At 46.1% G+C, this 121896-nt stretch overlaps 2 protein-coding genes, 1 long non-coding RNA gene and 1 pseudogene across 13 annotated transcripts; 2 read left to right on the forward strand and 2 right to left on the reverse strand.

Annotated features, from left to right (window-relative positions):
- Window positions 1–58316: 58316 nt before the first annotated feature.
- LOC131503173 (uncharacterized) lies at window positions 58317–61643 on the reverse strand. Its single transcript, XR_009257344.1, has 2 exons — window positions 61568–61643; window positions 58317–59829 (listed from the first exon to the last, which is right to left on the reverse strand). It is a non-coding gene; the product is annotated as an uncharacterized LOC131503173 (long non-coding RNA).
- On the forward strand, window positions 61001–68910 carry LOC131503171 (uncharacterized). Of its 3 annotated transcripts, XR_009257342.1 has the most exons (4): window positions 61692–61821; window positions 62571–62992; window positions 68134–68189; window positions 68656–68910. XR_009257342.1 is itself a non-coding variant. In XM_058714679.1 (2 exons), exon 1 carries the CDS (start codon window positions 61025–61027, stop codon window positions 61715–61717), a length of 693 nt encoding a protein of 230 aa, XP_058570662.1. In that variant the 5' UTR covers window positions 61001–61024; the 3' UTR covers window positions 61718–61821; window positions 62571–62831. The 3 variants fall into 3 exon arrangements, 1 of the variants encoding a protein (XP_058570662.1); XR_009257343.1 differs by lacking the exon at window positions 68134–68189; XM_058714679.1 differs by lacking the exons at window positions 68134–68189; window positions 68656–68910 and having other exon boundaries at window positions 61001–61821; window positions 62571–62831.
- Window positions 62651–112995, reverse strand: ZNF674 (zinc finger protein 674). Of its 9 annotated transcripts, none has more exons than XM_058714669.1 (7): window positions 112476–112956; window positions 111677–111779; window positions 109879–109923; window positions 106473–106595; window positions 105013–105139; window positions 104607–104702; window positions 78896–80575 (listed from the first exon to the last, which is right to left on the reverse strand). In XM_058714669.1, exons 3-7 carry the CDS (start codon window positions 109891–109893, stop codon window positions 79083–79085), a joined length of 1854 nt encoding a protein of 617 aa, XP_058570652.1. In that variant the 5' UTR covers window positions 109894–109923; window positions 111677–111779; window positions 112476–112956; the 3' UTR covers window positions 78896–79082. The 9 variants fall into 9 exon arrangements, with proteins under 9 accessions (XP_058570660.1, XP_058570652.1, XP_058570653.1 ...); XM_058714670.1 differs by having other exon boundaries at window positions 112287–112956; XM_058714677.1 differs by lacking the exon at window positions 78896–80575 and adding an exon at window positions 62651–62755 and having other exon boundaries at window positions 111677–112995.
- Window positions 106918–107526, forward strand: LOC131503172 (quinone oxidoreductase-like; annotated as a pseudogene).
- Window positions 112996–121896: the final 8901 nt, after the last annotated feature.

Below are 121896 nucleotides of genomic sequence, written 5' to 3' on the forward strand. Positions count from 1 at the left end.
GAAATGCTAACAGGCGGCTTGGAACTTTAGAAGGGAAAGAAGAACACAGGGATGGGTGAAGACAAGAAATTAGAAATCGAAAAGCAAAATAAACCCAGTAAAAGCAGAAGAAGGGAAATCATAAAGATAAGAGGAGTAATCAATGCAATTAAAAATAGGACAACAGGGGCGCCTGGGTGGCTCAGTCGGTTAAGCGTCCGACTTCAGCTCAGGTCACGATCTCGTGCTCCGTGAGTTCAAGCCCCGCGTCGGGCTCTGGGCTGATGGCTCGGAGCCTGGAGCCTGCTTCCGATTCTGTGTCTCCCTCTCTCTCTGCCCCTCCCCCGTTCATGCTCTGTCTCTCTCTGTCTCAAAAATAAATAAACGTTAAAAAAAAAAATTTAAAAAAATAGGACAACAATACAGAAAAATCGATGACACAAAAGGAAGTTGTTTTTAAGAAATCAATAAAACTGGTAAGCCTCTAGCAAGACTGACAAAGATTGAAAAGTGAGAAGACATGAATCACCAGTATAAGAAATAAAACATAGGCTATCATTACAGATCCCACCAAACACTTAAAGATGAATTAACGCCGATTTTACACAATCTCTTCCAGCACGTAGCACAGACAGGAACACTTTCCAACTCATGTTGTGATACTAATATGACCCAGATACCAAAACAAACAAAAACAGAACAAAAAGAAAAGAAAAACTGGAGAACAATATCTCTCGTGAACTTCAACGCAGTTAAATATTAGCAAACTTCAATAAAATATCAGCAAACCTAAGCCAGCAGTTTTTAAAAAGAATGATATACCATAACTTTGTGGGATTTACTTCAGCTGTGAAAGGCTGGTTCAACATTTGAAGATAAACCATTGTAATCTACCAGGCTAAAGAAGGCAAATCATATGATCATATCAACTGACACAGAAAAGGCGTTTGACAAAATCCAATACTTAGTCATGATAAAAAAACTTTCAGCAAACTAGGGATAAAGGGGAGCCATCTCAACGTCTTAAGAAATATCTACAAAAAACCTACAGCCGACATCTTATTTTATGGTGAAAGACTGAGTGTTTTCTTCTTCAGGTTGGGAACAGGCAATAATGCACACTTTTAATGCTCTTACTCAACACAGTGCTTGAAGTTCTAATCACTGGATAAGACGTTAAAGGCGTATGGATTGCACAGGAAGAAATGAAACTATCTCTTTGCAGGTGACACGATTATGTAAATAGAAAATCCTGGGGCACCTGGATGGCTCAGTGGGTTAAGCATCCGGCTTCGTCTCAGGTCACGATCTTCCGGTTGGTGGGTTTGAGCCCCGCGTCGGGCTCCGTGCTGACAGCTTGGAATCTGGAGCCTGCTTCAGATTCTGTCTTCGTCTCCTCTCTGCCCCTCCCCGTCTTGCACTCTGTCTCTCTCTCTCTCAAAAACAAACAAACAGACAGACAGACATTAAAAGAAAATCCTAAAGAATCTGCCAAAAAGACTCCTAGAGGGGCGCCTGGGTGGCGCCGTAGGTTGAGCGTCCGACTTCAGCCAGGTCACGATCTCGCGGTCCGTGAGTTCGAGCCCCGCGTCAGGCTCTGGGCTGACCGCTCGGAGCCTGGAGCCTGTTTCCGATTCTGTGTCTCCCTCTCTCTCTGCCCCTCCCCCGTTCATGCTCTGTCTCTCTCTGTCCCAAAAATAAATAAAAAACGTTGAAAAAAAAATTTTTAAAAAAAAAGACTCCTAGAAATAATAAGTGGGTTCAGCCAGGTTGTGGGATACAAGATCAACACACAAAACGAATTGCTTTTTATATGCTAACAACAAACATGTAGAAGCCAATATTCCGAATACCATACCATTTGCAGTCTTTCCAAAGAAAATGAAACACTTAAGTATCTACTTAAGAAAGCATGTACAAGATCTGTGTGTTGAAGATTACATGCTAAGGAAAGAAATCAAAGACAAAGAAAATTAATGGAGAAACATACAGTGTTCGTTGATTGAAATCCTCAACATAGTCACGATGCCAACTCCCCCACCCCCACCCCCACCCCCCCGCAAATCAATCCATAGGCTTATTGCAGTTCCAACCAAAATACCAAGAAGGTTTTTCGTAGGCATAGACAAGCATATTCTAAGATCTATTTGGCAAGGTACATGCCTTAGAATAGCTAAAACAGTACTGAAAAAAGCAGAATCAAGTGGTAGGAATCACTTTCCCCAATGTCAAGGTGGAACAGACACAGCAATGAATGGAAGAGAATAGAGAACCCAGAAATAGACCCACATAAATATGCTCAACTGCTTTTTGACAAAGGTGAAACACGATTCAGTGGAGGGACAATAGCCTTGATGACAAATACTGCTGGGGCAACTGAACATCTACAGGTAGAAAAAAAACCCACCTTTACCTAAACCTCATATCTTCTACAAAAAAAATGAGTTCAAAATGAGTGACATTTTGACATAAATGTAAATTGTAAAACTGTACAACTTTTTTAAAAAAAATCATAGGAGAGGGGTGCCTGGGTGGCTCAGTTGGTTCAGCATAGCATTGGTTTTCGCTACGGTCATTATCTCATGGTTCATGAGTTCGAGCCCTGCGTCGGGCTCTGTGCCGATGGCAAGGAGCCTGGTTGAGAGTCTCTCTCTCCCTCTCTCTCTGCCCCTCCCCTGCTCTCTCTCTCACTCTCCCTCAAAATAAATAAACTTTTAAAAAAGTGGTAGATCCATACCAATAAAATATCACTTAGCAATAAAAAGGAACCAACTATTGACACAGTGACAATTTGGGTGGATCTCAAGGGAATTAGACTGAAAGAAAAAAATCCAATCCCGAAAGGTCATATGGTATATGGTTCTATCTATACAGCATTCTCGACATGACAAACGTATAGAAATGGCGAACAGATTAACCGTTGCCGTAAGCGAAGGATAAGGAAGGAAGATGTGGCTACAAAAGGCAACATGAAGGCTCCCCGTTGGTCATGTAACTGTTCTGTATCTTGACTAGTATCCGTGTCAATATCCTGGTTGTGATATTGTCCCGTAGGTGTGTTAGTCCACTCGGCGCTCCGTAATAAAATACCACAGTCTGGGTGGCTGAAGCAACAAACCTTATTTCTCACGTTTCTGGAGACTGGAAGTCTAAGACAAAGGTGCCACAGTTTCACTTCCTTGTAAGAGCCCTTTCCCGGCTTGCAGAAGGCTGCCTTCTTGCTGGGTCCTCACATGCCCAAGAGAGACAGCTCTGGTATCTCTTCCTCTTCTGTTCTTTTCTTTTTTGTATTTTTGTTAACGTTTATTCATCTTTGAGAGAGAGAAAGACAGTGTGAGTGGGTGAGGGGCAGAGAGAGAGGGAGACACAGAATCCGAAACGGGCTCCAGGCTCCGAGCTGTCAGCACAGAGCCCGACGAGGGGCTCGAACCCACGGACCGTGAGATCGTGACCTGAGCCGAAGTCAGTGGCTCAAACGACCGAGCCACCCAGGTGCTCCACTTCCTCTTCTTAAAAGGACACTAGGGGCGCCTGGGTGGCGCAGTCGGTTAAGCGTCCGACTTCAGCCAGGTCACGATCTCGCGGTCCATGAGTTCGAGCCCTGCGTCAGGCTCTGGGCTGACGGCTCGGAACCTGGAGCCTGTTTCCGATTCTGTGTCTCCCTCTCTCTCTGCCCCTCCCCCGTTCATGCTCTGTCTCTCTCTGTCCCAAAAATAAATAAAAAACGTTGAAAAAAAAAATAAAAGGACACTAATCCCATCATGGGGTCCCTGCTCTCAGGACCTCATCTAAAACTAATTAACTTGCAAAGACCCCACCTCCAAATACTATCACATTGGAGGGTAGGGCTTCAATGTACGAATTGGGGTGGGAGGCACATTCAGTTCATGGCAGGGATCTTTTTTTTATTATTATTGTGACAAAATATACATAGCATGAAGTTTGCCATTTTGACTACTTTTTTTTTTTTTAATTTTTAATGCTTTTATTTATTTTTGAGACAGAGAGAGACAGAGCATGAGCAGGGGAGGGGCAGAGAGAGGAGGAGACACAGAATCAGAAGCGGGATCCAGGCTCTGAGCTGTCAGCACAGAGCCCGACGCGGGGCTTGAACTCACAAACCGTGAGATCATGACCTGAACTGAAGTCGGACGCTTCACCGACGGAGCCACCCAGGCGCCCCCCATTTTGACTACTTTTAAAGGTACAGTTGGTGTGGCATTAAACATATTCACAGTGTGGTGTAACCATCACCATGGTCTATTTCCAAAACTTTTTAATTACTCAAAACAAAAACTCTATAACCATTAAGTAATAAATCCCTATTCTCCTCCGCCCAGCCCCTGGTAACCTCTATTCTACATTTTGTCTCTATGAATTTGCCTATTTGTGCTATAGTTTTGCAAGAGGTTATCGTTGGGGGCAGGTTATAGGTAAAAGTACACAGGATCTCTCTGTATTGTTTCTTACAACTGCGTATGAATCCACAATTATCTCATGTTTTTAATAAACATTTTAATGTTTATTTATTTTGAGAGAGAGAGAGACAGAGCATGAGCAGGGGAGGGGCAGAGAGAGAGGGAGACACAGAATCCGAAACAGGCTCCAGGCTCCGAGCTGTCAGCACAGAGCCCAACGCAGGGGTCGAACCCACGGACCGCGAGATCATGACCTGAGCCGAAGTCGGACACTCAACCGACTGAGCGACCCAAGCGCCCTCTCATTTTTTTTAAAAAAAGGAAATTTATTCATGTCTTCCTCTATTACTTGTATGATTTTATTTTTGATCATTATTTCGATCTCTGATCCGTTTACTAATTAACCTCTTAACGACTTGAACTGGATATTGCCTCACACACCCGTGGGACCAGGACCCCTCTCCCCCTGCCAACCGTTTCTACATTGCATCAAATAATTTTGGTCTTTTCAGCTTCTCTTATTCCCACTCCCTACCCTTTCATCGTTGCAGCTGATGCTCCCAGAAGACAGTATACCTTCGAAGGAAAGGCAGAAATTGCAACAACCCCAGGAGGAATACATAATAACCATCAACTACAGTGACACCAGGAAAAACGACGATGATTTACTGACTGCTAGGAATTCTAGAGAATTGACTCATTTAATCTTTACATCAACATCTCAGGAAAGGTCCGGTCCGTTCAATTTTATAAATGAGGACGTTTCATCTTGGGGAGGCCAACGTCTAAGCCAAAATCCTGTCTATTAAAATGATGGAGTGGGCATAAGAGTGTGCACGCCTTCCTCTGTGAAGCACTGAATTGAATCCAGGAGCCCTCATTTAGAAAGCAGCAGGACATTCAGCTGGCCCAGGTCTTTTCTCGTCCGACAGCGGGTGGTTTGACGACAGAAATTTATTGTCTCACAGATCTGGAGGCTGGAGGTCCAGGATCACGGTGTCTATGGGTCTGGTGTCTCCTGAGGCCTCTCTCCTTGGTTTGCAGACGGCCACCTTCTCCTCCTTACGTCCTCCCATGGTCTTTCCTCTGTGCGTGCACACCCCTGGTGTTTCTTTTGTGTTCAGATTTTCCTGGGACACCAGTCAGATTGGATCGGGGCCCATCCTAACAGCCTCGTTTTGACTTAATCCCCTCCTTAAAGGCTCTGTCTCCAAATACGGTCACATGCTGAGGTCCTGGGGATTAGGGCTTCAGTATATAAATTTGAAGGGGTATACAGTTCAGTCTATCACGGGCCCTGAGACCGGGAAAGAAGAGAAAGTTTATAACCAAGAGAAACACCTCTACAAAATCGTATGTGATTCAAGTGGGTACAGCCCTTCCGTCCCTTTCCATTTCATTTCATCTCGTGTCTTTCAGACTTCTTCTGACCATAGCCATGATTTAAAAAAAAAAAAAAAATTTAAGTTCATTTATTTATTTTGAGGGAGAGAGTGCATGTGCACAAGTAGGGAAGGGACAGAGAGAGGAGAGAGAGAATCCCCAGCAAGGCTCTACGCTGTCCCCGCAGAGCCCCACGAGGGGCTCAAACCCACGAAGCACGAGATCATGACCCGGGCTGAAATCAAGAGTCAGACGCTTAACCGATGCAGCCACCCAGGCGTCCCTTTGATAAAGAAAATTTTAAACACATTTTGCATGCATATTTATTTTTATAAAACCGGACAAGCGTCACGATTTAATTCTGATGTACCATGTGCAGTGGATTTTGACATCGTCTGTTGTTATTTTCCATTTTATTCTGCTCCTTTTAGTTAAAAGACTGCGAGTTGCCCCCTCACTGAATTGATTTTAGGAACTACTCTCTTTTACAACCTGCTGTTTGAAAATCAATGTTCTAATCTGTGCTGTCAGCTGTGACTGCCAATTTTTTGGTGTTCATTCTACTCCTGTTCTCAGAGCCCCAATCCTCCTCTCCCACCGCCCCACACATGTACTCGGTCCATTGGAGTTTGCTTTTTTTCAAAACCTTGACCCGCTCAGGCGTTAGTTCCGGTCCTTAATTGCATCGTTTCTGTCCGCCGCCCGGGAAACTGTGGCACTATTTCCTCTGTAACAAACAGAGAATTGCCATCTAATGGTGGAAGGGGGACAATGCAAGCTTATATTTAGCATCCTTCTCCCCCGCTCCTTTCTTTCTTTTTCTGCTCTCCCCCATGACCCCCGACCGATGCAATTTTCACAAACACTTAGCATTTTAGCAGGGACTCTTTAAAAAAGTCTCCCGGAAGTTCTGTAAATTCAGCGACTCCTTTCACGGAAGGTTGAAGGCCGGGGGCGGGCAGGGGGTGGGGGCAGATGTGGCTCTGGCCCACGCCGGCTGCGTGACCTCGAACGTGCCAGTTACTTGAGTCTTGGCTGTCTTGGCCACAAAGGTAACATGAGAAAACGTGGCCTGGCGACCCTGTTGAGGTGTCTCGCGGTTCCACAAAGAAAATACAGCCGGCCTCTGTTTTCAACGCGCCGGCCATATCCTGTTAAATCTCGGGCAGATCATGCCATTCCCTGCTGGAAACCCTCCGCTGGGTTCTCAGAGTAAACATGGAAGTCCTTACCGATACCTAACATGTCCCACATAATGTGATCTGCTCACCTCCCCCCACCTCCCGCCCCCTGCGACACCACCAAGCAGGGACATTGGAACGCCACTGCCTGCTTCCATTGGGCCCGGGGGTAGGAATTAGGTAGAAGATCAGCTCCTTGCTTGGCCCACTGGAATCGTGCTCAGGGACTGTGATGTGATTGCCTGGTGCAGGGTGGGTATTACCAAAAAGATTTCCTGTTCTGTAAGGCGACCTTTTCCCCGTTCCCTTGGCTGGGGGAAACCGGCTTTTCTTGGAGCTTTTTTTTTCTGTCTGCACCTGTTGGCTGTTCCCCCCCCCCCCCCCCCCCGGAAGGGTTCTGCAGCCCCTTGGCCAGGGTATGGGGGGGGGGCAATGAGAAAGCTAAGGAAACTCACTCCCATGTTGTTCTTCAATGTGGAGGTCCCTAAGCAGCCCCCCCCCCCCGTTCCTCTCGCCTTTCTCCACATTTCACAGTCTCCCTAATGCTTGTTTGTGTGTTATTTCCGGGGTTTGTTTAAGAGGTAGGACCTAGGAGGAACGGGGCCACTTTACTGAAGAGACAACCAGAAGTGAGTAGTAGTCCCCGCTCTCTCTCTCTCTCTCTCTCTCTCTCTCAAAATAAATAGATAAATAAATAAATAAACTTTATTTAAAAAAGGGAAGGGGCGCCTGGGTGGCTCAGTCGGTTAAGCGTCCGACTTCGGCTCAGGTCATGATCTCGCGGTATGTGAGTTCCAGCCCCCGCATCCGGCTCTGTGCTGACAGCTCAGAGCCGGGAGCCTGTTTCAGATTCTGTGTCTCCCTCTCTCTCTGACCCTCCCCCATTCATGCTCTGTCTCTCCCTGTCTGAAAAATAAATAAACGTTAAAAAAAAAGGGGGGGGGAAAGAAGAAATACAAGAAATAAAATCACGCAGCACGGGAGAACCACCTTCCCTAGGAAGGGCAGGGGAATTCCTGTGTATCTATCTGACAGATGCAATAAAACAGAAAAAAAAAAAAAAAAAAAAACACAACCCAGCTAAGATTGTGGAGGTTTTGCTCCGAACAGAGGCATCCCACTGCGGGCAGTGAGTAGGGCTGAAATTCAGTCACATTCCCTTTTCAAAACTCCGTGCCCTGGTGTGAATAAATCCATGAGGACGTTGTGCCATCTGTAATTCACCTGCCCACAAGGGGCATCATTTTGTATGCAGGAAGGTGCTGTACGAACTGGGAGGCACTCAATGCACATTATGTCTTCCTAGAATGCGCCCTTAACTGCAGTAATGAGCCCACTCCCTCTCTGGGCTTGTGGGGCTCAGAGCTTGGCGTGTCTTCGGGTCTCTGGGGAAGGGGAGGGTACCGTCTAGGCAGCCGCCCCCCTTCGGTTTTCCCATCCGAGAAATCTTTCCACTTTCCAGCTTCCAAAAATGCCTTAAAATTTCTGGTCCACTGGTGGACCAGAGCTTTTACAGGTCAATATGTTTTTAAATGTCTCTTCGGATGTTTCGCTGGGATTCTGCAAGAAGGCGTCGGTGTCTCATCTTGTACTTGAAACCTGATCGTCACCTTTGAAAAACTTGCCCCATGTGTCTGTGCCCTGGCAACCCTAAAATAAATGAATGATGCGATGACATGAGGTGAAAAACAAATTTACAACTTAATTGAATTCTAAACAACCCTGGTATCAGTTTATGAAAGAGGAAAGAATAGAGCAGAGGCTTTGTAGATTCATCCCATACCTCCCCTCAACCAAAATGGGGCAGGAAACCAAATACGTAAACGACACAAATACAATCTGGGAAATTTTCCTAAATAGACTATTACGATAGTCTTATAATCTCTCCTGCCCCTCCCCCACCCCCTCTCTTTACACACACACACACACACACACACACACACACACAGAGTACTATGGAGTTTTAGTTTATAGGAAACTATACTTTTCTATAGTTTATAGGAAACTATAAGTTTTAGTTTATAGTCTTTGTTTATAGGAAGAGCTTCAGTTTTCTGAATATAAATCCATATAACGGATTATAAAATATTAAGTTCTTACTTGTGTAGAATTAACCTTTACCCAAAGAGAGGTCTGGCTTGGGTCCACGGCTCTTGAGAGGTGACGTGTAAGTCCTTATGAGCCCTACCTGTGAAGTGTCTTTGCTCTACAAGGGGGAGTCTTGGGTCACACCAGATAATCTAACAATGTGATTGATGATGGGGGCTTTGGGTCGTGTGCTATCAGCTCCCCTCTGGAGGAGCTGGAATCTAGGGTCAGCCACAAAGGCGGCCAGCCGTGTCTGTGTGACCGAGCCCCAGTGAAATCTCAGGACACCGAGGCTCAGATGAGTTTCCCTGTTGATACTATCCTGTGTATATTGTTACACACTGCTGAGAGGAGCTAGCTCTGTCTATGACTCCACCGGAAGAGGACAATTGAAAGCTTGTCACTTGGAACTCTCCCAGATCCAGACCCCGCCCTATGTGCGTCTTCCTGAGGCCGATTTTAATTTGTGTCCTTTCTCCATGATAAGCCATAACCAGACGTTTAACAGCATTTCTGAGTTTTGTGAGTCCTTGTAGTGAATTATCGAACTTAAGGGTGGTCTTGGGGAGCCCCTGAGCACAATACCAAATATAGTCAAGGGTACAGATTAGTAAGAATCTCATATATTGCCGGTAGAAACACAAAAATGGCCTAGCCACTTTGGAAGATAATTCGGTAGTTTCTTATAAATGTAAACTCATGGGACACCTGGGTGGCTGAGTCGGTGGAGCGTCCAACTTCGGCTCAGGTCATGATCTCGTCGCCCATGGGTTCGAGCCCCACGTCAGGCTCTGTGCTGACAGCTCAGAGCCTGGAGCCTGCTTCGGGTTCTGTGTCTCTCTCTCTCTCTCTGCCCCTCCTCCGCTCATGCTCTCTCTCTCTCTCTCTCTCTCTCAAAAAATAAATAAACATTAAAAAATAAACAAATAAAAATAAATGTAAACTCATAATAGACTTATCATATGACCCGGGAATCCTGCTCCTAGGTATCTACGGCAGTGAATTGAAAGATAATATTGACACACAAAAAACCTGTGTGTTAATGTTTAGAGCAACTTTATTCATAGTCACTCCAAACTGGAAACAACCATGATGTCTGTCAACAGATGATTACAAAAAACAAACAAACAAACAACAACAACAACAAAAAACTGCGTTACATCTACACGATGGAATTCTATCTGGCAATAAAAGGAACACACTTGATTCATGCAACAATATGGATGAATCATAAATGCATTTTGATTTTTTTAATGTTTATTTTATTATTTATTTTTGAGAGAGAGAGAGAGAGAGAGAGCACAAGTGAGGGTGGGGCAGAGAGAGAGGGGGATACAGAATCGGAAGCAGGCTCCAGGCTCTGAGCTGTCCGCACAGAGCCCGACGCGGGGCTCGAACTCACGGACTGCGAGATCATGACCTGAGCCGAAGTCAGACGCTTAACCAACTGAGCCACGCTGGTGCCCCTTAGGTAACCTTTTTGAAAAGCAAACTTATTTTGGAGGTGCCTGGGTGTCTGACTCTTGATTTCTGCTCAGGTCACGATCTCACGGTTTGTGGGATTGAGCCCCACGCCGGGCTCTGCACTGATAGCATGGAGACTGCTTGGGATTCTCTCCCTCTGTCTCTGCCCCTCCCCTGCTTGCCCACTCTCGTTCTCTAAATAAATAAATAAACAAATAAATAAATAAATAAAATCAACTTACTTTGGGATAATTTTAGATTTATAGAATAGTTACAAAGACAGTACAGAGAGCTCCTGTATACCTCTCAACAGTTTTCCTCGTTGTTCACATCTTTCGTTTCTCTGGTGCATCTTTCAACGAGAAAGGAACATTAAGGGCGCCTGGGTGGCTCAGTCAGTTAAGCGTCCGACTTCAGCTCAGGTCACGATCTCGCCGTGAGTTCGAGCCCCGCGTCGGGCTCTGTGCTGACAGCTCAGAGCCCGGAGCCTGCTTCGGATTCTGTGTCTCCCTCTCTCTCTGCCCCTCCCCTGCTCACGCTCTGCCTCTCTCTGTCTCAAAAATAAAACTAAAAATAAAACATTAAAAAAATTCATTTCTGTGGTGCACCTGTCAATCAAGAAAGGAACATTAGTACAATTGCTACTGAGTGAACTGCGGGCTCTATTTGAGTATCGCCAGTTTTTCCATTAACATCCTGTCTTCTGTTCTGGGGTCCAATCCAGGGTATCACACTGCATTTTCTTGTTCTGTCTCCCAATCAGCTTCTTCGAGTCCTTAACAGTTTCTCAGTCTTTCCTTGTTCTCCATGACCTTGACACTCTTGAGGAGTACTGGCCTTGGGTCTTGTAGAATGGCCCTCAATCGGGGTTTGTCGGATGCTTTTCTTCGGATGATACTGGTCTTATGAGTTTTGGGGGGGAATAGCACAGAGATGAAGTGCCTTTCTATCGTACCAGGGGGCATATGCTATCAACATCCCCAATTTCTGATAGCGTTAACCTTCATCCTGTGGTTAATGATGACGTTACCACGTCGTGCCACTGTAAAGTTTCTCTTTCCTTTTCTCTACTCTCACCTGGACAGGAGTCACTAAGTCTCTCGTGGCTCGGGAGAACGGGCATTAAGTTCCACTTTCCTGCAGGAGGAAGTACCCACCTACATTATTTGAAATTCCTTTGTAAGCAAGACTTGTCTCTTCTCCCCATTTATGTATTTATTGGAGCGTTTCCGATTAACTTGTGAAAACAGAGTTTTGCCTGGATAATCTAAGGCTAAATACAAAACGGACGACACATGAGCACTGTATTCTACTCAATAAATTTCTCACAGGACATCAGCAATTCTCAAACTACTTTTCATGCATACTAGTGTTGAACAGATGAGGACAAGGGGATTTGTTGTAACACCCCCAGTGTTTGTCCTATACGTGCACCATGACGATGTTTAATTTCTAAATTAGGCACAGTAGATTAACAATGACGGCTAATAATAAACTAGGACAATTATGACAGTATACTGTGATAAAAGTTGTGATGACGTGAGATGATAAAATGCCTGTGTGACGAGATAAAGTGAGGTGGACGACGCAGGCATTGTGACGTAGGGGTAGGCTCCTACCGGACCGTATGATGATATATCAGAAGAAGGATCATCTGGGACGCCCGGGTGGCTCAGTCGGTTGAGCCTCCGACTTCGGCTCAGGTCAGGATCTCACGGCCTGTGAGTTCGAGCCCTGCATCCGGCTCTGTGCGGACAGCTCGGAGCCTGGAGCCTGCTTCGGATTCTGTGTCTCCCTCTCTCTCCGCCCCTCCCCCACTTGTCCTCTCTCTCTGTCTCTCTCTCTCTCTCTCTCTCTCTCTCTCACACACACACACACACACAAATAAAGAAAGAAAGAAACATTAAAAAAAGACGATCATCTGCTTCCAGACCATGCATGGGTAACTGAAACCACAGTTAACAAAACCACAGATAAGGGGAGTGCTGTAAACAAATTGGGGTTAATAGGACCCAGATATCTCCCTTTAAGAAAAAAAACCTACAAATAAGCAAGTAGGGTAGGCTAGAATGAACCCTGCGGTGCTGGAGTAGAGTCAGAAATATCGGTCTGAATGTATATACATATACATTTACAGATGGATAGATACAGGATGAGAGCTCTTTGTGCGTACAAGAGTTAGTACACACACTTAGATTTCCTTGCTCTGTCTGCTGAGAGGGTCTAGAGGCAATGACTCCTCAGAATGAATGAGCACACCCAGCGCCCAGATCTCAGTTTCCCAATACTCTTCTCTAATAAAAAGAACCCGGGCTCCTTGGAGAAATGGCTGAGCCTAGAGGTGGAGAAAACTACCCGTGTACAGTAATATGCTGAGATCCAGATTATTATGTGATACCTTCAATATTGGCAACCAAGTCACTGAAAACGTTTCCACGCGAGCCGTTGGCATAGGAGCTAAACATCGCGAGCTGAATAGAGCCTGTGCGCCACAGCCTTTGTGTATGGTGGTGTAGGCTGTGCACTGCACAACCCTAGGGGCATCGTCCACGTAGAACACCATGTAGACAGCGTCCTTTAGGGCTTGGCAGTGGACAATGTGTGTGATCGTGCAGGCTTGATCCGTTATATGGGCCCTTTCCAGCCGAATAGCCTTCTGCTAGCGTTCCTTAATCCATCCTTCGCCCTAAAGGGACCAGTTGCCCATCAATCAGCCTGTTCAGGCTTTTCTCCCACCTATGTCAGCTCATGCTGCCCTCCCTACACCTTTCTTTATTCCTTTCCCCCCATCAACTCCGTCTCCATTACGATATTGCCCGTGCATCTTCTCCCAGGGAGCCTCAATCGGCCGTGACCCCCTTTGAAGCCTCAAGAAGTGAGGGCAGTCCTCTGCGGCCTTCTTCCGCTTCTTCCTCCTACGACGGAGATGTGAGTTCAGGAGCCTCATTCATCGTTTCGTCCCCTAAGAGGCTCTCCGCCCGAAGGTCGTGCGTGCTGCGTATCCTCGGCTATTAATGCTTTTGGCCCAAGTGTCTTGCAAGTGGCTTTTCAATCGAAATAGGAACATAAATTTTGTAGCTGTATCGGAGGTTATAGAATATACGACCAATACTGATTTCTTGCTCATGTCTGGGAAAGATGGTCGGGTAAAGCAAGTCTTTACTATCAAACTTAAAAGACCAACCCTTAGGGGCGCCTGGGTGGCTCTGTTGGTTAAGTCTCAAAGATAAATGAACATTAAAAAAATTTTTTTTTAAAAACAACTTTTAGCTCCTAAAGATCTCTAGATATGAAAACCCAAAGGCCTGTTTCAAGTCTCCAGAGGCTCAATTTACAATTGAGTGTGTATGCAAGCACCCAATTTTTAATGAATCTTTCGTCTTTTTTTTAATGTTTATTTTTGACAGAGAGAGAGAGAGACAGAGCATGAGCGGGGGAGGGGCAGAAAGAGAGGGAGACCGAGAATCCGAAGCAGGCTCCAGGCTCCGAGCTGTCCGCCCAGAGCCCGACGCGGGGCTCGAACCCACGAACCGTGAGATCGTGACCCGAGCCGAAGTCGGCGCTTAACCATCTGAGCCACCCAGGTACCCCTGTACATTTTTTTAAATTTATTTCTTTTGAGAGAGACACACAGAAAGCATGAGTAGGGGAGGAGCAGAGAGGGAGGGAGAGAAGGAGAATCCCAAGTAGGCTCCTGGCAGTCAGTGCGAAGAGTGCGGTGTGGGCCTCGAACCCACGAACCGTGAGATCATGACCTGCGCCGAAATCAAGGGTCAGACGCTCGGCCAACTCAACCAGCCTCTCAGCCCTGGTATGGAGAGCCTTGAGAGTTCAGTTATAAATATGGTGGTCACAAAAGGCCACAGCGAAAGGGGATATATGAGGAAAGACCTAAAGGAGAAATGGTAAAGCCAAATGGATCTCTGGAGGAAGAGTGTCCCAGACAAAGGCACTAGCCAGTGCAAATACGCTGAGACACAGGCAAAATTGGTATTTCTAGAGCAGAGTGAGCCAAGGTAGGAGTTACTAGTGACGGGGCCAGAAAGGCAATCAGATACCAGATTATGGCGGTATTACATTATGTAGATGGGCAAGGGACACTGGGCTTTTTGCTATTTTGAAAGGCAAATGGCAAAAAGGATACTGAAAATAAATGAATTGCCCAAGACATGCCATGGCATTGCTATGAAATTGTCAATAATAGGAACAGCAGACACAATTAAATTCGAGTCAAAAAAAACGTTAATATAAGAGCATATGTCCATGCTACTGGAAATCTGTTTTAAACATAGATTGTCCAGATAAAAGAATGGTCTACAGAGAAGCTGTGTCAGTCTTGAATCTGGAGGCACAGATCAAAACACAATAATTTTAAAGGACTGAACTACACAAAGTAAAAACCGACTATTCTAGGAAAACAAGTGATAAAAGCAAAGGTCCAAAGCTTTACTATGACTTTACTTTGACCTTCAAGCCCTTGGACTACCACTCCCTGACCACGGTACCTACACTTCCTTTGGCTTCCTTGGCTCTCTCACAAGCACACTCTCACCTCAGCCTTTGCACACTCTTTCTTCTGCTGAGAACATCCTTCCTCCAGAGAACCACATGCCTTGCCCGCCACTCCCCTTCCTTCAAGTCTCTGCTCAAGTGCAGGACCACGGAGAACAGGTTCAAGGTTCTGCACAGATGAGTTAAGCACTTACATGGATTTTTTCTCTTTTTTTTTAAAGCTTATTTATTTATTGTTGAGAGAGAACACATGTGCACATGTATACACACATATGTGTGCAAGTGGGGGAGGGGCAGAGAGAGAGAAAGAGAGAAGGAGAGAGAGAGAGGATCCCAAGCAGGCTCTGCACTTTCAGATGCAGGGCTCGAACCCACGAACCACAAGATCAGGACCTAAGCTGAAACTGGACGCTTAACCCACTGAGCCACCCAGGCGCCCCATTTATACACTGGATTCCCCATCCCTCTGTCCATTCTGCTCAACTGTTACCTTATCAGAGGCAGCCGTTCTTAACACTCTAGAAGAACGCCCATCCCCCACTTCCATAATCCTTTTCATTCTCTATCTCTTTATCTGCTCTCTTTGCCTTCTTCCCACTTCTTCCCACCTGAAACGTCATGGATATTTTTATCTACTTATTTACTGTCCCTCCTCCAACCAGAATATAAGTCCCATGAAAGCACAGTCCTGGTTTCATTCACGGCTATATCCTCCGCACCTAAAACAGGGCCTGGCATCGTGGCACGTCCTTGATAAATATTTGTTGAACGAGTGAGTGAATCCTTGTGGGTAATTTACATGCTCGCTCATATTTTGACAGATTGAGTGCCTTAAGGTACATTTCAATATGGAGGAGCTGAACGCAATTAACATGTTTGGCTTAACAAACCTAAGTAGAACACAAAATCCAACAAAGAGCGGCTGCTTACTCTTTTCAACTAGTGAGGCAACTCCTAAAACAGACCACATATTATGACTCAAAGAAAATCTCATAAATTCAAAAGATCAATGTCATATAGGCTTATTCTTTCACAACATGAAATAAAATTAGACATTAACAACCAAAGAACCACCCAAAAGGAGCTATGCACTAAGAAACTATAGATAACTTTAAAAAACCACTAAATGACTCAAGTTAAAAAGGAAATAAGAACTGAAATTATGAAATACTTATGAACAAAAACCAAAGAAACCATCATGTCAAAACCAGTAGGATGCACATCCCCACCCACTCCCCCTTCCCCCCCGCACCCCCCCCCGCCGGAGGAAAAAATCATACTTGTGAATTTGGTAAAATTAATTCCAGCCTCTCATTAATATTTAAATAAAGACAAAAAGGGTTGTTACCAACTAATAAAATCAGATTAAAGAAAATAACCACTGGAAGCATTCTTTTTTTAAAAAAATGTTTATTTTCAAGCGAGAGAGAAACAGAGAGCATGTGCACACATGAGTGAGAGAGAGAAAGAGAGAGAATCCCAAGCAGGCTCCGTGCTGTTGGCACAGAGCCCAATGCAGGGCTCAATCTCATGAACTGTGAGATCATGACCTGAGCCGAAATCAAGAGTCAGATGCTTGGCAGATGCCCCTGGAATCATTCTTTATATATTCTGGCTACTAATCTTTTTTCTGTTATGTATGCTTACAAATATCCTCTCCCATTCCAATCACAAATATTGACTGAAGATTAGGCACAACACCAGAGTTATCTAATGAACATAGGAAAACTTCATGTTATTCAAAGGGCTACACTCTCCAAAATAAAGACACCACACAAAGGTGATTTAAGGGAAAGTTCTATCAAAACTTCAAGGATAATTACTCAGAGGTTCCACTCTAAATCTAGAAAACAACTGGGGCACCTGGGTGGCTCAGTCGGTTAAGCGTCCAACTTCGGCTCAGGTCATGATCTCACGGTCATGGGTTCGAGCCCCACGTCGGGCTCTGTGCTGACAGCTCGGAGCCTGGAGCCTGCCTTGGATTCTGTGTCTCCTTCTCTCTGCCCCTTCCCCAGGAACACTCTGTATGTCTCTCAAAAATAAAAACATTAAAAAATTTTTTCAGAAAAAAAGTTAATCTAATCCTTCACAGAAATAGATTAAATGAGAAAAAAAATATACCTCAGCATTAAAAGTCACCAAAAAGCATATAATAAAATCCAACATTCATTCCTGCTAACCTCGTAGCAAATAATAAAAAGAAACTTCCTGAACTTAAAAAAAAAATTATACAAGAAAGCAACAGCAAACATCCCGCTTATTGGTGAAATAAATGTTACAAGGATTCTTGTTAATGTCAGAATGTTTTAAAAGATGATTATAAAGACTATTATCATTCTATTTTGTTCTAGAGAATATCGTCAATGCAAAAAAAAAAAAAAAGTGATAGGATTGTTTCCCCCAAGGCAGACTTAATAAGTTGAGTGTCTTATACAAGATATACAAGATACGAGATGAATATCAAAAAATTAATAGCTTTTCTATGCCAACTATAATCAGATAGAAACCGTAATGACAAAATATTCCATTTACAATGGAAACAAACCTGTTTGAAAACCTGAGGATAATTTTAACAAGAAACGGGTAAGACCTATATTAAACAAAGTATGAAACTTCATCAAAGAAAACCTGATTGAACGAAGAGATATGCCAAATTACGAGATGTTGAGACTCAATATTGTAAGTTATGTGTCTCCTCCAACATAATTATGAACTATTCACTAGAACTTTTATAATTGTATGTTTTTCATCTGAAATGTAACCCTTCCTCAAAGAGGTCGTCTCTCACCACTATGAAAAATTATCTTTGTCCTCTTGTTGTGTAACATTCTATCCCCTCAATTTGTTCTATTCTTTTTTATAAGACAATAAAACGTATTTCTTGGTGTTCTCTTTTGCTTGGTGGCGATCTTTATTAGAAGTAATCTTCGTAAGAATACATTCTTTTTCTTATTCACCACTATATCCCCACTGCTAGTGAGCGCTCCATAAATATTTGTTGGATGAATGAATAAACGAACACATGAAGGACAGAGCCTTATTTTCATGTAATTGAGCTATCTTAACAAAGTGTTAAGTAAGGAAAAATCTTTGAGGATGACATAATCTGTGTTTGTAATTTGCACATCCCTAATGACAAGCAGTTGAAAATATTTAATATCTTTTTGTCGCCTTAAGTATTTAACTTTTTATTTTATTTTTTAAGTTTATTCATTTAATTTTGAGACAGAGACAGAGAGCAAGCAAGTAGGGGAGGGGCAGCGGGGGGAGGAAGGAGAGAATCCCAGGCGGGTTCCTCACCGTCAGCGTGGAGCCCGATGCGGGGCTTGAATCCGTGAACCGTGAGATCATAACCTGAGCTGGAACCAAGAGTTGGACACTTAACCGACTGAGCGACCCAGGCGCCCCAAGTATTTAACCTTTCACTCTCAAACATCATAAACATCTTCATTGGCGGTGTCCAATTGAATACCATTGTACTCTACACGGATGAAGCCAATAATTATTTACTTTCGGGCTTTTCCAGGATGAAGAAATCCATAGCTCCATTCATGCTGCCAAATCTCTATGGCAGTTTCCTTAATTCAGTGAGTGGAAAATGACTGATTCATAACTCCTTATAATTTCTCAAATCCCAGACCTTCCCTTAATCCTATATTGCCTGATGGTCAACGTCGCTATTCCGAACAGGCCACAGACATTCTTCATCATGGTGCTCAGGGCAAGAGGAAAGTAAAACTTCATGCTCTCCTTTGACATCGTGAAAACCCTTATTTTCCCAGCAGGAATGGCTGGGAAAGCTTGTTTCCTGTCAAGGATTGTTTCTATGTTTGTGTGCCCCTGAATTTTGGCCCCTCTTCTAGGATATGTCAGTCAAAGGACTTTTAAATCTTTACAAGAGGGTCATTCCTAGCGGTTCCTGGGTGGCTCAGTCAATTAAGCATCCAACTTCAGCCCAGGTCATGATCCCTGCATCAGGCTCTGTGCTGACAGCTCAGAGCCCGGAGCCTGTTTCAGATTCTGTGTCTCCTTCTCTCTCTGCCCCTCCCCTGCTCGCTCTCTGTCTCTCTCTCCCTCAAAAATACAAAATAAACATTAAAAAAAGAGGGTCATTCTTAGCCTTTCCCATGATGAAATAGGAAACCTTGGACTCTCTTACTTAATGGTCTACATAACACACACACACACACAAATTCTTCAAATCATGGTGGAAAAAAAAAGAGGTAGAAAAAAGCATATACCATGAACGTTAAGTATAGTAGAGCCTGTCTTATAGGAAAAGCAGCCAATGAGACACGTGTGCTGGCCATCCCTTGTTCTCCCCCACCTCCTGGGCTTAAATACTCCACCGTGTGCCTCAGGAGGCCAGTACACCAGGATCCTTCATAATTCATCCATCTTCTTGGCAGGCTTTAATTGTTTCGAGAGTATACATTTCCGTCTGATACTAAGTCCCCAATTTCACCCACACTTGTCCACACACTCCTTTGAAACACGACGTCCACCTTCTCTCCTTACCTACCCTTCTCCATTTTTTTTTTGAGAGGGAAAGCACGTGGGAGTGGGGGAGAGGGGCAGAGGGAGAGAGAGAGAATCCCAAGCAGGCTACGTGGGGCTCCATCCCAAGACCCCGGGATCACGACCTGGGGCCAAATCAAGAGTTGGACGCTCAATCGACTGACACACCCAGGCACCCCTTACCTACCCTTCTAAGTACAAACCAAATCTCACCTCCCTGAACCTTTCCTTGACCTTACCCCAGGCATCACTGTCTTCTCGGGATTCTTAAATCACTTCCCGGGGGCAATGCACCGCAAGCCAGTCACTGTGAGGAACACATACGCCGAAACGTTGTCCCTTTCCCTCCCTTCATGCTCATCTTGCCCAAGGGTTTTCCTATCTATTGAGGCAAATGAATCAGAACACATATACCAAGGTAGAAGAAACATTGCCAGTAATTAACGAACTGCATGCGAATTTAGACAAGGGAGAAGTCACTGAGCCCTGCAGTCCTTTGGAAAGGATTTGCCAAGAAGACACTTGACCTAGGTCTAAGGGGAATGGGTAGGATTTAGAGTGGTGGAGAAGAGAGCATTAGAGTGGACAGGACAGAAGTAACTGAAGAATCAAGATAGAAAAGAACAAGGTATGTTCAAGGGGCAGGAAACAGGAAACACTCGGGACTGTATTCTGTAATGTGCCCAGGCCCGTGCCTGGTCAATGCTTGGCACTCAGAAAGTATTATTGATTGATTGCGTGAACTGCGAAATACGTTTGCCACATAATAATCTGCCACTCGGTTGATAAACAAACAGAAGACAGCTTTGTGTTGAGGCAGTGGAAAAGCGTTCATTTCCCCTAAATATGAAATATGAGCTTCTTATCGGGAGCAGTATTAGAGAAGCTAAAGAGACCTCGTCTTTAAAAACGTAGTTGACCTCAATCAGCAACACTGCCCATGACTCCTCTCCATTTCTATTCGGCGATTCAAGTGCCAAGATTTCAGTCAAGTATCTCCAAAAATATGTGCAGTTGATCTTAGCACGGTTCCCTTTTATGACAAGTGTCGGCCTTTTCCATTTTGGGGAACGTTTCTTTTGAGACACTGCCTCACGATGTCTTCTACAAAGACGGACTTGTGTACTCCATTAACCATTGGAAAGATTGTTTCTGTGAGGACAATCAGTGAGTAGAAGAGGAGCCTGTCCCGGTTCCCAGAACCACCCTTCCACAGCGTTCTTGACTGAAGTCTTTTGTCCCGCGGAAATCTGCGACATGGCAGGAAGAGTCAGCTCGCTGCTGGGAACTCAGGGGACCCATTCCTTCATGCCTGGCTCTGAGCAGCAGACTGATCCCATACCGGCCTTTATCTCCCCCTCAGTGTTAGACACCCTGACTCAACTTTGAAAAACCGACCAGTCCACTCTCTTTCTTTCATTAGCCCAGTAATCCGTGTGTTACGTATGCATGAGACGAGGTGGCCATTTACAGACTAGAAGAACTCAAATTTTTTTTTAATTTTTTTTAACATGTATTTATTTGAGAGAGACAGAGCAGGAGCGGGGGAGGGGCAGAGAGAGAGGGAGACACGGGATCCGAAGCGGTCTCCGGGCTCCGAGCCGTCAGCCCGGAGCCCGACGCAGGGCTCGAACTCATGAACCGTGAGATCGTGACCTGAGCCGAAGTCGGACGCTTAACCAACGGAGCCACCCAGGCGCCCCGACCTCAATTTTAAGAACAAAAGAAGTGGGGGTGCCTGGGTGGCTCCGTTGGTCAAGCATCCAACTCTTGACATCAGTTCAGGTCATGATCTCGCCATTTGTGAGTTCAAGCCCCGCATCGGGCTCTGTGCTGACAGTGCGGAACCTGCTTGGGATTCTCTCTCTCCTTGTCTCTCTCTCTCTCTCTCTCTCTCTTCCCCTCCCCCACTCACTCTCTCTGTCTCTCTCTCAAAATAAATAAATAAACTTAAAAAAAAATAAAAACGAAAGAAGAAAACTAGGTCTCAGGGAACATAAACAAGTATGTCCAAGTATGTGGGGGAGATATCACATTTTCCTCCAATTAAGGCATCTTTAATGAAGTCAGGTTTTTTTCCCTCCCATGAATAACCTTTTGTGGGTCATTAATGAGCCCCTCACATAATAACAAAGAAATTAATCAGAAAGTTTGATATTAAATCAAAGAGATGAGAAAAGAATTCTCTCTCGCCGAGAAAGAGAATAGCTATTTTCCAACGGTTAAACAAAGGGGCTGGAGTGTTTTGTTGAGTTAAACACAGGTTTAATTAATTCACACAAAGGTACCTGGGAAGAAAAAGAGCTTTTGGTAGAGATGTCACCCTCAAAGAATACTCATAAGGGAGAGAAAAAAATGCAAATAAAATCAAACTGGAAGAGAAAATTAATACATACAATTGCTACAATAGACCCACTAATGCTGGTCTTAAAATTCAGTTATGAGAACTCTATAAAAGCTGAACACGCCTTAATTAATACAAGTGACAATGAACAGAATCACTCTCTGTCCCTAATTGTGCCGAGAACTCCTAATGAAGGGCAAGTTCAAAATAGTGCAGAAATAAGAGATGGGCGGGGAGGAAAGTTGACAATCATCCTCAGACACACTGTGCTTTGAATTCAAAGTGTTCACGAGACACGAAAACCCTTCTAGGTCTTGCTCTGGACACAGCTCTTCTCATCTTTTACTCCAACAGGCCAACGCGCTCCAGAATGGCAGAAGTTACCAGTCCCCCGGTTACGTGACGGGGAAAATACACGGGCAGCAACGTTGCTTTGACGCTCAAGTGCTCATGTCAATGATGTCTTCAGTGGTGGAAGGATGATCGATGTTATTATTTTTTTTTATTTAGTTTACTTTCTAAAATGTTTTGAAGTTTACTCCTGTTGAGAGAGGGAGAGAGAGAGAGTGCACGCACACACGAGTGGAGGAGGAGGGCCAGAGGGAGAGGGAGGGAGAGAAGCCCAAGCAGGCTCTGCGCTGTCAGCATGGAGGCCGATGCAGGGCTCGATTTCACGAACCTTGTGATCATGACATGAACCGAGATCAAGAGTCGGATGCTTAGCTGACTGAGCCACCCAGGCGCCCCAAGATGACCAATTTTAATTGAAGACTTAATTCTAGCATTCGACGGGCTTTTTTTTTCTTCTTTTGATTTTCTGGCTTGTATTTTACCTCCACTTTGCTTGTGCTGGTGGACTCTTCACCACTTAGTTCAAGGGAATCCCCCCTCACGAAACACACAACTGAAAGTGCAAAGTCCTTCAGGTGGTCGGTCAGTTGTGATGGTTCATGTGAGAAGTCAACCTGCGTGGGCTAAGGGAGGCCCAGAGAGTTGGCAAAGCGTGGCTTGTGAGTGTTTCTAGAAGAGGTTAACATTTGATCACTGCCCCCTCCCCCCAGCACGAGGGCATCATCCATCCACCGAGGGCCTGAAGAGAACAAAAAGGGGGACGGGGGCCAAGTTCACTCTCTTTCTATCTTCTCCTGCCCTTGGATGACCGTTGCTCCTACTTCTTAGATCTTTGGACTCAGACAGAATTATACCACCAGATTTCCTGGTTCTCCAGCTGGCAGATGGCAGATGATGGGACTTCTCAGCTTCTGTAACCACGTGAGCCAATTTCTAGAATAAGTCTCTTTTAGGGGCACCTGGGTGGCTCAGTCGGTTGTGTGGCCAACTTCAACACAGGTCATGATCACACAGGTCATGATCTCGCAGATCGTGGGTTCGAGCCCCGCCTCAGGCTCACAGCTGTCAGCGCAGAACCTGCTTTGGATCTTCTGTCCCCACCCTCTCTCTGTCCCTCCCCTGCTCTCTCTCTCTCTCTCTCTCTCTCTAATAAACATTTAAAAATAAATAAATCTCTTATATCTATCTATCTATCTATCTATCTATCTATCCATTGGTTCTATTTCTCTGGAGAATCCTGAATAATAACCCAATGTTCTCATGCAAAGTAGAAAGCATGGCTTTTGTATGTGACCTGGTGATATAAACACTCTTAGAAGGCTAACTCCAAACTTCCAAGGTAGAAAGTAAGAATGGAAAGAGATGACCATATTCAAACTGTTTAAATATCCATAGGGAAGACATATATATTTACCACCAACTTCCATAAAGCATCAGGCATTAGATATCTCATCCTGACACTAACCTCAAATTCACCTTCTGGAAATTTGAGCTTAAATTAAGAATGACTTGGAAACATGGGACCAGAACCCCGCTGGGAAGTAAAAACTCAAACTTTTTTTTTAATTTTTTTTTAATGTTTATTCTTTCTTGAGAGAGAGAGTGGGGGAGGGGCAAAGAGAGAGAGGGAGACACAGACTCCAGAGAGGGCTCCAGGCCCTGAGCTGTCAGCACAGAGCCCGACGCGGGGCTCGAACTCAGAAACTGTGAGATCATGACCTGAGCCGAAGTCGGCCGCTTAAACGACTGAGCCACCAGGCGCCCCAAAACCCAAACTAGGGGTATAGAGGTTGACATAAGGAGCAAGTGACAAAACTCTGCCTCCCCGGGTCGGGGACTGACTGTTCACTCTCAGGGCTTCCAAAGCCTCTTTCCCGGGCCTTCAAAGGACATTGGCATGATTAACTCATGGAAACGTCATTAGAAAAATCACGGAGCCTTTCTCTAGTCTAGAGACAGCCAAGCTCTCAGTATGAAAAGCAAAACTTACAGTCAATCCGACACTAATTTGCCATGTCTTAAAGACTGAGTGCCACTTTATTTGTATTTGCTAATATATCCCATTTTCAAAAAGTGTTGTATAGCTGGGGACTCCTGGGTGGGTCAGTTGGTTAAGCGTCTGACTGTTGATTTCAGCTCAGGTCATGAGCTCACAGTTCGCGGGATCAAGCCCCGAGTCAGGCTCTTCCCTGACAGCACAGAACCTGCTTGGGATTCTCTCCCTCCCCTGCTTACACGCACTCTCTCTCTCTCTCAAAATAAACAAACTTTTTTTTTAAAAAAAAGTATCTTATAGCTGATATTTTTGCTTTAAATTAGAACAGAAAAATATAGGTTTCAAAACTCTTAAAGATATCATGACAGTGCTTAGAATTATTTCTTCATGCCGGGAAGTCTCAAAACCAGAGCTAGGAATAGCTGGTTTGAATCATTTAAACACTACATTTAGTGGACTTATCCAGAGGAAGCTCACATCTTGGCCCTGTAAAGTTCTGGATCGTCCTTTGGCAGTGGGAAGCAGCGACGTAATCTATTTTATTTTTGTAAATGTTTATTTATTTTTTTGAGGGAGAGAGACAGAGAGTAAGTGGGGGAGGAACAGAGAGGAGGGGGGAGAGAGAGACAGACAGAGACAGCCAAGGGGGCTCCACACTGTCAGCGCAGAGCCTGATGTGGGGCTCAAACCCACGAAGCACAAGATCGTGACCCGAGCCAAGATCAAGAGTCGGACGCTTAACCGACTGAGCCACCCAGGCGACCCGGGAAGTAACCTACTATAACCCACACCTCGACTTCCCCTTCCCTGCTTCTAGTCTTTTGAATAGCAGTAACTTCTCTCTCTAGCCTAAATCCTCAGAAACATCTCTTTTTCCAGACAAGATGGTTTCCCGATACTGCATCCCCAGGCATCCTCCTCTGTAGCCGCAGAAGCCCGTGCAACTGTTCCTTAAAACACCCGGCATTTTCCACCCAGAGCATTTTTTGCTTCAAAACATTTACCACTTGTAAGTTCTGTGCAGACCGAAACCTCGCCTGCTGCAGATCAAGAGTTGTTAAACGCACGAGTGAGTGAATGGTGTTCTCCCTGTGTGGAATGTTCTCTCCTCCCATCCTTACCTGTCTGTGGACTCTCAGCGCCTTCCATGCGTCGTTTAAATCATTCCTCCTCCACGATCGCTCCCTGGTGATCCTCACAGAGTCTGTCCCTTGACTATGGCTGCTTTTCTCTTGTCTGGCTCTTTTCTGTTCTGACACTTCCATTGGCTGCCTCAGATTGCAAGGGCTCCTGTCTCTGGTTCCCCCTGCTTGAAAAGATCCTGACGGGTAGAAGGAAACGGTGTGCTCCAAGCACGGGGCCTGGCACAGAGTTAGAAGCTCAACAACAAAAAAAATCATGTATCAAACTGACGTTTATTAACAATAGCCAGGCCACACAAATACAGTGTTTTTATCTGTGGGAGATTTTTTACCTTCAGGGACAAAATGTGGATTCTATATATTTATACACTATATATAATTAACTCAAAGATCAGTAACGTCTTCTGAAAAGAGCCAGGGAGTAAATGTTTTAGGCTCTGTGGACCATAAGATCTCTGTCACTCTCATGGCAGAAGCAGCCATAGGTGATGTATAAATAAACAGGCCCGGGTGTATTCCAATAAAACTTTATTTATAAAAACAGGCAGTGGGCCATGAAAGAGATCAGCATATCACCCCCAAAACATGCCACTTTGGCATCAGAATTATTTTGAGTCGAAGGCACTGGAGTTTTAGCTTCTATGCTAAAAGCAGAGCCTCTCAGGGACACCTGGGTGGCTCCGTCCGTTGAGCGCCCGACTTCGGCTCAGGTCACGGTCGCATGGCTCGTAGGTTCAAGCCCCACGTCGGGCTCTGTGCTGACAGCTCAGAGCCTGGAGCCTGCTTTGCATTCTGTGTCTCCCTCTCTCTCTGCCCCTCCCTAACTCGCGCATGCACTGTCTCTCTCTCTCTTTCTCTCTCTCTCTCTCTCTCAAAAACAAATAAACATTAAAAAAAAATTTTTTTTAATAAATAAATAAATAAATAAATAAAAGCAGAGCCTCCCCAAAGAGCCCAACTATCATAAACCCTCTTCCCGGGAGCAAGTCTAATCTCCTCTTCTCTAGGAGAGGAGAAGGTAACACCACATCCAAATCGGCATTGCCATGCTGCCACACCTCCCAACTCTGCTCCTCCCCAGGCCCCAGGGAGATGATATGCAAACTCCAAATTCTAACCTCCTGCTGAGTCACACGTTTCTGTGAACTACTGAGTACCTATGCGCATCTATACTCATCCGCCTTTTGTCAATTTAATTCGCAGGCCTCCAAGAACAGAACTTAAGAGGGTAGAGAAAAAGGTGTATGTTCCCCCCCCTCCCCCCCCCCCCCCCCCCCCCCGCCAAAAGTTGGGTTTGGCCCAAGGGGCACAGTTTTCCTATCCTGCACTGAATCACAACAACAAATTAGCAGGCCCAATGACTTGTGTGTTTCTTCAACCTCTCCTCTCACTGAGGCAGACAAAACTCTGTTTCTAATTAGGATCAAAACACACTCATTCATACACATCAGTAAAGGGTTTCTCAGTGCTGACGTCTACGTTCTCGCTGGAGGGGTGCAAAAATAAATATGTGAAAAGTCACTTGTGAGAGTCCAACACATAAATATTTGGCATTTTGTGGTATCATTTCCTTCCTCTCTAAATTTCCCAGTTTGTATCCCATTGATGTTTAAACTTTGCTTGCTAATTTTTTGGGGCGTTGAAAATAGATTCTGTTTTCAGAGTTATGTGCTATCCTATACATAGCGAACATTTTCGCCTTCTAAAGAATTCCTTTTCAGTCGAAGGGGGAAAAGCACATAAAAACTCAAACTACTCGACTGGAAATCTATTATGGTCTCAACGATGTAACAAATGTTATAGAATTGATAAATGAATAATTCCCAATTACAGAGACAAATTTTGTGTCAGTGGAGATCTCTGTGTTGTTTCTAGCACACCCTTCCAGGCGGTCAGACCCTCATTCTGTTCGTTGTCAATGAACCATTTTGTGTCTCTTTGTAAATTGCAGGTAACTGATAGATAATACAAACTGCATCTTGTCTGACAGAGATTTAGTTGACTTCTTCTCCCTCTGGAAAAAAAAAAAACAATGTTGGTTCCTACCTGCAAATTGGAATGGATCCTGTGACTTTGCTCAAATTAACCATTCTTGCTAAATTGTCAATTCTTCCCGTCTTCTCCAGTATCTGGCTACAACATTTTTTTAAATTGTTTTAATGTCTTTATTTATTTTGGGGAGAGAGAGACAGAGCGTGAACAGGGGAGAAGCAGAGAGACAGGGAGACACAGAATCCGAAGCAAGGCTCCAGGCTCTGAGCTGTCAGCATAGAGCCGGATGCGGGGCTCGAGCTCACCAACCTCAGCTCGAGCTCGAGCTCATGACCTGAGTGGAGGCTGGATGCTTACCCGACTGAGCCACCCAGGCGCCCCATCTGGCTACAACATTCTAAACTAACATATCCAATTTCTCTCCCTCCTGCCTGACTCAGAATCACCAAGAACCTGACTGCACAGAGATTCTGACTGTTGAGACTCGGGGCTCCCTTTGCAACTAGCCTTTCCCCCTGGGACCTGAAGAAACCTTGCAAACTGAATCCCAAAGACTTGATGTAAACCTTGAAAGACCAGGACCCCTAACAAAGTCCAGTCAGGGGCGCCTGGGTGGCTCAGTGGGTTAAGCCTCCAACTTCAGGTCACGATTTCGTGGTTCGTGAGTTCGAACCCCGCGTCGGGCTCTGTGCAGACAGCTCGGAGCCTGGCGCCTGCTTCGGATTCTGTGTCTCCCTCTCTCTCTCTCTGCCCCTCCCCTGCTCACGCTCTGTCTCTCTATCTCAAAAATAAATAAACATGAAGAAAAAAAAAGGTCAGTGAGCTGTGCTGCCTGACTGATGCTCACATAATTCTGGCCTCCAGAGAGGGTCCAGGTGTCAGTAGTGGGAAGGAAGTGCTATACATTTGTTACCCAGAATTTCTCTGACATCTTTACCGTTGATGACCCTCACAGTTGATAATCACATCCAAGGCCCCAACAAAGAAATATGTCAAACACCTACAGTTCTCCTGACCCCTGGGCTAAAGATTCTCCTCCACCCATTTGGGAGGATTTAGGTTAGTTTTGGGTTTTGTTTTTTTTTTTGTTTTTTTGTTTTTTTGTTGTTGTTTGTTTGTTTGTTTTTTATATTAGCGTTTCTCATTTTCACTTCAGGCAACCCTCTTTTGAAATGCCCGATCTCCAGGATCCTAAACCAACTTACCTTGGCCAGCACATCTCAGCTAATGGTTTAACTGGTTTTTCAGGAACAGTGCCAACAAAAGTGCTGGAAAGACTATTTCTTAGACCCTGCTGCCTCCACTCGGGTTTATGATCACCTCTGAGTTGTTAAGCGACTCATGGTATTTGTCAACAAAAGCGGGGACTAGCCTGAATAAAATCATCTCCTTGGCTGTCCGATGCACTTTGTCTTTTTTGGTACGTTCAAAATTTTGGCGATCAGCGTTTATTATCGTAGAGGAGGAAAAACTTAACTTTTTTCCTCTACCCTCTTAGGGTCTCCCACTGGGGCTCTGCAGATCGGTCCGACAAAAGGCAGGTTAACAAGAGAGAAAAACGGGCTTATGAACGTGCGCATTGGACACAAGCACAGGAATGCTCAGTGAAGAGTATGATTAAGGATCAACTCGAAGAGGTGTTTCGAATTTGGACTTACACGGCATCTTAACAAAAGAACAAGACATCTGAGAGAAGTGATGAAACAAAGGAGGAGGTCTTTTGAGTTTTGGGAGACCTCTCTCTCTCTCTCTCTCTCTCTCTCTGTCCCTCCCCTGCTCTCGCTCCCTCTCTCTCTCAAAAAATAAAGTAAAAAAATTTCTTTTTTTTTTTAATTTTTTTTTAACATTTATTTATTTTTGAGACAGAGAGAGACAGAGCATGAACGGGGGAGGGGCACAGAGAGAGGGAGACACAGAATTGGAAGCAGGCTCCAAGCTCTGAGCCATCAGCCCAGAGCCCGACGCGGGGCTCGAACTCACAGACTGCGAGATCGTGACCTGAGCTGAAGTCGGACACTTAACCGACTGAGCCACCCAGGCGCCCCCAAAAAATTTCTTTTAATCATAGAACATAAGTAGCACAAAAGTTCTCTTGTTTGACTTCCTTTTGAAAAGTGTTTTGGTTTTCTATAATCATACTCACGATTTTCCAGAAAAAGGACAGATGGTTTGGGAACTCTGGATCGATCGCTCTGCGTACATGTTTTTGTGATCACTGTCGTTGTGAACGTCGGGATCTCTATCTCTACGGATGATGACGTAGGCCCAAAGATCTAATGCCTTGTTGTGCCGGACACAGAGTGTGCTGGCACGCACCGTTTCTTTGCGCCTCCTTCTATGCCTCTCTCGCTTTTCGGGGGTTACAAGTCTGGGAACCACTTTTCCCAGACTTCCTTGTCAGCAGCATTCCGGATGCATTTCAGGTTCTCCCAAGGAAACGGATATGCGCAAAATTTGGGAGATGAAGACAATGTCTGCCAGCTGGTAGACCTCTCTATGTCAACGGGTAAGATTTTTTTCATGAGACTCTAGGGGTTTCTCTGCTAATCACCCTCTCTGATGCTACCGGCAGCCGTGACCATCGGTGGCGACCTCCCGCGGTTCCTTTCCTGGACACCTGAAGCAACTTCCCGAGTCTCTGAAGCTAGCGGTGGATCTGAGAGCCGGCAGTGGTGTTCCCTGAGCTCTGCTCCTCCAGCCCTTCCAACAGGCATAATAAGCACCTAAGTTTCTGCGTTATCACCCTTTTTGATGGAGATACCAAGAGCAATTTCTGTTCTGTTGTCCTAACCCTGACTAATGCAAGGGTTCCTGATGTTACAGACCTTGTAAGCACCGAGGTAAACTTTTGGCCCAACTCTGTTTGGTTCCACAGACCACGTTCCTTGTGTACTGTCTCCTTTGTCTCCCCACAATACCTGCCCTGCAAATTTTCCATCTTGGCATGACCATCTTCCCGGAGGCAGGTTGGATGGAGCTCTGAGAGAGGAAGATGAGAAAAGGCATGAAGAGAATGAGCCCCCTGAGGGGATAAACCTCATTCTCTAAGCCGATGGACACATCAGAGGAATGTCAAGAGAACATGACATTGGGTAGGTATTTATTCTATACATTAAAAAGTCCCATCGGGGCGCCTGGGTGGCTCGGTCAGTTAAGCGTCTGACTCTCGATTTCAGCTCAGGTCATGATCCCACGGTGCCTGAGTTCGAGCCCTGCAGCAGGCTCTGCGCTGACAGCGTGGAGCCTGCTTGGGCTTCTCTCTCTCCCTCTCTCTCTCTCTGCCCCTCCCTTGCTCACGCACATTCTCTCCCTCTCTCAAAATAAACATTTTTTTAAAAAAATGAAAATTGGGGCGCCTGGGTGGCTCAGTCGGTTGAGTGTCTGACTTCAGCTCAGGTCACGATCTCACGGTCCGTGAGTTCCAGCCCCGCGTCGGGCTCTGGGCTGATGGCTCAGAGCCTGAAGCCTGCTTCTGATTCTGTGTCTCCCTCTCTCTCTGACCCTCCCCCATTCATGCTCTGTCTCTCTCTGTCTCAAAAATAAATTTAAAAAAAAATTTAAAAAAAAAAAAATGAAAATTAAAAGTTCCATCAAGAGGACACGACAGTGGAGCCAGATTCTCGTCTAAGTAACGGGAGTCCTACCCAAACTCTCCCCCACCATCATGTAGACCCTGCTGCATCTGGGGTGAAGGAGAGGGCTCCAGACCCATGTCTGCCCTTTGACACCAGCCCTCCACGTCTGACATCACCTCTTTTTCTCCCTCCTGGGTTTCCAGGTGTCAATCATTAATTCCTGTTAATTGATCAGAGTTGAAAGTGTGACAGGCTCCCAGGAGTTGGATTCCAATAAGGGATACCCACATAAAGCCTTCTCCAGCCCAGTTCCTTCTCCTTTAATTGTTCGCCTTTATTTCTTTTTAAGAGACAGAGCATGAGTGGGAGAGGGAAGAAGACACAGAATCCAAAGAAGACTCCAGGCTCCGGGCTGTCAGCACAGAGCCTGACGTGGGACTCGAACTCAGGAACCACGAGATCATGACCCCGGCTGAAGTCTGACGCTTAACCGACTGAGCCACCCAGGCGCCCCGCCCTCTTCCTTCTCTTGAGAAAGTGAGTGGAGGATTTAGCAGACCACTTTAGATGTATCTGGAAACTCTGACAGAACCCACATCCACAAAGCATGACACAGACACTATTCATGTTAGATAGGAGTCTACCCTCTCCTTAGAAATGTTCAGAAAAAGTCTCTGTGCTATCAGGTTCTCGTATCAACCAGTTCAAACGTAAAACACAGGGGTGACTACGAGATTCGTACCAAACCCAAGCACAGAAGGATGGCTTAAATATAATCTGGACGGTTGTTGGTCTCTCCATTGGAAGCGTAGATTTCATTTGACTGCTATCAGACTAGAGACAGGAATATCCTGCATACATGTGAACACACACACATACACACAAAACCTCTTTTCTACCTCTAGTATTTCTCAGTTGTGTTATCTAAAATTAAATACATATTGACTCTCCCCATACACACACATTAGGCTCCAAAACCTTTAGGTCAAATTCCCAGCCGTTATCAGCCATGAAGGATACATTGCAAGACAACCCCTAGGGTGAGCCTCACCAAACCTCTCCCGTGATGGGTAAAATACCGGAGAGTTCCAATCATTTCCACTTCAAAAAGGTTTTAAGAGTTGCGTACTGGTCTCTTCGAACAAAAGTCTTTTGAGCCTTTAACGGAGTGTTTTATTTCTTCCAAGATCAAAGTCACACAGTTCTGTGAATAAGTGCATTCAAGATTAAGGCATTCAAGTTCAGTCTAAAAATCTAACCTCTTGGCCCAAGTTGGGCTTTCCATTTATCAAATATGTTTTACCTTAAATTTAACTTTTAAAAACTCATGCCTGCCTGCAATTCTCCGTGCCTCATCTCTCCTCTGTGTCCTTCCATTTAGCACATCCCACAACTAGACTGGGGATTTCCTTTGTTTGCACCCCAGAAATGTCATCTTTGTTAACAATCGCAAAGGCTTTCAATTTTCCCTGTTCTAGCACATAGATGAGATCATTCAACACCCCGTGAAGCTTTGATTTCTGATGCTTAATAGGCAAGTAGGAAATTAAGGCTCAGTGACATCAATGGTTTCATTCAAGGTGTAGCCAAGTAGGATAAGAACTCCGGTCCTTCCAAGATGCAAATTGTGGGACCTGCCCCAGATGCCCAGAATCAAAAACTCTAGGGAGGAGACCCAAGAAACTGGATTAAGTTGACCAGGTCCTCCAGGTGATTCTGATGCTCAGTTAAGTTTGGGAACCACTGACCTACAAGAACCTGCACCGCCAGGCAAATTGCCAACATTTCCGACCTCATCTACTTAGACTCTTTCCCTAGTTCAGTCCACTCCAACCACTCTGGACTTTTCTTTCTGCCTATTGAGTACTCCGGGCTGACGTCTAATCGAGGGATTTTTCATTTACTATTCCCTCTGACTGGAACGTGTTTCCTGAGGTCTTTTTATGGTCTGTGCCTTTTTACCTTTCAGATCTCAACTAAGATGTCACCTTCTCAGAGGAGTCTCCCCCAACTACCTTATCTAAAGTCACCTTCCTCAGTCCCCTATCTCATTACTTTCTTTTATTTTCTTCAAAACCGTTATCACCAATGTAGGCAAGAAGAAAGCTTTTCCTATACCCTCTTAGGTTCAGTACCCGAAGCCTGTGAATTAAACTGACAGAAGACAGGTGGCTCAGTCAGTTAAGCATCTGACTTCGGCTCACATCACGATCTCACAGTTCATGAGTTCGAGGCCTGTGTTGGGCTCTGTGCTGACAGCTCAGAGCCTGGAGCCTGCTTCGGATTCTGGGTCTCCCTCTCTCTGTGCCCTTCCCCTGCTCATGCTCTGTCTCTCTCTCTCAAAAATAAACATTAAAAAAATTTAAAAATAACTTTAAATGACAAAAGACAGATGAACAGGAGGAACAAATACACATTTAATTGATTGTTTTAAATGTTTAATTTTGAGAGAGAGAGAGAGAGTAGGGGAGGGGCAGAGAGAGAGGGAAACACAGAATCTGAAGCAGGCTCCAGGCTCTGAGCTGTCAGCACAGAGCCCAATGCGGGGCTCACATCCACAAACCACGAGATCGTGACCTGAAGTCAGATGCTTAACCGACTGAGCCACCCAGGCGCCCCTTAATTGGTACTTTTCATTTTATGTGTGTGTGTGGCAGAGGTGGGGAAGCTATGTGGAAAAGAAGTGAAATCTCCAAAGTGGTGATTGTGATGGGGTTTTGGGGTGATGGTGAGGTCCAGAGCCAACGGCCAAGAAAGAATTTTTGAAGACGTCTTTGGTGCAAAAAGGTGACTTAATATTTTATTAAAGATTGTATTAAATCACCTTTATTAAAGGGTGGTTTATTAAATAAATAAATGATTAACTTATTATTAAATAAATAAATTAGTTAATTTATTATCAAATAAATAATAAATGCGTTTATTATTTATTCTGCCCAGGACCCGTGGGCAGTTCCTGGAGAAACGTTTTACTCCGCCTGCCTCAAGTATCTGCCAATGGGCTGCAGGTTATAAGGAAGTTTAATTTTATCTGCCATTTCCTTCTTGCCTTTGTTCCCCACATCACCATGGAGGGGAGGTGATGTTGGGGCCCCAGGAAATGGAGTCTGTTGGTTTTTGGAGATTAGGCTATTGATAAGATTGCCTTTTTTCTTGTAATCTGCTGAGATATTTGTAAACGGATGGAGACTCTTCTCAGTTGGATCATTTGTTTTCTGTCCTTTCCTTGGTCCTTGGGCAGCCAGGAGTGCCTGAGGAATGTCACACATACCCCCACCTTGGTGGGGGGAGGAGGCGCGGTAATGTCGGCTTGTACTTGGCCCTCAGCTTGCCTTACGGTCCCTCATCAATTAGACCCAGGTGCTTATGCACCGTTTGAGCCAAGGAGTGATAAATTGTGAAAAAAACAACGGGACAAAGGAAAAGCGATTTGGGTTCCTAGGGTTAAGAAACGGTGGGAAGGTAAATATACGGGAGAAACTAAGGGTTGTTTTGCACAGTTTGGTGCACAGACTCACGTCAGTGACGTCTCCAGGGATAAGAGTCAACTGTGGCGATTAAGGGTCATTCTCTTCTTCCTGGTAGGTGAGGAGGAGAGACCATTAGAAATGGAAATGTTTGCTCTGCTTTTAGGTAGAAAGGGAGAAGGCAGAGAGTTCCTCAGTTGATCCGCAGCTCAAAATAATCCTCATGCCAAAGTGGCATATTTTGGGGGTGGCATATTCTGACCCTCTTCCCCACTCTGAATTATCTTATTAGGTTTCGCTTCTTGGGGCGCCTCGGTGGCTCGGTCGGTTGAGCGTCCGGCTCTTGATTTCGGCTCAAGTCTCCATCTCACGGTTCGTGAGTTCGAGTCCCGAGTCGGTCTCTGTGCGGACGGTGTGGATCCTGCTTGGGACTCTGTTTCTCCCTCTCTCTCTGCCCCTCCTGCTCTCCCTCTCTCTCTCTCTCTCTCTCAAAATAAATAAAGAAAACAAACAAAAAAAGTTTCGCTTCTTAAAAGTCTCTCTCCTTTCCACGAGACTGTAAGCTCCCTGAAGGCAGGGACGTTCTCTGTCCTGCTGGCTCAGTTGTTATTCGCTGCATGAACTGACCCGGATCTGTTCTGTCCCTGCTCAAGCGTTCCCTCCCCTGTGTCTCACCCCAAGCAACGGACAGAGGAATATTGCTACGAATTGATTGGATGGGTTTTTCTTTCTATCTCTAACTTAAAGACGCAAAAATGCGTGAAAATCATTTGCGAAATAAGTGACACTGACAAAGCCACTTCTAAAGAAAACTGGATTATGTGCCTACTGAAGAGATCAAAATATGCCTCTTTGGCATATGAATTGCTTTGAGCTAAAGGCCAAAGAGAACCAGCAGACACAGGAAAAGCTCTTTATCTCCCCCTCACTGCCCAAAAATAGAGTACAAATTTTCCCTTTTGTAAAGGAAATTTCCATTTGTAAAGACGTCTCCTACCAGGAAGACACCACTCATCACCTGAGATACTTTTATCTGTATTTTTCATACATTTCCTCCCTTACCTTCCCATAACTCACCTCCCCTGCCCAGAAACCCAAAATGCCTTTTCCTTGGTTTAGCCTAAGATAGTATATAAGCCTCCATTAATTGGCTGCCTCCTTGAGCCACACATTTTCCTTTGTGAACGCCCGTGGGCACTTACATAATAAAACCGTCTTTTCTCTTGTTAATCGGTTCCTTTATCAGCTTGATTCACAGGCCTCAGCCACTGAACCCAGGAGGGTAGAGGAGAAGCCAATTTTCCTCCCCTACACCACCATGTAATATTTTTTGCAAGAAATACTTTATTTTTTTTAAATTTTTTTAATGTTTGTTTTTGAGAGAGAGAGAGAGAGAGTGCAAGCAGGGGAGGGGCAGAGAGAGAGGGAGACACAGAATCCGAAGCAGGCTCCAGGCTCTGAGCTGTCAGCACAGAGCCCGATGCAGGGCCCGAACTCATGAACCGTGAGATCGTGACCTGAGCTGAAGGCGGACCCTCAACCGACTGAGCCACCCAGGCCCCCCTGCAAGACATATTTTAGGTGTGGGGCGCCTGGGTGGCTCAGTCGGTTGAGGGTCTCTTGATTTCTACTCATGTCATGATCCCAGGGTTGTGGGATTGAACCCCGTGTTGGATTCCACGCTGAGTGTGGAGTCTGCTTGAGATTCTACCTCGTTCTCCCTCTGCTCCTCTCCCCCACTCACGCACACACGCACTCTCTCTCTAAAATAAATCAAATAAAAAAGAAATGTTTTAGGTTTAATTAATAAAACTCATTTGCCCCCTTTGAATTTATCTGTATCAAACGGGAGATAGCATTCCGTCTCAGCCCACACTAGAAGTTACCTTAAGGGGCGCCTGAGTGGCTCAGTCGGTCAAGCGACCGACTTCGGCTCAGGTCATGATCTCGAAGTTTTCGAGTTCGAGCCCCGTGTCGGGCTCTGTGCTGACAGCTCAGAGCCTGGAGCCCGCTTCGGATTCTGTGTCTCCCTCTCTCTCTGCCCCTCTCCTGCTCACGCTCTGTGTCTCTGTGTCTCAATAATAAATAAACGTTTAAAAATTTATTTTAAAAAAATTTTTTAAAAAAGAAGTTACCTTGCGCGCCTGGGTGGCTCAGTCGGTTGAGCGGCCGACTTCGGCTCAGGTCATGATCTCGCGGTCCGTGAGTTCGAGCCCCGCGTCGGGCTCTGTGCTGACAGCTCAGAGCCTGGAGCCTGTTTCAGATTCTGTGTCTCCCTCTCTCTGACCCTCCCCTGTTCATGCTCTGTCTCTCTCTGTCTCAAAAATAAAATAAAACGTTAAAAACTAAAAATAAATAAAAAGAAAAAGAAGTTACCTTAAATAAAACACACGCACGCACACACATTTTTAAATCAACACCCATAGTACACATCCAGCAACTTCTGTCTCATCTAACCCTCTTCTAAAATCTGGCTCCTCCCCGGCTTCATCGGTGCTTTGTTGTGCTAACTCTCTTCTCATTCACATATCTTGTTTTAGATACCTGGCCAGATCTCCTTTTTCTCAATGGGAAGTTATTGATTTTCACTGGTCATGTATTTCATGGTACAATGGAGATAATCACTGCTTTTGCTTCAAAAGTGCTATAGAAAGGAAAGCTATTATTATGGGATTATTATATTATTTTTCAAGGACATCTGCCTGGGAGAAGACGCCGAGGCTTCTGTTTCCTCTACCGGTTCCCTACCCTGGAAGCCACTCCCAATCATCTGGAACCCCCCTGCCCAACACGCATTGATTTTACATACAATCCAGCAAGATCGATTACTCCTATAAAGACCCAACCTTAAGTCAACAAAGCTAGGAAGCATGAGATCCGAATCAGAACTCACCTTTAGGGAGAATCGGAAGGAAATGAACATTAAAAAACTAACTCCAGCTCAACCCAGGAGCCACAAAGGGGTGCAGGACGAGACGACCCAGAATGCGCCGCGTTGGCATAAAGATCAGTTCAAGTTAAAGGTAATCAAAACCCAGCAGATGCACGAAAAGCTCTCTCCCCGCCCCCTGACTGCCTAAATTTGCAAGGGAAAGGAGAGCCCATCCAGGAAGAGCGCTGTTAATAGAGACCTCCTCTTTACCTAAGAACCTTATCTGCCTCACAGGGCAACTTTTGTTTTTCCAAACATCTCCTCCCAAGTTCCTACTAAGGGCCTTCCTCCCCTTTGGATCCCCAGACCCTACCCCTCTCCTTAGCTTATATAAGCTTCATGTTTTCTCATTGTCTTTCGAACGTCCATGTCTCTGTGGATTCCCAATATGAACGCCCATTAAACAATCATGTCTCACTACAACAGAAATACTCTTTTGAAGGCGCCTGGGTGGCTCAGTCAGTTAAGCATCCGACTTGGGCTCAGGTCATTATCTTGTGGTACGTGGGTTTGAGTCCCACATCCGGTTCTGTGCTGACCGCTCAGAGCCTGGAGCCTGCTTCGAATTCTGTGTCTCTCTCTCTCTCTCTCTCTCTCTCTCTCTCTCTGCCCCTCTCCCACTTGTGCAGACGCACGCACACACCCTCTCTCAAAAATAAATAAAAATTTACAAAAGCTGCTGCTTTAAAAGAAAAACCAAGGGGCGCCTGGGTGGCTCAGTCGGTTGAGCGTCCGACTTTCAGCTCAGGTCACGATCTCGTGGTCTGTGAGTTCGAGCCCCGCGTCGGGCTCTGGGCTGATGGCTCAGAGCCTGGAGCCTGCTTCCGATTCTGTGTCTCCCTCTCTCTCTGCCCCTCCCCCGTTCATGCTCTGTCTCTCTCTCTGTCTCAAAAATAAATAAACGTTAAAAAAAAATTTAAAAAAAAGAAAAACCAAGAACAAGAAATACTCTTTTGAGATACATTCGCGCCAAGGCTGTCCTACCCCTTTGCACCGATTGGAAATCTCTAGAAAGATTGCAATTTTTTTTTTTTTTTTTGGTCACTTGGCTTCTGTTGTGCGAGCTGCTTGCTTCTACGTAGCAAATAAGAGTCTGGAGTTGTATCCAAGCGCCCACATCCTCCAGAGCACCTGCCCAACCTGCAAAAAGAGAAAAACTATATTCCAAGAGAACAACCTGGAATCTGAAAGAACATGATGCGGCAATTCACGCGGTTCCTTTTTCCACGGCCGGGATTTGCGTCGGTGCTCACAAGGCCCACAGTGTGGCCGGCTTACTTGTAATGGCACACCACGTAAGAATCGGCACGGGACCCCGTAACCACGATTATAATTCACAAGACAGTTGTGAAGTCGTAATCATATGAGTAACACCTGGTAATAATGTCACTCCTGCCCCCTTAGGAGTCTCCAGTGCCTCATAGATACTTCTCTGTGGTCAGCCCCTGCTCGGCAAACCAGCCCTGAGCCTTCTTTCCCTTACTTTAGCAGGGCCTCCGAAGTGTACGAGGTTTCTCGTTAGGGGAGACATGACCACAAATGTAGCAGCTTAAAACAACACAAATTTAGTACCTCACAGTTCCGCATGCCAGAAGTCAGGCATAGCATGGCTGGTTCTCCGACCTACGTTTTTTCCCCAGCTGCCCCCTTCGTCTTCAAGTCGGCAAGGGTGCACTGAATCCTTATGCTTAAATCTCAGCCTTCCTCTTCGGTCACCAGCCAGAGGACACCCTGCTTTTAAAGGGATCCTCTGGGGGCACCTGGGTGGCCCAGTCAGTTAAGGGTCCGGTTTCAGCTCAGGTCAGGATTTCACAGTCCGTGAGTTCGAGCCCCATGTCGGGCTCTGTGCTGACAGCTCGGAGCCTGGAGCCTGCTTCGGATTCCGTGTGTGTCTCTCTCTGCCCCTCCCCCCTCGTGCTCAGTCTCTCTCTGTCTCTCAAAAAAAATTTTTTTTTAAATTTTTTGAAGTATCATCTGATTAGGTCAGGCCCACTCGGGATAATCTCCGTTTTGCTACGTAACATAACATCAGCACAGGCTTCATGTTATATTCAAAGATTTCAAATACCCTCAAGAGTGAGAAGATTATACAAGGGTGAGGCTCATTGGAAGCCATCTTAGAATTCTGCCTACTTTAACCCAAAGGGATAAAGTTGACAGAAATAGTGGATGCGATTGGGGCACAGATAACAAAATTGCTACAAATTTAACGATCGGCTCTTCGGGGTGGGTTCCCAACAGCTTCAGCACGTCATTGCTTCAAACGTATCATTTCTTTTTTTTTTTTAATTTTTTAACTGTTTATTTATTTTTGAGAGAGAGCACGCACAAGCAGGGAAGGCACAACAAGAGAGGGAGATAGAGAATCCGAAGCAAGTTCCCGGCTCTCGGCACTGAGCCCGCCGCGGGGCTCGAACTCACGAACCCTGAGATCGTGACCTGAGCCAAAGTCAGATGCTTGACCAACTAACTGAACCACCCGCGCACCCCTAAACATTTTTTTTTCTCCTGGCCCTCTTCTGTCGTGGACTGAATAGTGATCCCCCCCCCCCAAGACACGTCTACTCAGAATCTCAGAATGTGACGTTATTTGGAAATAGGGCCTCCGCAGATGTGATTAATGGAGGATCTCAAGAGGAAATCATGCCAGATTTAACGTGGGCCTTAAGTCCAATCATTGGTGTCCTTCTAAGAAGAGAAGACGCAGAGACAAATGCATAGAGAAGAAAGCCCGGTGAAGACAGGGGCAGAGATTGGGATACTGCTACCACGTTCCAAAAGCTGGAAGAAGCAAGGAAGGATGCTCCCTAGAGCCTTCAGAGAGAGTCTGACCTTGCTGCACCTCGACTTCTGACTGGTAGCTGCCAGAACTGTAAGAGAATAAACTCCCGAAGCCACCCAGTTTGTGGTATTTTGTTATATGAGCCCTAACGAACTAATACAGCCCCCACATTTGATCTCGGATAATCCCTCTCTATCCTTCAAGGGTCAACTTAAATATCACTTCCACAGAGAAGCTGGTCCTAACTAAATCAGATCCCTCCACTTAAACATCTTCATTGTGCTTTTTCTTCAGAGCCTGTTTTATAATTTATAATGAGATGATAGGTGATAGATAGATAGATAGATAGATAGACAGATAGATAGATAGATTGTGGTAGGGTCCCCTCCCTAAGGAGAAAAAAGAAACCTCAAGGCAACCTGGCTATACGTGTACATGACAACATCCCTCATGACCCTGTAACATGAGACCGCTTAATCAGACGGCATGTTTGTGTGTTACCAGATATGGGAGACAAAGAAGTAAAAAATACATAAGAAACTACACCACGTGGCGTTCGGGGCTCAGTTCTTCGGGTACGAACCCAACTGAGTGGCGCCAGCAGGAATAAAGTTGCCTCCTGGAAAGAAAAGGCTCCGTGTCACGACTCCCTGTGTGAGAATCCTGACACAAGATCGATAGATAATAGGTAGATGGATAGATGATAGATAGATAATAAATAGATGATAGATAGATAGATAGATAGATAGATAGATATGGGGCGCCTGGGTGGCGCAGTCGGTTAAGCGTCCGACTTCAGCCAGGTCACGATCTCGCGGTCCGTGAGTTCGAGCCCCGCGTCAGGCTCTGGGCTGATGGCTCGGAGCCTGGAGCCTGTTTCCGATTCTGTGTCTCCCTCTCTCTCTGCCCCTCCCCCGTTCATGCTCTGTCTCTCTCTGTCCCTCTCTGTCCCAAAAATAAATAAAAAACGTTGATAGATAGATAGATAGATGATAGATAGATGAGAGATAGACGATAGATGATAGATAGATAATAAATAGATGATTGATAGATAGATAGATGATAGATAGATGAGAGAGAGACGATAGATAGATGATAGATAGATAATAAATAGATGATAGATGATTGATAGATGATAGATAGATGAGAGATAGACGATAGACGGATAGATGATAGATAATAAATAGATGATAGATAGACAGATGATAGATAGATGAGAGATAGATAGATGATAGATAGATAATAAATAGATGATAGACAGATGATAGATAGATGAGAGATAGATAGATGATAGATAGATAATAAATAGATGATAGATAGATAGATAGGTAGATGAGAGATAGATGAGAGAGAGACGATAGATAATAAATAGATGATTGATAGATAGATAGATAGATGATAGATGAGAGATAGATGATACATAGATGATAGATAACAAATAGACAGATAGATAGATAGACAGATGATTGTTAGATAGACAGACAGATAGATGATAGATTTTTTTACCTGTCTATATACCTCACTTGACATAAGCTCCTTGAAGGGGAGGACATGCTCGATCTTGTTCACTGCTTTCTTCCCAGTATGTAGCAGAATGCATGTACTTAGCAGATGCTCTTTCTTTTCACTCTGTCTTGGTGTGTCCCACGTCACTGTCCACTCCTTCTCGGTCTCTTCTGCTGTGTCCTCTTCGTGTCTCCAATCACTAAGTGTTAGACGATCCCACAGCTTAGTCCTCAAGTCTCTTCTCTAGCCACGTCTACTTCCCAGGTGGTTTCATCTCGTCTCGTGGCTTTAACTACCATCTATGTGCTGCCAAAGCTCAATTTTTTTTTTTTTTAAATCTCCTTGCACAAAAGACCGGCTATCCAAATACCAGCCCGAAGTCACTACTTCTGTGTCTGTGACAGTGTTTTATTCCTCGATCTGCATGCGGGTTTCAGGGGACGTCACTTTGTGAAAATTCAATGAGTATTTTTCTGTTAGGATATGATATTTCCAGGGGCGCCTGGGTGGCTCAGTCGGCCAAGAGTCTGACTCTTGGTTTCGGCTCAGGTCACGATCTCACGGTTCATGAGTTCAAGCCCCATGGCGGGCTCTGCACTGACAGCACGGAGCCTGCTTGGGATTCTCTCTGCCCCTCTCCCAACTCACGCTGTCTCTCTCTAAATTAATTAGTTAATTAATTTTTAAAAAGAACATATTTCAATTAAAAGTTATTTTTAAAGTAAAAAAATAATTAACAATCCCCCAAACAAACAAAAACCCTCCTGATCATGCCCCCTTCACCTCCTCCGTGCTCTCCCATCTTGGTATTTGGCAATTCCATTTTTCCAGCTGTTCGGGGCAGAAACGGAGTCATCCTTGGTTTCTGGCACTCGACGTCCAACCCGCCAATTTGCCATCCTGCGATACCTTCAAAATATATCCAGACTATGACCTCTTCTCACTACTTACTTCCCAGTACGAGCTGCCATTTTCTCTGCTTCCCCCCCCGCCCCCCCCCCCCCCCCGCCTGCCAACAGTCTCTTCCCAACACTGTACCCGTCACTCCTCAGTCAACACCTTCCAGTGACTTCGCATTCCAGTCAGAGTCAAATTCCAAGTTCTTCTCGTAGTCTGGTCTTACCTCCTTCTGCTTTCCCCCTCACTCACGCCACATCACCACTTTCCTCATTATTCCTCAAACACGCCAATGGGGCGCCTGGGTGGCGCAGTCGGTTAAGCGTCCGACTTCAGCCAGGTCACGATCTCGCGGTCCGTGAGTTCGAGCCCCGCGTCAGGCTCTGGGCTGATGGCTCGGAGCCTGGAGCCTGTTTCTGATTCTGTGTCTCCCTCTCTCTCTGACCCTCCCCCGTTCATGCTCTGTCTCTCTCTGTCCCAAAAATAAATAAAAACTGTAAAAAAAAAAAAAAAAAAAAAAAAAAAAAAAAAAACACGCCAAGCACGATTCCGCCTTAGAGGCTTTCTAAAACTTTTTTTTTTTTTTTTTAACATTTATTTATTGTTGAGAGACAGAGTGCGAGTGGGTTAGGGGCAGAGAGAGAGGGAGACACAGAATCGGAAGCAGGCTCCAGGCTCCGAGGTGTCAGCACAGAGCCCAAAGCAGGGCTCAAACCCACAAACTGTGAGATCATGACCTGAGCCAAAGTCAGACACTTAACCGACAGAGCCACCCAGGAGCCCCCCGGTTTCTTTCTTTCTTTTTTTTTTTTTTAATGTGTGTTTATTTTTGAGAAAGAGAGACAGAGACAGAGTACGAGCAAGGAAGGGGCAGAGAGAGAGGGAGACACAGAATCCGAAGCAGGCTCCAGGCTCCGAGCTGTCAGCACAGAGCACGACACGGGGCTCGAACTAGGGAATGGCGAGATCGTGACCCGAGCCGAAGTCGAATGCTTGAGCGACTGAGCCACCCAGGCGCCCCTCGAGTAATATACAATTTTTAATAAAATCTACTTAAGAGCAAAGAGTTCACCAACTTAACTGTCGTAAGATAGAAGACCGAATGACTCCAAAGTAGAATCCATTTGATTGATGTATCACCTCCAAAGTTAACAGTGTTTGTGTGGCCAAAGGAAGTAAAAACCAAGGAAACTTGCTCTGAAGACAAAGCTCTCCTTTCTGATGTTCTGATCTTGGTTTTACCACTCCCTAAGCCCGGGGAAATAAGCCACTGGGCTTCATTTGATCTATACTATTTCCAAAGTCAACTCCTGCTCCCATGTTTTATCTGCAGGAGGTAATACATTTGGAATCAAGTCAAGCAGGCATCACAGAAGCTTAAATGTTTTGAAATGCTGGTACAGAACATCGTACACTTTCCCAAGGTAATATGAGCTTCAAGAGGAAGTTCTTTCAATTAGTACAGCTTCTCATTTGGACGTGCCTGTGGCTTACACCGTGGGTCATTGTTTCCCCTTCTAAATTCGTCCCACCATGAACCACGGAATGTTACCATCCATCATTCAAGTTTTAAACTCACCAGTTCGCAAACCGGGGACGTCGGCTGTGCATCTGAGAAGCCCCATACGATCCACATACATGAAATGGTACCTACCTACACCCGGTGAAACCCCAGTAAAATTATGGGCGTTCTATTTTTCTTCTAGTCCATTCTCGTGGCAGGAAAGGAAAGGGGGAAAAAAAACACACCTCTCCATCTTACGCCCCTACAAATTCCTTACTAAGTGGTGTTGAATCGTGGATTGGGGTGCTACTCAAGTCGACACTGACAGCTGCTTTTTCCATCTGCTTACAGGACAGCACATGCAGGTACCCTGAAACCTGACCTCAGACGCTGGTCTCTACGTGACCCTGTGAACCTTGCCTGGGACAGTTTGGTTATACACATTCATGAATCATATGGCTATCACTTTCCCCTGTCATAGCTGGTTAACCTCAGGGAATTACCACGGGAACCCTCGTGCCCCATCAAGCGCTAACAAGATCCGATGTAGGTACGGTGTCCCCGGCTGAATTGAGTTCCCCGGGAAGTCCTTTTCTGTTCTCCCCCAGCCTCTGTCTCCCCACAGTGAGAGAAGGACGTTGTGTGCCCCCCACAGGCCCCAAGAATTGTTACATCTGCGACAAATTGCAAACCCAGGACTCTTGCTTCCTAGCTTTCCTGATGTTTATCTTTGAACTGGGATCTTTTTAAAATAAGGATGCTGCGCTTTTTAATAAAAAAAAAAAAATTTCTTTTTGACAGAGAGAGAGAGTCCTTGTGCACACGTGGGGGAGGGGCAGAGAGAGAGAGAGAGAGAGAGAGAGACGGAGAGACAGAGGATCCAAAGTGCGCTCTGGGCTGACAGCCCAGAGCCCAACGTGGGGCTGGAACTCACGAACCGTGAGATCACGACCTGAGCCGGAGTGGGAGCTTCAACCGACTGAGCCACCCAGGCGCCCCCATAGTTGGAACTGGGATCTTTGGAACCTACAGTTTTCCTCATTTTTCTAGTAGCTCAGGGATTCCAAATATTTTACCCAAGGTGTACTGCAAGGGTACCTTCAACGTCGAGAAAAGGACTCTCCTGGATGCCAGTGAACCCAGGCTCATGCCAGTGGCTTCAACATACTGAGGGCTCATTTTGGAAATTCCAATGGTGCTTCTGGAGGGCTCCTCAGTGCAAGAGAAAATCTACAGTTCGCTGACAAATTGCCTGGGTCTGGAAATACTCAGCACGCTTGCAGCCTTTCGGTGTTTGCGTTAAGAATATGCTCAGAAAAATGCAGCATTCAGCCCTCAAATGGAGCGATGGAGGCTCTAAATAGCTCCCCTGACAGTCTGGCTCAGAAAAGAATGCCTTTCACAGACATATCCAGGGATCCCGTCTTAAAAGAGTTCTTGCAAGCTCGGAAGACCTGTGCACATAAAATATTAGAAAACAAAGCATGGGAAAATTTCCCATAGAAGGCACTCCTGAGAAATGCAATTTGAGGTTCTTAAAAAAAAAAAAAAATCCACTGCTACCATCACCAGCCAGAGATTTGGTGGAGAGGAGAAGGTCAGGCTTGCAGGGAACTTCGATTCACTTCAAGAACATAACACGAACATCAGTATTAGTCGCACAGGTATTTGCTTAAGCTCACTGCCATCCATTGGTGTCACCTGCACGGGGCATTAAATGCCCACAAGAGATAGGCAACGGCAGCTTTCTCAGCTGGAAGAGACTCCAAAAGACCCAGCCAAAACAAAGAGCACACGCAGGTCAGGTCGTTGCTGAATTCGCAGACTTTCACTGCCACGAGGGTCAACAAGGCTTTTTGGAAACCAGAGAAAATTAAAAAACAAACAAACAAACCAGAAGTCAAGTCAGAAGGAGAGCCCTTGATCTACAAGGCACGTGCCCAACAACTGTCGGTCGCTGGAGAGGGACTGTGAACTTCTCTGTTCACGGAGGAGACAGCACACAAAACAGTCTCTCCTCGCCCATGACGCAGACCTTGAGAACAATACGTGTCAAGTTTACGAACTCCAAAGCTCGGCCTGTGAGAATTCATTCAAAAGGAGAAAACAACCTATTCCCCGCCTGATCATAAATTGCAGGAAATGCCAGGCACTTGGAATATTATGGCCCATATGCCACGGATTCATTAAAACCCAGACCTGTTTAAGCTACAGGAAGCACAGATTGGTGGAATGAGCACCAGAATGTGTCCTGGCTGATTTAGGTCTTTTTCTGTTTTCTAGCTCTCTGTTAAGAAGGTTAAAGGAGAGAGAGAGAGAGAGAGAGAGAGAGAGAGAGAGAGAAGGGCAGGAAGGAAAGAAATTCTCCATTGCTCATGCTTATCACTCAGAGATGCTGTGAAAATCAACGGAGAGCATCCTTGGAACATGGAGGGGCTTCTGGAAGCCTGACGCGGGGCATCTCCCAGAGCTGCGTGCCAGGAGCTTGGCCCCTATCACCACTGACTCCACAGTGGCTGGGACGTTGAGAGCTTCACAGTTCAAATTTCCTCCTTCAGGAAGTCCTGCATGTAAATGACGATTCATTTGTATTCTCTGATGTTCCTTGTGTGGGAGGTAGGAGCTGACTGCCTCTTTCTAAAATAATTTCCTAAGCGGGACCTTTTTTTTAATATCAAGGCATTTTAACTGCGGAGGAGAAGGGAAGGAAATGAAACATCTCATTCAGCGGTGAGTGGATTGATTCACTTACTCATTCCACAAACATGTATGGAGCCACTCCAACGTGCCAGAAATTCCGCTGGACCCTGCGAAGGCAGCGCCAAATAAGGCAGGGCTCTGGCCTCAGGGAGCTGATGGTCTTCAGAACGGAGGGAAATGAATGGGCCTGTGATCTAGCACAGCACTGTGCTGAGGGTAAGACTGAGCGACAAAAGAGTCCCTTGTGGCCGCATCGGTAGGGCGTGCCTTGAGCTAGCCTGGAAAGACGCAGAAGAATTAGATTGAGAAGAAGAAAAGGGCATCCCAGGCTGAAAAAGCGGCACCCACAAAAACAGGGGTGAACCAGCTTTCCTACAACGTAGAGAAATATGAAATGGGCTATGTCTGTAAGGAGCACCTAAGACAACGTAAGCATCCAACGAACGGGTTTAAACAAACGGGGTGGAGGGGCGCGTGGCTGGCTCAGTCGGAAGAGCATGTGACTCTTGACCTCAGGGTCGTGGGTTCGAGCCCCACGTTGGGTGCAGAGATTACGTAAATAAACAAAAATTTTTAAAAATTAAAAAAAAAAAAAGGCAAATGGGGTAGAGCCCGTGAAAGCTCAAAAGTGTTAACCCTAAAAAGAAAATAGCCAGTTATTTTAACAGAAAAAAAAAACCAAAACTGGGATTATTCCAGAAGAGCAGAGAATTACAATATGGGATATGCAAGCTATGGGAAAACCACAGGTGAGTCCAACAAATGGAGAAGAGGAGCCCTATTTTATGGAGAAGGAGGAAGTTGGGAGAGGTGGTTTTGAATGCAAGCCTGTTTGAGAAAAGCAGGGGTTCAGCGTGATGATGGTTTCTCCTTGGTTGAGTTGCAGGGGTAGTCCATTTCTTTTTTTTTTTTTTTTAATGTTTATTTATTTTTGAGAGTGAGCGAGTGAAAGAGAGAGAGAGACACAGAGACAGAGAACGAATGGGGGAAGGGCATAAAGAGAGGGACAGAGGATCCGAAGCGGGTTCCATGCAGACAACAGACAGCCAGACTTTGAGGCCCGGACCCGAGAACCGCGAGATCATGACCAGAGCCAAAGTCGGACGATTAACGGACTGAGCCACCCAGGCGCCCCTGGGTGGAGGGTGGGGGGTCAATTTCCTCTTGGGGGGCCTGTAATTGATCATTCTTTCCTCTTGAAGAGTCTTCTGTTAGGGGTCTGTAATTGATGATTTGTTCCTGTAATTGACATTTCTGGTAGGGGCCTTCTACCACTCCCCGCTTCCAGCCTCCGGAGTCCACGTTAATGAGGTTTCCTTGTATTAATTTTCACACAGTAAATAAGAAGTAACCATGTCAGAGATGCTTTCTCAGAATCACTGATTTTTTTTTTTAAGGTTCCTTGAGAAGCGGCGACCTGAATCACATCTGATTCGTGACTGCCGAACTATAGAAAATGTGCAGATCTGCTCGACCGTGTGAATACCTTTAGCTGAGGTGATGCAGGTCCCTTTGGATGCGGTGGTCTGAAATCTTAGAGATTGTGCTTTTGGCGAGCTGGAGCAGTTGCCTTCTAAAAACTAAAGACAACCAAAACTTACTGAGCTCTCATGAGATGGCGGGCACTATGATTGCCCCGAGGCTATCCAATGACTAAGAAACAGTCCCTTGCCCTCAGTGACCTCTGAAAAACTAGCCATTAGGAAAAAAAAAAAAAGCAAGCTCTTACCCAACCTCTAATTAAAACGTGAGGTCTCCGTTGTTAGTATTTTAAGGATAGTCCTTTCTCTCAGTTCGGCAGTCTGGAAAAGACATCTAAATTAAAGAGAGTAATGTGTACGTAGAACACTCCATTTATCACAGTTCCGGGAGAAAAAGCTAGAAAAGCCGAGCGTCTGCTGCCCCAGTGTGGCCACACTGCACCCTTTGCTTTCAGCAACCACATGAATGTACATTTCCCACATCAACACTGGACCTGTGAAATTAAGAATTTTGGAGAATAAGGCTACAATATTGGGTAAGCAGGGGGTGGGGGTGGGGGGGGTAAAGAGGTTCTCTTTTACCATGGCCCTAGGAAAGTCCTATGGTGAAAACTGAAAAAGAACAAAAGCAAAAAAACCACAACTGAATCTCTCCAGGATAGCTCAAGAGATCCCAGTAGTAAATTCTGGTTTATCCTTGGTGCCTGGATGGCTCAATCAGTTAAGCATGAACTCTTGGTTTCTGCTCAGGTCATGATCTTGTGGTTCCTGAGTTTAAGCCCCGAGTCAACCTCCACATCAGTGCAGAGATTCGTTGCTTGGGATTCTCTCTCTCTTCCTCTCTCTCCCTCTCTCTCCACCCCTCCCCTGCTCGTGCTCTCTTTCTCTCTCTCTCTCTCAAAATAAATAAACTTAAAAAAATATGTTCTAGAATAAGGTTTAAGTCAAGCAAATGTATTTGTTCTTCTTCATACATCCGTCAACAACTGGATTAAATTATTCCCCCATAATTTCCCTTTTCTGGAACATTTGCTTTACGCTTTTCACCACACCAATTCCTTTCACTACAGAAAATGTCTACCCATGAATTACTCTTCCTCAAAATGTTCCCAGACTCCACTCACAAAACTTGGTCAAACCAATAATTTCAGCATCTTCCACCTGGAGTGAAAAAAAAAACAAAGACAGAGATAAAAAGAGACAGAAAGAATGACGGGGAAACCTTTGCTATTTGCATACTTACATATAAACTACTCAAAAGCCGGGACCACCTCTAGTCTTTCAATTTTGTCTACTCCTACACTATTTCAATGGTAGATAGATAATGAATAGATTGACAGATAGATGATGGGGGGAGAGAGAGAGAGATGGCAAGAGGGCTTAAATAATGAGAGATTTCAGGATACTATTATTTAAATCCACCTTTTGCAAGGAGAATTTTGTATTTTGAGATCAGGTGTGAAACATAATTGGAAAGAAAACCATTGCACACTGAATATGCTTCTATAAATGAAATTAGCTCAAAATATTACATTTGCAGATGTGTGTGTCTCTTCTGTTAAATGTCAGGCGCCCTGTAGCTTGTGGGTAAGAAGAACCATGTCTGCTTTGACTTTAAAAAAAAAAAAAACAGCTCTATCAATGAATAATTATATGCCACAAAATTCACCCATTTTGAATGCACTATTCGATGATTTTTTTTAATTTATAGAGTGCAGAAACCACCAACACAATCCAGTTTTTTGAGAGAGAGAGGGAGCCAGTGAGTGAGGAGCAGAGAGAGAAAGAGAGAATCCCAGGAGGTGTGGAGGAAGAAAGAGAGAGAGAGAGAAGCAGGGCTCACCCGAAGCAGGGCTCGAGTTCACCCAAATCGGGGCTCAAGCTCACCCAAAGTGGGGCTCACCCAAAGCGGGCTCAAGCTCACCCAAAGTGGGGTTCACCCAAAGTGGAGCTCGAGTTCACCCAAAGTGGGGCTCAAGCTCACCCAAAGTGGGGCTCTCCCAAAGCGGGGCTCGAGTTCACCCAAAGCAGGGCTCCAGCTCACCCAAAGTGGGGCTCGAGCTCACCTGAAGCAGAGCTCATGCTCAACAAAGCAGGGCTAGAGCTCACTCAATGTGGGACTCGAACTCATGACCTGTGAGACCATGACCTGAGCTGAAGTTAGATGCTTAGCTACTGAGCCACCCAGGCACCCAACACAATCCAGTTTAAGAACATTTCCATCCATCCCAAAGTAGGCTACATGATGTTGGCCATCCCCACTCCCACCACCCAGCCCCAGGCAACTATTCAACCGCTTTCTATCCCTGTAGATTTGCCCTTCTGGACATTTCATACAAACGGAATCACATTTATATGACCTTTTGCCTCTGGCTTCTTTCTCTTAGCATAACGTTTTTGAGACGCATCCATGTTATAACAGGTATCACTAGTTCGTTTCTTTTTCTTGTCCACTGAGTGGATAGAACACATTTTGTTTCTCCGTCTCTCAATTGATGGACATTTGAATTCTTTTCGCTTTTTGGCTATTACGAATAATGTTGCTATGAGCATTGGGCGTACAAGCCTTTGTGTGTTATGTTTTCATTTCTCTTGAGTTGATGCCTTAAGAATCGCTGGATTTTATGGTAACTTTGTTTATTTAAGAAATCGCCAAATGGTTTTCCCAAAGCGGTTGTCCTGTTTTAACATTCCCACCAGCAATACATGAAGGTTCTGGCTTCTCAAAGCTTCACCAACATTCTTTTGGGTATGAAGGGGTGTCTCGTTGTGGTTTTTATTTCCATTTTCCTGAAGATTAATGATATAGGGATTTTTCCTGAACTTATTGGTCATTTGGGTATTCTCCTTGGTGAAATGTGTATTCTAAACTTTTGCCCGTTTTTAAATTAAGGGGTTTTTTTTTTTGTCTTATTAATGAGTTGATAGAGTTCTTTGTACATTCTTTTGTCAAGATAATAAATCTTTTGCCAAGAAATATGATTTACAAATATGTTTTCTGAACTGTGGATTGTCTATTTCTTTAACAGTGTATTTTTTTTAAGTTTATTTATTTTGAGAGAGAGAGACAGACAGACAGACAGAGTGTGAGTGGGGGAGGGGCAGAGAGAGAGAAACACACAGAATCTGAGGCAGGCTCCAGTCTCCCAGCTGTCAGCACAGAGCCTGACCCAGGGCTCGAACTCCCAGACGAGGAGATCATGACCTGAGCTGAAGTCCGACGTTTAACCAACTGAGCCACGCAGGTGCCCCTTTAACAGTGTATTTTGAAACACAAAAGTTTTATTTTTTATTTATTTTTTTATTTTTTAATATATGAAATTTACTGTCAAATTGGTTTCCATACAACACCCAGTGCTCATCCCAAAAGGTGCCCTCCTCAATACCCATCACCCACCCTGCCCTCCCTCCCACCCCCCATCAACCCTCAGTTTGTTCTCAGTTTTTAACAGTCTCTTATGTTTTGGCTCTCTCCCACTCTAACCTCTTTTTTTTTTTTCCTTCCCCTCCCCCATGGGTTTCTGTTAAGTTTCTCAGGATCCACATAAGAGTGAAACCATATGGTATCTGTCTTTCTCTGTATGGCTTATTTCACTTAGCATCACACTCTCCAGTTCCATCCACGTTGCTACAAAAGGCCATATTTCATTTTTTCTCATTGCCACGTAGTATTCCATTGTGTATATAAACCACAATTTCTTTATCCATTCATCAGTTGATGGACATTTAGGCTCTTTCCATAATTTGGCTATTGTTGAGAGTGCTGCTATAAACATTGGGGTACAAGTGCCCCTATGCATCAGTACTCCTGTATCCCTTGGATAAAATCCTAGCAGGAAACACAAAAGTTTTATAACTGTGATGACGTTCAGTTTATCAGTTTGTTCTTTCATGTATTGTGTCTGGTGTTACACCTACGACATTTTTGCCTAATCCAACATAAGCCATAATTTTCTTCCATTTTTTTTTAAGTTTTATAGCTTTGGCACTTACATTTAGATCTGTGACCCATTGTGAGTGAATTTTTGTGTATGTTGCAAGGTAAGGGTACAAATCTATTGCATGAGGATATCCAATTGTCTTAGTGCCATCTGTTGAAAAGACTTTCCTTTCTCCATTGAGTTTTTTTCGGCACCTTTGCCAAAAATCACATGACCATAAATGTAAGGGTTTATTTCTGGACTTTCAATTCCGTACCATTGTCCATCCTCGTGACAAGGCCACACTCTCTTGATTACTGTAACATTATAGTTTTTTTTTTTTTTTAATCAGGAAGTGAAAGTCCTTCAACTCTGTTCTTCTTTTTCAAAAATGTTTTTGCTATTCTGGGTCCTTTTAGAATCAGCTTGTACAGTTCTGGGAGAAAAAAAAACCCAGTTGGGATTTTTATAAGGATTGAGTTGAACCTATAGATCTATTCGCCACCTAAACCGATCTATAGATCTATCTAACAGTATTTGGTTTTCTAATCCATCAATGTGGAATGTCTCTCCATTTACTTTGATCTTTAATTTCCCAACAATTTTGTATTTTCTGTGTAGAAGTCTTACATTTCTTTTGTTACATTGACTCCTGAATATTTTATATCTTTGATGCTATTGTGTACAGAATACTTTTCTTAAATTTCATTTGCAGATTGCTCATTACTAGCCTATTGATCTTATATCCTGTAAACTTGTTCAACTTGTTTATTAATTGTAGTAATTTTGGGGGGATACGCTGGGAATTTTAAAATACGGGATCATATCATCTACAAATTAAGATACTTTTACTTCCTCCTTTCCAATCTGGATGCCTTTAACTTTTTTCTTTGTCGCATGGGCTAGAACATCCAGTTCAATACTGAATAAAAGTGGTGTGGCAAGAGTAAACATTCTTGCTTTGTTCCCAATTCAGGAAAAGCATTTACTTGTCATCACTAAGTATGATTTTAGTTGTGGGTTTTTCATAGATGCCATTTACCTAATTGAGGAAGTTCCTGCCTATTATACTAGTTTGCTGAGAGGTTTTGTGTTTTGGTTTTTAAAATCATGATTGAGTGTTAGATTTTATCAAATGTTTTTTCTGTACTTATCGAGATGAAAGTGTGTTTTTTTATCCATTATCTCATTAATATGATTTATTATAGAAGTTGGTTTTCAGATGATAAATCAATCTTGCATCTTTGAAATGAATTCCACCTGTCACAGTTTTTTATATGTTGCCAGATTTGCTTTGCTAATATCTTGTTGAAGATTATTATGTTCACGTTCATGAAGGACATCATCATCATCATGAGGTTGGGGGACCTGGGTGGCTCAGTTAGCTGAACGTCAGACTTTGGCTCAGGTCATGATCTCGCAGTTCGTGAGTTCGAGCCCTGTGTCAGGCTCTGTGTTGACAGCTCAGCACCTGGAGCCTGCATCAGATTCTGTGTCTCCCCGTCTCTCTCTGCCCCTCCCCCACTTTCACTCTGTCTTTCTCTCAATAATAAAAAAGCATTAAAAAATACTTTGGGAAGTGTTCCCTTCTCCTCTGTTTTCTGGAAAAATTTGTGAGAGTCAATGTTAATTCTTCTTTATATATTACAGAGAATTCAACAGTGAAGCCATCGAAGCCTGGACTTTTCTTTAGGGGCAGAATTTTCATCAGTAATTCAGGGCCCTTAATTACTGTAAGTCTATTCAGATTCTCTATTTCTACTTGAGTCCACTTTGGTGATTTGTGTATTTCTAGCAATTTGTCTATTTCATGTACATTTTCTAATTTGTAGTGTTCCCTAACAGTTCTTTTAATTTCTGTTAGATCAATAATGATGATTCCTTTTTCATTTCAGATTTTGAGAATTTGTGCCTCCTCTCTTTTTCTTGGTGTAACTAAAGGTTGTTAAAATGCATGGATCTTTTCCAAGAATCAACTTTTGGATTCACTGATTTTCTTTATAGTTTTGTAGTCGTAATTTTTCCGTTTCACTTACTTGTGCTCGAATCTCTGTTACCTTCCTCCTTCTGTTTGCTTTGGATTTAGTTTGATCTCCTTTTTCTAATTTCTTAAAGTAGAAGCTTAGGTTATTGATTTGGGTTTTTTTTTCTCATATAGGCATATAAGCTATAAAACATTCCCCTAAGCACTGCCTTAGCTGCATCCCATAAATTTTGATATGTTGTGTTTTCATTTTCTTTCACTTCAACATATTATTAAATTCCTTTTGTAATTTTTTCCTTTCACTCATGAGTTATTTAGAAGTGTGTTCTTTAGGGGCGCCTGGCTGGCTCAGTTGGAATAGCATGTGACACTCGATCTCGTGGTAGTGAGTTCAGGCCTAACACTGGGCATGGAGCTGACTTAAAAAAAAAAAAAAAAAGTGTTGGGGCATCTGGGTGGCTCAGTTGGTTAAGTATCCAACTTCAGCTCGGGTCATGATCTCATGGTTCTTGAGTTCGAGCCCCGTGTCGGGCTGTGTGCAGACAGCTCAGAGCCTGGAGCCTGCTTCAGATTCTGTGTCTCCCTCTCTCTTCCCCTCCCCCACTTGCACTCTGTCTCTCTCTTTCTCAAAAATAAATACACATTAAATTTTTTTTTTCTACAAAAAGAAGTGTTAGTTTCCAAATACTTGGAAATTTTCCAAATTTTGATCTTCGTGGTTTCTAATTCAGGTCTGCTGTGTTCAGAGAATATACTTTGCCTGCTTTCAAATCTTTTAAATTTTCTGAGGCTTTTTATGGCCTAGCATATGGTCTGTCCCAGAGAATGATTCATTTGCGTGTGAAAAGGATGTGTGTTCTGCTCTTGTGGGATGGACTGTTTTATAGATGACAGTTGGTTCAAGTGTGTTGATAGCATTCGAGTCTTCTATATCCTTCCCGATATTCTACTCGCTCTATTTGTTATTCAGAGATGGGGTGTTGACATCCCCAACTATTATCGTTAAATTGTCCGTTTCCCCTTTCGATTCTGTCAGCTCTTGCCTCATGTATTCTGGGGCTCTATTGTTACATGCACATAGGTTCAAAATTGTTATATGTTCCTGCTACATTTACAATTTTAGCATTATGAAATACCCCCTCTGACCCTGATATTTTTTATCCTAAAGTCTATTTCATCATGTATTAGTATGGCTACTCTGGCACTTTATAGTTGCTGCTAGTATGGTGTATCTTTTCTCATCCTTGTATTTTTAACCTCTGTCCTCCAAAATAATGTGTGTCTCAAGGCGCCTGGGTGGCTCAGTCAGTTAAGCATCGGACTTCAGCTTAGGTCATGATCTCGAGGCTTGTGGGTTCGAGCCCCACGTCGGGCTCTGTGCGGACAGCTCGGAGCCTGGAGCCTGCTGCGGATTCTGTGTCTCCCTCTCCCTCTGCCCCTCCCCCATCTCTCTCTCTCAAAAATCAACACACATTAAAAAAAACTCTTCCATAAGGAAAACTCAAGGTTCATATGGCTTGCTTGATGAATTTCATCAGGGAGCTAAGGGAGAACTAACACTAACATTACACAAACTCTTCCAAAGAAAAGGAAGTCTTGTGGAGAAAAGAGGGAGGGAACCCTTTCCATCTTCTTCTATGAGATCAGCATTACTTTGATCCAAGAGCTGACAAGAAAGGAAAATGAAATTCAGTGTTTTTCAATATATTCTAAATGAAATGCTAGTAAATTAAATCCATAAATATATTAAAAGATAATAGGTTATTACTAACCTGGGTTTATTCTGGAAATGCAGTATTTGTAAATCAATGAATACAATATGTTACGCTGATAGAATAAAAGAAAAATCACATCTCACTAGGTAAAGGCATTTTTTAATGTTTTTTAAAATTTATTCTTCAGAAGGAGAGAGAGACAGAGACAGAGCATGAGGAGGGGAGGGGCACAGAGAGAGGGAGAGAGAATCGGAAGCAGGCTCCAGGCTCCGAGCTGTCAGCACAGAGCCCGATGCGGGGCTCAAACTCAGGAACAGCGAGATCATGACCTGAGCCAAAGCCGGACACTTAACCAACTGAGCTGCCCAGGCGCCCCCGTTTTTTTTTTTTTTTTCAATGTTTATTTTTGAGAAAAACACAGTGTTAGTGGGGGAGGGGCAGAGCGAGGGAGACGCAGTCTGAAACAGATGTCTGTCAATTCTTTTAAAAAAATTTTTTTTTAATGTTTATTTATTTTTGAGACAGAGAGAAACAGAGCATGAATGGGGGAGGGTCAGAGAGAGAGGGAGACAGAATCCAAAGCAGGCTCCAGGCTCCGAGCCGTCAGCACAGAGCCCGACGTGGGGCTCGAACTCATGGACCGTGAGATCGTGACCTGAGCCGAAGTCAGACGCTAAACCGACTGAGCCACCCATGCGCCCCAGACGTCTGTCAATTCTTAACCTGTATGGAGCCAAGCTGAAGAGCAGAAAATGGTAATTCAGAGCTTTCAGAAGTCACATGAAGTAGGGCAGGAAAATGGATTTACTGCTAGCTACTAAGGTAGCCAGGAACTTGAATGTCAAGATCCAATGAGAAAAGGAACCGCAGAAAATAGAGCTCCAAACTGTGGGCGTGGTTCAGTTTCTAAACCACGCGAGACAAGATGCCATGAAGTCAAGCAGAAAGCAGCAAGTAAGAGGCTAAAAAGTTAAGCAGAGCTTTTAGAAACCTCATAGTGATAGACAAAAGTTAGAGATCAAGGTCCCTCAGGGTTTCAGGTAAAAATCCCAAATGGCTTTGTCCTAGGAAGGGCAAACCAGATATGGAGATAAAACAGAGCCTCAAATCATCTGATTCCTTGATGGGATGGGGGTTATCTGCTTCTATTATACAGGGCTGCCAGAAAAAAAAAAGTAAATTATATCTGGAGGATTACATTTTTCATAGAAATCTTTGAAAACTTTTCATATACAATTTCTGGTGTTCAAAAAAAAAAAATCACAGGCTGCCATGAGTCAGATGAAGGAAACTAAGATGTAACAGACTATATAAATAAACCCATAGGCAAATCAAATATGTGAGTTATGAGACACAAACTTAAAAGAAATCAGGTGACAAAATTATATCGATTACAAGGAATCAAATGGAAATTTTAGAACTGAAAACAGAGCTTAAAGTAAGCACTAATAGACATTAGATGCAGCATAATATAAGCTTAGTGAATGGGAAGAGAGTTAGTAAAGAATATCCAGGCTAAAGCACTGAAAAAAAAATGAAAAAGAATGGAAAGAATGCAAGAGACATGGGGCATGGTGGAAAGATCTGATACATGTTTAATTGGAAAGGATACAAATTGGAAGAGATGTCCAAATTCACAGAAGATATCACACCGTTGATTCAAAGAGCTCTCCTGGGGCACCTGGGTGGCTCAGTTGGTTGAGAGCTTGACTTCGGCTCCGGTCACGATCTCACAGTTTGTGGGTTCGAGCCCCGCATTGGGCTCTGTGCTAACAGCTCGGAGCCTGGAGCCTGCTTCCGATTCTGTGTCTCCCTCTCTCTCTCTGCCCCTCCACTGCTGGTGCTCTGTCTCTCTCAAAAATGAATGAACATTACAAAAAACTCTCCTAATATAAAGCAGAATGGATACAAAGGAAATCATAACTAGGCAAATCATAATCAAACAGCTGAAAAACAAAAGAGAAAAAAGGAAAATCTAATTGCAGCCACAGAAAGAAAAGGCACATCACCTTCAAAGGAGAAATAAAACTGGCAGCTGACTTTTCAACAAATACAGTGAAAACCAAACACAAAGTGGTGTTTTAAATTTTTTTTTTACATTTATTTATTTTTGAGAGACAGAGCACAAGTGGGGGAGGGGCAGAGAGAGAATGAGACACAGAATCGGAAGCAGGCTCCAGGCTCTGAGCCGTCAGCCCAGAGCCTGACACAGGGTTCAAACTCACAACCATGAGATCATGACCTGAGCCGAAGTCAGATGCTCAACCGACGGAGCCACCCAGGCGCCCCAAGAAGTGGTGTTTTTAAAGTGACAAAATAAAATCACTCTTTACCTGGAATTTTACTGCCAGAGAAAACATCCTTTTTGAATGACGATGAAATAAATTTGGTTGCAGAAAAACCAAAAATGATAAAATCAATTGCCAGCATTCCTACACTAAAACAAATCCTCCAGATTTTTTTTTAAAGTTTATTTATTTTGAGAGAGAGAGAGAGAGGGAGGGACACAGAGAGAGAAAGAATCCCAAGCAGGCTCCCTGCGGTCAGCACAGAGCTCAACATGGGGCTCGAACTCACGAACCTCGAGATCCTGACCTGAGCTGACATCAAGAGTCAGATGCTTAACTGACTGAACCACCCAGGCGCCCCCTGAAGGTATCTGTGAAAGTTAGAAAATCTGGATCCTTAAAAAATAGAAGTGCAAAAAGGAGTGGAGAGTACTAGAAAGACAAAGTATGTGGGTAAATTTATAAGAACACCGTCTTAAACAATTACATCGCTTTGAGAGGCATTAAAATAGATGTGGACCTAAAATGCAGGTCAACAACAAGACAAAAGGGGAGATGGGCCAGAGCAAATATTTTACATTATTCAATTCTGGAGGAAGCAGTAAAAGGATTAATCTACAAGAGACTAATAAATCAGGAGTAGATGTCATCATCTCTAGGATAACCACAAAAGTATAATTAGAAACTTCAAGAAAGCAAGCCTGCTCAGCTCCTGCCCAGGGCACACCCTCCGGCCAGCCCTCACTCTTCAGGATGTTCCGGATCAGGTCTGCAACCTGGGGATTGCCAAGGGGACAGTCCAACTGGGTTCAGTAGGTCCACCTACTGGGATGCTTGAATCACACGGTAGAGCGTGTACCGATCTGAGCACCTGTAGCAACAGCGTGAGGCGGGTCTCCGGGACCCTCGTCAGGCTCGAAGATTCCCTGGGACTCAGGAAAGCTGTTCTACTTTTCAGAGTCCTGCGAGTCCTTCTGAGCTGCTTTATACGCGGTGATGACCTATTACAGTGACAGCACGCACAGGACAACCAGCAAGGGGAAAAAGGCACACGGGGGACGTCCAGTAGAAACCCGTGGTGACAGATCAGTTGTTTTCTCCCAAAGGAGTCACGCGGGTCAATGCTTAATTCTCCCAGGAATGGTGCGTCACAAAACCCGCTAAGTGCTGCCGGCCAGGGGAGCTCAGCCAAGCCTTGGGGTGCAGGGACTCTACTGGAGGTCATGCAGGCATGACCACGTGACTGACTTCAGCTACTCAGTCGACAGCCCCCAGACGTCAAACGAACACAGCGTGGCCCAGGGCCTCACACATACAAACACAGATGTTCACCGCAAGTCACAGTCTTTGTATAAACGATCTGGCCCAACAAGGACGGCGATGCCTGGAATCCAAAAACACTCTGATCGGGCAGAATACGACAGGGGCTTAGCGGCGGCCTCCCAGGAGCCGGACAAGGACCAATCCTCCGGAGACAGACTTTTCTTTCAAAAGCTTGGGTAACCAAGCTCCACTGAGTTACCCCTTCACAATGAATCTGAACTTAATTAACAGCCTAATTACCATTAAAAAAAATGTTTTCAGTTGGAGGTGAGTGGTGATTCTAGGCAGGGTGGGAAGATGGTTCCTTACCAAGAGGCCCAGTTGTGGAAAAGGTACCAAAAGGGGAGCCCACGGTGCAGGAAAGTGCAGCAAGGGCAACAGCATGTCCTCCAGTCTGTGGGAGAGAACCAAAAAACCCACCATTTGCCAGGTGGCTGACATGGGTCAAGTCCCGGGCTCTAAGAGATACAATCAACTGATTTGATTGATTGAACCATCAATCGCTGTTTGCCCAGGTAATCCTCAGGAAGAACCTGAAAGCCTGAGCTGAGTATGGGGCATAGTATGGGCTGGAGGGGCACCTTGGCGTTTCTTTCTTTTTTTAATTTAATTTTATTGAATGTTTACTTCTTTTTGAGAGAGAGAAAGAGACGGAGCGTGAGCAGGGGAGGGGCAGAGAGAGAGGGAGACACAGAATCTGAAGCAGGCTCCAGGCTCTGAGCTGCCAGCATGGAGCCCTACGCCGGGCTGGAACTCACGAACCGTGAGATCACGACCTGAGACGAAGTCAGACACGAAACCGACTGAGCCACCCAGCCGCCCCAGCTTGGCGTGTTTCTTACTTGCTAGTCGCCTGACTCACTGCTAGGAAAAACTGGCACTGCGTGAGCAATAACCAACCACATGCCCATCAACTTGCTCCTGTGTTATGAGGGTATGGGGACAGCCTGACTAAGGCCAAAGACGAGGTCCTTCTGCAGCTGGGGGTTTCTCTACTGTCCTTGGGACACTATCATATTAATTTTCTGGTCTCCTGATACCGATGTCTGAAAAGGTTAGCAGGTCGCCTCTCCTCTAGAAACAAATACGATGGTCTCTCGAGGACTGGCCATCGCTTACAAATGCGCAAAGAACTGACACTGGTGGCAATGCCCACTCCCCTGAGGGCAAACAGGCTTCTCTCCTGGGACTCCTACACAAGGCTTGGGACACTCACTTCCCAGAACTCTGCGGTGGAAGTTTGGGCTCTGATGCATCCAAACCACCCGGGAATGTCAGTTACCTCGGAGGGGAAAGGGAAAGACAGGGACAGAGCAGTATGCTCCAATGGAGATCCCAGACGCCTATGACGGCTCCGCGACGGTTTTGTCGCGTGCTTCTCGCAACAGTGCCTGGCACCCGCTGGCTCGGGCACAGAAGCAATCGGGTGGATCTGAGCTGGGACCTTGCGGTGCCCGGACCAAAGCGTTCTGCTTCGTGGCAGGCAGCTCCAGGGGCAGCACACGCTTGGGCCTCTTTCCCCAGACCCTGGCGGGAACCAGAAAACTTTCCTCAAGACACTTACAGGCCTTTTCAGCAGGCCATGCTGCCACCGGCTGGCACACCGGCCGGCACAGAGAACAACACGCTCGGCTACTTTACCCAGTGTTATCAAAAAGCAAACACCAGACTCTCCCTGGACGCCCCGGGTCGCACCCTGGGAGTAACACGACTTATTTCAGGAGACTCGGGCATCGGGGTTTCTCCCACTGCGCGCATCGCCCTCCCTCCCCGCCCGCTCCCAAGCGCTCTTCCGGGCCACTCCCCCGACGGAGCCCGCCCTCTGCTCTCTGACCCCTGGGGCAGGCCCGGTTCCCAGGGACAGGCCCCGCCCCCAAGATGGCGGCGCCCATGTGCCGCTGAGAACGGCAGCAGGCCCCACTACCCTTTCTCATTCCGAGAAGCTGAAGGCAGCGGAGAGCGCGGCTCCCGGGGATGGAGGGTGCGCGGCAGACGGCGCGGGAGACGGCGCCTCGGCCTCGGAGGCGGCGGGACCCGGGTCTCTGCGACCGTCCGCCGGCCCCTCGCCGCCCCCCGGCCTCTCGTGCGAGTCGTCCGGAAAACGGTCGCCCGCTCCGGTCCCTACATCGTGCCCCAGGCGAACCCCGTCGGAATCACTGGCCGCGACTCGCGCCATCTTGGCCATTGGCCGTGGAGGCCCCCGAAGCAGCTCCTGCGCGTGCGCCGCGCTCCGACCTCGGGCTGCGGGGCGCCGGGAGCGGAAGTGCTCCGCTGACCCGAGGGCGGCGCGAGGTCGCGCCGCTTGTCGTCATCCGACCTGGCTGCCGGGTTCTGGTAGCCAAGTACCGGGAGGCGGAGCAGGCACGGGCCGGAGGGCAGGTGGGGGTGATAGGTTCGCGCCCCTGCGACCTCGGGGCCCTGGGCTGAGTGTGGGCGACGGGCCGGGGGCGACAGCCAGTGATACTGTCATTGAGTCGGTGGGTCAGGTTCAGCGGCCGTTTGCTGAGTGTCTAGTACGTGCGAGGCGCCCTTGGGGTGCATGGTCATCCTCCCGAGGGCTGTGAGTAGGTACTACGATTGTCTTCATTATATCGCGAGAAAGCAACAACAGAAAGGCTCAGCCTGTCCAGAGTCACACGGCTAGAAAACCCTGGGAGATCCTTCTAGCACCTATGCGTTTCTAACGAACGTTCCCGAAATGTATCAACTTTGTGCTTGCTGTGTGCCTTCCCTGCTAGAACACAGCTCCGCAGGGTCGGGGAACTCTGATTACTTTGTTCACTGATGTACCTGCAACACGTTGGACAGGCCCACAGTAGGCACTCAACTTTTTCACTGAATGAATCCAAGCGACAGGGCGGGCAATCAGTTCGAGTCCACAGCTAGGACCCTTATGGGATGACGCAGTGCTTAGCTCCTTGTCTGGCGACAGTTAGGCTGCTACTAAGCGTTTACTCTTAACACTGAAACGAGGCCTTGTGGCTGCTTCCATAAAGTATTCCATCTGGGTTTTCCTCACTTTTACTGCCTTGTGGCTGCTTCCATAAAGTATTCCATCTGGGTTTTCCTCACTTTCACTGCCTCAGAGAGGTTGCTCACTGCATCTCCTGTGCGGTCATTGTTTCCAGGGTCAGGGCGCATCAGTGAGACCACTGCTCACCTCCTGCGGGCTCCGGCTCGGCCGCCCCTGGGCTTCCTAGTCTACAGAAGAGCCAGTCGAGGCCTCAGAAGGTGAGTTCCCTGGCTCAGGGACAGATGCGGTGCTGTGGCCATGGTCCCAACGGAGATGCGTTTGTCTCTGGATCCTTTGGTCCTGCGTCGTTAGGAACAAGAGAGCTCTTATCAGAGTCCTAGGAGGAGGAGCCTCAGCCCAGAGCCCAGGGCCCAGGGAGGAGGCTCACAGGACAGACCCAGAGCCCAAAGCTGAGGGAGGAGGTTCACAGGACAGACCCAGACCCTACAGCAGAGGGAAGAGGCTCACAGGACAGACTCAGAGCCCAGGGCCGAGAGGGGAGGCTCACAGGACAAGTGGGAATATTGCACTTCCAGGGTAAGGTGTTCTAAAAGCTCATCTGTTTCTTTAAAAAGGTTAAAATAATTTTAGTTACATAAACACCGTATACTGGACTGTCTCAAATAGTGTAGGGAGCAGCAAAGAACATTTGTGTAGACAGTAGCAATGCACAGAGCCTGACACGGGGCTCGAACTCATGGACTGTGAGATCATGACCTGAGCTGAAGTGGGTCCCTTAACGGACTGAGCCACCCAGGTGCCCCTATCAGCCCCCTTTCTTTTTGTGATGTGTTTCCTGGTAAGTTTCAGAGACCAGTACATTTCACCCCTGAATACTTTCACAGGCATATCATTTAACTATGTTTGTGTTTAATGCTTAATAGGTATTTTAATAAAAAATAAATTCATACATAGCACCATCTGGTATTTGATTGTATGTCATCATGTTTAATATAATCCCTATATATATTTTTCATGCATTTTCATTATATATTTATGCTGATATGACACTTTTTTAAGTGATATTTATTGGGATATAATTTATATATCAAAAGTTCACCTTTCTAGGGGCACCTGGGTGGCTCAGTCGGTTGAGTGTCTGATTTCGGCTTAGGTCGTGATCTCGCGGTCTGTGAGTTCGAGCCCCGCGTCAGACTCTGTGCTGACAGCTCGGAGCCTGGAGCCTGTTTCGGATTCTGTGTCTCCCTCTCTCTCTGACCCTCCCCCGTTCATGCTCTGTCTCAAGAATAAATAAACTGTTAAAAAAAATTTAAAAAAAAAGAAAAAGTTCACCTTTCTTCACTGTACAGTCCCATGGATTTGACGGAGATTGAGTCATGGAACCACGATATTAGACTTTTTCATCACTCCCCCCTCAAAACCATTGTTCCCTTTATTTTTAAACTATTCTTTCCACTCCCAGACTTGATCTTTTTTTTTTTTATTGTACTTTAATTCTTTGTAGAAAGTCCTAGAAATGAATCTTTTAGTATATGGCCGAATGCAGCTCCCTTCTTTCGCTTAATGCTTTTTAATTTCATCCATGTTGTGGCACATTGTGTTATTTTGTCGCTTTCATAGCCAAGTAATGTTCCGGTGTGTTTATCTGTGGACCACCTAATGCCCACTGCAATTGTTTAAGGTTTCGCGTTATTCTTAAGGAAACTAGTGAACATCTTGTACAGATATTTATGTGGACATATGTTTTTCTGTTTCTTGGATAAATATCTGGAGTGGGGTTGCCTGGTCATATGGTAAGCATATGTTTCACTTAGAAGACATTTCCAGAGGGTTCTGCCAACTAGCTCTACCATTTGGTTTTCCCACCAACAACACACCTTTTGTGTAGGTGTGTAAAGGTATCTCACCGTGACTTGAATTTGCATTTTTGTAACGACTCTCGATGTTGAACATCTTGCCACGTGCTTGCCTCCCCCATCTGTTCATCTTTGGCGAGGTATCTGTTGTAATCTTTTGCCTTTTTTGTTTGTTATGAAGTTGCTATTTTTACAACCTTTTATATACACCTATATCTTTATATACATGCACACACATGCAGTATCTGTTATCTTTATATATTGTAGTTGCAAGCTCTTTATCTTCTATGTGTTTTCCCAGTGTTTCCTCCCAAGTTGGGGCATGTTTTGTTCTGAACAGTGTCTTCTGAAGGAGACATCTTTATTTTTGATAAAGTGCAACTTAGCAAGTTTTTCTCTTGTGGTTGATGCTTTTGTGTTCCATTTGTCAAATTTCTTTCTACCCCAGGGTAAGAAAGATTTTTCTCATAATTTTTCTAACAGAAGATTACAGTTTGGTACTTGTAATTAAGCCTGTGGTGGATAATGAGTTAACTTTTATATCCGGTGTGAGGTAAGGGTCAACATTCTTTTATATTCTTATTTTTTGCATACTCCTTTCCATTCGATTCAGTAACATTTCTGAAAAGACTTCTTTCCCAGTTTCCCTAGCACCCTTCCTAAAAATGAGTTGAATACGTATGTATCAGTCTATCTGCATATACCACATTGTGCTAATTACGGCAGCCTTATATTAAGTGCTCAAATCAGGTAGTGTGAGTCCTCCAGATTTGCTGTTTGTTTTCACAGTTGTTTTGGCAACTCTAGGTCCTTGCTCTTTTCATATAAATTTTATTTTTTTAATGTTTATTTATTTATCTTTATTTTTTTCAGTATATGAAATTTATCGTCAAATTGGTTTCCATACAACACCCAGTGCTCATCCCAAAAGGTGCCCTCCTCAATGCCCATCACCCCCCCTCCCCTCCCTCCCACCCCCATCAACCCTCAGTTTGTTCTCAGTTTTTAAGAGTCTCCTATGCTTTGGCTCTCTCCCACTCTAACCTCTTTTTTGGTTTTTTCCTTCCCCTCCCCCATGGGTTTCTGTTAAGTTTCTCAGGATCCACATAAGAGTGAAACCATATGGTATCTGCCTTTCTCGGTATGGCTTTTCTTTCACTTAGCATCACACTCTCCAGTTCCATCCACGTGGCTACAAAAGGCCATATTTCATTCTTTCTCATTGCCACGTAGTACTCTATTGTGTATATAAACCACAATTTCTTTTTTTTTTTTTTTTTTAATTTTTTTTTTTTTCCAACGTTTTTAATTTATTTTTGGGACAGAGAGAGACAGAGCATGAACGGGGGAGGGGCAGAGACAGAGGGAGACACAGAAGCGGAAACAGGCTCCAGGCTCTGAGCCATCAGCCCAGAGCCTGACGCGGGGCTCGAACTCACGGACCGCGAGATCATGACCTGGCTGAAGTCGGACGCTTAACCGACTGCGCCACCCAGGCGCCCCTATAAACCACAATTTCTTATCCATTCATCAGTTGATGGACATTTAGGCTCTTTCCATCATATAAATTTTAGAATTTGGTTGTCAATCTCTGTGAGGAAAAGCCTGCAGATTTGGAGATTGCATTGAGTCTGTGGATTATAGTTCTGCCAGCTGTATTGACTCTTCTGATTTATTAACATGGTAAAACTCTCCATTTACAGGTGTTCTTGAATTTATCTCAGTAATGTTTTACAGTTTTGAATGGACAGGCCTTTGCACATATTTTGTTATTCCTGTTGTATATTCCTACAGCATTAATGGTGGGAGTGTGTTGTATGTATTCATTTTTTTGCATTTCAGTTTTCTATATTGACTTTGTAGCCTAGGACCTTCCTAAGCATACATATATTAGGGGCTAGTAGCTTTTTTGTTGAAAGTTTGGCATTTTCTACATAAACAATCCTATAGTTGTGAATAAAGACTATTTTATTTCTTCCTTTCTAATCTGGATGCCTTTATTCCTTTTTCTTGCCTTATTGTACTGGCTAAGATCTTTGGTACAACGTTGCCTATGTATAGGGAGAGTGACATCCTTGCCTTGCTCCTGACCTTGGGCCAAAATCATTCATTCTTTCACCACTGGGTATAATTCAGCTTGTAGGGGTTTTCACAGATGCCAGGTAGCAGTTGAGGACATCTCCTTCTAATCCTGGTTTTGTGAGAGTTTTTATCATGACTGGGTACTGAATGTCACAAATGCTTTTAGGGATTAACTAATATCACTCTTTTTTCTTAGTCTTACATTTTATGTAATTATGTATCTTGTCGGGTTTAGGCCTGTCATTTCATTATTTGTTTTCTTTTTGTCCTCTCTTTTTTGGTTCTTGTTGTCTTGCTTCCCCATTCCTCTCTGGAATATTTGTGTGGTTTTTTTTTTTAAAGTTAAACTTCTAGGGGTGCCTAGGTGGCTCAGTCAGTTGAGCGTCTGACTTCGGCTCAGGTCATGATCTCGCGGTCTGTGAGTTCGAGCCCCGTGTCGGGCTGTGTGCAGACAGCTCAGAGCCTGGAGCCTGCTTCGGATTCTGTGTCTCCCTCTCTCTGCCCCTCCCCAGCTCGTACTCTGTCTCTCTCTGTCAAAAATAAATAAACATTAAAAAAATTTTTTTTAAATAAAAACAATAAAGTTAAACTTCTATTTTGAGATAACTGTAGATTCCCATGCACTTATGGGAAATAATACAGGAAGATTCCTGTACCCTCAGGCAGTATCCCCCACTGGTGCCATCTTGCAAAACTATAGTACAAAATACAACCAGGATATTGACATTAATGCAGGCAAGATACACAACATTTCTGTCACCATAAGGAATTTTATAGCCATATCCCTTCCTCCCACCCCTACCCTTACCCCCTCCTTAAGCCCTGGCAAGTACTAATTTGTTCCCCATTTTTGTAATTTTTTTCATTTCAAGAACATTAACAAATGGACTCATACAGTATGTAATCTTACAGGATCAATTCTTTTCACTCAGTATAATTCTCTGGAGATTTATCTGGGTTTTGTATTAGTAGTTTCTTCCTTTTTGTCACTGAGTTGTATTCCACTAAATGGATCAGTTTATCTAACTGCGTAACTGTTCTTTCCATTAGCAATATGCATTGCAGGTTCCTCCATATCTTTTTTTTTTTAATGTTTATTCATTTTTTGAGAGACAGAGCACGAGTAGGGGAGGGGCAGAGAGGGAGACACAGAATCTGAAGCAGCCTCCAGGGTCCGAGCCGTCCGCACAGAGCCCGACGCGGGGCCTGAACTCATGAACTGTGAGATCATGACCCGAGCCGAAGTCGGCCGCTATTGAAGGGCATCCAGGCTGCTTCCGGTTTTGGACCACTGTGAATAAAGCTGCTATAAAGCTGTCATTTACACATGTAGGTTTTTCTGTGGACAGAAGTTTCAACTCCTGGTTCCTTTCCTTTTGAGGTTTTTGTTTTGTTACATTTAGAGAGAGAGAGTACACACATGCGGAAGGGCCACAGAGAGAGGGAGAGAGAATCCCAAGCAGGCTCCGTGCTGCCAGTGCAGAGCCCAGTGCGGGGCTCAAACTCACGAACCATGAGATCGTGACCTGATACAAAACTAAGAGTCAGATACTTAACCGACTGAGCTACGTGGGTGCCCCTCCTTTTGAGGTTTTTAATTTTTTTACTGTGAACTCATTTTCAGTGAGAGTTCTTTTCCATGGAAATTCTGTGTGCTCGTTATGACGGCATCCCTGCCGAACTGTTGGGCCCGTGCCACTGCTGGGGCCCAGCGGTTTCCCTAAGGCAGGACCAGCTGTCAGGAATTTTTCAACCTCTGGGTTTTGTACTCTGCTTCAGATGTCCGTGTGGAGTGCGTGCCTGCCTGTGGCACAGGACTTGGGTTCTCATTTCCTGTAAGTGACTCCTGATTCTTACTGTTTTCATCAGCCAGGGGGTGACAGCTTTCTAGTTCCTGTTTTAAAAGCTGCAATGTCCTTTATGACTTCCGGCTTTAAGGCAGTATCTCGGTTCTAGTTCTTTGCCCGCCTGTGGCCTGGAATCCGCTCCACTCACGAATTAGAGCCTTAATCCCCCAACTGCAAAGCCATACGTCATCCGTTTCCGTTCACCCCTCACTTTAAATCACATAATAATATTCTTCATTGATCTTCAGCCTGTCTGTGTATTAAGTCTTTTAAATACTGGCCAGCATCTCATCGTATTTGCAGTCAGAGGAGGTGGCGGGGGGCACAGGGAGAGCCCATTTACGTCAGCCCAAGTCCCGTTGATAGGAGTGCGCAGCAGGACGTTTATGACTTAATTTTATCCCATAACATTATATAGAGTAGAAATGATGATTTATTGCATTTTTCCCCCTAGAACTCAGGCAAGTTGAAGACCAGCTAGACCACCCCAGGGAAAGCCAAGACCAACCTGTGTGGCAGACTGCATTCGCAGACAGGGAAGCACAGAAAGATCCAAGCGGCCAAGAATTCACAACATTCAGAAAAATCATTTATCCAAGCACAGACTTCGTTTCTATAAGACAAAGACTCTCTAAATATTACTCGTGGGGAAGGTGTTCAAAGTGTAATTTAAACTTTCTCTACATAAGTAAAGACTCTTTAGTTTTTTTTTTAATGTTTATTTATTTTTGAGAGAGAGAGACAGAGTGCAAGTGGGGGAGGGGCAGAGAGAGAGGGAGACACAGAATCTGAAGCAGGTTCCAGGCTCCGAGCTGTCAGCACAGAGCCTGATGTGGGGCTCGAACCCACAAACCGCGAGATCATGACCTGAGCCGAAGTCAGACACTTAAGCAACTGAGCCACCCAGGCGCCCCAAGGCTCTTTAGTTTTATAAAAATATTACATTAATGGATTTTTCTGCTTTTTGGCAACAATTTTAAGGAGGATAATGACAGTCCCACATCCCCCAACCAAACAGCTAAACTGATGTTTTATAGCTGAAGAAACCATCATAAGGAGTGTGTTTATTTTCTTAAAGTTTTGATTTATTCATTTTGAGAGAGAGAGAGAATCCCAAGTAGGCTCTGTGCTGTCAGTGCAGAGCCTGATGCGGATCTCGAACCCACAAACTGCGAGATCGTGACTTGAGCTGAAACCAAGAGTCAGATGCTCAACCGACTGAGCCGTCCAGGCACCCCAGGACTGTGTTTAGGACTCAGAGATAGTAAGTGACATAGCAAGCATTAGCCATCTCCTCTAACTGACGTTCAGTGCCCTTCATCCCTCCAGACCTCACCCAGTGGAAGCAAGGTGAGAGAACATCCTGTGTGCTTATTTACTACTGTCTCCGTTTTGTGCTGGGTTGAAACGTTTAGGAGAAAGCAAAAAGCAGACTCGCATTCCCACGTATACTACAGTTGGTCTTGCCAGGCCAGCAGTCTTGCTGGAACGGCTAGGGGGGAGGGAGGGGAAACTGCAAAGAAAAATGCCTTTGGGCAATCGCAGAGCCGTGGAAACAACGAGGACTCGAGGAATGAAAATTCTAGAGAGTGAAGTGCCTTTTCCAGGTGAGCGGATGATCGCTGTCCGTTATCTGGAGGCATCTGCTGAATCTGGGGGCAAGTGGAGGATGGGGCTCGGCCCGGGGTTAAGGACTTTCAGGAGGGGCGGGTAGAGATCCAGAAGAGCTTGTAGAGGTTATATAGGGCCAACTGGGAAACGAAAAGAGCTCCAGGAGCATGACTGCCTTTGTCCAGGGGGTGCTTGCCGCGTTTGTGATGGCGCAGGAGGTTAGCGGGCCCAGGCCAGAAACACAACGTGAGCCCTCTTGTGTCGCGTGCTTTGCAAACAGTCTGGACAGAGCACGAGGTCCGCACGATCGTGGAGGAGGAGGCTGAAGAGCTCAGCTCAGTACCTATGAAGGGGGAACTAAATCTCCAGAAGTCTCACGTCTGAGGAGACAGAGAGCCAACAGGCTCTCTCGGGCAGAAGCGCAGCAGGGACAGCCTGAGGAACGGTGCTGGGGAGAGCTAGGTTATCTTCACCCAGCAGTCTGACCCTGCTCTATCGGAGGTGATCGGTCCCAGGCCTCGTCTGCTGAATGAGGAAAAGGCAAACCCAGGCACCTGTAACCTCCACGGTTTTTTAACATACGCCGTCTGATACAGAAGCTTACTAGACATGAGAAAAGGCAGAGAGATGTGGTTGTTGGGACAAAATGAACAATTGTGGTAGGCATGCTTCTAAGGATGACGCCCACGGACTCTCTTCCTTCTATAATCCGTGCCCCCTCCCCAGCCCTTTGGGTGAAACGTGTGAATATAATGATAGCTGTGGTTACGCTATATTCTATGCCCAAAGGGGGATTATCTGGGTAGCCCTCAGCTTTTTTTTTTTTTGTATTTTTTTTTAAAGTTTATTTACTTTTGAGAGAGCAAGCGAGCGAGCAGGGGAGGAGCAGAGAGGGACAGAGAGGATACCAAGCAGGCTGTGTACTGTCCGTGCAGAGACTGACACAGGGCTCAAACTCATGAACCGTGAGATCGTGACTTGAGCCGAAACCGAGAGCCAGGACTTAACCGACCGAGCCACCCAGGTGCCCCGCCTCATCTTTTCATAGGAGCTTTTTAAAGGCCATTTTGTCCAGCTGGGTGGCAAAAGAGGAAGTCAGATTCGAAGGTGTGGAAGGGATCCAACACGAGAGGGATTCTCTGTTGCTGATGTGGGGAAGGATCCGTGAGCCTCATCCAGGATCTGAGAGCGGCAGCCAGCCAGAAAATGAGGACCTCAGTCCTCCGGCCACAGGAACTGAATTCGGCCAATAACCTGAATGAACTTAGAAGTAGATGCTTCCCCACAGCCTCCAGCTAAGACCCAGCCCAGACTATACCTTGATTCCCGCTTTGTGAGACAGAGAGTAAGCAAGCCCGCCAGGATTTCTGACCTGCAGAACTATGTAAACGGGTGGTGTTCTAAGCCACTGTTTGTGGGAATTTGTTTCAGCTGCAGTAGAGAACTAACACAAAAAAACCCACACGAGTTTGATGCTGGAATCCACAAAAGGCACTTTTCAGTATCCATTAATATAACAGAAATAAAGGAAAAGACAAACGGGGTGAAAGTTGCTGGAATCTAAAAATGGGTAAAATATGTATGCTATAACTGAAAACAAATACAGTAACCAAGAACTCCTTGTGTATGGGTTTTAACAGTGGATTAGACATAGCAGAAGACGGGATTCGTGACTTTGAGGACAACAGGCTTGTCCCAAAGCGAGGGGGCGAAATGCAGAACACCAGAAGCAAACTTCGAGAGGCATTTGGGAAACAGCCAAAAGGTAAATAAAGCACGCATGTTGAAAGAGATCTAAGCCAGGGAGCCAAGAAGCTCTGCGAATCCCAAGCAGGAGTGATAAACTCCTACCATTCCATTTCCAGCCGTGATGGAGGAGCCAGGACTAAACTTCTCCCCCCCCCAACAGTAAACAACTAGATGGCACCAATACGGTCCATGAGGTTAGCAGTGTTCATACAGCGGACAGAGGCCATGCGGGATTGTGAAGCTGAGAGTGCAAAGGGTAAATGAGGTGGGCCCCTCACTCTGGCTCTCTGCTGGGAGGCACTTAGCAAGATGTGATGTAGGGAGGGGGGATCCCAAGAAGAGTTCAGCGGTTCATGGGGTGGAGAAAGAGATCAGTGCTCAGGACAGCCGAGGCTACTAGAAATGTCAGGGCACAGTACTACAAAGGAAGGCATTCTCGACAAGACAGAGCGACAGAAATGGGGAGGCCCCCCTCCCTGAGAAGAATTCACCCAAATCTGCAGGAGTTGCAGAAAAAGCCTGGCAAGGATTTGGTGCGTGTTTTGGCTTGGCTTCTGGCCTCAAGAGGCTATTAAAAGTTCAGTCTAGGAAATCCTTATGAAAAGTTCCAACAAAGCAGATTTATTTTTTTTCTTTTCTTTTTTTTTTTTCTAGAGCATGAGCAGCGGAGGGACAGAGAGCATCTTAAGCAGGTTCCACTCTCAGCGCAGAGACCAACCTGGAGCCTGACCCAGGGCTCAACCCCACAACCCTGGGACCATGAGCTGAGACGAAACCAAGAGTCAGACTCTCAACCAACTGAGCCACCCAGGTGCCCACCAACAAAGCAGATTTAAAAGAACCTATATGGCCAGTCACTGTTCTTGCTGAGCTTATGTAAATAATTAGGCCAAGTTGTTAAAACTGGACTTAGTTTGGGGCACCTGGGTGGCTCAGTCATTTGAGTGTCCCGACTCTTGATTTCGGCTCAGGTCACAATCTCATGGTTGGGGAGTTCGAGCCCTGCGTCGGGCTCTGTGCTGACCGTGTGGAGCCTGCTTGAGATTCTCTGTCTCCCTCATTCTCTCTCATAAAATAAATAAACAAAAATAAAACTAGACTTATTTAAAAAAAATTTTTTTTAACGTTTATTTATTTTTGAGACAGAGAGAGACAGAGCATGAACGGGGGAGGGTCAGAGAGAGGGAGACACAGAATCTGAAACAGGCTCCAGGCTCTGAGTGGTCAGCACAGAGCCCGACGCGGGGCTCAAACTCACGGACTGTGAGATTGTGACCTGAGCCGAAGTTGGCCGCTTAACCGACTGAGCCACCCAGGCGCCCCCAGACTTATTTTACAAACAAATGGTAACTTGCCTATCTTTGGCAAAAATTAGGGTGCTTATAGAAGAAAAACATGTTTCAATGACCTACCTGAGTAACTGTTAGGGTCTAATACTGTTTATTATAAACTGGACTAGAGCCTGATTTCTTCTGGTGCCTGACTACAACTCTCCAAACGCACATTTCTTTAATTTGGATTCACTTGAAGACTAAAGCCGCCCCTTTTTCCTGAAGCCCTGCAAACTAAGTACGAACGACATGATGTAAACTTCCAAGAAATCACCACCACAGCTCACGTGGAGGCAGTGTTCATGCCTGTTGCTGTGTGAGCCATTCAAAGATGTCGAGATATTTGGACTGCAAACCAGGAGGGCCCGTCGGACTGCCACCACTGCCCCTGCTGTATCTGAAGGAGCTTCGAGCCCGACATCTCGAAATCTTCTCTACTGGCCATCCTCAGGACTCAGAGACTGATTTATATTACGATCTAATCATCGGCCATGGGTGGTTCTTTGGTTTCCATAGAAGGGCCTCGTGTTTGGGGCGCCTGGGTGGCTCAGTCGGTGGAATAGGTCACTCTTGATTTCGGGGTTATGGGTTCAAGCCCCAAGCCTGGTGTACAGATTATTTAAAAATTTTCCAAAAAATAAAAAGACACCTACAAAAACCCACGGCCAACATCACACTAAATGGCAAAAGCCTAAACACACCCTCGAGCTCATTAAGTTTTCCTTGTCTATACGGACTCTGCTGATAAGCCTGGCATGTCCAGGAATAAAACTGATGGGCAGTCAGTAGGGCAGCTGTTCAACAGGATGATCAGAAAAGGGCAACATTCAAAGAGCAGGAGTCTGGGGGCAATTGCTTCATCAAACAGTAAGGGTCCCAGGGCGCCTGGGTGGCTCAGTCGGTTGAGCGTCTGACTTCTGCTCAGGTCATGATCTCACGGTTTATGAGTTCGAGCCCCGTGTCGGGCTCTGCGCTGACAGCTCAGAGCCTGGAGCCTGCTTCCGATTCTGTGTCTCCTTCTCTCTCTCTCGGTCCTTCCCCTGCTCTCTCTCTCTCTCTCAAAAATAAATAAACATTAACAAAAAAAATTAAAAACAAAAGTAAGGGTCCCTTGCTCAGTTCCCAGATCTGAGCCAAATTGCAGATCTGGAACCAATGGTCTGGAGAGGAGCCCATGTCCCTCAAAGGAAGGATCCTACAGCATTGTAGCAAGGGTAGATTATAATGCTTATCCTAGCCCCCCGCCCCCATTCCTGAACCTATGGCCATTTATTGGGGCGACTGCACACTGACCAGATGTTTTTAGGACTATTAGACATGGCTTTTTGAGTTCACTTTAATACCCGGACACTCCAAGCATCATCATGGCCCTCCAATTAGAGGGGGTGCGGGCGCTGAGTCCCGGCTAAGTCTGACTCACAGTGGCCCACTGCACCTTGGTCATTGGATGAATGTCCCTGTTGGGTCCCTGGCCTGTGCGGTAAGATCCTGCACTCCTACTGGTCTTCATCATAGTTCTGTTTAACCCGTCATCCTGGCCCTTGCAGAAACCAGCTGGAACAGGGGGATGATGAGGTTAAAGTGCCGCAAGCTCAACCACACAAAATTCCACTTCACAAAAGGAGGTCACGTAGTCCACACCTAGAGATGCTTCCCCGGCCCGTGCACCAGGTGACAGAAGGCTGCCAGCCTTGAGCGGGGCCCAGGGCAGGAAAGCGCAGGCTGTAGCGCAAGCAGCCTTGTCGCTTGGACCATATGAGGTGGCTGACCCTACGGTTGTCATGAGCGTCAGTGGTGGGAAAGGCTGCCCCGGGAGAATCAGGTCCCTGTGAGTCTGGTGCGAGGCCATGGGATCTGCAGTTGAGAATACCACTTTGGAGAAACCACTGTTGGGCCCTGGTAGGGACCAGAAACGCCATTTCATCACACTGCTCCAGACCATTTACTGAATGACACAAAACTGCCGAGTGCTAGTGTGGAGCAAGGGTATACTTGGAAATGGGTCTGGTCTACCATGGGCACGGTCCCTTGGGCTAGATGACCTAGCTTGTCGTACTGAGCTCGACAAGGTAAGAAATGGCTGTGGCAGGTAAGAAATGATGGATGGAGCGTCTGGAAGGGCCCTGCATACGAGTCACAATACCGTCCGTGAGCATTTGGGAGCATAGCAATACCACCTTCTGCAGATAACTATTCTTTGGAGAAGTTTCTAGCCTGCTACTGGCATTCCTCCCTCTGCTGTGAGCCACCCCCCTCAAAGTACTTCCAAGGCACCTAAGGTGCTTTTAAGATGAATTATAATACCAGAGGGGGAAAAAAATCCATACATTAAATGGTAGGTTTGTGACCCTGGAAAAACAGAAGGCAATTGGAAACTCCAGGAAAATAAAGTACCAGGCAAAAAAGCAAATGACTGTTGGAAACAATTTGCATTTTCTGACGAATTTCCTCATTTTATGTTTTCTTGTTCATATTATGCACTTAAAGACCATGACTTGTATCTCCTATGTCTGAATTGCCTGTGGGTCTGCTTCTACTGTTCACTTTTTTTCTTAACTTGACTCAGGGTGCGCCCGGCAATTTTTAAGATCATGTATTTATTTTGAGAGACAGAGTGAGCGGGGGAGGGGCAGAGAGAGAGGGAGAGAGAGAATCCCAGGCAGGCTCCGTGCGGAGCCCAACACGGGACTCGAACCCATGAACGTGAGATCATGACGTGAGCCGAAACCCAGGGTTGGAAGCTTAACCGACTGAGCCACCCAGGCGCCCCAGCAATTTCTGACTGAATACCACAATGCGTGAGAAATTGTAGAAACTCTAGATGAGCTTTAGTTCCTGACAGGCTAATTATATAAATGACCTCAATTCAGTTAGGTGGTGAGCTAACTCAAGTTGGGGCATCAATCTTTTAAAGATCCGGTCTATAGCCACTTCCTCCTAATTCCTAAAGTCCTTCAGAGATTCCAGCTGAGAGTCTTGTGGTATTTTCCAGGGCCCTTCATCACTGCTGGGATCCGAACTCCAAGTGTGGTCACCTTGGCACAAAATTCTCCTGAAAGCTCTCCTTGGTACCTCAGGCACTTGGCTGTTCCCCATCTCTGAATTTGTCTCATGCCATTTACCAGTGACCCCCTTGTGGGGAAAAGCTCAGTTTATCTCTCGTCACTTGCCTCCAAGATTTTGCCACTCAAGTCCTACTGTCTTAGCTCAGGGTGCCCTCAGGTCCTAGAAGCCAGCTGCAGTTTTTTGGCACATGAGCGTTTTCAACATGGCTGCTTACTTCATCAGACCAGCAAGGAAAGGCTCTGTCCAATCTACGAAGATGGCAGTCTTATAGGGCATACTCGCAGGAGCGACATCACATCACTTTTGCCATAATCTAGTGTTTAGAAGCAAGTCTCAGTTCTGCCCACACTCGAGGGGGGAAGGTTACATAGGGCACAATTCACTGGGGTCACCTGGCACGTGCCTGATACAACTGCTGATAAAAGGGCCAGTTGAGGGAAGACGAGCATTCGAGCAGCATTCATGGATAGCACAGTGAAAAGAGCTTTATATTTGGTGTCGGAAGTCAGTTTCGTCTCCTTACTTGTGGTACTTTTGACCATTCGCGACATCTCTTCACATCTGCAAATCTGTTAGCTGGTAACTTACGTCACAGGATTTGGTGAACTATGATGGTACTTTTATTTTTACTTTAAAAAAATTACATACAAGGGCACCTGGGTGGCTCAGTCGGTTAAGCGTCCGACTTCAGCTCAGGTCATGATCTCACGGTTTTTGAGTTCGAGCCCTGCATCGGGCTCTGTGCTGATAGCTCAGAGCCTGGAGCCTGCTTCGGATTCTAGGGCTCCCTCTCTCTCTGCCCCTCACCCACTAGTGCTCTCTCTCAAAAATAAATATACATTAAAAAAATGGAAAATAAAAAATCACACACAGATATTAAAAACAAGGGATACCCATTCTCGACACAAAAACATATTCTCAAAACCAAAGACAAAGCTGAATGGGAAAACGGATGTGAAGACAGAAGCAAGTATGCACAGAATTATTTTAATCAACTTATTTTATTGGTGGTTTCTGTAAACTATATTCAAAACATTTAAAAATCTATGATCTCAACACCCAAATGACAATTTGCTTAATAATTTGGTATATTTCGTTCCTAGATTTTTGTTCTACATGTCTACCTACTTACAACTAAATAGCAATAAATATAATACAAATATATATGTACATATGTGCATATAATTTTACTTAGCATAAAATTGCTATAGTTCTACCACCCAGAGTCACTGATACAATAGTATTTGTACAATATGTATTTGTTTGCAATGTAAAGCATATGGTATAGTTTTATAATCTGTTTTTTTCACAATAGATTACCATGAACATTTCCCCAAATCCTCAAATATAAGATCACTTAAAAAAAAATTTTTTTTAATGATCATTTGAGAGAGAGAGAAAGAGAAGAGAAGAGTGGGGGAGGGGCAGAGCGAGAGGGGGACACAGAATCCGAAGCAGGCTCCAGGCTCTGAGCTGTCAGTCCAGAGCCCAACGCGGGGCTCGGACCCACGAACCGCGAGATCACGACCTCAGCGGAAGTCAGATGTTTAACCGACTGAGCCAGCCAGGCGCCCCAAGCAAAGATAATTCTTAATTGTCCACATTATCCCACCTTAATGATATATCGAATTTTAATCACTTACCTATTATGGGATATTCAACTTCCGATTTGTTTCACAATTTAAATAATATTGTTGTCACAGGAGATGCTCTGACAATTAAAAATCTTTTATTGCCTCACCATAAAGTGACTACTCTTTCTTACAAGGCAAAGAATGTTAAGTTGTAAGCACTGTTTCCAAGCAAGGTGTGCCTTTTCTGTAAGGGATTTGCATTTTTGCACTGAAGATGATGGGTAACATGTGTGAGATCTCTTTGAGCCCCTTTGTGACAGGGACCCTGATGAATCATCTCCCATTCTACTTAAGGGAGCAATTTTTCTAGTTGTTTAAGAAATAATAAGGGGTGGGGTGCCTGGGTGGCTCAGTCAGTTAAGCGTCCAACTCTTGATTTCAGGCGTCAGGCTCTGGGCTGATGGCTCGGAGCCTGGAGCCTGTTTCCGATTCTGTGTCTCCCTCTCTCTCTGCCCCTCCCCCGTTCATGCTCTGTCTCTCTCTGTCCCAAAAATAAATAAAAAACGTTGAAAAAAAAATTTATAAAAGAAATAATAGGGGGTGGGGTGCCTGGGTGGCTCAGTCAGTTAAGCGTCCAACTCTTGATTTCAGCTCAGGTCATGATCTCACCCCTGAGACCGAGCCCCGTGTTGGGCTCTGCGCTGACAGTGTGGAGCCTGCTTGGGATTCTGTTTCCCCCTCTGTCCCTCCCCCACGTGCCCGTATGCATGCGCCCTCTCTCTCAAAAATAAATAAACATTAAAAATAATAACAGGGCTGGGGCGCCTGGGTGGCTCAGTCAGTTAAGCGTCCGACTTCGGCCCAGGTCATGATCTCGCGGTTCGTGGGTTCGAGCCCCGCAGCGGGCTCTGTGCTGACAGCTCGGAGCCTGGAGCCGGTTTCCGATTCTGTGTCTCCTTCCCTCTACCCCTCCCCCACTCACTCGTGCTCTCGAAAAATCAACATTAAAAATAAAAAAATAATAATAATAACGGGGAGTTTGCCCCAGCTGGGATTAACAGTTTATGCTCTATACTGTTCTTTCAAAAGTGTGTTCTATTCCAGGGCGAACCTCACTTTTTTCTATTTGACTCCTTGTTAGCAGCCTCTGCACCTTTCCCACAGAATGTTACAGAATATGGAACACATTTCTCTCATAATTGCTGACATAGTTTTCTAAACTCATTCGACTCTTAGTTTTTCCTCAGCATAAAGACTCTGTTAGGCGATAACATTTACATTCTTTCTCAAGGTTGTCTCACGTCAATACACTCATAATTCTGCCACTGTTGAATTCCCTGATATACAATTCACTCGTAAGACCTTCTGGGTGAAAAACTGGTCGCATTTATTACATGCTTCTGGAATTATATTTTTGAACCTTCTATTACATTAAAGGAACATTAATATCTGAAGAGTTTCTGACATTCTTGACATTGCTAAGATTACTCCCCAGGATGAACTGATCTATAATGAGGTATAATAGGGAAATTCTCCCACGCTCAAGTATATTAATAGGTTTTATCTCCTGTATGACTTCTCTGATGTTTAATCAGAGTTGACTTCCCACTGAAGGCTTTTCCACAGTCTCTGCATTCATAGGGTTTTTCTCCCGTGTGAGTTCTGTGATGTACAATGAGAGTTGATTTCACACTGAAAGCTTTCCCACATTCACTACATTCGTAGGGTTTTTCTCCTGTGTGAATTCTCTGATGTTTAATGAGAGTTGACTTCCTACTGAATGCTTTCCCACAGTTGCTGCATTCGTAGGGTCTCTCTCCTGTATGAATTCTCTCATGTTTTATCAGTGGTGACTTTTCGCTGAAGGCTTTCCCACATTCGCTGCATTTGTAGGGTTTCTCTCCTGTATGAGTTCTGTGATGTACAACAAGGGTTGACTTTTCGCCAAAGGCTTTCCCGCATCTTCTGCACTCATAAGGCTTCTCTCCTGTATGAGTTCTTTGATGGACAGAGAGGTGTGATTTTCCACTGAAAGTCTTCCCACATATGCCGCATTCGTAAGGCTTCTCTCCTGTGTGAGTTCTCTGATGGACAGAGAGGTGGGACTTCCCCCTGAAGCTTTTTCCACATTTACCGCACTCGTAAGCTTTCTCTTTTATAGGAGATCTCTGGTGTTTAATGGGGTTGGGTTTCTCATCAGAGGGTTTCCCATGTTTATTACAGTTAGGTTTCTCACCCGTGTGAGTCCTCGGGTACATAAGGCCGGATCTACCACAGTGGACTCCTTCATAAAATGCTTGTCTAATGTGTGTTTTTTCATGCCTAGTAAGGTGATAGGAGCTCTTAAAGGCTTTTGCACATTCACCACATACAAATGGTTTCTCTGCTGTATGAGTTCGCGTATGTTTCATCAGCGTTGACTTCTGGATAAAGGTTTTCCCACATTCGCTGCACTCATAGGGCTTCTCCCCTGTGTGAGTTCTCTGGTGTGCAATGAGGGTTGACTTCTGGCTGAAGGCTCTTGTACATTCGCTGCACTCATAGGGCTTCTCTCCCGTGTGAGTTCTCTGGTGCACGACAAGGTTGGCTTTCTGGATAAACACTTTCCCGCATTCAGAACACTCAAAGAGTTTCTCCCTGGTTTGACTTCTTGGAGATTTATCGAGGGCTTGCTTATGGTGGAGGGTTTTTCCACGTTGACGAGGCTCAAAGAATTTCTCTCCAGGCTGCGCTGGATAAAGATTAGGGTGGAAGCACGACTTCCAATGTGCCTTACACTCATCACCTTTCTTTCTTACAGAACTTCTGCTTTGACAGAGAAAGTTTAAATTATGTTTTGAACACCTTCCTGATGAATAATATCTAGGGAGTCTTTGTCTTATAGAAACAAAGTCTGTGCCCGGATAAATGACTGTCCTGAATGTTGTCAATTCCTGGCCACTTTGGTCCTTCTGTGTTTCCTGGTCTATGAATGCAGTCGGCCACAGACGTTGGTCTTGGCTTTCCTTGTGGTTGTCCATCTGGTCATGCACTTGCCAGAATTCTGGGAAAAAAAGGCAAGGAACTCATTGGACTTGTAATGGGGTAAATCTGGAGCTGAGGTGGATGGGCTGTGTCCATGCCCCACGAGCACCGCCTCCCCTCTTACTGTGAACATGAAGAACTATGCTGGCCCGTGTTGAACAAAAATAATTGAATCCACAGTCAGGCTCAAAACCAAGAAACTGGGTGTCAGAAGTGAAGTGGAAATTTAAAGTGACGGGGTGACCAGAAATGGAAGCTTCGGGATTTGCAGTGATAATCCAGACCAAAGGGCAAAAATCTTCAGGAAACTGGTATAGGTAATTCCCGCTTACAGCTAGAATCGCAGGGGCCTTCCATGTTTGTCAAAGAGAAGCCAGGAAAACTCCCCACTGGACGAGGAAATTGGAGAGAAAGATGTTATAAAGCAAAAGCCTAGTTGTGCGACTCAATCCGAAACGATGAGTACAGAGTCCACAAGCTGACAAATTAACATGAAAAACTGGTCCTGCTATTACTAGGTTCCTAGATATGGCAAACCCCAAAAGATATATCTTAGGATTTTATAGCTTAGGACTCACACAACTTCTGTGGAAAGCCAATTCTCACTGAAGAATTCACAGTAAAATAATTTAAACCTCCCAAGGAAATGAACCATCTTGATACTCCCGGTGTCAGCAGATAATCCCATTTCCTAGAACTGTAGCTAACAGAACACTCTAGACTTTAAAATAAATATATTTCAAATATTCAAAGAAATAAGGTAAGAGCTATACTATCGGAAGGGGAAAGGAACATTTCAGAAAAGGAACAAATATAAATATAAAAGAATATATAGGCATTATTAAAGCTCTAAATAGAGAAGTTGAACAGACTAGTCACATCAGATGACATCTTGGGAAATCACCCTGATTGCAGCGTGAAGAGCTAACAAAATGGAAATATGGTAAGACAAATAGAAAAATGGTGAGTTCCAACACAGGTTTAATAGAAAATCCAAATGGAAACGGTAGAAAGGGACAGGAGCAGGGCACCCGGGTGGCTCAGTCGGTTAAGCGTCCGACTTCGGCTCAGGTCATGATCTCATGTTTCATGAGTTGGAGCCCCGCATTGGGCTCTGTGCTGACGGCTCGGAGCCTGAAGCCTGCTTCGGATCCTGTGTCTCTCTTTCTTTGCCCCACCCCCACATGCGCTCTGTCTCTCAAAAATGAATATACGTTAAAAAAAATTTTTTTTAAAGACAGGGACAGGGACAATATGCCAGGAAAAGGGAAAACAGAGCAGCCCTGAGGCTGCTAGGCTTAGAAAGGCTGGCTTGCAAGGTTCGGCCCTGCAGTCTGGGAAACTGGGAGCTCAGCAATGTCTCCACCATCCCCTAACTGATAAGGCTGCTTGTACAAACAATGTGATTTATGCTGAACATTTCCCTTCCTTCTGTGTGCCTGAAATTCTGGTATGTGCAAGGCAGGGCAACTGAGGGTGCTGAGTTTCTACTGGGCCTCCCCGGGCACACATTGCTGCATTTTTTTCTGCTGGGACAAGTGTGCCCCGGGTGACCCTAGATGGGAGGGAGAGAGCATAAGGCATCCTATACATGGATTCATCCAGACTCTGCTAGTGTCTTCCCCCCTTATGACCTAGTGGTATATGTTTACTACATCGCTGTAATAGATCGGAGCTGTAGATACAACTATATGCTGAGTCCCACGGATCCTTCTCGAAAATCACTAAATATGGTACTGGTCTTGGGGACCCCTGATCTAGGCAATATCTGAAGAGACAATGACTGGTAGTTTTCTAGAAGGGAAGAAAGGCATGCATCCTACCACTCAATGTCCAGAGTCCTGAGTGTGGTAAATAAAAGCAGATCGGTACCAGGACACAGTTTAGTGCCACCACAAGACTTGAGAGTCAGAAAGTAAGTGGTGAAAGCTACCATGGAGAAATTTTTAAAATCACCTATAAAGAAACAATTAGAGGGGCACCTGGGGGGCTCAGTCGGTTAAATGTCCGACTTCAGCTTAGGTCGTGATCTCACGGCTTGTGGGTTCGGGCCTCGCATCGGGCTCTATGCTGACAGCTCAGCGCCTGGAGCCTGCTCGGGATTCTGTGTCTCCCTCTCTCTCTGCCCCTTCCCTGCTGTGTCTCAAAATAAGCAAATAAACTTTAAGAAGAAAAAAGAAACAATTAAAGCAACCCCAGACTTGATCAGCAATAAAAGAAGCCAAAAGATTAAAGAATATACTCAAAGTCCTGAGAGAAGCCTGACGTCATCTTAGAACTCTATCCCCAGATAAATTATCACAAAGAAAAATGACAAAATGAAGATGTTTTTAGACAAGAAAAGGCATGGAATTTGCCACACACAAAGCCTGGCTGAGAATAATGCTTGGTGCTTGAATTTTTCAGGAGGAAAATACCAAAGGGGGTGGAGGTTAAAAAAAAAATGTAGTAAAGGCAGGAAAAAAGAGGTAAAGAAAAAGCAGGATATATAGAAAGTACAATAAAAGCAGAAATACTATCATAGTAATAGCACAATAAATTTATATTAACCCCATTTGTTAAAGGTCAACCATATTAAATTTTATTTTTAAAAATCAGCTTTATGGGGGCGCCTGGGTGGCTCAGTTAAGCATCTGACTCCAGATTTCCACTCAGGTCACGATCCCGTGGTTCATGAGTTTGAGCCCTGAGTCGGGCTGGGAGCTGACAGTGCAAAGCCTGCTGGGGATTCTCCCTCTTGCCCTCTCTCTCTGCCCCTCCCCCACTCAACTCTCTCTCAAAATAAAAATGAAAATCACCTTTATATTTTCAAAAGACAATTAGAGCAAAATGAGAGAGGAACTCTGAAAATAAAATTATGGAAAGACATGTACCTGGTCCTGAATAACCAAAAAAATAGCTGGTAAAACAATGCTTATGTCCTATAAAACATAAAATGACCTTGATGCCAAAAGAAAATAAGGACAGAATATGAGAATATTCTAAAGCACTTTCATTTAAATAGATTCAAGACTCGGGGCGCCTGGGTGACTCAGTCGGTTAAGCATCGGACTTCGGCTCGGGTCACGATCTTGTGGTTCGTGAGATCGAGCCCTGCGTCGGGCTCTGTGCTGACAGCTCAGAGCCTGGATGGAGCATGCTTTATGATTCTGTGTCTCCCTCTCTTTCTGCCCTGCTCCCCCTTCTCACTCTCAAAAATAAATTAAAAAAAAAAACATTAAATTTTTTTAAAATTAAAAAACAATAGATGCAAGACTCTTTTTTTTTTTTTTTTTAGAAAGATTTTATTTGTAAGTAATCTCTAAACCCAACATGGGGCTCAAATCTACAACCCTGAGATTAAAGGTCAAATGCTCCACCAACTGGGCCAGACGGGTGCTCCAAATAGATGAAAAACTCTTTTTTTCAAGTTTATTTATTCTGAGAGAGAGAAAGAGCGAGAGCACACTACAGCAAGCAAGGGAGAGAGAGAGAGAGAGAGAGAGAGAGAGAGAGAGAGAGAATCCCAAGCAGGCTCTGTGCCGTCAGCACAGAGCCCGATGTGGGGCTGGACCTCATGAACTGTGAGATCATGACCTGAGCCAAAGTGAGACACTTAACCCACTGAGCCACCCAGGCGCCCCTACGTGCAAAACTCTTAAATATACAAAGGAAACTGATTCTATTTATGGGAGAAAAAAGGTAAATAATATCCAATAATGTTGACAATGTACGTACCCTACTGTGTATTCCATTTGTGGCTATAACACAGAGAAAATCCTACAAGTGTGAGCCAGGATACATGTACAAGAATGGCAACAAATACAGGAAATAAATTCCCAGTAACAGAGGTATGGGTTGATGGACTGCAATACTCCCAACGCTGGAATGCTATACCAGCATTGAAAATGAATGAACTAAATGTAATACACCAGCTCAAAGGGCAACGCTGAATACAGAAAGAAAGTTTTGGAAAGAACCCTAAAGTTCAAGTGCACTAAGCTGGTAGATTTCCAAAAGGAACACCATACAGATTACAGATGCAAATAGATGTAGTCCAAGTATAAAAACATGGATGAGAAGGGTACTCACCAAATTCATGGTACTGTTTGCCCGGGGAGTGAACGAGAGGAGCGGGACTCAGGACAGGAAAAGGACACCTTTATTTGTAAAGCTCTATTTCTTTTATTAAAAAAAAAAAAAACCCACCACCACCAAGTATCAAAATACTGATATTTGCTAATTCTGGGAGGTAAGCACAAAGGTATGTTACAATGATGATTTTCTGTACTTCTCTTCAGTTTTAAGAGAAATGCACTAAGGCAAGACTTCTGGAAAGGGGGAGTGAGGATCTCAGTAAATCTTTCCCCCCCATGAAAGCAACGAAAATACTGGCAAAATTATCAAAATCTATCCTTTGAGGAGTTAGGAAATTAACCAAAGGCATACAACAAATTAAGAAGCGTTTATTCAGGGCCACTGGGTGGCTCAGTCGGGTGAGCGTCTGACTCTTGATTTCGCTCAGATCATGATCTCACAGTTGGTGAGTTCGGGGCCCGCGTCGGGCTCCATGCTGACAGTGTGGAGCCTGCTTGGGGTTGTCTCTCTCTCTCTCTCTCTCTCTCAAATAAACATTTTTTAAAAATTTAAAAAGAAGCATTTATTCAAGAAGAACCGGTGAACCTCAGTGAGAACAGCCCAATCTGTGGTGTTTCAGTTGGTGCCACTCACCTCTTCTCCCTGTACCCCAAACCGCTGGCTCCCCAACTCTGCCCCGTAAGCAGTGAAAACTGGCAGCCTCACAGCAGCCTGGGGGGCTGACCTGTTTTGGATCTCCACCGAAAGCTCCATCTGCACATTTGCTGTCACTGTGTGACCTAACTTGGAGCTCAGCTCTAAGAAAGAAAGCTTACAATATGGTAACTCAAATCCACATGAAGAAATAAAGAGCATCAGTAAAGAGAGCATGCAGGGAAATGCTAACACAGCAAGCCTGGCTCCTGGCTGAAGTCTGGAAAGTCAGTTTCTAGAATGTTCCCTACACTGATAAGACTATCTTGCCTGCTTGGGGCACTGAACACCTGTTGTTCTTCTGGGAGTCCAGATGTCCGACCATTAGGGGCTGATGATTTTGTGACCTGAGGTGCCTATTGTTATACGGTCAACTTGGAATCTTCGACAAAGTGAAAAGGGCTTTTTAAAAAAAAACAAAAAGACGAAAAACAACTTGCTTGCCACTTGGACTTGAAATGTGGCTGTCAGTCTCTGCAGCATCTTGGCTCTGTACGAGAAAGGAGCAACTATCCCTGTGGGGATTGATCTCCTACCCAAGTGCCCAGGAATACTGGTGAAAATGATCCCATATCAAGGCACATGGAGAAACGTCACCGAACATGAGATAAACGGGCGGGGGTGGATCTTATAAGCTTACAGACAGAAAAAAAAAAATTGATACCAGGTATCAATACTCAGAATAGGGGCACCTGGGCGGCTCAGTCACTTAAGCATCTGACCTCAGCTCAGGTCACGATCTCAGGGTCCGTGAGTTCAAGCCCCATGTCGGGCTCTATGCTGACAGCTTGGAGCCTGGAGCCTGCTTCGGATTGTGTCTCCCTCTCTCTCTGCCCCTCCTCCGCTCACACTCTGTCTCTCTCAAATAAGTAAATGTTAAAAAATAATAATAATAATCAGAATAGATTCAGAGTTCTCAAAAGGAACATTGAAAATCAGAAGACAATGGTGCAATGCCTTCAGAAGTCTAAGGGAAAGAAACGTCCATCCTAGAACTCTACCCCAAGCTCAACTCTCCATCTAGGACGAGGATAACCAATACTTCTAGATATTCAACAACCTCAACAAATGTACCTCCCATGGACCTACGTTCTTTCTGAGTCGAGTCCTGGAAGACGGTGCTCCAATGAACCGTGGAAGAGGGCGTGGCATAAAGCGAATGGGGACTCCAACAAAGCAGAAAGTGGAGGGAGCCCCCAGAATGATGGTGAAGGATGTGAGGGCAGCCACGCGAGCAGCGATGAGGATAATCCACCCAGGAGGGAGAGGGTCAGATGGCTCCAGACAAGCTCAGGGGTTATGACATTGATTGGAACACCTGATAGCTCTGGAAAGCATCCGGAGCCACTCTAGATGGCTGGTTATGGAGTGTTCAAGTTGAGCTGGCAGGAAGTACGTACAGAAAGAAGCAAAGCAAAGAAATAAAGCAAATATTAACCAAAGGAAGCAAAGAGTTACGCGGGAGAGCTAAACTAATCACAGGTTACCGCACGGCTCAGCTGCGTACAATGTTTACACAGCCATAACGCTGTAGACAGAAGTACTGTCGGGAACCACATCTCTGGTAGAATCATACTGGGAACACCGGGGAACAAAACGTCTTGGTGTGAGGATGTGTGTGAGAGGCAGGAGAAATGAAGTGAGCTAAATCTCAATCTTCCGTAGCAGAAAATTCTACATAATTATCGTGAGATACATATAAATTATAAGGAATAGTGATACAAAAGACACCTGCTATCCACCACTCACTAAAAAACAAATTATCGTGGGGTGCCTGGCTGGCTCAGTGAAAAGAGCATGTGACTCTTGATCTCAGGGTCATGAGTTCAAGCCCCACGTTGGGTGTGGAGCCTACTTAAAAAAAAAAAAAAAGAAAAGAAAAAGAAAAACAGGGGCACCCAGGTAGTTCAGTCAGTTAGGTATCTGATTCTTGATTTTGGCTCAGGTCATGATCTCATGGTCGTGGGACTGAGCCTCACATAGAGCTCCAAGCTGGGCCTGGAGCCTACTTAAGAGTCTTTCTCTCCCTCTGCCCCTCTCCCACTTGAGTGCATGTACACGCACTCTCTGAAAAAAAAACACCCAAAAAACAAATTATCATTACCTTTGAAGTTCATGTGCCCATTTCATTTTCTTTCTTCTCAGATAATCACTATCCTGCATTTTATGTTTATAATGACTTTGACTTTCTTTATAGCTTTACCACACTTTTCTCATTCTTTAAACCTCAGCCATGATCTACTTTGGTAAAAATGAAACCTATTTTTCTTTTAATCGAAAAAGAATACTGCCTTAGGTCAGTAAATCTGAAATCTCAGATGAAACACAACTGTCTAGAAAAATGACCAGAATTGACAGAGGATACAGGAAACAGGAATAAATCAGTAATTATTTTCAAAATCATAAAATTCACCCTGTAATCAAAAGTCTTGCCCTAAAAAAGGGCATCCTACCCAGAAGTTTTTTTAACATTTATTTATTTTTGAGACAGAGAGAGAGAGAGCATGAACAGGGGAGGGTCAGAGAAAGAGGGAGACACAGAATCCGAAACAGGCTCCAGGCTCTGAGCTGTCAGCACAGAGCCCGATGCGGGGCTCGAACCCACGGACCGCGAGATCATGACCTGAGCCGAAGTCGGACGCTTAACCAACTGAGACACCCAGGCGCCCCTGGAAGTTCTCATAGATGATTGCCATCAACTCACACGAACAGATATACTGCAGTCAATTAGTTTCAGAAACTAGAAAAAGAAGGAAAAGTGCCCAGTCTGTTTTATGCAGCCAGTATAACCTCGTATACCAGAATAAGAGGACAGCACAAGAAAAGAAAATCGAAGCTCTTTCTCACTTCTGAACATTAATGCAAGACTCTTAAACGTGAGCAGACTTCAATTTATTAAAAGAAATGCGTCACAACCAAGTAGAATTGAGCAGACGAGTGGAGGAACAGTTCAATATCAGAAAACCTATTAACATAATCCACCCCATGAATAGATCAAAGGAGAAAAATTACCTTGTCAACAGAGGCAGAAAATAAGCATTCGAGAAAATAGTAACACTCATTCATGATGTTTAAGAAAGTCTCATTAGCAAACGAGGAATACAGAAGCAGCTTCGGATGGAAGGGATCTTTCAAGATAGCACAGCAAATACACGTAATGGTGGGTTTTTTGAGTTCTGTCACCTCTCTGGGCCTCAGTTTTCTCATCGATAAAATGAAGCTAACAGCCAACTGACTTGACAGGGTTCTCCAAGGATTAAGTGTGTGAAAAGCATCCAGAACATAGCAAGCACTCACATACTTCCTATCATTATTTTCCTATCACTGTCCTCATTATTTTCATTAAAATCAGAAACAAACAAAGAATTCACTATCACTGCATCTATTAAACACTGTACTACATGCCCTGATAGGAGAGAAGAAAAAGAAAGAAAATGTACGATTGGGAAGGAAAAGACAAGATTGTTTTTATGAAGAGAACTCTTTACATAGAAGACTCAAGAGAATCTAAGAACTATTAGTATTTTTTTGTTGAGAGACAGCACGATCGGGGAGGGCCGGAGAGATAGGGAGACACAGGATCGGAAGCAGGCTTGAGGCTCTGAGCTGTCAACACAGACCCCAACGTGGGGCTCAAACTCACGAACCGTGAGATCATGACCTGAGCCGAAGTCGGACACTTAACCCACTGAGCCACCCAGGTGCCCCCGCTAAGACAGTAAACCTTAAAAGTTCTCATCAGGAGGGAAAAAAAAAAGCCCACTCTTTCTCTTTCAAAGGCTGCTAATACGATACTACTAAGTGCTTCTCTAGTCCAGCGATCTTAGCAGGACTTAAAAGGAGCAGGTCAGAACCACTTAACATCCCTCAGTAGTAACACAGGCCTTAAAAGTCTGAGAGGTTAAGGTGGAAGGAGCAGGGGAAGGAGACCTCTTCCAGGAGAGCTGTGGGAAAACTGTGGCATTTTGTCTCCCCAACAACACGGGAGGGAGGAGCGTATTCACCTGACCCCTCGTCTAGTAAGGACTCTAGGAGACAACTTGCTTGATGTATGCCTGCTAGAGTTTGGGGGACACACAGGGCGTGGCACCCCATCTGCACCCAGAAAAACTACGGGCGCCAAAGAGGCCACATAGGGGTGTGAAGAGATCAAGGTGCCAGGCACGGGTACACACACGCACACAGTCCACAAGCCAGATGTGGCCCCTCTGGGTGTGAACAGGGCGGGGTTACTTTGGGAAGAAGGCTTCCTGCTAGCATCGAGGTGACAGCAGCAAAGAGAGACTGGGCATGCTTCTTTTGCCCCCAAAAACTTCCAGCCTGCAGCACCGAAGCCGGCGTTAGTTGGCGGAGAGGTTTCCCTTTAAATGAGGTTCACAGTTTTCACTGTTATCTGTGATTAAACTTTTTTTTTTAAGTTTATTTATTTTGAGGGAGAGAGGGAGTGCGTGAGAGCAGGGGAGGGGCAGAGAGAGAGGGAGACGGAGAAATCTCAAGCAGGCTCTGCACGGTCAGCACAGAGCCCGATGCAGGGCTCGATCCCACAAGCTGTGAGATTATGTCCCAGCCAAAATCAAGAGTCAGACGCTTAACCGACTGAGCCACCCAGGCGCCTCTGATTACACTTTTAAAACTAGAACAAGTCTACCAGGGGCTCTCAGAAATTAAAAAGATAATACAGGAGTATTATCAACAACTTTTGTTAGGATGTCCCTGGAACCACAGTGGAGGGGACGGCCATCTTGCCAGCGCAACCCAACGGAAAGCCCCAGAACGAACTGAAGGTCAACCAATCACCGAGCGACAGCACGACCCGGCGAGAGAAAGGCCCACCCGGACCTAAACCCGGAACCGCTGCAGCTTAAAAACCCTACCCCACCACACCCGGGCGCCAAGTTCCCTGACTCCTCTCTCTCTCTCCCCCTGAGTCATGGAACCTCGCCCGAGACCTTAATTCCCAATAAAGCCTTTGACTGCTAAAATTTTTTAGCTTCTGACTTTATCTTTACCCTGCCCTACGCCTGACCTTAACATTTGGTGCCGAAACCCGGGGGGAGCTACATAGTAGCTCGCCTCCCTTGGCCGAACTCCCTCCTCGCCAAGCCAGACACCAACCACCCTACTCACAAGCGCCTACAGGAGCCGGTAAGTAGGACAGACCCCTCCTTCCCTCCTCCAACTACGGCTGACACCCAGGAGAGATGTCTCGCAAGTCAGTCTCCCTTCCTCCACACGCCGTAAGGCCCGCACGCCAACAGACCCCTTATTGCAGCGCGAGGGACGCCTCGCCCTGCCACGCCAATGGGGAGTAACGAGTCTAAGCCGCCTCAATCTCTTACCCCCCCCTCCAATGTCTGTTAAAAAACTTCCGGCTCCTGGGCTTACAAGGCGAACTTCGTCGTAACCGACTCACCCACTTTTGCACTGTAGTCTGGCCTCAGTACAAATTAGATAATGATCCTCAATGGCCACCCGAGGGGTCTTTACAATACCAAATCTTAACCGATCTGGACAATTTCTGCCATCGGCTGGGAAAATGGGGAGAAATACCCTACGTCATGGCCTTTTGGGACCTCAGGTCTCGCCCCTACCTATGCTCCTCCTGCCCCTCTGCACGCATGCTCCTTGCCCGCCCACAACCCCCGATGACCCCACCTCACCAACTTCCCTATCTCCGACCCGTTAGAGAATCTAGCCACGCCACCCACCAGCCCTCGCCCACTGGCCCTCGCCCCCCTCCGTACTCCCTACCTCCAGCCGTCCCGCCTTCACCTCCCATATCATCCCGAACTTGTGCTCAGGCCCCTCCCATCGAACAGGCCCCAGCGGCCATCTTGCCTCTCCGAGAGGTGGCAGAACCTGAAGGCCTGGTTCCCGTTCACGTCCCCTTCTCCCTCCAAGACTTATCCGCCATTGAAAAGCAGCTAGGGTCATTCTCGGCTGACCCCACCCAATACATTAAGGAATTCCAATACCTTGCTCAAGCCTGCAGTCTCACATGGCATGACATCCATGTAATCCTCACCCTACCCTCACCCCTAAGGAGAGGGAGCACATCCAGGCCGCAGCCAGAGAACATGCAGACCAAACCCACATGACCGACCCCACTTAGGGGCCGATGCTGTCCTGGCGGCCAACCCCAATTGGAACTACCAACATGCGGGCAATGGTCACCGGCGCGAGGACCAAATGATCCAGTGCCTACTAGCAGAAATGAGGGCAACCTCAAACAAATCAGTAAATTTTAACAAACTTCAAGAAGTAATACAGGACCCCAATGAAAACCCCGCAGCCTTCCTTAGCCGGCTCACAGAGACACTTACCCAGTATACCAGACTGGACCCTACCACCCCCGCCAGGGCCACCGTATTGTCTACCTATTTTATTTCCCAATTAGCCCCTGATATCCAAAAAAACTAAAAAAGGCTGAAGATGGTCCTCAGACCCCCATGGCCGACCTGGTAAAGATGGCCTTTAAAGTTTTTAATGGCCGAGAGGAAGCTCAAGAACAACGACGACAGGCCCGTCTCCAACAAAAGGTACAATTACAGACCCAAGTCTTGGTAGCTGCCCTAAGGCCAGCCACAATAAAGCCCTCTGGACCACAGCCTCCTCCGGGACCTTGCTTTAAATGTGGCCAAGAAGGCCATTGGTCTCATCAGTGTCCCCATCCCAAAAAGCCTACCAGTACATGCCCATTGTGCTAGCAAATGGGCCATTGGAAATCCGATTGTCCTAACCCAAGGGACAACAGACTCGCAACGCCTCCACGTGGCGAGGCTTCACCCGGATTGGACTCTGCCTTCCAACTCCTGGAGACGGAGGATGACGACTGACGAGGCCCAGACTCAGTAACTCCGGTGACCCACGCTGAGCCCAGGGTAAAACTCCAGGTGGCGGGTAAGTCCATCTCCTTTCTGTTGGACACGGGGGCTACCTATTCCGTCCTGCCGAGCTATTCTGGCCCCACCACGCCATCCTCCGTTTCGGTCATGGGCATAAGTGGCACCCCCTCCAATCCCCCATGCACACCGGTACTCACCTGCTGCCTGGATGGCTTCCACTTCTCCCACTCCTTCCTAGTCATCCCCTCCTGCCCCGTCCCCCTGTTGGGCCGAGACATCCTCAATAAATTAGGAACCTCTATACACCTACCAGCTATCTGCCCCTCTCCTTCCCCCACTCATCTCCTACTGGCTGTTATCACAGACCACACAGACCACAGCCTCAACCCACACCCAGACCTCCCAGTAGACCCAATCGTATGGGATACATCCACCCCAACAATTGCCACCCACCACCAACCTGTCCTCATTAAACTCAAAAATCCATCACAATTCCCCTCTAGACCCCAATACCCAATCTCCCACACCCACCGACTAGGCCTAAAGCCCATCATCGATCGCCTACTCAAGGAAGGCCTCCTAATCCCATGTCACTCCCCCTGCAACACCCCGATCTTGCCTGTAAAAAAGCCTAATGGCTCATATAGACTAGCACAAGACCTCCGAATAATCAATGAAGCTGTAATCCCCAGCCACCCAGTAGTGCCCAACCCGTACACCCTCCTCTCCCAAATTCCCCCATCCACAACCCATTTTACAGTGCTTGATCTCAAAGATGCCTTTTTCATCATTCCCCTACATCCCGAATCCCAATTCCTCTTTGCCTTCACATGGCAAGATCCAGTCACCTCTGTGGCCTGCCAACTCACATGGACGGTACTTCCCCAGGGGTTCCATGATAGTCCCCATCTCTTTGGGCAAGCCTTGGCCAGGGATCTCCTCAAATCCCCACTCTCTAGTCACTGTACTCTACTACAATACATAGATGACCTCCTACTATGTGGAACCTCTTTCGACCACACCAAATAAGATATAATCCATATCCTAAACTTCCTGGCTAACCTGGGGTATTGAGTCTCCCCACACAAAGCCCAAATCTGTACTAATACAGTCACGTTCCTGGGATTCTCACTCACACCTACCACCAAGGCCCTAACCCAAGACCGTCTCCAAGCCCTCCAAACCCTGTCCCCACCTACCAATGCAGACGAAATCCTCTCCTTCCTGGGTCTAGTAGGCTTCTTCCGACACTGGATCCCTAACTTTGCTATACACGCAGCTCCCCTATACAAAGCCGCCAAAGAAACCCCCCAAGGCCCACTCTCCAGCCCGGGAGTGGTCGCAAGGGCCTTCCAACGGCTGGTCACATCTCTAGTCACTCAACCGGTCCTTTCCCTCCCCAGTGTTTCAAAGCCTTTCCTCTTATACACAGATGAAAGGGCTGGAATTGCGACAGGGCTCCTAGCCCAACCATGTGGCCCCAAGTTACAAGCTGTCGCCTACCTCTCTAAACGACTGGACCCTTCCATCAGGGGGTGGCAACCCTGCCTTACAGCACTTGCAGCAGCAGCCACCCTAACCCAAGAGGCACTCGAACTCACCCTACACTGCCCCCTAACGGTACTCCCATCGCACCGTCTATCTGATCTCCTTACACATAAGGCCCTGGCACACCTCTCCCCATCACACATACAATTGTTCCATCTGCTCTTTGTTGAAAATCCTGAAATAGCTCTCCAACTCTCCCCCAGACTCAATCCTGCCACCCTACTTCCACAAATCAACACCCTCCAAGCCACTGCACACATACAGCCTGCTATTTGCTTTTTATATGGCCAAACCAACAGTGTATGCTCCCAAACCTCCCCCACCCAATATGGAGAATGCCCCTATAGCTATTGTAACATGCACTGGCTCAACCGAAACTGTTTCACAGGGAAAAAGACTGGTCGCTTCTGCTTACAAGGTAGCAACTTTACCCTTACTATCCCTGATCCATGGGATATCCACTGGCAAACCGGGACAAGGGGCAAACTGTATCAGAACGGCCATCACTCTAACCCCGTCTCCTCTTTAACCATCTATCGAACCTACGAACCCTCAATGGCTCCTTCCCTCTCCAACCTTAAAGATCTTACCCAAACGATCACGGACCAAGAAAACGAGCTCAAAACCCAACTGCAGACACCCCCCACACAACATCCCTTCTCATGGCTTACACTAATCAGACAAGGAACAGTCCTGCTTAACCACTCAGGCTTAACTAACCTGTCACACTGCTTTCTTTGCGCATCCCTCCAGCGGGATCCAGTAATAGCCGTCCCATTACCCACCCCCTTTCTCAACGCCACTAACTCCACCAACCACCCCAGAAGTCAAATCTCCCTACAGGTTCCCATCCTCACTGAGACCCCTCAATACAACACATCTCACCCAACATGCTACTCTTCTTATGCCTCCCCAACTTGCCCCTCCCCCTTGCCTATGCCTAGCCACAATCCCCCCCAAGGGGATTCTATTGGTGCAATGGCACGGCTTATAAACAAATACCCAAAAACACTTCTATCTGTCTCCCAGTCACCATCATCCCCCAACTCACCCTATACGGACAGGAAGCACTCCATCAACTCCTCGAATTCCATCTCCAAAAACGAGCCGTTTTCCTCCCACTAAATGGTCGGACTATCCCTGGCCACCTCCCTACTGGCCGACGGTGTTGGGACCATCTCCCTAATACGCTCCATTAGCTCCTCCGGGGATCTGTCAGACAGGCTCCAAATCGCAATAGAAGCCTCAGGAACCTCCCTAACCGCCTTACAAAGGCAGATCAACTCCCTAGCACAGGTCACTCTACAAAACCGACGAGCCCTAGATCTCCTGACAGCAGAAAAAGGGGGAACATGCCTGTTCCTGAGGGAAGAATGTTTCTACTACCTCAATGAATCAGGCTTAGTTGAAACCAATATAGAACACCTAAAGGAAATCCAAAAAACTCTATCCGCCCACCCAGGATCCTCAGACCCCCTAACCTCCTGGTGGCAATCACCCCTCCTAACTTGGCTCCACACCATAGTCACCCCACTAGTTGCTATCTGTATAATACTTATGCTCTTACCTTGTTTTCTCCGTTTCGTATGGAAACGAATTCATGAAGTTTCCCAGGTTGCATTTCACCAGATGGTGGTCCGGCCATTATCCCGCACTCCAACCTCAGACCCCACATACCATGACGTCGCCCTTACACCCACAGGAAGCAGCCAGATCAGATCCGTCGCCCATTATCACCAATAAGAGGTTAGAATGTTAGGATGTCCCTGGAACCACAGTGGAGGGGACGGCCATCTCGCCAGCGCAACCTAACGGAAAGCCCCGAGCAGCCTGCCAGAACGAACTGAAGGTCAACCAATCACCGAGCGACAGCACGACCTGGCACAAAAAAGGCCCACCCGGACCTAAACCTGGAACCACTGCAGCTTAAAAACCCTACCCCACCACACCCAGGCGCGACTTCCCTGACTCCCCTCTCTCTCTGTCCCCAAGCCACGGAACCTCGCCCGAGATCTTAATTCCCAATAAAGACTTTTGACTGCTAAAATTTTTTAGCTTCTGACTCTTATCTTTACCCTGACCTACGCCTGACCTTAACAACTTTATCCCAATAAATTTGACAACTTAAGTGAAACAGACAAACTCCTTGAAAGACACAAGTTACCAAAGCTCATTCAAGAACAAATAACATGAGGGGGACCTGAGTGGCTCAGTCTATTGAACGCACAACTTCAGCTCAGGTCATGATCTTGCGGTTCGTGGGTTCCAGCCCCACACCAGGCTCTGTGCTGACAGCTCAGAGCCTGGATGGAGCCTGCTTCAGAATCTGTGTCTCCCTCTCTCTCTCTATGCCCCTCCCCTGCTCGTGCTCTGTCTCTCTCTCTCTCTCTCTCTCTCTCTCAAAAACAAACATCAAAAAAAGAAGAAATAATATGAATAAACCAGTAAGTATTTAAAGGAATTGAAATGGTAGCTTAAAACCTTTCCACAAAGAAAACTCCGAGTGCAGTTGACTTCACTGGAGAATTCTACCGGACGTTTAAGAAATAATACCGGCTTCTATACAAATTCTTCGGAAGAGCTGAAGAGGGAGGAAATACTTCCCAACTCACTCTATGACTTCATTATCTTAGTTGTGGTGATGGATTCATGGGTGTGCATGTCAACATTTAGCAGATTGTGCATTACAAAGACATGCAATTTCTTCTGTGTCAATTACACCACAATAAAGGGGTGAAAACAGAAAAATCCGTACTCAGAGACTGTGGTAACTTTCCCAATGCTTACATTAGAAAAGGAAACTATCAAAGCAACGACCTAAGCTTCCACCTTATGAAACTAGAAAAGGAAAGAAATTCAGTTGAAATGAGCAGGGGCACGGAAATAATAGAGATAAAAGCAAGAATGAATAAAATCAAGGTTTCCATTACTGGCCACGGTGGAAGATGTCTACTATAGCCTCTCTCTCCTGCTGATTCTTGCAACTAAAATTTACTCTGGACAAAATTATGTAAAGCCGACTACTTGAGGACTCTGAAAAATAAACGAAAGCAGGCGGACTCTGAGGGTAGAGTCAAAAGGTAGAGAAGCAGCTCATACAGTGAGTTTCCTTTTATTTTTTCTAGTGAATTTCCTTTTTGTCCCTCCCTCATTTTTTTGCAAGATTCTGGTCCCCATGGCATATGAACTTCCCCAGTCCTATGGCTTGTATGCAAGGGCAAGAAAAGCCTCACGCCAAGGCTTTAAGAACTGAACTAAACTAAGATTTAAACCACAGCTCAAGCAAGTCTAACACCTGAGTGACAAACACATGAGACAGACCTGAAGCAGGACGGCAAGGTCTCTGATGACTGCACAAAGACTTATATCACCACTCAAGTCTCAGACCAAGACTTGAATGGTGCATACGTAGGGAAGATCCAAAGAAGCACAGGAAAGGCAGTGAAAACCTAACTGATGAATTAACATCCATAGAAGATGAGACAAAACTGGTGATCCGAATCTAACAGGGTTTATTACATGATAAACAAAGATTAAAAACAACAAAACCATCGCCATTATCTAAGAATCCAAAATTATTCAATATAACAAACAACCAGCAAAATGTGACCAATTCTTCCTAAGGGAAGAGATATTCAACCGATGCCAATCCTGAGATCACTCAGATACTGGAATTATCAAAGACATTTAAGTAAGTATTGTAACTAAGCTCTATGATAAAGGCAAACACACCTGAAATAAATGGCTAAATTTAAAAAATGGATAAATAGAAGTTCTCAAAAGATACAGAAACCGTAAAAAAGAAACTGAAATTTAGAACTAAAAAACACAATTATTTGAAATTAGAACACCAACTCACAGGATGGACTTAGAAGAATGGCAACAACAGAGGCAAGAGTCAATGAACTTGGGTGTTAAACTGACAGAGATGATTCAACCTGCCAACCTACAGAACAGACAATATCCCAAGGCCCAACATTCATGTCATTAGAGTCCTCAAAGGAAGAGAAATTCGTGCAAAAAAAAAGATCTGAATAAAGGTCAAAAAATTTTCCAAATTTGGAGAAAGACATAACAGATTCAAGAAGCCTAGCACACCAGAAACAAGATGAACTCAAAGAAACACCCAGAAACATTACAATCAAATGGCTGGTAAGCAAAGTCAAAAAAAAAAAAAAAAAAAAAAAAAAGCTTTGGGGCACCTGGGGCTCAGTCAGTTGAGCGTCCGACTTTGGCTTAGGTCATGATCTCACCGTTCATGGGTTTGAGCCCCACGTCAGGCTCTGTGCTGACAGCTCAGGGCCTGGAGCCTGCTTCGGATTCTGTGTCTCCCTCTCTCTCTGCTCCTCCCCTGCTTACACTCTGTCTCTCTCTCAAAAATAAATAAATATTTAAAAAAATTTTTTAAAAATCTTGAAAAACAAGCACACCGTATATAAGGAAACAGTGATTCAAATGACTGTAAAGTTGTCATCAGAAACAATGGAGGCCAGAAGATAACGGAACATCTTAAAAATACCAAAGATGAAGAACTGTCAACCCAGAATTTTAAATACAGCAAAAATTTCTTTTAGGAATGAAAATGAGGGGTGCGTGGGTGGTCCAGTCGGCGAAGCTTCTGACTCTTGGTTTCAGCTGAGGTCATGATCTCACGGTTTGTGGGATCGAGACCCAGGTCGGGCTGTGTGCTGACAGCACGGAGCCTGCTTGGAATTCACCCCCTCCCTCTCTCACTGCCTCTCCCCTGCTTGTGCGCACACGCTCTCTCTCTCTCAAAATAAACAAATAAACTTAAAAAAAGAATGAAGATGAAATTTAAAAACTCACAGAAGGAAAACTAAGAGATATTGTCACCAATAGACTCGTTCTAAGAGAAATGATACAGAATCTTCAGAGTGAAGGGAAATAGTATCAGAGGGAAGCACAGAACTTCAGGAATAAAGAGCAGCAGAAATGGTAAAATATCTGGGTAAATATAAGATTATTTTTCTCCTTTTGAATTAAGATATGAATGGTAGTTGACAGCAAAAATTATAACACTGTCTGGGGGGAGTTAAAACGTATGTAGATATAATACATTTGAAAATTATAACATAGGGGCGCCTGGGTGGCTCAGTCGGTTGAGAGTCTGACTTCAGCTCAGGTCATGATCTCACGGTTCGTAGGTTCAAGCCCCGCGTTGGGCTCTGTGCTGACAGCTCAGAGCCTGAAGCCTGCTTCACATTCTGTGTCTCCCTCTCTCTGCCCCTCCCCCGCTTGCAGTCTGCCTCTCTTTCTCTCTCAAAAATAAAGAAACATTAAAAAAAAATTTTATATAAAAAAAATAAAACAAGAAGATAGTGACAAAGACTAAATGTTTAAAATAGAATGTTTAGGGGCGCCTGGGTGGCTCAGTTGGTTAAGCGGCCGACTTCGGCTCAGGTCATGATCTCGCGGTCCGTGAGTTCGAGCCCCGCGTCGGGCTCTGTGCTGACAGTTCAGAGCCTGGAGCCTGTTTCAGATTCTGTGTCTCCCTCTCTCTGACCCTCCCCTGTTCATGCTCTGTCTCTCCCTGTCTCAAAAATAAATAAAACGTTAAAAAAAAATTAAAAAAAAAATTAAAAAATAAATAAATAAAAAATAAAAAATAAAATAAAATAAAATAGAATGTTTAAATTGCAATTGCACTTCCTACGCAAGACCTGTGCATTCAAAACTACAATATTGCTGAGATGGATGTTAAAAGACCCAAATAAGTTGAGTCATGTTCATCATTCATCATGTTCATGAATTTTTTTTCATGTTTTTACAATTCATCATGTTCATGAATTGTAAGAGTCAATGTTGTTAAGTATTTCAATGATCCACAGACTCAAGGCAGTCCCAGACAAAATCCCTGCAGGCTATTATGTGGAAACTGGTAAGTTGATTCTAAAATTTATATGAAAATATCAAGGACCCAGAATAGCCAAAACATTATGAAAAGGAAGAACAAAGTTGGAAGATTCATACTACCTGATGTGAACACTTAATATCAGGCTACAGGAATTAAGGCAATGTAGTATAGGTATATAGGCCAACGCATATGTGTTCACCTGTTCTCAATAAGAGGGACAAAGTAAATCGATGGAGAAAATATAGTCTTTTCAAAAATGCTGCTGGAACTGAATATGCATATGCAAAGAAAAGAACATTGATCCTTACCTCACACCAGATAAAAAGAATGCTTATCTCATTATGCCCATTGGCCTAAATGTAAGAGCTAAAATTATAAATCTTCCAAAGGAGGAATCATATGAGAAAAATCTGTGCTACCATGGGTTAGACAGAGAATCGTGTAATGGGGCACAAAGGGCATGAACCATAAAAGAACCATAAACTGGACTTTATCAAAATTAAGAATGTCTTCTTTTGAAAGACACTAGTAAGATAAAAACAAGCCACAGCCTGGGAGTAAATACACAGAGAACACATAGCTGATAAAGGACTTGCATCTAGAAAACGTAAAGAGCTCTTACCATTTAATAGCAACAAAAATGGCAAAACATTACCACAGACAGTTTGCCCAAGATGTCCGGATGGCAAGTAAACACATGAAAAGACACTAACCACTAGTTATTGGAGAAATGCAGATTCAAATCACAGTAAGGTGCTCCCTACACATCTACTAAAAAGAAAAACTAACGACACTCAGAATACCAAGTAATGACGAGGATACAAAACACCCAGAATTCTTATGTTGGGGTGGTCAACGAAAATGGTACGGCCATGCTGAGAAGCAGCAGGGTAATATCTTGTGAAGTTAAATATACATTTACCACATGACCAAGCAATACCACTCCAGGTTTTTATCCAAGAATATGAAAACGTGCCCATGCAAACACCTGGATGTGTATGCTCATACCAACTTCTTTCATAATGACCAAAAATTCCAGAAGAATCCAATGTGCATAAACTGCTTAATGAATAAGCAAATATAACATCATTCACCTTCAAAAAGGAACAAGATGCTGATACATGTCAAACACGGATGAAGCTAAGAAGCATTAAGTGAAAGAAGCAAGACCCGTAAGGCAGGCCACTATAAGATGCATTTATAGGACATTCTAGAAAGAATAAAACTAGCAGACTAGAAATGAGAAGAATCCATTTCCAAATCCCAGATTTGGGAGTGAGGAAGACCTTTAATTATACAGAGGCACAAGGATATGCTTTAGGGGAATGAAAAGGTCCAGTATCTTGGTTCCATGACTAAATCTCTGTCAAATCTACAGGACTGTACGCGTAAGAAAGGTAGCTTACGGCATATAAATTATACCTCCATAAATATCACTTAAGAACGGTCATCTCAGCATAAACATATAATGAAAATACATGAAACATATACATGGGGATTATGATAAATGTCACCACATACAATCAAATACCATATGGTGCTACTTATGAATTTTTTTATTAAAATACCTACTAAGCATTATGGACAAACACTACTAAAAAATCATGAATTCTAGTTAATGATATGCCTGCAGAAGTATTCAGAGGTGAAGTGTCCAGATCTCAGAAACTTAGCAGGAAACACATCACAAAAAGCATTCAACACAAACATAGTTAATGACAGCCTGGGAAAGTATTCAGGGGTGAAATGTACTGGTCTCTGAAAGTTACCAGGAAACACATCACAAAAAGAAAGGGGGCTGATAGGGGCACCTCGGTGGCTCAGTCAGTTAAGAGACCCACTTCAGCTCAGGTCATGATCTCACTGTCCGTGAGTTGGAACCCCGCGTCAGGCTCTGTGCTGACAGCTCAGAGCCTGGAGCCTGCTTCGGATTCTGCGTCTCCCTCTCTCTCTGCCCCTCCCCTGCTCACGCTCTGTCTCTCTCTGTCTCAACAATAAATAAAAACATTAAAAAGAAAGAAAGGGGGCTGATGGGAGGACAGAGGAATTAGGACACATAGAGATATGAGAAAAAGCAAACAGAGCAAAATGTTCGCTGTAGAACCTAGGTGGAATTCTATGGGTATCCAAACTATGATTCTTTCACTTGTTCAGTGTGTGCATTTTCATGATAAGATGTCAGGAAGAAAGCTAGAAAAGAACAGCAAAATAAACACAAAGTAAATAAAGGTAGAAGGAGAAGGAAAAAGAAAACAAAAGACAGGGAAAACGAAGAAACGCAAAGACTTTTCTGGGAAAAGCTCAACCACCATCAATGAAGTTCAGACTTCACGCCACTACCTGGGACTGGACAACCCTGATGACCACTGTGAGGCTACTCTGCAGACTAACGGTTCCTAGAAGATTGCTATATCTCGGCACAAGCAGAGAAGTTATGGGACCTGCCAGAAATTTCCTCCAAGGCCCAGGGAATGTGCAGTCCCAGAGCAGCCTGAGGTCTGGGGGAATGAGGGAAGAAGGGCAAAATGCCCAGCAGTGAGTCCACACGCCCCGCCTTCCGTCCCAACGGATCCCAGGCTCCGGGGGAGGCCTGGCCGTGTGTCCCCGTGCCCCTAGACCCCTCTCCGGGGATGGTTAAACTGTGGATCTTAACTAGACATGGAGTCAGATCTACCTGGAGTGTCGCTCAAAACACACAGAACCAGGCCCACCCCAGGCTTTCTGAAAACATTTCCACCGGGAGGGACCACCTCGTGGGGTACCCTGAGGGGTCCACAGGCCACTAGGTGACACACGTCTGGTTAACCATGACTGTAATAAAAACTGTTTTCCATGCACAACAGTGACAACAGTGATGACATTTACTGAGAGCTTCCACGGGGCCAGGCTTACGTTCACCCACTCCTTCAATTCGGACCGTCCCGGAAGTTCTAGCATCAGCCGCCTCCACAAACAGGCAATGAGACTCTGGGGCCAGTGTGTGGAGGGAGGGACGGCCAGTGAGCGAAGAAGCCAGAATCTGAACCCCGCCTGTGAGCTCCAAAGCCTAGGTTCTTGACTACTGGGCTGTGGATGAGCCCCGAACCCCCTTCCTCTGCCCTCGTCCCAAACAAACCGTATCTGCCGAACGTGCCCCCAGCCTCACAGCTGGACAGATAAGATGTAGGCGCTCTCCCAGGGGTCTGTGCTCTCGGCAGAGGATAAGCCACCCCCACAGAGCGAGGTTTGAAGAAGTTACCTGCTGGAGTGCAAACACAGCAGCTGAGACTACCACCTCCCCTTCCGCACGGAACCCGCACAGCAACTACCAACAGCACCCAGCTTCGTACAGAGCTGGGACCCGCAGGCCGAGGTGTAACCGAGCTCCATCCTGAGTGTTCAGAGGGGTGGGGGTGGGGGGGGGCAAAATAGAAACCGCCAGAAATGCAGGTGTGGAGGTATGCCCGGGCCCAGGAGGTGCCACCAGCAGAATTACAGACACGAACCTGAGAAGAGGCAGCCCTTGGGGGTGAGAGGGGGAATGCGCCGGAGGACCCCGTGTCCCGCACTGCGCCGCACCTACAGTGCACGAGCGGACGGTTACCCTAACATAATACAGTTCCGAACCCGAGGGAGCGGGGACCCCAAGAGGGGGCCGCGCCTCTGAGTGTGGGCCTCCTCCTTCCAGGGCACCGCTGCGCCGACAGCTAGACATTTTGATTCCTGGAAACGTGGCAGGTAGGAAAAAGCACGCCGCCAGCATAGCAGGAATCCTCACAGATCTCCACAAGGCCGCGGACGTAGGGTAGACTGAGCGAGAAAGCGGAAGGCACACCCCCAAACGGCCGTGGGAGGAGGGAGGGGGTGCAGGCCCCCGAGAGAGACGGCGCACAGCTCAGCCGGCGCGAGCCGCAGGGAAGGCTTCAGGGGAAACAAGGGCGCGGCCAGGCCCGTGGCCGGCGCAGCCGGGGCTCTGCCACCAGTGTCTGAACAGCCGCTGCGGAGCGGATTCACATCTGTGACCCTGAGGTGGACCCCAGCGCGTGACCTTCTGCTTAGGGCCCCGGCTGCTGGTCCACGGAGCACGCGGGGCAGTCCCGGAATCCACGCGCACGCCCTGAAGATGGGCCCACGGACCGGCCGCCGTGCGTGGGCAACAAACGGAGGAAGATCTACATCTGAAGAGTGTGGGGGTCCCACAAGGGGCCCAGAGCAAAACCAACCAAACCAGCCCCCCACCAGACAAGGGCAAGGGCAGCTGTGCCCAGACCTGAGGCAGCGCTCACTGGAGCGAGCCGCCTGGGGAAATGTCCTCTCAGGTTGACCTGTTTTCAGTGAATACAGAGATGACACAGAAGACAGGGGAGTGGGAGGGAAGCATTGATGCGAGCAGGATCCTGACAACAGGCAGGGTCGAGTCAGGTCTGGAAGGGACTGAGGAGCTGAGACGAGAGGACACGGTCGTGGGAAGGTTGACACCGTCCGCACAACCTGAGCACAGACAAGACCATGGTGGCTGCCCGGCCTGGCCTAGCTGAAGGTCACTAGCAAAGCTTTTGGTCCACACCAGCTGCAAGGAACCAGGCGGATTGTTTCCCTGGGGCTGAAGAAGACTACAGGTGTCAATGGAAGGGCCCGCAGGGTGTAAATAAAGAGGAACCCTCACGCCTGCACCCATGTCTTGAGGAAAATGCAAACGCCCAAGAGAGAGGAAATGCCCTGTGAGCTTCCAGAAAGCAGGGGGAGCACACAGGGGGAAGGCTCAGTACTTCCCCAGCCACCGAGGATACTGGGAGCTAGAGAGGGGACCTGAACAAATGGGGTGCACTGCCTGAACCCCAGCAAGAACAAGGAGGCTGCGGGAGGGCGGTCGGTGGGGGCACCGTGTGGATGTGACAGCAGCTCACTTCATTGAACCCAAGTTGTGTCCCCAAGTCTAGGGGCGTCGAGAAGAGCTCCCAGGCGGGCCCCCCACGCCAGGCTCTCACTGACCTACCAGGTCCCCTGGCCTGACTGGCCCGACACCTGCTCACCCGGAGGGTTCCGCGTCGGGGTCTCTCCCTCTGCTGTCCTGGCCTCTCCTCCTTGTCCCAATCTGATGACCACATCGGGTTTGGGAACTAGCTGTCCTGAGGAGGGGAAATGACACAGACTTTGTTATTAACGCCACATGGGTTCCAGAACCGACACCAAACCCTGCCGACCAAAGGTGGTCCGGCCTGGGTGCCTGCCCAGGAGGACAGCTGTGCCCCTCAGTGCACCACACCACAGAGCAGGCGACGGCACAGTGTCCCGTGTGGGGTGCAAACAGGGTTACGACTTCCCAACAGTGAACCTTAGGCCCGAACTCGTCCGGGGCTCCAGACGCCCCTGAGCAGGTACCAGCTAGGTGACACGTGTATGTGTGTGTTCCGGTCACACTGTGGCACAGTCCCTCACCCACGGAGACCAGGTGGCTGTAGTTCTCCAGCATGACGTCCCTGTACAGGTTCTTCTGAGCCGAGTCCAGACATCGCCACTCCTCCAGGGTGAAGTCCACAAACACATCCCGGAAGGTCAAGGACTCCTGCAATGGCACATTCCTCATTAGCCCAGAGGGCTCAGCTGGGGGGACAGACGGGACAGTGTGTCCCATCCTAGGTCTTTCTCTCGTGGTAGAGGTTCAGTATCACCACCATCCCGGGACAGCCCTGACCGATGAGGACAGTAATGCACACAGAGTGTAAAGTCACTTGTGCAGGGTCACACAGCTAGGACACGGGGATGAAAAGACATGCCTTCTGCTTTCCAAACCCACGTGTTAGGGGTTTTTGTAATTAGAAAGAGAGAGAAAGTGTACATGGAAGCAAGCGGGTCAGGAGCAGGGGGGAGAGAGAAAGAGAATCCCAAGCGGACTCTACGCCCAGTGTGGCGCCGACACTCGGCTCGATCTCATGACCCTGAGATCGTGACCACAGCTGAAACCTAGAGAGTGACACTCAACCAACTGAGCCACCCCAGCGCCCCAGCCACATCCATGTTTTTATCTTATTCTTTTTTTAACGTTTTTATTTAGTTTTGAAAACAGAGAGCACGAGTGGTGGAGGGGCAGAGAGGGAGGGAGACACAGAATCTGAAGCAGGTTCCAGGCTCTGAGCTGTCAGCACAGAGCCCGACACGGGGCTCGAACTCATGAGCCGTGAGGGCACGACCTGAGCCAAAGTCAGATGCTTAACGGACTGAGCCACCCACGTGCCCCGACATCCACATTTTTCTTTTTTTTTTTTCCCCGACATCCACATTTTTCAACATGCCACTGCATTGCTCGTCTACACAAATGTTCTTTGCTGCTCCCTACGCTATTTGAGACAGTCCAGTATACGGTGTTTATGTAACTAAAGTTACTTTAACCTTTATAAAGAAACAGATGAGCCATTAAAACGTCTTACCCTGGAAATGCAATATTCCAACTTGTTTACCAAATAGGGACGAGCAGGTAAGTCCCGAGGATGTAAAGATTAATAAAGACAAAAACACACTTTCTGAACAGAAGGAGCTGAGCCTGCCAGAGGGAGAACGACACTTACACACTCATGCATGAAGGGGAGGGCGGGCAGCAGGGTGGGCTCCTGTCCTCTGAGGGCAACGGTGGGGGGAGCAGAGGGAACAGAGAACAGAAATTAGTCAGGTCTGCGTGGGGCTGGCGGAGAAGGCTTCGCAGGGGACGCTGAGCTAGAACAGTTCCAAACACAGCTACTCAGGACTATGAAGCAACAGGAAACATATTCTGGTCTCTCCTCTAGGTGCCCAGTGTGGAGTTCCTAAAACCCTTGTAAATCCGCAAGTGAGAAGAACAGAGGGAGCATCTCTCGTTCCTGTTTTTTTTTTAATTGATGAGTTTTGTTTTATGCCAATTATACGTTGAGAAAATCCCAGCGGCACGGGGGTTGGGAGCTTCCTGGTGGGTGAACATCCACATTCCAGAACAATGCTTGCCAGATCCACAGATCCATATTCGGTGACTCGCGAGCCTCATTTATCTTCTGTAGTATCGTTATCACATTTTTTAAAATTTTTAAATGTTTTTTTTTAATGTTTATTTTGGAGAGAGAGAGAGAGAGAGAGAGAGAGAGAGAGAGAGAGAGAGAGAGACAGAGCACAAGCGGGGAAGGGCAGACAGGGAGGGAGACACCAAATCCGAAGCAGGCCCCAGGCTCTGAGCTGTGCGCACAGAGCCCGATGCGGGGCTCGAACCCATGAACTGTGAGATCATGACCTGAGTGGAAGTCGGACACTCAACCGACTGAGCCACCCAGGCGCCCCAGTATCGTTATCACATTTAAGGTTAAGTGGCTTCGGTCCCCTTTTTTGTGGAATCTGAGTGAGCCCTGGCAGAATTCGCTTCCCCTCTCTAGAACCGGATCACCATGGCAACTGGACTGAAATTGATGAGAGCAATTGGAGTTGTTGAATTTGGTGGACCGGAAGTGCTGAAACTCCAGTCGGGATGTGGCAGTGCCAACTCCAAAAGACCATCAGGTTGTAATCAAGGTCCATGCATGTGGTGTAAACCCAGTGGAAACATAGATTCGTTCTGCTACTCACAGGATAAAACCACTCTTACCCTATACTCCTGGTTCAGACGTGGCTGGGGTAACAGAAGCTGTTGGACGTAACGTATCTACTTTCAAGAAAGGTGACGGAGTTTTCACTCCCAGCACCATCTCTGGGGGCTATGCTGAGTATGCTCTTGCAGCAGACCACACTGTGTACCCACCGCCAGAAAAACTGGACTTTAAACAAGGAGCTGCCATCGGTATCCCATATTTTACTGCTTATCGAGCTCTGCTCCACAGCGCCCGTGTGAAAGCTGGAGGAAGTCTTCGGGTTCACGGGGCTAGTGGAGGAGTTGGATTGGCCGTATGCCAGACTGCCAGAGCTTCTGGTTTAAAGGTTCTGGGCACAGCCGGCTGAAACCTGTAATAGGTTCTCAGTATTCATTGGAGAAGGTGGCCCAGGCTCATGAAAATATCATCCACGGCAGTGGGGCTACAGGGAAGATGATTCTTCTCTTAGAATGATTCAGTCTTTCATGTATTTCCTGTGCGATTAGAAGTTTCCTGCCCCAGTTTTACTTATACTACTTTTGCTCCAAGTAGCATTCATTTGATTTAGTGAGTTTCTTATATTGAAAAACAAGATTTATCTTTAGAGATCTGGGCATTGGAGTACAATTTACTTTATAGTTCACAATATGTTTCATGCCTCCCGCCGACCTCTAATCAAGGAGTCATCATAGTAGGAAACAGAATGTTAGTAGCCATTTGGCATTGGGTACATTACAGAAATTCCTGGTACTTGATCATTAATTCCCTACCTTGGACTAAAGCAAGCTAATTCAAAATAAGACTGCGTGATTTCCGAGCCTACCTGTCCTTGTAAAGGATCTTCAGTTATCTGTTTAGCCCAGAACTATATTGGACTCTGAAGATTTTCTAGACTAAACAAGACCCCTTTTCCAAACTAATCTCATCGGCAAGGTAAACAATGTCCACAGAACTTTGTTTTTTAAAAAATAGTTTCCCGGGTGCCTGGGTGGCTCAGTCGGCTGGGCGTCCGACTTCAGCTCAGGTCACGATCTCGCAGTCCGTGAGTTCGAGCCCCACGTCAGGCTCTGGGCTGATGGCTCAGAGCCTGGAGCCTACTTCTGATTCTGTGTCTCCCTCTCTCTCTGCCCCTCCCCCGTTCATGCTCTCTCTCTGTATCAAAAATAAATAAACGTTAAAAAAAATTAAAAAAAATAAAATAAATAAAATAAAAAAGTTTCCCAGTATTTCCCCAAATATTAGAACATTCACTATGTTAATGGTTGATTACTAATTATCCATATATTCTGTGAAGATAGCAGCCTTATCTTTGTTACAGTGTGACAGTAGGTCCGTAGTCTCTCCAGATAGATATTTCTTGATGATTTGATTTTCAAAGTAGATTTAGAATTATCTGTCTGATGGGAGTCATATATTTTTCTTTAAATGACTAAACAAATTTGACATATTAAGAGTGGGCGGCTTTGTTTCCATAGCATGGTAACTTGCAGTAAATTCTGTAGGAAAATAAAAACTGTTGATCTATTTCATCTTTATGTATATATATATATATATATATATATATATATATATATACATATACATATATGTGCTTAATACACATATATACTTTATATATAATACTTGCCTTACATCATATCTCTCTTACATAGTTCCTAAGGATTAATTCTTAACAGTGTTCTGTGTTGGAAGTCTTTATCTAAACTAAATAAATGCCATCACTGTTAGGGGCAAGGGAAAAAAAAAAGGTTAAGTGGCTTCAAAACATGAATTGGATCCCTTTTCTTCTTGCAACAGCCTGGAAAAGCTGAACACAGAAATGATGTGGTCTTTAACATTTCGTGAAAGTAGTAACTAGTCCAGGATCTGGGACTGCCAGTTTAACGTGTGAGGACCTTTGACCCACAAACCCAACTTCTGGGTGAATTCCCCATCAACACCTGCGCTAATGAGCACACACATACAGAGTCAGCCGAGAGGCTCAGTATAGAACAGGAAAAGAGGGGTAAAAACCCGAATATCCACAGAGAAACAGTTCAAACGATGCATCCGTCCCCCTGCCCAGGAGGTGAAATCATCTGTACGAGTGGATGAGGACCACCACCCGGGATACAAGCAGGTGGGGAGAGCAAGATGGGAGTAGGGCAGGGTGGTGTTCGTGCAACCTCACGCCCAACACCGCATGTGTTCCTGCTTTCAGTGGACGAAACGCACGTAGACGCGTCTACCCCTCGCCATCACCCAACTGTTACCAGCGGGCATCTCTGAGGAGAAACGGGACACCAGGGGGAGAAATAGGGATGTTTCAGCTACCCTCTAATGCACGGTAAAACGCCAAGCATGGATTTCCTTTCGACGTTTTGAACATAACAAAAAAGCCAACAGTGAAGTGGCCATGGAACCGGGGGAAAAGGAGACTCTGTGCTTCAACAAGTATCTCTGAGAAGGAAAAGAAAAAAGCGGGGGGGGGGGGGGGGGGGGGGGCGGTGCATGCCCCAGAGAAAGAAGGAGATGAGAGCACTCCTTTCTTGCTCTCTCGTTTTTTAATTTTTTTTGTTGTGGCGAGGGGAAGGATCGGAGAACCCCAAAGTGGATGACAGCATGGACAGAAAAAAGCCGCAGCGGAGGGGAGTAACGCAATTGTCAAGGGTACAATACGGGTGCCCCAAAGCTGTCTCAAGGTCACTGGACACAAAGTAGGGGGAAATTAGGAACTCACCTGGAATATGGCCATCCTGTTCTGCTCGAGACAAAGGGCAGAGATCTAGGAAGACAGAATTGGGGCATCCAGATCAGTGCATTCAGCCAGGAGAGCATCCCCACCAGCCTGATAATAATCACCCTTGCACCCTGGGGAGGATGGTGTGCAACCATGCCCAGGAGCCCCAGGCCGTTCCCTTGGGCTTTGGATAAGCTCGTGTGGGCTTTGCAGGTGACCTGTGTTTGTGGGCCTCCAAAATACATTGGAATATTATTTCATTTCTTAACCTATTTAAGAGCAGTTTACAAAAAAGGAAGTGCAACGCAATCTCACTCCTTCGGCAATAAGTATGTCCTGAGGAACAGCGGTGATTAAAATGTTGATACTGGTTTTCGCTGATGATTGCAGTCCTCTTGGTTTGTTTACTTGCATTCAAAAAAATTTTTTTTTAGTATTTCTTTTTTGGAGTGAGAGACAGAGCACGAGCAGGGAAGGAGTAGAGAGAGAGGGAGACACAGAATCCGAGCTGTCAGCAGGGAGCCCGACGCGGGGCTCGAACCTACACACCGTGAGATCATGACCTGAGCCAAAGCCGGACGCTTAACCAACTGAGCCACCCTCACATCCCTTGTTAACTTGCATTTTTGACTGTAAATATTATTACTAATAAAATGGAAATGAACAGTGATTACGCTGAGCCCCGAAAGTGACAGACCCTTAGCAGAGTCTGGAGGACAGGGATACCTGGCTGCGGTTTGCAGGAAGGAGACAAACTAGGGCTGAAGAAGGGGCAGAGGGGCAGCCGGGGGCAGGGAGGCAGGTGAGGAGCCCAGCACCGATCGTTCCACAAGGAGCTGGAAACCACTGCCCCTGCCGCCCTGTGCACCCTGCCCTCCAATGGCCGCCCCCACCCAGTTCTGGCCTGTCACTTTCTCCTTTCCCATGATGCCCATTCAACTGCCTGCTCTTCCCGCCTTGGCGGTTTTCTAAAGAAAGTGTCAGCAAGGAGCTTTTGCACAGAGTAGCTGCTGTCACTGCAGCAACCCCCGCGGCGGCCTCGGCACAAGAGAGCTCGGCCCCGTGCAGGTGAACAACTCGGGCTCTCAGGCCCAGGGACAGTGGCACCAAAATGAGGCAGCAGAAACAGCTGACAACATACCTCTGGACCGCTTGCAAATGTTCCCAAGTGAAAAACAAAAACATACGAGAGCTTTCTGTACTTGAGTCAGACTGGAGGGAGAGTCCACATTTCTGCTAGCGGCAGGTGGGAGGTTCTCACTCTGGGGCTCACTCAAATCCAGAAACATCCAATGGCAAAAGCTGTGTGCACAGAAGTGTCAGGAGAGAGTCCTGTGCAGCTGGCAGTGATCCCTGTCAGCCTGATCCGACCCTCACAGGCACCACAGCAGGCCGCCCTCCTCACGGCAGCATTACTCCACCTGTCTGTGCATTTCGTCTCTCTCCCCCAATGGGGTCCAACTTCCCACAGTCACACAGTTGGCATGGTCTCTCTCAGCTGGAGGGACAAAGGCCACTCCAAGTCCAGCTCTTCTTCGACCTGCTGTCCTCTAAGCCTCCACCCTCGGCGCTGGGGTCAGTCTGTCCTGAGAGCCTCCTCCCTCGGCCCTGGGCTCTGGGTCTGTCCTATGAGCCTCCTCCCTCTGTCCTAGGCTCTGGGCTGAGGCTCCTCCTCCTAGGACTCTGATAAGAGCTCTCTTGTTCCTAACGACGCAGGACCAAAGGATCCAGAGACAAACGCATCTCCGTTGGGACCATGGCCACAGCACCGCATCTGTCCCTGAGCCAGGGAACTCACCTTCTGAGGCCTCGACTGGCTCTTCTGTAGACTAGGAAGCCCAGGGGCGGCCGAGCCGGAGCCCGCAGGAGGTGAGCAGTGGTCTCACTGATGCGCCCTGACCCTGGAAACAATGACCGCACAGGAGATGCAGTGAGCAACCTCTCTGAGGCAGTGAAAGTGAGGAAAACCCAGATGGAATACTTTATGGAAGCAGCCACAAGGCCTCGTTTCAGTGTTAAGAGTAAACGCTTAGTAGCAGCCTAACTGTCGCCAGACAAGGAGCTAAGCACTGCGTCATCCCATAAGGGTCCTAGCTGTGGACTCGAACTGATTGCCCGCTCTGTCGCTTGGATTCATTCAGTGAAAAAGTTGAGTGCCTACTGTGGGCCTGTCCAACGTGTTGCAGGTACATCAGTGAACAAAGTAATCAGAGTTCCCCGACCCTGCGGAGCTGTGTTCTAGCAGGGAAGGCACACAGCAAGCACAAAGTTGATACATTTCGGGAACGTTCGTTAGAAACGCATAGGTGCTAGAAGGATCTCCCAGGGTTTTCTAGCCGTGTGACTCTGGACAGGCTGAGCCTTTCTGTTGTTGCTTTCTCGCGATATAATGAAGACAATCGTAGTACCTACTCACAGCCCTCGGGAGGATGACCATGCACCCCAAGGGCGCCTCGCACGTACTAGACACTCAGCAAACGGCCGCTGAACCTGACCCACCGACTCAATGACAGTATCACTGGCTGTCGCCCCCGGCCCGTCGCCCACACTCAGCCCAGGGCCCCGAGGTCGCAGGGGCGCGAACCTATCACCCCCACCTGCCCTCCGGCCCGTGCCTGCTCCGCCTCCCGGTACTTGGCTACCAGAACCCGGCAGCCAGGTCGGATGACGACAAGCGGCGCGACCTCGCGCCGCCCTCGGGTCAGCGGAGCACTTCCGCTCCCGGCGCCCCGCAGCCCGAGGTCGGAGCGCGGCGCACGCGCAGGAGCTGCTTCGGGGGCCTCCACGGCCAATGGCCAAGATGGCGCGAGTCGCGGCCAGTGATTCCGACGGGGTTCGCCTGGGGCACGATGTAGGGACCGGAGCGGGCGACCGTTTTCCGGACGACTCGCACGAGAGGCCGGGGGGCGGCGAGGGGCCGGCGGACGGTCGCAGAGACCCGGGTCCCGCCGCCTCCGAGGCCGAGGCGCCGTCTCCCGCGCCGTCTGCCGCGCACCCTCCATCCCCGGGAGCCGCGCTCTCCGCTGCCTTCAGCTTCTCGGAATGAGAAAGGGTAGTGGGGCCTGCTGCCGTTCTCAGCGGCACATGGGCGCCGCCATCTTGGGGGCGGGGCCTGTCCCTGGGAACCGGGCCTGCCCCAGGGGTCAGAGAGCAGAGGGCGGGCTCCGTCGGGGGAGTGGCCCGGAAGAGCGCTTGGGAGCGGGCGGGGAGGGAGGGCGATGCGCGCAGTGGGAGAAACCCCGATGCCCGAGTCTCCTGAAATAAGTCGTGTTACTCCCAGGGTGCGACCCGGGGCGTCCAGGGAGAGTCTGGTGTTTGCTTTTTGATAACACTGGGTAAAGTAGCCGAGCGTGTTGTTCTCTGTGCCGGCCGGTGTGCCAGCCGGTGGCAGCATGGCCTGCTGAAAAGGCCTGTAAGTGTCTTGAGGAAAGTTTTCTGGTTCCCGCCAGGGTCTGGGGAAAGAGGCCCAAGCGTGTGCTGCCCCTGGAGCTGCCTGCCACGAAGCAGAACGCTTTGGTCCGGGCACCGCAAGGTCCCAGCTCAGATCCACCCGATTGCTTCTGTGCCCGAGCCAGCGGGTGCCAGGCACTGTTGCGAGAAGCACGCGACAAAACCGTCGCGGAGCCGTCATAGGCGTCTGGGATCTCCATTGGAGCATACTGCTCTGTCCCTGTCTTTCCCTTTCCCCTCCGAGGTAACTGACATTCCCGGGTGGTTTGGATGCATCAGAGCCCAAACTTCCACCGCAGAGTTCTGGGAAGTGAGTGTCCCAAGCCTTGTGTAGGAGTCCCAGGAGAGAAGCCTGTTTGCCCTCAGGGGAGTGGGCATTGCCACCAGTGTCAGTTCTTTGCGCATTTGTAAGCGATGGCCAGTCCTCGAGAGACCATCGTATTTGTTTCTAGAGGAGAGGCGACCTGCTAACCTTTTCAGACATCGGTATCAGGAGACCAGAAAATTAATATGATAGTGTCCCAAGGACAGTAGAGAAACCCCCAGCTGCAGAAGGACCTCGTCTTTGGCCTTAGTCAGGCTGTCCCCATACCCTCATAACACAGGAGCAAGTTGATGGGCATGTGGTTGGTTATTGCTCACGCAGTGCCAGTTTTTCCTAGCAGTGAGTCAGGCGACTAGCAAGTAAGAAACACGCCAAGCTGGGGCGGCTGGGTGGCTCAGTCGGTTTCGTGTCTGACTTCGTCTCAGGTCGTGATCTCACGGTTCGTGAGTTCCAGCCCGGCGTAGGGCTCCATGCTGGCAGCTCAGAGCCTGGAGCCTGCTTCAGATTCTGTGTCTCCCTCTCTCTCTGCCCCTCCCCTGCTCACGCTCCGTCTCTTTCTCTCTCTCAAAAAGAAGTAAACATTCAATAAAATTAAATTAAAAAAAGAAAGAAACGCCAAGGTGCCCCTCCAGCCCATACTATGCCCCATACTCAGCTCAGGCTTTCAGGTTCTTCCTGAGGATTACCTGGGCAAACAGCGATTGATGGTTCAATCAATCAAATCAGTTGATTGTATCTCTTAGAGCCCGGGACTTGACCCATGTCAGCCACCTGGCAAATGGTGGGTTTTTTGGTTCTCTCCCACAGACTGGAGGACATGCTGTTGCCCTTGCTGCACTTTCCTGCACCGTGGGCTCCCCTTTTGGTACCTTTTCCACAACTGGGCCTCTTGGTAAGGAACCATCTTCCCACCCTGCCTAGAATCACCACTCACCTCCAACTGAAAACATTTTTTTTAATGGTAATTAGGCTGTTAATTAAGTTCAGATTCATTGTGAAGGGGTAACTCAGTGGAGCTTGGTTACCCAAGCTTTTGAAAGAAAAGTCTGTCTCCGGAGGATTGGTCCTTGTCCGGCTCCTGGGAGGCCGCCGCTAAGCCCCTGTCGTATTCTGCCCGATCAGAGTGTTTTTGGATTCCAGGCATCGCCGTCCTTGTTGGGCCAGATCGTTTATACAAAGACTGTGACTTGCGGTGAACATCTGTGTTTGTATGTGTGAGGCCCTGGGCCACGCTGTGTTCGTTTGACGTCTGGGGGCTGTCGACTGAGTAGCTGAAGTCAGTCACGTGGTCATGCCTGCATGACCTCCAGTAGAGTCCCTGCACCCCAAGGCTTGGCTGAGCTCCCCTGGCCGGCAGCACTTAGCGGGTTTTGTGACGCACCATTCCTGGGAGAATTAAGCATTGACCCGCGTGACTCCTTTGGGAGAAAACAACTGATCTGTCACCACGGGTTTCTACTGGACGTCCCCCGTGTGCCTTTTTCCCCTTGCTGGTTGTCCTGTGCGTGCTGTCACTGTAATAGGTCATCACCGCGTATAAAGCAGCTCAGAAGGACTCGCAGGACTCTGAAAAGTAGAACAGCTTTCCTGAGTCCCAGGGAATCTTCGAGCCTGACGAGGGTCCCGGAGACCCGCCTCACGCTGTTGCTACAGGTGCTCAGATCGGTACACGCTCTACCGTGTGATTCAAGCATCCCAGTAGGTGGACCTACTGAACCCAGTTGGACTGTGCCCTTGGCAATCCCCAGGTTGCAGACCTGATCCGGAACATCCTGAGGGCACTCGGAGGAGCGAGCACGTGCCCCGGGGCAGGAGCTGAGTGGGCTTGCTTTCTTGCCACATTCTGCTGAGGGTCCCTGGCACCTGCCAGAACACCTTCCTGGAGTTCTTCCCCGCATTGGCCAAGGTGACAGGCCCATGGCGCAATGCCTTGATGGGATTCTGCTCTTTGAACTGCATGAGTTGCCCTAAAGAATGGAAGGCCAGTTGCAGGCGTTGGTCTCGGGGCTTGACTGCTTGGCCCTTTCTGCAGCTGGCCCTGCGGATTTCCGCAGGCAGGAGGGCACCAAGAGTGAGTGGCTGCTATAGTCAGAAATGAAGGTCTTTTCTCTTGTGGCAATTCCTGCAGTCATTTGCGCTTTAAAGTCCCTTTCTATGGTGAAGTCACCATTTCCTCTGAACGTAACAGATGTTTTTGCCAAATATCTTTTCAATAGGTAACTTTTGCTGTAACACTGGTTCGTGTAGTAAAATTACTGCCTACAATCAAATATATTTTTACACTTCCGTCAGCTCTCTCTGTCTGGATTTCCTACTGGTTAATAATGTTGAAGCACAAAACCAAATTCTTTTTTAAAAAATTTTACTTATTTAGAGAGAGCGAGCAAGGGAGGGGCAGAGAGAGAGAGGGAGAGAAAGAACCCCAAGCGGGCTCTGTGCTGCTAGCACAGAGCCTGATGCGGGGCTTGAACCCACCAACCATGAGATGGTGACTGGAACCAAAACCAAGAGTGGGACACTCAATCTACTGAGCCACCCAGCTGCCCCCAAAACAAAATTATTCGTGTCTATCTGCAGTGTGAATTTCACATGCTAAGCCAGAGATGACCCATGGGTGACAATGATTGAAATTTCATTTTGTTGGGGCGCCTGGGTGGCGCAGTCGGTTAGGCGTCCGACTTCAGCCAGGTCACGATCTCGCGGTCCGTGAGTTCGAGCCCCGCGTCAGGCTCTGGGCTGATGGCTCGGAGCCTGGAGCCTGTTTCTGATTCTGTGTCTCCCTCTCTCTCTGCCCCTCCCCCGTTCATGCTCTGTCTCTCTCTGTCCCAAAAATAAATAAAAAATGTTGAAAAAAAAATTTTTTTTTTAAATAAAAAATAAAAAAAAAAGAAATTTCATTTTGTTGTCTATAATTATGATGAACAAAGTATGAGCTGTGGGTGAAATAACATACCCTAGATTCATACCCTCTCTGTTTTATATGAATTATCTGATGCTCGAGTAGGAGAGGAACACATTCCTTCCAATCTACATTCATTACATTCATAGGGGTTTCTCCAACGTGAATTCTCTCATGCTTGGCAACTGTTCGGCCACGTTTATATTTGGGATTTCCCAAATTTGGCACATTTGTAGGATTCTCCCCAGCAAGAATGGTCTCCTATTGGCATGGGTGAAGTCATGTCTAAAGGTCTTTTCTCATTCACCTCATGTATAGTTTCTGAGATGTGAGGATTGGCTAACTTAACACATTTGCAGGATTTCCCTCCAATGTGAATTCTCTAACATTAAGTAAGGTGTGAGTATTGGCAAAAAGCTTCCCATGTTCCTTACTTTATTTTTTTTTAACATTTTTATTGTTTATTTTTGAAAGAGACAGAGCACGAGTAGGGGAGGGACAGAGAGAGAGAGGGAGACACAGGATCCGAGGCAGGCTCCAGGCTCCGAGCTGTCAGCACAGAGCCCGACGCGGGGCTTGAACTCTAGAACCTGGAGATCATGACCTGAGCTGAAGTCGGATGCTTAACTGCCTGAGCCACCCAGGCACCCCGTATGTGCCTTACTTTAACAAGGTTTCTATCCAATAGGAATTTTCTAGTGCTGAATAAATTGTAATCCAGAACTCAATGCATTTGCAAATTGATTTACACCCTAGGTTTTCTCTGTATCGTGTGTTCCCTGATGTTGAGTGAAGTCTAAGCATTATATGCAAGTCTTTGCCATGTCTTGAGTTAGGAGCGTTTTCATTTTTTTCTAATTTTTTTAAGTTTATTCATTTTGAGAGAGAGAACGAGCGGGGGGAGGGGCAGAGAGAGAGAAGGAGGGAGAGGATCCCCAGCAAACTCCGTGCTGTCAGCACAGAGCCCAATGTGGGGCTTGAACTCACAAACTACGAGATCATTACCTGAGCTGGAACCAAGAGGTGGACGCTTAACTGATCGAGCCGCCCAGGCGCCCCAGGAGGATTTTCTTCAAAAGACAATCTCTGTCCTTGAGCAGACAAGTAGAATTCTTTTCATGTCTGTTTTATTTCAGGGGTTTTTCTTCTGCATAAGGAACTTGCTTTATTGTGACTAAATGTATTTGGGAATTTTTGATCCTACGTATAATATTGTGGTTCTCTAATTCCTTTTGTGAAAATGTTCTTGTTTAACAACCACTGACTGCAAATGGAAACTTTCCCCAGGTTTGTTACATTTGCCTCTTCTTTTTTCAGTGTTTTTCTTTAGTATGGATAACTCTCTTTTACCTGAAATGCTTCCCTTTTCCCCTCTGCATCTCAAATCAACCTTTGCATTCTCAGTTGTTTTTTTTCTGCAGTGAAAATTGTATCATTGTCCATATGCATGGACATCCTGGGTAGATAGCAACTAGGGACTTGGTAGAATCTAGACTAGCTGTCATGTGCCCGTCAATGATAGTAAACTACATATGCTAGGAAGAATGTTGCCCATCAAAAAGCAAGAATACAAACATTAAAAAAAATTTTTTTAAAGGGGGGCGCGCCTGGGTGGCTCAGTCAGTTAAGCATCCGACTTACGCTTGGGTCGTGATCTCGCAGTTCATGAGTTCAAGCCCCGCATCAGGCTCTGTGCTGACAGCTCAGAACCCAGAGCCTGCTTCCCATTCTGTGTCTCCCTCTCTCTCTGCCCCTCCCCTGCTCATGCTCTCGCTCTCTCTCTCTCTCAAAAATAAAACATTAAAAAATGTTTAAAGCAAGAATACAACTGTAAATACACCTAAAAAGATGGCACATCATCTATATAAAAGAAAATAAACTGTGTTCCTGAATGTAAACTCAATACTGTAAAAGACCCATTGTCCATAAACCTAGGCCATGAATTTCAGGCAATTTGAATCAGTATCGTAAATAGGATCGAGGGCCTACAGTACAATCCTTTTCTCTTTTAGTTTAGCTTTAGTTTTAGAGGAGCAGGGAGAGGGGCAGAGGGAAAGGGAGAGAGAGAGAATCTCAGGCTCCGCACCCAGCACACAGCCCGATGTGGGGTTCCATCTCAACGACCGCGAGATCATGATCGTGTGGTCATGACCTGAGCCGAAACCAAGAGTTGGGCCCTTAGCCAACTGAGCCACCCAGGCGCTGATACAATTCTTTATTTTAATTGGCAGGAAATAACAGATATGAAAACCACTAAGAATATTCTGAGGTTAGTTGTAATAAAGGAAGACTTACAAGATATTATACCCCATTATGAGCTACAATAAGTAAACTATGTGACATAGGATGGAATTAAAGAGATCACTGAGGGGCACCTGGGTGGCTTAGTTAAGCATCTGACTTCAGCTCGGGTCATGATCTCACGGTCCATGAGTTCGAGCCCCAAGTCGGGCTCTGTGCTGACAGCTCGGAGCCTGGAGCCTGCTTCAGATTCTGTGTCTCCCTCTCTCTCTGCCCCTCCCCCACTCAACACTCAGTCTCCCTGTGTCTCAAAAAATGAATAAGCATTAAAAAAATTTTTTTTTAATTACTGAGAAGAAACTGGAATCTTCTACTTTGCTGGCAGGAATGTAAAAAGGGACAGCCACTTTGGCACACAATTTAGCAGTTCCTCAAAAAGTTAAACGTAGAGTTACCATATGACCCAGCAATTTCACTCCTAGGTGTACACCCAAGAGAATTGAAAACGTGTTCACACACACATACACACACGCACGCGCGCACACACACACACGCTTGTACACAAATGTCCATAGCTGTGTTATTCCTAGAAACCAAAAGTGGAAACACAACAAATGTCAATGAAGCGACGAATAGATAAACAAATGGTGGTATATCCATGCAATAAAATATCACTTAGCCATGAAAAGGAATGACACTGATACGATATCCAGTGTGGATGAACCTTGAAAACATTGTAAGTGGAAAAAGCCACACACAAAAAACCCACATAGTATATTATTCCATTTATAAGAAATAGCCAGCAGAGGGGCATCTGGGTGGCTCAGTCGGTTGACTGCCCCACTTCGGCTTATGTCATGGTCTCATGAGTTCAAGCCCCACATTGGGCCTACTGCTGTCAGCGCAAAGCATGCTTGGAATCGTCTGTCCCCCTCCCTCTCTGTCTCTCCCCCATTTGTGATCTCTCTCTGTCTCTCAAAAATAAAAATAAACAGAGCATGACACCACAACAAAGTACCACAACTGGAAATTTATTGTCTCACAATTCTGGAGACCAAAAATCTGAGATCAAGCCGTCGTCAGGGCCCATGCTCCCTCTAAAGGTCCTAGGGAAGGATTTGCTCCAGACTTCTCTCCTAGATTATGATAGTTCTTTGGCTTGTGGCAGCATGAATCTAAACGAATCTTCACGAGTGTTCTGTGTGTGTGTGTGTGTGTGTGTTTGTGTTTGGCATGATATCGTGAATATACTAAATGCCACTGAGCTGAACACTTTCGGGGTTTTTTTTTTTAAGTGTTTGTTTTAGGGGCGAGAGTGAACACGAGACAGGGAGGGGCAGAGAGAGAGGGAGAGAGAGAACTCCAAGCAGACTCTGCGCTGTCAGCACAGAGCCCGAGGTGGGGCCCGAAGTCACGAAAACCGCAAGATCGTGACCTGAGCCAAAACCAAGAGTTGGTCGCTTAAGTGACTGAGCCACCCAGGCGCCCCAGAACTGAACACTTTGCAATAGCGAAGTTTATGTTACGCGAGTAAAATTTAATTTAACAATGACAAAAACACCTTAAATCTTCTGGTAAGGTTGTCTTTTTCAAGCATGGGTATGTTGTTATTCCCCACCACTTCTTTATGAGTTCCCGATAGGACAGGGATTTTTGTATAGATTGTACCTCACTGCCTAGAATACTGTTGGGAACATAATAGATGCTCCATAAACATTTGTTGAATGAATAGATAAATGGGAGGTTTCATACCTTGTCTTAAATTTGTGCATTTCAGAAGTATCTTAAAAATATGTAACCCTTAAAACGAATCTGCTTTTATTTACTTATTTTTTAATGTTTATTTATTTTTGAGAGAGAGAGACAGAGTGTGGCTAGGGGAGGGGCAGAGAGAGAGGGAGACCCAGAATCCGAGCTGTCCGCACGGAGCCCGACGTGGGGCTCGAACCCACGATCCGTGAGATCATGACCTGAGCTGAAGTCAAATGCTTAACTGACTGAGCCACCCAGGTCCCCCTAATCTGCTTTTAAATACAGTCAAACCAGTGTTTTGTCTTCCCACTGCAGAAATCCTCTCATGACCTTAGTAGAGAGGGATGACAAGGTCTAATTCAGGCTCAGAACTGTACACAGAGCTTTTTACTGAAATGTAAGAGGAAAGTAGCAGAACTCATCATCCCTAAAATATTTCTCTCAGATGGACTTTCTGACCATCCGCCCACGTTCCTACTCTGTCAGTACTTGCTTTTGGGTTCCCATTTTCCCAACGGCTCTCCTGCCTTTCATGTAACCTCTCTGAATGGTTCCCCCTTTGGCTGAATCCAACCGGAAACCAGAAGGCAAGGGAGCCTGGTCGATGTGGAAGCCAGCCTCCTAAGACACACAGGCAAGGTAGAGAAGGGTGATGAGTGGGTCTGTAGAAGCATGCAGAGATATCCAGCTCAGATACGAGGAGATCAAATTTTCCAAGTAGAGTTGTCAAGAGGTGGAACCCTATGTTCATTGCTGAATTGTTATCCCTAGTGGAGGCAAAGGTCACCTTTGGGCCTTGAATCCCATGTCTACCAGTTGTTGGATGGGGATTGCCCTTGGAGATGGCGCATAACTTTGGTTAAGTAACTTTTTTCATCCAAGGACAATGCCTGGACGGAGACTCAGATGAGAGTTACTGGCTACCAAATCTCTAAGCAGCTGAAAGAATGAGGACCTTAGTTCTAAAGGGAGAGACGTCTGAGAGGCACACCACTGCAGGAGCTGGAGTGAGGGCCAAGGGAATGATGGAAAAGGAAGGCAAGAAGAATTAAAGACTAAAGAACTAGTGATGGGCTCTTTAGATTTTCAGTGATCGATGAGAACTTTCCCTTACAGTAACTGCCTATGAGTGAAAATGGTGTGCCTTCATATCCTCCACTGGAGTACAGGGTCTCTGTCATGAGTCCGGACAGACAGACAAAAGCCTCACAAGGAAGAAAAGCCTGGGAGAAGACCCTGGAGGAGAAAATGTCTTCTTTTTTAACACCTTTATTTTTAATTTTTAAAATATTTTTATATTTTATTATTGTTGAGAAAGAGAGAGAGAGAACGTGGGGGAGGGGCAGAGAGA

This window comes from Neofelis nebulosa, chromosome X (assembly GCF_028018385.1).
Source record: "Neofelis nebulosa isolate mNeoNeb1 chromosome X, mNeoNeb1.pri, whole genome shotgun sequence".
NCBI classification, from domain to species: Eukaryota; Metazoa; Chordata; class Mammalia; order Carnivora; family Felidae; genus Neofelis; species Neofelis nebulosa.

Excerpts from the sequence above, each read along its gene's own strand:
- LOC131503171 (XM_058714679.1), top strand. The coding sequence starts at position 61,025 with ATGCTGCCACCGGCTGGCACACCGGCCGGCACAGAGAACAACACGCTC.
- ZNF674 (XM_058714669.1), bottom strand. Across the intron at positions 104,703-105,012 it reads CAGCCACCTGGTCTCCGTGG|GACAGCTAGTTCCCAAACCC; the intron begins GTGAGGGACTGT and ends TCCCCTCCTCAG. Across the intron at positions 80,576-104,606 it reads CCCGACGCGGAACCCTCCGG|AATTCTGGCAAGTGCATGAC; the intron begins GTGAGCAGGTGT and ends TTTTTTTCCCAG.